Source organism: Amphiura filiformis, chromosome 15 (assembly GCF_039555335.1).
Source record: "Amphiura filiformis chromosome 15, Afil_fr2py, whole genome shotgun sequence".
In the NCBI taxonomy this organism is placed as follows: domain Eukaryota; kingdom Metazoa; phylum Echinodermata; class Ophiuroidea; order Amphilepidida; family Amphiuridae; genus Amphiura; species Amphiura filiformis.
This window is the reverse complement of record NC_092642.1, coordinates 16,651,390-16,795,568: the sequence shown is the minus strand read 5'-3', so window position 1 is coordinate 16,795,568 and position 144,179 is coordinate 16,651,390. Positions and strand designations below refer to the sequence as shown.

Sequence of the window (144,179 nt, the reverse complement as noted above, 5' to 3'; positions counted from 1 at the left end):
TGATCAAACGTAGGGTAGGCCTATGACTTGTGTAAGTGATTGATGTTTACGTTGATTTGTCCAAATCTCGGAAAAATTACGAAAATTAGCACTATTCTTTCCATTACTGTCATATTGTGAAGTGAAGTGCCAAATAGCGGAGGTGATAGTTCAATGTGTTAGGAAAATATTTTACCAAATGACCCCATGTTGACATCGGCTAAATAAGCTGTATGTTCGCTTAAAACGGTACCATACGGTAATTCATTTAATTTAATTTCTTGTCCCCCATTTGGACTCCCTAGCTTACTCAATAAATATCGCTCAATATGCCTGGTTTTCCGAACTTTGCAATCTCGATTTGAAATGGTCTATATAATCTTGTTACTTACCAACACATGTTTTTCCATCCTTACTAAGGATGTATCCATTATTGCATATGCACCTATAATCGGTGAGATTCCAATTGTCTCCATCAAACACTCTTTCACAATTGCCGGCACTGTCATTACATGGGTTATTATAACACATATCAACTGAAATTTGACATGAAGATATTCAAGTTAATCTTGCTATACAGACATATTTTATATATAGATCGCATCGTAGTGTAAGGAAGCAACGTCTCCCACGGCACTCAGTACAAGTTGTCATATCACTTAATAAAAGTACATTATGTTTATTGCTCTGTACACAGGTGAAAGGACTTATTTAATTATAGATAATTATGGACATTTCTGGACATCTATAGACAATTTTTGCATATTGACTTTCTAGATATCATGGACAAAATTGTTTTCTGCACTTTGACTGTACTATTGCAAATATCCAGCGGAAGCAGCGACTATGTGGGCAATTTAATCGCTAAATGTCTGTGCACCAGCTTAAAACACGGTGACGTCGCCCTCATCGGTATAGGCACAATACAATGGAGCGGTTTAAAGGGATCTGGGTTTCGTCCCTATGAAGTATAATTATGGCCTTTCACACACAATTTATTAATGCATCAGTTTGATTTTGTTATGTTGTTTTGTTTTGTTTTGCATTTTTGGTTTGGGTTATTGATTTTTTTTAAATAAATTACTTACCGACACAGGTACCGTTAAAGAACACATAACCATCATAACAGCTACAAATATACTTGTCTTCGTCTGGTTTACAGTCTCCTTTACCGCCGCACGGTGAAGCATTGCAGGGGTTAACTGTTTGAGGAAATTAAACGATTTTTTTTATGAGTTGTAGTGTAAATTTATTAGTATCTCTCAATGTCGATTATAATGGGGGGGGGGTCTTCAAAACAAATTGTACAGGGATATGCCACGCAGACTTCCTCTCTTAAAACCAAAGATTGAAAAATGAGGGAAAAGTCTAAAATTAGATTGAAAATGCAATGGAATTTAGTTTGAATTTTCAATCTTTAAGACTGATTTCTCAATCTTAATTTGGACTTTTCCCTCACCCCAATCTTTCTATTTAAGAGAGTCCAGATGTTGACTTTCAGTACATTTTCCTATTTTGCAACCGGTTAACCCATAACCCATCAGTATACCAAATTTTCACATAAACACCCAAGTACGCTCAAATTGGGTGCTTTTAAAGGTATTTTTGCCCAAATGCGCCCAATTCCCTGAAAACCCACTCAACGATATACCACAACCACTGAATGGGTACCCCCAAAACTCAGTGGCAAATCCTCGTACATGCACCTTCAACCCCTTATGGTCATTGCCTGTGGTCTCTTTTCCGGTCATCACCACGCATATGTCAGAGATGATATCAGCAGAAATTATTGTAAAGTTACTGAACATTGTCTGTTTAGAAAGTTGACAATTCTATTTCTATAACCTACCCAGCAAACACAAAACGTTTTCGACATCATTCGCAAAAGGTTATAAAAGGTTGTCAGAAAACGTTTAAATGTCGGGTTATATAAAGGGTATATTAAGAGTATAAAACGTTTTCATAACCTTAAAAAACATTTTTTGATAATCTACTGCTCAGCAAACAAAAATGTTTTACAGATAACGTTTAACTGTCGGGTTATACAAAGGGTATAAAAACGTTTTAATAACATTCCAAAAAGATTCTTGAAAACTTGATACAAAACATTCTAAACAGAATGTTATTTTGGGAGTTGAAAAAATATTTTGCGAAAAATGTTTGCCCAAAATATTTTCAATAACGTTTTAAAACGTTTTCATGACCTTTATATAACCCGACATTTAAATGTTATTAAAAGGTTTTGAAAAAAAACATTTTAAGAACATTTCTGTGTTTGCTGGGTTCAAACATTTTAACATAATGTTATTTAAGTATTGACACAATATTTGGCAAAAATGTTTGCAAAAATAGTTAACTATAACATTTTTTGAAAACATTTACAAAATATTGTTGTAGTGTGTTTTCATACAAAACGTTTTATAACGTTATCATGACCTTTATATAACCCGACATTTTAATGTTATTAAAACGTTTTTACCTAAACCAAAAGCCAAAATATAACTTATTTAAAACGTTTTTAAAACGTTTTTGTGTGATTTTGTGGGTAATAAGGAGCTTTCGACCCAATCACTCACTTCATCCAAATCACAATGATGATAGTAGATTATCAATGTCTCTTGCCATTACAGCCTGTGAAATTCTTATCTGGATTGAAATCGTCCTAAAGGCATGTTCACGTGAACGTAACGTTATTATAAATTAGTGGTGTTAAATAGTTATTCTAATTTCAACATACGGCTAAATAAAGTTGGGTCGATCCTTGATGTAATTATTTCGTGTAAGCTAATCCTAATCCTAACCCTAACCCTTAGCCTAATCCTAATCATAACCCTAATCTTAACCCTAATCATAACCTAATCCTAACACTAAACTAACCCTAACCCTAATTTCATGTGAAATTACATGAAGGAATAACTCTCAGTGGTCTTAGAAGATCTTGCGCATAGCATTTATATTTGCATTTATATTGCCTGATTTGGAAATAAAAATCCAGTGGTTCGGGCATGCAGCCTGAAAGAATAGTCTTTCAAACGCAGTCCTATTTTTCCAATAATTTTCAAAGGGGAGCTGGTGGGACAGGGAGAGGCTGAGGCAGCCCGAGTATAGACCACATCAAGGAGTATCACGTGCGGAGTATCGCAAATACCATCGCATCCAGGTGGTGTATGACATGCAGTCCCTAAATTCAGTAAATTTTCATCGTCAACCGTGTAATTGAATGAGATTATTTTGAAATTTTAAAACGCTTGAAATATCACAAACAAATAGGCCTATGTTGATAAATAATACAAGCTAAAACCGTTGGGGTTCGATAATGAACCCCACAAACCTAACCGAGTATGTGGAAAATGCCATACGGCCGGGCGGTTTCACGAGTTGCCGGCTCGATCATGTCATCCGCCGCCTGATCACATCGACCATCTACGGAATTACGGGCGAGTAAAGGGACTCTGATTTGAACAGGGTCGGATTTACCTTTTTGTGGACACTGCACTGGGCCAGGCCAAAATTTGTAAGCCCCTAAAACTCACCGTGAAGAAGGCATGTACACTCAAATTAAATTAAATATCGACAATGGTGGCAGAAGCATTAAAAGTTTATATCGAGAGACGAACATATTGCGAGAAAGAAAATTGATTTCGGACTATTGTAACTCCAAATGAAGGTGCATTTTGCTATATATATATATATATATGAGGGCAAGTGTGCACAATTTTGCCCCAAAACATGGTGTTTTTCGGACTAAAGAGGAAGATGCACAAGGCAATTTGGAGGGCCCTCAAAATTAGGAGGCCCTGGGCCCGGGCCCATCTGACCCAACGGTAAATCCGGCCCTGGATTTGAAGAGTAAAAGTCGCATAGCCAACTGCTTATGTTTTATTTTATTTTCTGAGACCAGTCTTTTTAGTCTTATTACATTGTATTATATCATTACCAATGAGACGAAATTTGCCCAGATTCTTAAGAGGACATGGAAATGTATCCCCATTTTTATATCCACACGTCGGGTTAGCTGTATGTGTCAATGCTTGTATCTGTAGAATAAATCAAACACATTTAAATAGACCCCAACTAATTGACTACTCCTGCAACACCTCTACATAGCATTGATATTGGTGAGTCAAATTTTAAAAACTATAGCTACTTTTTGACGTCCAACTTTAACAGGAAAATGAGAGAATTACCATTAAATGCATTATGGCTAATGCAAAAATTGTTCTCCAGTCACTGTGCAGAGAGCAGATGGGGGATAACTGGCTATGGTCAGGGATTATCAAAATGCACCATGAGCCGCAGTGACAAATCATCGAAATGAAGAACTTACAGAAACTTGGGCATAGCTATAGAATACCCATCTCACCTCCCAACACACATGGTTAGGGTTAAGGTTAGGTTTAGGGTTAGGGTTGGGCTTAGGCTTAGGGTTAGGGCTAGGCACCCTGGGCGGGGTATTATATAGTTAGTCCCCTCTAACTTGCAGAGGAGAACTCAGAACGGAAAAATGCGGATCGAGTTCGTTGCAAAAAGGTCGATATGCCCGGGATCTATGAAGCCAACTGTACCTCATGAGCATGATGAGTATTGTACCGTAATATCAAGACACATACCGCTATATGTCACCACCAAAAATACATGCATTCATTTAAGACGAGTAATAGACCATTCCTATAATTGGGATTTTCCTGTCGCTGATGGGGTAAACATCGATATCATGTATTATAAAATAACGAAACCAAGGACAAGAAGGGCGTAATCAACGGCAGGAAAGTGCCAATTACATGAATGGTTTATAGGCCTATATAACTTACTTGAAACGTATAGTATCCCGACTCTGTTATTTCTATGGTTTCATCGATAACCAACGTAACATTCTTTACACCAACATCGCATGTGTATTCCATCACTTTTTCCTGTGATAAAATTAAGTAATTTGTATGCAAGTAAGTTGAAGTTTTAATTGGTAGGCCTACCAATTTTCTTAATGAAGTCAGGCAACCATATTCCATTACGATTACGTTCTCGTAGATGCTATCTTCATTTGCTTGTCAGTCACTTTTGCGGGTTTTTTGCTCCTCCCTTTACCTCATTCTTGCACTATTTCCTCTCTTGGTTTCGGCCCATAGCTTGTTTACTCGCTATCCGCTCATTATAGGCTTGTCAAATTAAAAAAAATAAGCGGTTAACTCAATGCAACAGAACCCATTTAATCACCATTCATTTCAGAAAAGCATATTTAATAACACATCAAATGTCCCCCAAAAATGGCCGCTTATATGGAGCAAAAAGTAGTTTGACGTGCCTTTGACATAATATACAATTCTCGAGTTATAGGCAAAAAGGTTGAAAAATGCTCCAATGATCCAACTGGTCTCAAATTGTTCCTTTGGCAAAAATGAAGCAAATTGAGAAAGGTTGCATTGTTTTGGATGTTTTGTTACATATAACGTTACAAAATATATAGGCCAATATAGGTCAACAGGGCTTAATGGATTTTGATCTTTTTTGGTGTGTTACCAAGGTAACAAGCCATCTGAGATATGACAAACTATTTATTTCAAATGATCTTGCAAGTGGAGTAATCTAAGATCGTTTTTATCAAAATCAGAGAATTTTTCAATCTTTGTCCCCTGTGGAATCTACATTTTGACATTTGACCTTTTCCCCTATAACTCAAGAACTGTACATCGGGATAGGTCAAACTATTCTTTTTCTGAATCCTTATGACGAGAGTAATTATACATTGGTATGATTTGTATTAAGATTTGACCAACTTAAACATTTCACCCAATGCATAAGTGGCCATTTTGGATTTACACAAATTAGGCACTGCTCCACTACGGGGATTTTCGAGGAGTTTTGATGTATTGTTAAGTATGCTTTTCTGAAATGACTGGTGATTAAATGGATTCTGTTGTGATTAGTGGTGGGTGATTTCATAATTTGACTGGCCTACATCTGTGCCTTTTCATAGCTTTGATGATCTTATTTGGCGTTTCTAATTTGACTTAATAAAGAGTCCTAAATGACTGCTAGAAATCATCTTTGTTTCTAAGCATTTTTCTTTATTTGTTATAATTATTTGCTGTATAAAATCTCAATGTAAACATGCGACAACATAGGTCAACTCGTCTTTTAGCTACAACTTCTTACCATTTGATTGAAGACAATAATCGGTTTTGATTCCGGGTCCAGTTTAATAAAGATCTTATAACTGATAAATTCATATTCCAATGGTGCAACATCCCATAACATGTTGAATAAATCATATCTCCCATCAGCGAGATTTTGCTCCAAATGGAAACACTCAGGAGTATATAATGCTGAAAAATAGTTGAAAAATACTGGTTTAAATCCGATATTTGGACAAAACCTGTATAGAAATGGGCTATTCCATTTAAAATGCACACTACCCCTGTGGAAGATTTTGGAAATACCTGCCACAGGGGAGTATGAATTTCAAATGGAGTTAGCACATTAGACAGCTCAATTTGAAACTCGCCATCCCTCTGTAGAAGATTCAGGTTGAATCTTTCGCAGGGGGTGTATGAATTCAAATGGAGCTGCCTAAAGTGCTAATTCTATTTGAAATTCATACTCCCCATTGTGGCAGGTATTTCCAAAATCTTCCACAGGGGTAGTGTGCATTTTAAATGGAATAGCCCAATGCAATCGTCATTATCGCCGCTAATTTGACCGGTACCACTCCCACCACCACACAGCGTTTGAAGTAAGCCCTATCGCAGTGCAATTTGCACCCCAAAATTCGCTTGTTGCGATACAACTTTAAAAGTGTAGTGCAAAATTGCGATACCACATTGTACTGACTTTGTGTGTTGATTGTCTGAGACTGCACTTCAAATTGCTCTGCGTCAGATGGAATTACACCACAATTTTCAAAATGGAGTGTAAAAGCGCGGCACTCAAGGTAAAGAAATAATTCGAAGGCTGCCACCACCAACACCGTCAAGTTTCGCAACCACCACCAACGTCACCGCCAACATTTATCACCACCAACATGTACCACCGTCACCACCATCATAACCACCATCATCGCCACCACCGTCACCGCCAACACCGCTGCCACCAAAAGTCGGCTCGGTTCAACTTTTAGTTCAGTTTTCGGTTCAGTTGACCAAATATATATCATTGGCCATACGAGTCATAACTGTGTGTAATTTCTCCTAGGAGAAATTGTGGTAGTTATGACTCGTATATGGCCAATGATAAATATATGGTATAGAGGATAGTAAATAAATTTGCAATATTGTTTTTGAATCGGAACAAAAGATTATTTATCTAAATTGTGAACAGCAACATTTGTTTGCTATTCACCGGTTTGCAATGAGAAGTTGCGAACAGATTTTTTTTTTTCATTTTTTTGCTTTTCATCAGTTATAGGTTTCGTTTCATACCAGCATCGTTTAGAGCACATCTATCATGATCATTTGGCTGCCCTGCACAGGTAGCTGAAATAAACACAAAAATGAAGGAAACACACAAAAATAGAATCAATTGACAGAATGGACATATAACGCAAACTCACAATACGTACTCGTCACAATTTATATGCGACTCACGCACAGCGTCATCATCCCTATATCTTCGTGTCATAAATTGCCATGACAGTAGGGTGAATCAACTAGTTGTTCAACAGCACGGCATGGCGATTTTGTTCCGCCGTGATTTAATAGTTTAGAGATATTAGGCCGAGCACTGTAAGCAAAGTATAACACACCACCTGTACCTGTACGAACACCACCTGTATGATAGATACATTACATTTTCTTTTCCACTACGCATATACGCATCCTCCGCTGCTGAAATCATTATCTGCGCATGCTCACTAACCTTAAACATTTCTAACTCAAGAAAATTCGATTTTTTTTTTGTCAGTTTTTGTTTTCAAGACGCAAGCGGGGAAATCAATGCGCAGAGTAAAGGTTGTCGTATTCTTCATATATTCAGTTAAAGTTTTTTTCGAATAGCAAAAATAACGAAATATATTCAAGGATTTGAGATTTTATCATATCATTAGTACACACACCAGCATATGCCTATGTAGATAGGAGCGTGGTCTGGTCACACAATTCATATCAATCCAACTATAATGTGCTTCAGGAATACGCGTCGATTCGGACTACAGTCATTGAGTTATTAATTCTATAGAGACTGTGTAAATACAAGCTTTATTGTCCATTCAACATTAGAATTCAACAATAGAATAATCAATTTTATCTGGATATTTTGAAACAACTAAATTAATTACATCGCTAAGCTATAGTTAGCCGGGGGTTTTAGCCAATGAGATACCAATACCATTCTCTTACCGCGCGCGGAGTTATTTTGTGACCCTCGGCAGCTGGCTAAGCATTTACAGACCGGTTCGATTCGCTGCCTATACAAAATAATTATTTACCTAGTGTAGACGATGTGCCCCCAGTGGCGTAGCTGCCTGGGGGCAGCCTGGGCAATCACCCCCCCCCCGGCCAAAATTGCCTATTTTGGCCCCCGCCCCTAGTGCAAGGAAAAAGAGGAAAAGGAGGGAGAAAGAGGAAAAAGAGAGAGAGAGGGGGAGAGGGAGAGGAGGGGCATAGAGATGAGGAAGCCATACGATATGCAATACCTTACGATTATTATCAATAAGCCTGGCAAAATTGTCTATTTGCCCCCCCCCCAAGTGCAGGGAAATTTTGTGGATTTGGGCCCCCGCCCCATACAGGTTTGCCCCCCTGGAAAAAATCCCAGCTACCCCTGCTGGTGCCCCCCCCTCACGGCACACTTTTTAAATTAACATAGGCCTACTTGCAACAGCTTCACCTTCGTAGCAATAAAGAGAGAGGAAAAAAGAAATCCAGCCCGGGAATCGAGCCCAGGACCACATAATTATTTGCGAGACCTGTGCCTTAACAACTTGGCCGGGCAACTTGGCCACGAAAGCTCCATGACCATTCAGATAAAGTGTTTACCTTGCTCTACATGATAGGTAAAAAAAGTAAACGAAATCTGTGCTTTCTTAAGGAATTGGAAATATGAGAAACTTACATGTATCACTAAAATATGTAGGGTATTCTAGTTTAACCGCTGTGTCGTATCTATATTTGTTACCGTCGAAATTATAGTCAACTGGCAATGCACGAATGGTCACTTCGTATCTTTCTCCCGGAAAGATCCCACAAAAACACTCGTAGGTAAATATCCTTGGAACGAATTTTTCCTGTTGAGAAACATTAAACAAAAGTATGGTGAAAAGTTTGCGAGAAAGGAAAAGAGAACGGCTCATTGTCGTTTTTAATTTTAATGATTAAGGACGAGGCCCGGCACACCGACATCGCCCGGTTAATAATTACATTATACAACCAGAGACACTGAAATGAATACACGGGATCGATACACGTAATGTGCTATGCACGATTGATATTCAGACGATAAATCTTTGGAAACCGGGGTAGAAAATGATGAATATCTCCCGTAAATGATTTCGTATAAAGAAACCAGATCTGGTTCCTTGCACTTGAACATATATGTTCAACGGATATTATCGTCGTTAGCTAGCGTCTTGAGAAACTAGCGTGCGTCTTGAGCTGAAAAAGTGACCAAAATTCAGATTTTAAATAGCGCAGCGTAGACCCTCGTGGAGGTAGTCTCGGGCCAGACTGTATGTGGCTATCACGAACATACAGGATCCACGAGTGTCAGACTGACTGACACAAACTGGCTGTGTAGGAGACTATCGTAGAGGCAGTCTAAAAGCAGATGACCATGGCGTATGTATGCTCGCTGACCGTACAGAGGTCAGTCACAGGCTAATGTCATTAGCCTTAGTCGGATGTCCTTCAGCCCATTATGCGTTTAAAAACTATTAAACAGGTCGGATCACAATGGCCATGCGTGGCTGTGGATTCAACCTACCATGGCATTTTCTGGCATGAAGATATCGGGGCGATGACACTGTGCCCGGGGAGAGGAGCAAGACCTACGGATTTTCATGTTAATATGTCATGTTTAGTTACGATGACGAGTTTTAATCGTAGTATAAGGAAAACGACGCTCGATACTTGCCTGTTCGTCTAATTCCTGTACCGCATGAAAGTTTGTGGTGTTTCCATGGTAATGATTCTGGCAAGATTTGTAATTACCATCAAAGCCATTCGATCCAGTTAACACGAACTGTATGCCCTGTAACTGCTTTGATACTGCAAGAAGACAATGTGAAGAGGTCAAAGCTTAAGTGGCTCGGAGGGGAACATGAACTAGAATGTGTACTCAAATATTGAAACAAATAAAGTTGACACACAAGAGTGATTATGGGATCTATAAAGGGGAAACTATTAAAGGCTTGATATAAGGGGTGTCGTATCCACCTTACTTTTTGCAACTTGTCACTTTTTCTCGGGAGGGGAAAACGCCCAAAACGTTTGGACATATTGGCCTTAAACTTTAGAACCGCAAGACCTGTGGAACAGTGGCGTAGCCAGGTTTTCGGAACCGGAGTGGGGCACAACTTGTAAATGTACAGCCAAAAAGGAAGAGTCATATCAAAGATTTGAATTATTTGAGCGACATGTTCTTTGTTTCTTCAACATGTACACACAAAATTTGTCTATTGTTGACCACCAATTTTTTTAGCTAAGGCCCGTCGTCTGCGGACGGCCTAAGATGAACCGACGGCACTGATGAGTGGGGCACCGCCCCCCCCCCTCCCCATCCCCCGCACTGGCTACGCCACTGCTGTGGAAATGTAAATGCGATTATTGACTTCCTTGACTCCTTTCCTACAAGACACTGCATAAACTGGAAAAATATGACTCCTTCCGTCCCACTCGCAATATAATCAATATTATTCTAACATATAACATGTATAATTATAAACTAGACATGGAGAAATTCATCTTCCATGAGGCATTTTATGAGTAAACGTTGTGAACCATCCCAAGTTACCAATCGCGGGAGCCTGAATTAAAATTTCACGCCGGTTCCCAAGCACACGGTTCCCAAGCTGTCTATTTTTTTTTAATCTCATGACCCCATAGAATATTAGAAATATAATATCAAGGGTCAAAACCTGACCCTTATAGCTTTGATTTAATTGACGCACATACCAAAAGTTGGACCCACAAATTTCAATCAATTTCAGCACCATATTAATGGTGGTTTCCCAGAACCCACTTCCACATAGCAGCCTGTCAATATACCCCCTTTTAGACCCTTTCTTTTATCCCACTATACGCAATGATTCCCTCTTTCAAATTTTCTGGTATCCAATGACCCCTCATTTTCAAAGCAACTACCATTTACCCAATGACCCCCATTTTGAACGTCACCAATCACATCTCCTATGCCCAATTCAACTTCACTGTTACAACGAAGGTTCCAAATCAAGTCATTCTTTGCAGTCTGCTACGGGTTGCTATCCATACCCCCCCCCCACCCCACCCCCCCCACCCCCGCCATTTTACAGTCTTCTATCCAATGGTCCCCATTAGTACCTGTCACTGGCGTAATTGTGTATCTTATCTGTAGACAAGTGGAGGTTCCAGTCTCCAGATTCTTGGTAATTTCTCTCGCTGATACAATTTCAACTGGTGCAGCTTGGTCATTTCCCTCCGCATTCTCCGTAGGTGTATGACAGACTGTCATAAGGGAACAAAATACATAATGTTTAGAACTTTTTTGAGGAGGGGAAGAAGTTAATTGATTATGTCAATACGGTGCTGGGGGAATGGAGCTTTTAAAACTGTTCGACACAACAAATCGTGTTATACTGTCTTCATCTTTACCATGTTTACATTGAGATAATCAGGGCCGCTTATTATAGACCGGGTACAGGTACGGATTCGAGAGAACGACGAGACATGTCCTATTTAAGAAAGAAAGGATTTATTACACAACTTGGTCCTTCAAATACTTATTTAATATGAGCGTGCTATTATGCCACGCCCGGGAAGCGTATTGTTTTCTGCAAAATAATTGGGAGCAATACGTCATAACCCCAATCCTAACCCAAACCTGAAAGGTTAGGTTATTGCGGCCCATGGTTGCAGCGGCCCATAAAATGGTTGCAGAAAGAAATTAAACGCCCGGGAAGCTTAATTTCTTTCTGCAACCATAATTGGCCGCTTCGACCATAATGGGCCACAATACGGTACACCTATAGCCTTTAGCGTTTGGGTTAGGTTTAGGATTTAGGTTTTGGGTTGGCGTATTTCGGCCCATTATGGTTGTAGAAAATAAATACGCGTCCAGGAACATCCCGTATATAATCTAACTACCAGTAGTCCACACTATAAAACTTACTGTCTACAATTGAATGAGTACTAGTTGTCTTGCAAGTCTGGTTACTCGGCACGAGATTATGGTCAACTAAATCTGTGAACTAAATGAATAATACAAAAACAATCGCTCGTTTCATTATTATTACCACGTATTCTACGGCAATCTACGTTAATAACGGCAGTCAATTTAATGAATTTGAAAAACATCGATATTGCGTGTCCAAAACCTAAACTAAAATCAGAAACTTGACAAGGTATCCGGGCAAGGTATATTTCATCACCATTCTCGTGTTCTATTGTGCGCCGCCACTGCCATTTCCATCGCCATTAAATACTATACCACCACCACCAGCATCAGCATCATCATCATCATTATGATCTTCATCCTCACCCTCAAATCACCATCACCACCGCGGCTACTCATTAGGTTACAGCTCGGTAGATCGAAGGGTCAAAATAGTCCGAAAACCCAATTTTAAACCCTAACCCCTAACGAGTTCACCGTAACCCTAACCTAAGCATCCACTAATCCTAACACTAACCTTAACCTAAACCTAACCACAACTTTTTTTTTTTTTTAAAGCGCAGTGATTTATAGTGCGCTACGTACAGGTACAACGCATAGACGCACACCGACACCGCCTGGCTAATAATTATTTGGTGGAGCAGAGACATTAAAATGAATACACGGGATCGATACACGTGAATTGCTATGCACGATTTTGATATCAGACGAAAATCTTCGAATACTGGGTTAGAAATTGATGAATATCTCCCGCAAATGAATTTTTCTCAAGAAACCAGATGTGGTCTCATACACTTGAAAATACGTTTTGAACAGATATGATAGTCGCTAGAATGCGCTTTGAAAATTGGCCGTGCGCTTTGAACTCAAAATCTGACAATTTTATATTGCGTTGGTCCTATGGACTACAGCGTGTAGTACAGCTGCACTCACTGTAGGCAGTATACAAGTCGATGACCATTGACCTCAATGGGGTATACAAGCTTATTCGCGCACAACCAAGATCAATTACCCGGCTTTGTGAGTAGCCTTAGTTAAGTCCCTCGACTAATTATTAGTTTTAAAGAGCTTTAAAGGTTTGAACCAAATGGCTAATCGTGGCTGTGGATTCAACCTACCATGGCGATTCCTGCCATGAAGATATAGGGTCGATGACACTGTGAGACGTTGATCCACAAGCCTCAGCACACTTTACAGGTTGTCGCTGACACTACGTTCCCACATCATTCCATCATTCCACTTTAATTGTTACTTCAAGAGCGCACACCATAGAGATTCCACAAATAACATTCGCAACCAGGATCAGCTCCCCGAGTTTCGTACAGGTTACAATTGCTAATTGTCTCGTTGTAAACCGTACGAAACTCGTTGAGCTGATCCTTGTCCAAGGGAATTTCAAGCTAACACTTATCCTAACCCTAAACTAACCCTGACCCTGACACCAACTCTCACATTATCCATAACCCTAACATGAAATGCCCTAAACCCTTGGGCTACTGACCCTTTGGTCTATTCCCCTACATTAAGCCCATTTCGTGCCCGTATCATTTGGTTGCCTGTTAGGGGATCTAGAATGAGCGTTTATGGCGTTTCGACAGTATTTTTTTGTGGGACATAAGAGCACCTCAGACGTATCGAATTGCATTCTGAATACGAAGCATGTCTTTCTGATATCAAATAATTTTCATTTTTGAAATTCACGATATAATAAAACTTTATGACAAATGATTAAAATTTGATATTTTTCAAATTTTTGATATGTAACAGTCCTCGAAATAAATTTTATAAATCTAATGATATATTCTTAAAGTGTATGTAGCTGGGAGGAAAAGCCGACGATCAATTGAAAATTTTGACCTTTTATATTGAAGATATGGATTTTTTCCCAAAAAGACCTTTTTTTGGTGGTGTTTTGGGAAAAAATCCATATCTTCAATACGAAAGGTCAACATTTTCAATTGATCGTCGGCTTTTCATCCCACCTACATACACTTTAAGTATAAATCATCAGATTTATAAAGTTTACTTCAAGTACTGTTAAATATCAAAAATATCAATTTTAATGATTTGCCATAAAATGTGTATTACATTGCGAATTTCAAAAAATCAAAATTATTTGATATCAGAAGGCCATTCTTCGTATTCAGAATGCAATTCGATATGTCCGATGTGCTCTAATGTCCCACAATAAATACTGTCCAAACGTTCATACCCCACCCCTTAATATATTTCCGTTAATAGTATGATAGTATGATAACAGTCTGTGCTGACGATACTAAGCTGGAACCGTCACCGCTCCAATTCCAATATCCTTTTGAAAAGAGACAAATATTTTGTACTGTGGCAATTATCTTTGTATCGGTTGAACTGTTTTTCAATCACTAAGTACTGGCAATGGCAAATTATCTTCACATGCACATGCAAATAAACGTGGCTGGTTTTTTTTTCTGGGACACCCTATGTAGAAAATATGCAACAAAAAGTCATGTGACTTTATTATCTTGCTATGTCAACACCAGAAGCTATTTCTGTGTAATCCACCCATACACGTAATATACCAGTCACTAAATAAGTAACATGTTTTCTTGTAAAATTGGCCAAATTAAAACATGTGAAAATTATTTAATTTGGGTTCATTTTAGGATAATAAAAAAGCATATTACACCACTCTGAATGTCTTACCTCCCATGTGCAATCTTTCAAACAAACGGGATCAATAAACGGTTTCCAATCATTTCCAGATATTGCGCAACCAGAAAACACCAGTAGCCAAATCACACTGTACATACAAAACTTCGACATAATGTCATTATACTGTAGCTCCTAAAACTGACGTAACTTTGGTTGGAACTCCAGTTGAGTTAAATGGTCAAATTATTCATTTCATGACATCAAACCATTACACCATAGGTTTACGGCCCGGGTTTACGGCTTGATACCGATTTGCACAGGCTTGCACATTCGTCTGCAGTGATGCATTAATGTCGGTGTCTTTCCCGCTTTTTGAGTTTTATACATATTCCTCACACTTGGCACATTATAACAACTATGTAATAACTCAATTATACATTCGAGAACTTCATATAGCATCGGCAGCCAAGTTACTCCATGGATAAGAACCGTTTCAACATATTCCAGTTCGCCATAAAATCAACAACTGCATGGTTGTGCCAGGAAACCAAAGTTCAGAATGAATGATGTGAGTTATGTTGCCATGCAATATTGTTTACCTTTGAAACGTACTATATAGAGCGACAAATTGTTCATACTTTGGATCCATAAATTATTCCAAATGGCGCGGAAATATCAGACTATAAATTATTCCAAATAAACGGTGTCATGATGGCGTGGAAATAGCAAGCAGATGGCATGGCATACCATGAAAAAACAATTTCGTTCTTTGGCGGTAAGATGTTGGAATTGCCCTGTCGTATTCGAGTGACACAAATGTTCGGAATGGTTGTAACACTTGTTTTAAGCTTTTCTAACATAATCTGCTTCCAGTCAAGATCAGACAGGTATTTCGAAATCAATCAAGTTTCTATATCCACTAAATTGATTGTACAACGAAAGTATCACAATCCGCGTCCAACCACAAACATGCGGATTTGAAAACCAAATCACGTAACTACTTGCGTACTTATTACCTGTTGAGCAAACATGTGTCACCTTTTTGTTTAAACTAAGTGCATTATCCTCACACGGGATTGCCCCGTTTGTTGATAAAATATATTGTAAATGGTTAAGAAATAAAAGCTTTGAATACCAAACTGTCGTCTCGACTGGTGTTGTTTTTTATACGTCGTGTTTGAGTCCAAAGTTCCATGCGATAAAACAAAAGTTGTGTTTTCAACCTTGGTTGTGTTACCGATTAGACCGTTATCATTTTGAGGTCTCTACTCCCTCTATCTACTTTATATATCGCATATCCTAATAACATACAACGAGCAGTCAGTGGGGTACTGGTGTTGGTGTACCTGGGAATTTTGTCAGCAGAGGCATAACTTCGTGCTAAAAACTGACAAGTAAAATATAATGACATTTTAAATACAATATTGCGTGATTCTTATCCCTCAATCATGTGTATTAGCATTTTTCAACTTTAATATTAATTGCTCAGTACTTTCTTCGTTGGAATAGTTTCGCAATTTAGCTAAGGGGTAGCCCGACACATCATGGCCCTATTGGTTCCTTCCTCGCCATAGTTTGTTACGGAGAAGGCCAGTGGAAATCGTAGTGACAGAGGTGTGAGTACCTCAGGCTAGCTAAGGGTTGTCATGCGTATTAGTCTTAAAGTCCTATCTACAGTTCTACACCATCTCCCATGTACATCTTCCTTACTTATTTAATAGCTGACTTCTACTACTGATAACTTACTATTTTCACAAACGATCTATACTGCTGGTAGCTCACTACTTCATCAACTATCTACTGCTGATAGCTCACTACTTCATCAACTATCTACTACTAATAGCTGACTACTTCATCAACTATCTACTACTGATAGCTCACTACTTCATTTTGCTATCTACTACTGACAGCTAACTACTTCATCAAATATCTACTATTGATAGCTCACTACTTCATCAACTATCTACTACTGATAGCTCACTACTTCATCTGCTATCTAGTGCTGGTAACTCACTACTTCGTCAACTATATCTACTGCTGATAGCTCACCATTTCATCAACTATCTACTACTGATAGCTAACTACTTCATCAGCTATCTACTACTGATAGCTGACTACTTCATCAACTATCTACTTCTGATAACTCAACTATCTACTACTGATAACTCACTACTTCATCAAACTATCTACTGCTGATAGCTCACAACCTGATTAACTATCAACTACCATGACTACTGAGAGCTCACTACTTCATCTGCTATCTACTGCTGGTACCATGACTACTGAGAGCTCACTACTTCATCTGCTATCTACTGCTGGTAGCTCACTACTTCATCAACTATCTACTACTGATAGCTCACTACTTCATCAACAATCTACTGCTGATAGCTCACTACTTCAATTGCTATCTACAGCTGGTAGCTCACTACTTCATCCACTATCTACTACTAATAAATAGCACACTACTTCATCAACTATCTACTGCTGATAGCTCACTACTTCATCAACTATCTACTGCTGATAGCTCACTACTTCATCAACTTATATCTACTACTGATAGCTCACTACTTCATCAACAATCTACTGCTGATAGCTCACTACTTCAATTGCTATCTACAGCTGGTAGCTCACTACTTCATCCACTATCTACTACTAATAAATAGCACACTACTTCATCAACTATCTACTACTGAGAGCTCACTACTTCATCAACTATCTACTGCTGATACTGCATCAGCTATCTACTACTGATAGCTCACTGCTTCATCCACTGTATGCTGCTGTTAGCTCACAACTTCATTTTGCTATCTACTACTGATAGCTCACTACTTCATCAACTAGCTACAACTGATAGCTCACTACTTTATCAACTATCTACTACTGATAACTCACTACTTCATCAAACTATCTACTGCTGATAGCTCACAACCTGATTAACTATCAACTACCATGACTACTGAGAGCTCACTACTTCATCTGCTATCTACTGCTGGTAGCTCACTACTTCGTCAACTATCTACTACTGATAGCTCACTACTTCATCAACTATCTACTACTGATAGCTCACTATTTCATCAACAATCTACTGCTGATAGCTCACTACTTCAATTGCTATCTACAGCTGGTAGCTCACTACTTCATCCACTATCTACTACTAATAAATAGCTCACTACTTCATCAACTATCTACTACTGATAGCTCACTACTTCGTCAACTATCTACTGCTGATACTGCATCAGCTATCTACTACTAATAGCTCACTACTTCATCCACTGTCTGCTGCTGATAGCTCATTACTTCGTCAACTATCTACTACTGATAGCTCACTACTTAATCAATTTTCTGTTGCTGATAGCTCACTACTTCATCAACTATCTACTGCTGATAGCTCACAACTTCATCTACTATCTGCTGCTGCTACTTCACCTACTATCTATACTGCGCCAATAAAGTATCATGATCCTTACACTTGGAAAAATAATCACAATTTCAAAACTGAACAATATTGGGATAAATTTGTTTTTTAATAGATGCACCATCTTATCCTGCACATTATGAGACTACATTGAATCCAACGTGACCTCAAGAAGTAAAGTTACAAGCAATTGAATAGACAAAGGTCCCGTTTTAAAAGTGACAAACTGGCCTATTCAAAACTATTATACTACTGATAGCGCACTACTTCATCCACTATCTACTACTGATAACTCACTACTTCATCAATTATCTATAGCTCACTACTTCACCTACTTTCTCTACTGCTGGTAGCTTACTACTTCATCAACTATATCCACTGATGATAGCTCAGTACTTCATCAACTATCTGCTGCTGATAGCTCACTACTTACTATCTACTATTGATATCTGCAGTGGCAGCGCTAGGGGGGGGGGGCAAGGGGGCATTTTCTCCCCAAATATTTTTCATCAACTATCTACTGCTGATAGCTCACTACTTCATCAACTTATATCTACTACTGATAGCTCACTACTTCATCAACTATATACTGCTGATACTGCAACAGCTATCTACTACTGATAGCTCACTGCTTCATCCACTGTATGCTGCTGTTAGCTCACAACTTCATTTTGCTATCTACTACTGATAGCTCACTACTTCATCAACTAGCTACAACTGATAGCTCACTACTTTATCAACTATCTACTACTGATAACTCACTACTTCATCAAACTATCTACTGCTGATAGCTCACAACCTGATTAACTATCAACTACCATGACTACTGAGAGCTCACTACTTCATCTGCTATCTACTGCTGGTAGCTCACTACTTCGTCAACTATCTACTACTGATAGCTCACTACTTCATCAACTATCTACATGTACTACTGATAGCTCACTACTTCATCAACAATCTACTGCTGATAGCTCACTACTTCAATTGCTATCTACAGCTGGTAGCTCACTACTTCATCCACTATCTACTACTAATAAATAGCTCACTACTTCATCAACTATATACTGCTGATAGCTCACTACTTCATCAACTTATATCTACTACTGAGAGCTCACTACTTCGTCAACTATCTACTGCTGATACTGCATCAGCTATCTACTACTAATAGCTCACTACTTCATCCACTGTCTGCTGCTGATAGCTCATTACTTCGTCAACTATCTACTACTGATAGCTCACTACTTAATCAATTTTCTGTTGCTGATAGCTCACTACTTCATCAACTATCTACTGCTGATAGCTCACAACTTCATCTACTATCTGCTGCTGCTACTTCACCTACTATCTATACTGCGCCAATAAAGTATCATGATCCTTACACTTGGAAAAATAATCACAATTTCAAAACTGAACAATATTGGGATCAATTTGTTTTTTAATAGATGCACCATCTTATCCTGCACATTATGAGACTACATTGAATCCAACGTGACCTCGAGAAGTAAAGTTACAAGCAATTGAATAGACAAGGGTCCCGTTTTAAAAGTGACAAACTGGCCTATTCAAAACTATTATACTACTGATAGCGCACTACTTCATCCACTATCTACTACTGATAACTCACTACTTCATCAATTATCTATAGCTCACTACTTCACCTACTTTCTACTGCTGGTAGCTTACTACTTCATCAACTATATCCACTGCTGATAGCTCAGTACTTCATCAACTATCTGCTGCTGATAGCTCACTACTTACTATCTACTATTGATATCTGCAGTGGCAGCGCTACGGGGGGGCAAGGGGGCATTTTCTCCCCAAATATTTTTCTTGCCCCCCCCCCCCCCCCATTACTTCAATACTGCATCACTACTTCATCCACTATCTGCTGCTGAAAGCTCACTACTTCGTCAACTTACTATATTTTACTGATAGCTCACTACTTCGTCAACTATCTACAATACTGATAGCTCACTATTTCGTCAATTATCTACTACTGATAGCTCACTACTTCATCAACTATCTACTGCTGATAGCTCACTATTTCATCAACTATCTACTGCTGATAGCTCACTATTTCATCAACTATCTACTGCTGATAGCTCACTACTTCATCAACTATCTACTACTAATAGCTGACTACATCATTCACTATCTACTACTGATAGCTCACTACTTCACCAACTATCTACTATTGATAGCTCACTATTTCATCCACTATCTTGCGCTGATAGCTCACTACTTCATCAACTATCTACTGCTGATAGCTCACTACTTCATCAACTATCTACTGCTGATAGCTCACTACTTCACCAACTGTCTACCACTGATAGCTCACTACTTCATCTGCTATCTAATGCTGATAGCTCTGCTGCTGTTAGCTCACTACTTCATCAACTATCTACTACTGATAGCTCACTACTTCATCCACTATCTACTGCTGATAGCTCACTACTTCGTCAACTATCTACTTCTAATAGCTCACTACTTCAGCAACTATCTACTACTGATAGCTCACTACATCATTCACTATCTACTGCTGGTAGCTCAATACTTTGCCAACTATCTATATACTACTGATAGCTCACTACTTCATCAACTATCTACTTATACTGATAGCTCACTACTTCATCAACTATCTACTACTGATAGCTCACTACTTCATCTGCTATCTAATGCTGATAGCTCATTACTTCGTCAACTATTTCCTACCGATAGCTCATTAATTCTTCAGATATCTACTACTGATAGATCACTACTTCATCCACTATCTGCTGCTGTTAGCTCACTACTTCATCAACTATCTACTACTGATAGCTCACTACTTCATCAACTATCTACTGCTGATAGCTCACTACTTCGTCAACTATCTACTACTGATAGCTCACTGCTCCATCCACTATCTACTTTTCATATCTACTTGATAGCTCACTATTTAATCAACTATCTACTGCTGATATATCACTATTTCGTCAACTATCTACTGCTGATAGCTCACTACTTCATCTGCTATCTACTACTGATAGCTCACTACTTCATCAACTATCTACTACTGATAGCTCAATACTTCCGCCAACTATCTACTGCTGATAGCTCACTACTTCGTCAACTATCTACTATTACTAGCTCACTACTTCATCAACTATCTACTACTGATAGCTTACTACTTCATGAAATATCTACTACTGATAGCTCACTACTTCATCTGCTTTCTACTGCTGGTAGCTCACTACTTCATCAACTATCTACTGCTGATAGCTCACTACTTCGTCAACTATCTACTACTGATAGCTCACTGCTCCATCCACTATCTACTTTTCATATCTACTTGATAGCTCACTATTTAATCAACTATCTACTGCTGATATATCACTACTTCGTCAACTATCTACTGCTGATAGCTCACTACTTCATCTGCTATCTACTACTGATAGCACACTACTTCATCCACTATCTACTACTGATAGCTCAATACTTCCGTCAACTATCTACTGCTGATAGCTCACTACTTCGTCAACAGTACTATCTACTACTAATAGCTCACTACTTCATCAACTATCTACTACTGATAGCTTACTACTTCATGAAATATCTACTACTGATAGCTCACTACTTCATCTGCTTTCTACTGCTGGTAGCTCAATACTTCGCCAACTATATACTACTGATAGCTCACTACTTCATCAACTATCTACTACTGATAGCTCACTACTTCATCAACTATTTCCTACTGATATCTCACTACTTTGTCAACTATTATCTACAACTGATAGCTCACTACTTCGTCAACTATCTACTACCGATAGCTAATTACATCATCAACTATCTTCTGCTGATAGCTCACTACTTCATCAACTATATACTACTGATAGCTAACTACTTCATCAACTATCTACTACTGATAGCTCACTACCTCACCAACTATATATAGTACTGATAGCTCATTGCTACTACTGACAGTTTAAAACATTGCTATTTATCTAGAAGGTGCTGATGGCTCACTTGTTTTATACTCTCCTCCCCATCCCAGTTTAAATTCTCACATACCAGCTTTAAATTCGATATCAGCCTTAAGTTGCAAGATTTGACAGAAAGTGAAAAACTAACACCTCTTATTTACTTGTTGGCTGTTAATTTATTTCATCCAGTTATGTTTTTGACACATTTTGTACATTACATAAAAAGAAGTATCATTAATTCTTAGTCAGTGGGAGTGGTCTAGTTTGTAGACACATTTCTGATTGGACAATTAATCGCATGATTTCGGGTGCCATCTATCAGGCCGTAGACGACCCCACATCATCATGCGTCTTGATGATGCATAACACGCTTGTAGAGGTGCGCGTATGTATCGCGCTGTATGCATAGACTAGTGTGGAATACGCGAATGCGCTATCAGTACGCGAAATAGAATATGTGAAGTTGTAAACAAGTTTCGTTCATTTAAAGGGGGGTAACCCTATTGGTTTTGGATATGGATTGTCTTTAAAATTACATAATAATATCAAATATCTCCCCCTTTATGCTGCTTTGTGAAAAAACGAGAGCATTTTCAGCGTAAATGTGAATAAATAGCCAAATTTGCAATCCAATACCTTGTATACGTGAATTGCATTCTGGGTAGGCATGCAACAACAACAATTCCCGTTCGTATGACGAATGCTGACATGCTGCAATGCCCGGCCCGTATTGAACGGAAAATATTTGGTTTTTGTTTTTTTTCGTACCGTTTCAGAAAAAAGGAAACAAAATATATTTCCCTTGCAATATGTACATTTCAAATGAATATAAAAAGTTTGGGTTAAAAATGGAGAGGAAAAAACCTTCCGATACCGGGTTTTGAACCGGGTACCTCTAGGGTAAAAGAACGGCGCGCTAGCCAATTGAGCTATTTCACCAACTGAAATAATCAAGGAATTGTTTTAATTATATACGGCGGACCGTCTCCTCAGCACTTAGCGTAGTCTCGAGCCAGACTGTATGTGGCTATCGACGAGGATCGACGAGTGTCAGACCGACGCAAACTGGCTGTGTAGGAGACTACACTTAGCGTAGTTCGCTTTTTTCTCTTCCCATGATCCGAAGTAATTTTTATTGTTTACAAACTGGTATACCTGTAAAACCGCTGTGATTCATGATTTCTCCGGAAATACATCGACTTGGAGCGTCAAATTTCAGGATAGTAATGAGAAAAATAGTATCTATTATGTGATACCAAAACCTCATCAACAATGAAAAAATCGGGGGATGATGCTGTCGATCGGGTTACGGACCTTTAATAATGAGGGGAGTTTTTATGACGGTAACTTAGTTTTTGCTTTAAAAAATTGTTTAGTTATTAAAATAATTATTTAACTGACTAAGAATGAGAATAAACGAGAGCAATTTTTATTTTGCTTATCCTCTACCTATGATAGCTAGACGACAGGCAGGTCCAATATTTTTATCATAGTGGATGCCGGCGCAGAATATTGGACCTGCCTGTCGTCTATCACATGGTAGAGGATAGCCAAAATAAAAATTCCTATTGTTTATTCTCTTAATGCATGATTTTATCCTTATGATGTGAATAACATGGTGATACCTTATGAGTTGCCACATTGGGAAGATACATTGTACAGTGTAGGCCTAATAGGCTATTCCAGATGAAAATCATACACCCTATGGAAGACATGACCTTAATGTATATTTCAAATGGAATCACCCATTCAGGTAATCCCATTTAAAATTCACACTCCCTGTGTGGAAAATTAAGGTCTTGTCTTCCATATGTGGTGTATGGATTTCAACTGGAATAGCACATTGATATCATACCTCAATTGGCACAACTGTGACTTTAAAATTCCTCCAATTAATAATTCCTTTAATCATACAAATTACAATGTATGAGTAAAATTTTCTCATGAAGCTACTCATTCATTTTCTCATGGAGGTTACTCATTCATTTTCTCATGGAGCTACTCATTCATTTTCTCATGGAGGTTACTCATTCATTTTCTCATGGAGGTTACTCATTCATTTTCTCATGGAGCTACTCATTCATTTTCTCATGGAGGTTACTCATTCATTTTCTCATGGAGGTTACTCATTCATTTTCTCATGGAGCTACTCATTCATTTTCTCATGGAGGTTACTCATTCATTTTCTCATGGAGGTTACTCATTCATTTTCTCATGTAGGTTACTCATTCATTTTCTCATGGAGGTTACTCATTCATTTTCTCATGTAGGTTACTCATTCATTTTCTCATGGAGGTTACTTTCTTTCATTAAAATGACCTGTTATTGAAGATTACACTGCCAGATTCCTATTGCTGCCAATCCCAAAGGTACACTGCAGGTACACTGCTGCCCAGCTACTACAGTCAATCTACTCTGAAGTACAAAGTACAGACGCGGACGCACACATTGTGCCGACTTTGAAGGCATGCATACCTGCAGCAGAGACGTAGCACTGCGCACTGTTTACGCGCTGTATATGCCCATTGCCCACGTTGTCACTTTGTACTTCGCAGAGTGGACAAACTGTATGTACTCTAGAGTACCCACCATGCAGTACCAATCCAGTGTGCCTTTAGGGGCAGCAGTAATAGGAATCTGGAGGTGTAACTAGTAATAATCTATACTGTTTGTATCAGATTTTTTATATTTAAATCAGATTCTTTCTATTTAAATTTATTTTTTTTCTATTCCAAGAACTGCTACACCCCATGATAAAGTCAAAAGAGACCAGTGGAATACTGGACATGCGCAATCCTATCAGGCATTTTACAAAAAATCGAAATGTGTTTTTACATGTGGCAATTTGAAAGAAAACATTTGGTAAAATGGAGAAAACCCTGTTGAATTCTGCACTACTTCATCAACTATCTACTTCTGATAGCTCACTACTTCATCTACTATCTACTGCTGATAGCTCACAACCTCGTCAACTATCTACTACTGATAACTCACTACTTCATCAACTATCTACTACTGATAACTCACTACTTCATCCACTATCTACTGCTGATAGCTCACTACTTCATCAAGTATCTATAACTCACTACTTCATCTGCTATCTACTACTGATAGCTCACTACTTCATCAACTATCTACTACTGATAACTCACTACTTCATCCACTATCTACTACTGATAGCTCACTATTTCATCAACTATCTACTACTGATAGCTCACTACTTCATCAACTATCTACTACTGATAACTCACTACTTCATCCACTATCTACTGCTGATAGCTCACTACTTCATCAACTATCTACTGCTGATAGCACACTACTTCGTCAACTATCTACTACTGATAGCTCACTACTTCATCCACTATCTACTGCTGATAGCTCACTACTTCATCAACTATCTACTACTGATAGCACACTACTTCATCAACTATCTACTACTGATAGCTCACTACTTCGTCATCTATCTACTACTGATAGCTCACTACTTCATCAACTATCTACTGCTGATAGCTCACTACTTCATCTGCTATCTACTACTGATAGCTCACTACTTCATCAACTATCTACTACTGATAGCTTACTACTTCGTCATCTATCTACTACTGATAGCTCACTACTTCGTCAACTATCTACTACTGATAGCTCACTACTTCATCCACTATCTCTTACTGATAACTCACTACTTCATCCACTATCTACTGCTGATAGCTCACTACTTCATCAACTATCTACTGTTGATAGCTCACTACTTCATCAACTATCTACTACTGATAGCTCACTACTTCGTCATCTATCTACTACTGATAGCTCACTACTTCATCAACTATCTACTACTGATAGCTCACTACTTCATCAACTCTCTACTACTGATAGCTCACTACTTCATCTGCTGTCTACTACTGATAGCTCACTACTTCATCAACTATCTACTACTGATAACTCACTACTTCATCCACTATCTACTACTGATAGCTCACTACTTCATCTGCTATCTACTACTGATAACTCACTACTTCATCCACTATCTACTACTGATAGCTCACTACTTCATCAACTATCTACTACTGATAGCTCACTACTTCATCTGCTATCTACTACTGATAGCTCACTACTTCATCAACTATCTACTACTGATAACTCACTACTTCATCAACTATCTACTGTTGATAGCTCACTACTTCATCAACTATCTACTACTGATAGCTCACTACTTCGTCATCTATCTACTACTGATAGCTCACTACTTCATCCACTATCTCTTACTGATAGCTCACTACTTCGCCAACTATCTAATGCTGATAGCTCACTACTTCATCTGCTTTCTACTGCTGGTAGCTCAATACTTCGCCAACTATCTACTACTTTCCTACTGATATCTCACTACTTTGTGAAATATCTATTGCTGATAGCTCACTACTTCGTCAACTATCTACTACCGATAGCTAATTACATCATCAACTATCTTCTGCTGATAGCTCACTACTTCATCAACTATATACTACTGATAGCTAACTACTTCATCAACTATCTACTTACTACTGATAGCTCACTACCTCACCAACTATATATAGTACTGATAGCTCATTGCTACTACTGACAGTTTAAAACATTGCTATTTATCTAGAAGGTGCTGATGGCTCACTTGTTTTATACTCTCCCTCCCCCCATCCCAGTTTAAATTCTCACATACCAGCTTTAAATTCAGCCTTGCAAGATTTGGCAGAAAGTGAAAAACTAACACCTCTGATAGCTCACTACTTCATCAACTATCTACTACTGATAACTCACTACTTCATCAACTATCTACTGCTGATAGCTCACTACTTCATCAACTATCTACTGTTGATAGCTCACTACTTCATCAACTATCTACTACTGATAGCTCACTACTTCATCAACTATCTACTACTGATAGCACACTACTTCATCAACTATCTAATGCTGATAGCTCACTACTTCATCTGCTTTCTACTGCTGGTAGCTCAATACTTCGCCAACTATCTACTACTTTCCTACTGATATCTCACTACTTTGTGAAATATCTATTGCTGATAGCTCACTACTTCGTCAACTATCTACTACCGATAGCTAATTACATCATCAACTATCTTCTGCTGATAGCTCACTACTTCATCAACTATATACTACTGATAGCTAACTACTTCATCAACTATCTACTTACTACTGATAGCTCACTACCTCACCAACTATATATAGTACTGATAGCTCATTGCTACTACTGACAGTTTAAAACATTGCTATTTATCTAGAAGGTGCTGATGGCTCACTTGTTTTATACTCTCCCTCCCCCCATCCCAGTTTAAATTCTTACATACCAGCTTTAAATTCAGCCTTGCAAGATTTGGCAGAAAGTGAAAAACTAACACCTCTTATTTACTTGTTGGCTGTTAATTTATTTCATCCAGTTTTGGATGACACATTTTGTACATTACATAAAAAGAAGTATCATTAAGGGATATAGAATGAGCGTTTATGGCGTTTCGACAGTATTTTTGTGGGACATGAGAGCACCTCAGATGTATCAAATTGCATTCTGAATACTGAAGCATGTCTTTCTGATATCAAATAATTTTCATTTTTGAAATTCCCGATATATACTGAAATAAATTTTATAAATCTAATGATATATTCTTAAAGTGTATGTAGCTGGGAGGAAAAGCCGACAATTAATTGAAAATGTTGACCTTTTATATTGAAGAGATGGATTTATTTCCCAAAAAGACCTATTTTTTTGTGTGTTTTGGGAAAAAAATCCATATCTTCAATACGAAAGATCAAAATTTTCAATTGATCGTTGGCTTTTCATCCCACCTACATACACTTTAAGTATAAATCATCTGATTTATAAAGTTAACTTCAAGTACTGTTAAATATCAAAAATATCAATTTTTAATGATTTGCCATAAAATGTGTATTACATTGCAAATTTCAAAAAATCAAAATTATTTGATATCAGAAGGACATTCTTCATATTCAGAATGCAATTCGATATGTCTGATGTGCTCTAATGTCCCACAATAAATACTGTCCAAACGTTCATACCCCTTCCCTTAAATGCATGATTTTATCCTTATGATGTGAATAACATTGTGATACCTTATGAATTGTCACATTGGGAAGATACAGTGTAATAGGCTATTCCAGATGAAAATCATACACCCCTATGGATGACATGACCTTAATGGCTCTAGATTTCAAATGGAATCACCCATTCAGGTAATCCCATTTGAAATTCACACTCCCTGTGTGGAAGATTAAGGTCATGTCTTCCATAGTATGGAGTATGGATTTCAACTCGAATAGCACATTGATATCATACCTCAATTAGCACAACTGTGACTTTAAAATTCCTCCAATTAATAATTCCTCTAATCCATACAAATTACAATGTATGAGTAAAAATTCCTCATGGAGGTTACTCATTCATTTTCTCATGGAGGTTAATTCCTTTCATTAAAATGACCTGTTATTGAAGAGTACATGGCCAAATTCCTATTGCTGCCAATCCCAGAGGTACACTGCCCGGGTACACTGCTGCCCAGCTACTATGTACTCTAGAGGTACCCACCATGCAGTACCAAACCAATGTACCTCTAGGGGCAGCAGGAATAGGAATCTGGAGGTGTAACTAATAATCTATACTGTTTGTATCAGATTTTTAAAATTCAAATCAGATTTTATTGATTTAAATTGATTTGTTTGATTTTTTTCTATCTCAAGAACTGCAACACCCCATGATAAAGTCAAAAGAATGAAGTGGAATACTAGACATATGCACAATCCTATCAGGTATTTACAAAAAATGTGTTTTTATGTATGATAATTTGAAAGAAACAATTTGGTCAAATCATAAGAAACAACCTGTTGAATTCTGCACCGTGAAGGTGAATTTTAGCAATAGATAAAATGACATTATAGAGGTATTTTAATTGTATCCAAAGGTTGTAGAAGCATTAGAAATGCAGTGACACAGTCAATATAAGAAAAATTAACTTTCATTTATCAAAAATGGTAAAAAATGAAAAAGTTGATATAAATCAGTGATTTAAATCGCAATTTAAGTCATGACTGAAATCAACGTGGTTGTGTCAACTGTTATATATAGTATTTTAACTATTTTTACTGTTGGCAAGTCAGTGATGTTAGTGCATTGAGGCAGCTATTTTATGCATGCATATGGGCAATTCCAAGCAAAAGTGGACATGACCAAAAACATGAAAAATGCTCAGAAATTCAAAACTACAAGTGCTGCAATGGTAAATTTGGTATCAAATGAAAGAGATTATCATGTACTCTTTAAATTAAGTCAACTTGCAGTTCCATTATTGCATGTTTATCATGAATTTTCTTTGAAAACGCTGTTTTTGGCCAAATTTGTTACTTTTTTAAGTGAAAAAAGACCTATATTTGGGATCTCATTTGCACATCTTCATTAAGGTTTTATTTCATTATTTGTTTTAAATTGCTCAAGGAATATTGAAATTTGCATATTCTATGATGTTTTTCATGTTTTTTTTATCTTGTTAATGTATTTATTACGTAATTTGTTTCCATCTTTTTGGGCGGACAAACTGTAGCATGAGTTACCGTAGCACGAGTTACCATGTTTTTTGCAAGCCAAAGTAAAACTATGAAGGACAAATCTTTTTTATGTATATACCAATACAAAGTAGTTTGAATAAAAATTGCACTCATAGATCACATTTTGTAATTATAAAAAATATAAGTAAAATTATGCTAACTAAAATTTGTGCATCATGATGCTATCACTAAGAGTGTTTGTTATTTTCTTTTCAGTTGTTCCCAAATGATTTCAAGCTAATTAGGGACCGCTCACTATTTTCGCCGGGGAATGGAGGATTTCATTTTTTAATGAAAATTTCCACCTTCGCTTCCGCTCAAAAATTCTGCATTCCCCATTATTTTATGAAATTTCTTCATTTAAAACTTAACATTCCCGCCTCTTTCCTGGCAAAAAATTTCACATTCCCCCTCATTCTCCAAAAAAATTCACATTCTCCTTCAAATTCTCCAAATAATCACCGCTCCTTTAGCTGGGACCAACATAGCTATTCCATGGTCAAATGGCCCCAATGAAATAGCTACATTGGCCCAATGAATAATTCAAAGCCTCTATTTTATTTTTTCCTCCAATTCATCAGAGCCAATTTCTGAATACTAGGCACCGTCCGACATCCGATATTGATTTTTAATATCATCCAATATTTTGCTGTGTCTTAAAAATCATAACCTTTTTTTAATCCATTTAAATTTTATTCTTTCATGGCTTTTGGAGAGTCCCTGGACCTAGAGCCAATTGCTAGGACCATTGTGGTTGATTTAAAATACAAAAGGATATGCATTTCTAATCTGTAATATACTGTTATATAAATGAACACAAATTATAACTTTGAATACAAAATAGTAATTTTAGGGGGTTTTTTTTCCTAATATTTTTCATCAACCACTAATGATCCTAGCAAGTGGCCCTAGGTTCAGGGGTATTTATTTTTCTTTATTTCTACCGATCTACTGATGACACAAAGTCACATATATTGGGGCTGATCCGATATCAGATCCGATTATCGATTCAGCCTTACACATGCATCACACTTTCTTCTCTAGTCACATTTCCTGTGAATTTGTTCTGCTTTTGCTCATCTCAGGATGCCGCTTCCTGATGTGTTTTGACAGGTCTCCGCTGGCTGCAAAACATCTCTTACAAGTCTCACAAAGGTACGGCTTCTCTTTAGTGTGCGTTCTGATGTGACGTGTCAAATCACTTGTCCGTCTGAAAAATTTATCATAAAAGGTACAAGGATAGGGTTTTTCATTTGTGTGAATTCGATTGTGAACCGTTAGATCGCCTTTCCTCGAAAATGACTTCTGACATGTCTCGCAGACAAATGGCTTCTCTTTAGTATGTGTCCTGATGTGAGTTTTCAAGTTGTCTTTCTGTCGGAAAGCTTTTTGACAATACTGGCACTCATAAGTAGGGTGATTTATATTTAATGAATGAATTCTCATATGCCTTTGATAGTTACTTGTATCTGCAAAGGATTTTTGACATTGTTCGCACTGATACGGCTTCTCTTTGGTATGAATCCTTAAATGTCGAACCAGACCGTCGTTGGTTGGGAATGATTTCTGACAAAATTCGCATGAGAATGGTTTCTCCTGCATGTGAACAACACGAACATGTCTTGTGAGTTCGCTACGAACACGAAAACTCATTTGGCAATAGTGGCATGGGAACGGTCTTTCATGGGTGTGGTTTCAGTATGTGAATTTTCAAATCGCTGAAACGAGGAAAACAGCGCTGACAAAAGTCGCATTGAAATGGTCGAAAATCTAAATGATGGGTTTTAAAGTGGGATCGCATACTGCTGTTGTCGCTGAATTGTCTGTGACAAGCGTTGCATTCATATGGCTTTTCTTTAGTGTGTGTGCGAATGTGGACTCTCAGCACATCTTTCCTCGAAAATGACTTATCGCAGAAATCGCAAGCGTAAGGTTTCTCCGTTGTGTGCATACTTATAACATGTTTCTTCAAAGAACTTCCAGTAGCAAAGTATTTCTGGCACTGCACACATTGATTAGACTTTGTTGTATTTGAATTCACAACAGCACCAAACAGAAGATTTGCATTTACCAACAAACAGTTTTGACATTGACAGGCGCCCCCTATTGTTGCATACAAACAAGGTCTCTCACAATAAGGACCAAACATGACTGCAGCTCTTATATCTGGAATATGTGGAATACCTTTCAATCCTCGATTCTTTCTAGCGGCAAAATATCGCTTTCCGTGTCTCTTAAAATGACGACGATGTCTGTCCAGAGATTGAAAATACAATCCGCAGTACAAACATGTGAATGGTTTGTACCCCTTCATTGCAAAAGAATGCATAATGCTGGAATTGTGTATAAGTATCAGCAATGTCTTCAGTGTATAATAGTGGCTGGCCAGTAACCATGCACTAATAAGCAGAAGGATTCTTGACAAATTTTTGAAATTGTTGCAATCCTAAATTGAAAGAGTTAAGCACCTTGCATTTCTTCATGATACTGCTTAACATCCTGGTCTTAACATGCTTCTTTCAGGTTCTGTATAATGAGTGTGGCAAGATTAACATGCGACTGTTTTGAAAAAAGCTGATCTTCTTCTTCTGATGATCAATAAATCTGAAATGAAAAGGAATAAAAATAAAAAGGTTTTTTTTAAACTTATACTGGATCAATGATGGGCAAGGGTAACAGTGTATATCGCCCTCTCCTTTATCTCAGGGGAACTATAATTAGATGTATGCACTTTTACAGCCTTTTTACACCAATTTTCCATAATCAAAGTGAATTTGTGTTATTAATGGGTCTAAAAGAAGCGATCCACTGTAAGAATTTTTTGTCAAATGTGAGTGAAGCTTTGAAAAATGTTGCCATATTGAAGCTAAAAATTGCACTTTTTAGACTAAAATAGCCATGCGACTCAATCTTACTTTACGGAAGAACTTCATTTCCTGGTCATTTGACCAGTTGAAACTTAAATAAAACATAAATATTTTAAGCACGGAATTTTAATTCTCACGTCTGCACAGATTTTTAATCTCAGTGCACGAACGTGCCAGGAGGCATGTTAAAATAGCCCCTGCAATGATTTCCAATGAAATTGGTGTACTTTTTTTTACATGTATTAAAAAAAAACCACTTTTCCTGTGTCCTTTTACTGTCCCATGGCTGTGCCTTCCCCTCCATTTATTTTGTAATTATGAATAAATCCAAATTGCCCCGGGTTTGCCCACCGTTTTATCAATATGCTCTGCTTTTGGCTGTCCAGATGTGTACTTCTGTCTTTGGCTAAGATAATGTGTATGGTCTTCTCAACTTAATGTCATTGCACTATTAAAACAGACTATAAAGAACGACGGTGCTGCACAGTGCATATGCATGGTAGCAGTGGCGTAGCTGCTGGGGGGGCAGGGGGGCGATCACCCCCCCTGGGAAAAATTGCCTATTTGGGCCCCCGCCCCCTAGTGCAAGGAAAAAGAGAGAGGGAGAGGAGGGACAAGAGAGATATTGGAATCCATACGATATATGCAATACCATACGATTATTATCAACAAGCCTGGCAAAATTGTCTATTTGGGGCACCGCCCCCTAGTTTGGGCCCCCGCCCCATACAGGCTTGCCCCCTGGAAAAAATCCCAGCTACATGTACGCCGCTGCATGGTAATAGAATTTTACGGGTTTCACGAACTTTCGCCTACGGAATCTTAACTTCTGGCACCAATTGGCTTTATTGTGCAACTTTTGGACTTGACATGATCCAGGCTTGACATCCTGGAATATTTAAATGAAATCTACAACTTTATAAGTTGACTGAAATTTCAGCAATAATTGTCTATATTAAATTTCTTAGACTGGGGCAACTCAACCCTGCATGATCTCGTACTGGGACATATTTTTATTCAAATTTCAATGATTTGTCATGTTCTGTAAGCCTGAGGGGAGTGAGGGTACTCACATATAAAGTATACAGGGATGTGCCGCTTTAATGGGTCGCTTATTTGCAAAAAAAAATCCCTACTATAGTAAACATGGCCCATGGGTCCCGATTTAAGAAAAAAAATCCCTGAAACCTGATTTGAGAACAATTTGGTCAAAAAATGTCAAATCAGCCGTTTTTCAGGGTTCCAGCGGCACAACCCTGTTAAAATGTAATTCAAGTACCCCCGCCCGACTGTAAGCTTAACTTAGTTCACCACGTAAACTTGTATGGCTCAAAATTCGGACCGCTCGCCATTAAGTTGCTTTCTGTGTTTTGAAATTCGTTGACGTTTTAACGATCCCCGATTCCCGGTCGATTATTTTAGCTGTGTCACGTCACAAGCATGACGCTGGTGGGTACCAACCAAACTTCAGAAAAAAAAACCCTCGATCGCCGATAACGATGTGATATGGGACTTACATAGGATTACACAGAGATATTTCTTGCCAAAATTTGACCATTTCTAGGCAAGTTGGCCCTACTTTGTCTGCGTTATGTGAAAAAGGACAGTCTTAAGTAAGTATAAGTGCAACGCTTTTGATGTTTGATGTTTCGGGAGACTGGGAGGGATCATAATAAAAAAATGATGGAGCTAGCTATTCTTGACTGTGTAATATTCCTTCACCACATTGCCGTACGGTAACAGTCTTATACGATGGACAGATAGTATCAGTTTGTGAATGAGGACATCGTGTAAGTTCCTTGTACTAAGCTTAACTAGTACTAACTAGTACTACTACTATACTCAATATTTTAGTGCAAGTGTTACATTACATAAACCATTGATTAATGGCCTTCTTCTTCTTCTTCTTGGTTGAGTCGGTAGATACAGATTATTAGCTGCAGTTCACCAACTTTTTGGGTCATGGTCATGGATATATGGTGCGTGTCTGGACGGTGTCTCTATCTAATTGTTCTGTTTGGTTGACTGTTGAGCCCGTTCTTGAAGCTATCAATTGTGCTTGCCTTGATTGCTTCTTCTCCTGTTGCGTTCCACTCCCTAATTGCTCTTGGAAAATAGCTGTACTTGTATGTGTTGAGTCTTGCATAGATTGGTTTATAATTGCTGCTGTTCTTCTTCCTGGTTCTTGTTTCTTTTATTAGCTCCATATGGTCGTTCTTGTTTATGCCCACCATGTTGTTTGTTATCTTATACATCATTGCTAGTCTTGCTTGCTTCCTTCTATCTTCCAATAAATCCCATCCTAACTCCTGTATCATCTTGGTCACACTACTTCTTTGCTTGAAGTCCCCCATGCAAAATCTGGCAGCCTTACGCTGCACGGCTTCAAGTTGATTTATTGCTCCATCCTGGTATGGCCCCCAGACTGTGCTTGCATATTCGAGTATTGGTCGCACTAAAGCCATATATGCAGTTTCTTTAACTTCCTTGGTGCAGAACCATAGGTTTCTTCTGAGACAACCAAGCACCCTGTTTGCTTTAGAAATTGTGTTTTTCCTCTGTGTATTCCAATTGAGCTTGTTATCAATTTCTATTCCCAGGTATGGGTGCGATGACACTTCTTGCAGTTTTTGCTGGCAAAAAGTATAATCCATATCCGGAGGTTGCATCTTGTTGCTAATTTTCATTATGTAGCATTTTGCTGCATTAAAGGACATTCCCCATCTATTCTGCCATTCTTCAAGCTTTCTCAAGTCATCTTGAAGAGTTTGAAGGTCCTGCTGTGTTTTTGCTGCTGTGTAGATGACACAGTCATCCATGAACATTCTTGCCTTGTTTGCAAGGTTATCTGGAAGATCATTTATATAGATCAAAAATCCAGTGGTCCTGTGACTGTACCTTGTGGTGCGCTGGAAGTGACTTGCTTGGTTTCAGATGTGATCCCATCGCAAACAACTCTTTGTGTTCTTTCTGTTAAAAAGTGAGCGAATCCATTTTGCAGATTCCTCGGATTCCGTAGAGAAATCTAGCTTACTAAGCAGACGTTCAGTGCGGCACTTTATCGAATGCCTTTTGAAATCTAGAATAGCCATGTGTACAGTTTCTCCCTCTTCCATACTTTTTGTCAGATCATTCAATGTCAGTATTAACTGGGTCTCTGTTGAATGCTTGGCCCGGAAACCACATACTTGGCAGTGGGGTTTGACCCCCACCCTTTTTATTTTACCCCCACCCTTTTTATTGAGGCACCCTTTATATTGAAAATTCCTGACCCCCATGCTTTATACTGAGGCACCCTTTACACTGAAAATTCCTGACCCCCACCACTTTTTGCTTATTCCCCTATTTGTATACATTGATGAAGTCACAGGCAATTTGGTTCAAAGTAAATTAAGTACGCCGAATTCTGCACCTATCATCACACAATAGCCTAGTGGATGTAAACATGCATCAAATGGAATTTTATCTTGCGATATGGTTTTGCTGGCAGTGGTTTGGCACTTTTTGTGGTTTGGCACTTATTCTTGGAAACTAGGATGATTTTATCATTCAATGAAAATATATTGTAAGCTGGCACTCCCACCCTTTTTATTTTACTCCCACCCTTTATATCAATCCACCCTTTTTACCAACAAAGTTTAAACCCCCACCCTTTTAAGAATTTTCCAAATTTCCAAGTGGCACCCTTTAAAAAGGGTGCCCTGCCAACAGTGAACCATGCTTTAAAGTAATCCTTACCTTTAATAATAGTATATGTGTGGCAAGACAACTTCTTAAGCAAGATTTTCCCCTACAAACAAGCCCCGAAGCAGAATACATGGCATAAAATGAAGAATTTTCGCCCTTTCTTTGTGGTTGTTTTGCTTCTTGCCAATTAGTGGTTAAACAGAGCCCGTCTTATTGAAGCTCGTCGTACGTTAATGGTAATGTTATGGGTGAATGACCTTTTCTAAAATGATTGCGCAAATGATAAATATATAAATAAATAAATAAATAAATAAATAAATAAATAAATAAATAAAGAAATAAATAAATAAATAAACAAATAAATAAATAAATAAATAAATAAATAAATAAATAAATAAATAAATAAATAAATAAATAAATAAATAGGCCTAAATATTAAAATAAATAAATAAATAAATAAATAATCAAAAAATCACTAGATCAAACGATTAAAATCAAACAACATAATAAACAATATTAAATCCAAACTTGAACAGTCAATCCCAACCGAGTGGCCCAGTATAAAAACGGCCCATGGGCCATTTTTATGAAAATTGATTTTCAGGTGAAAGTGCTCTTCTGCCCTCTGTTTATCTACCACAGAAGTTACAAAGCTGTAAACAGTCCCCTTTTATTGCTAGAAGTAAAACCCCTTTCTTATATTTCCCTATGAATCTAAGATGTGTCAGTCACAAACTTTAGCACTAATGACAAAAAAATGTGCCATGGGCCGTTTTTATACTGGGCCACTCAATTATCAGGTGTATCGAGGTGGAAACTGCGTAGATGCATTTATAAAAGAATCGTTTTTGTAGTCAAACCCCGGGAGTCAAACCTTTTCATATGTTTCGAAAAATACAGCACTAATTTTTTTAAAATCCTAAACCTTAGTTCTAACTGGAAATTAAAGTCAAATTTTATTATTTTTGTGATTTGACAGAAATTTATCCCTCCCAATATTTTGCCAGGGGGGGGGATGCTCCATACAATCATCCCCATGACCCCCCCCCCCCCAATGTTGACGCCTGAATATAGGTTTCTGACCAAATTAACCTCATATTTGCCCATTTTAGCCCCAAAAGTGCAAATTTTCGCGCGCTTAGCGCGCATGTATTCCACTTTGGCACCATATTTCATAAGTTAGGCCTAAGCTTTAAGTTCAAAATAGCAAAATTTTCTCGCGCTTCGCGCGCAATTGTACAATATTTGTACAATAATTGTACAAAACTTATTATGTCGTCAAAAGGTGCTGGGTTCACTCTACTTCAAGAACTTTTTTCCAACCTGCTCCCCCAATGTCAAAAAGAAATCTACGCCACTAATTTTGCACAAAGTCCTATTTACACGCACTGTAAATCCAAGTGTTTAGGATTTCTGTAACACTTTTTAAACACTGCAAGCAAGGTGTTTAATTTTTCATTTACACAGTAAAGGTATAGGACACCTAAAGACCTAAACACCAAAGTAAACACAAAGAGTAAACACATGAGAGTATTTAGATTCCAAACATGTTTACTTTCATATTGTTCGGAAAGTAAATGTACAAGTGTTTACTCTGTAAACATTTGGTGTGTTTACTTTCTAAACAATTTTGAAAGTAAACATGTTGCAGTTTACTTTCAAAATTGTTCAGAAAGTAAACACACCACTAAATGTTTACAGAGTAAACACTTGTACATTTACTCAGGGGCGTAAATCCGTTTGTGAAAGTGGGGGACACACTGACAGTGGGGAAATCAATAAATACAGTAAAAAATGGCCGCAAAGCGGCCATCGCGTCGCGCATGCGTGATGCAGGGAGATGTCTGCCCCTCAGAAGTAAGAAACTTTTGCAAAATGAATACCTAATTGAAGCGATTTGATGGCCCATTTTGGCACTATTAGTGTGTAAAATTTTAGTTTAAGAAAGCCAAAATTTTTTTTTGAAATGATGGTCCATGAAGCCTTTCGTGGAAAAGTTTTCCCTCTTGATTGTAGGCCTATAAATTACATAAATTGGCAAATGTGGAAAGCAGAAGTGAAAATGGCTACTTGTTTACCCACTACGCAGGGTGTCTAATTAGTGTGTAAAATTTTAGTTAAAAAAAGCCAAAAATTTGTGAAATGACGGTCCATGAAGCCTTTCGTGGAAAAGTTTTCCCTATTTGAGATTTGAAATTCACAAGTTATTAAAGCATGTATGGATTGATGTTGAAATCAGCATTGAGTCCATCTTAATACTGACTTTTCTTTGGTGATAAAATGTGCCCTGCATATAGACGGGCCAGCAGGAATTTTCACACGCTTATGGGCTGTGGACCCGCCTTCACGGAATGCCTAAAATAACCACAGGCCAATATATAACCGACTGTGCGGTTTTTGTAGGCATGGGCAGTGATGGGCATACTCAATTACATGCAATTTAACCTTTTCTTCTTTTTTTTTCTCCCTTTTTCTTCTCTCTTTTCTTGTCTTTTCCTTTTTTTTTAGGGGTGGGGACCAAAAAGTGGGGGGGACATTTGATATTGTGTCCCCCCCACTTTAAAAAGTGAGGGGACGTGTCCCCCTGTCCCCCACCCGATTTACGCCCTTGCATTTACTTTCCGAACAATATGAAAGTAAACATGTTTAGAATCTAAATACTCTCATGTGTTATGTGATTACTTTGTGTTTACTTTGGTGTTTAGTGTTTGGTGTCCTATACCTTTACTCGGTGAAACATCTTGCAGTGTTTAAAAAGTGTTACAGAAACCCTAAACACTTTGATTTATAAAGTGCGCACGCTTGACGTCATCGTGTCACATGCGTAGGCCTATATACGTAAGGAGTTGGTTTAAAAAGAATGCAAAATAATACTTTTTTTTAATAGAGTCAAGTTTCATTTTCAATTCACATTGTCATGATGACTCGATTGTAAGCCTTATATAGGCCTTATTAGACAATAATATGTTTGAGGTCATTGTGGTAAATCAGAGCTTTTGTTTTGTGCCGAAAGGTAAATTTTCCGAGTGAGGCCAAATACAAACCTCAACGATTTCACAAACAGTTGAGGTAATAGGAAAGAAGGAAGGACGCTGGCCTACTCACAGTGATTATGCGTGATTGTTTGCACTTTTAACTAAGAAACAACACGCAAATGCAGACCTTTTTTAAAATTTTATGTGTGAAATTGGAACATTTGTGGTCACTTTTGAAACATCAATGACCTCGTGCTTGCATTTAAAAAAAAATAATTACGATTGAATCACATTGCACTATTTTTGCACAGGCATAAATGTTTTTTCAATTCTTTTCCACCTTGAGCCTTCCTATCCAATTCCGATATTAAAGGCCTAAAAAAATTGTTTGATTGGCGTAACGTAACTCGACCTACCCTAAAATTAGGCCCGACCCTAACCTTCTTTCTTTTTTTAAAAAAAAAAAACCAATAGGGCCTATAAAAAAAAAAATTTAAATAAATAAAATTTAAAAAAAGAAGAAAATAGTTCCAAAGCCTTTATCAAACGAATTTTACAGCTTTTAAGAAGTACAAAAAGAATCCCGACCTACCTACCTAGGCCTATATACCCTAAAAAAAAATTTATGTTACGCCAATCAAACAATTTTTTAGGCCTAAGCTAGATAAGTCTTTATATTTTTAATTATCTATCACAGAATGATTAAAATATAGGCCTACAGCCTGCCTGCATGAGTCTAACCTGTTAAATTTGTGTAAGTGCGCCATCACATGCTCTAAAAAGTTTAAAATAGTAATGACGTAGCACCGATAGTTTACAGTCAATGCATTTGTGCCATTCATCAGCATTCATATTCTGGGAAAATCCCGAAGGGCACCGATCAATTGAAAGTCGGATTCAGGTCTATTTAAAGACAGAACCAAGCAAGCTGAAGTTTTTGGAGGAATGAGTTAGAAGGCTACGGTGGTCTTTGTAATTGTTGGCATGGCCTTCACAATGTTCTGAGAAACACCATGATGATATTGGTCAAGATCAGGAGCTGAGCGGCGCGGGGCCATCGCTCTGCCGGTAGTCAACGGTAGCATACCACCTCACCGTACGCCGTTGTTTGCTTGGCCCAAAGTTTACATTACATTTTGTGTGTAAAACCAAGGTCACATCATGGCCGCCGTGTATCTTTTAGTGTTGCTATTATCTGCTGGCTCTGTGGTTGGTACATTTTATCCTAAGCAGCCTTTTATCGATCCTGCTTGCCAGGCTGGTGATTGTTCATGGAAGGTAAGAAACCCTAAACCAGGCTTCCTCAAATAGATTTGTTGAAGCGCCACATGAAATAACTAAAAAACTGCAAAGCGCCACTCAATGGCTGCGAAGTCGTTGGGGGTCAGAGGGGTTCCCCCTCTGAAGCTATCGATTTTTTTTTTTTTGAGGTGCAAATGAGGCCATTTGGTGCAACATTTTGTACTATTTTAGCCTGTCTTTACAATGATAACATGGGAATCGCATTGTTTATTTATTTATTTTTTAATCTAAAAGGCGCCATGGCGCCACTCGGGAAGCCACGGCGCCACATGTGGCCAAGGCCGCTATTTTGGAGCCCTGCCCTAAACCCTAATCCTAACCCTAAACTCAGTATTAACGAGGACAGGACTCAAGTCTAGCAAGGTGCACCATTGCACCATATTCGGTAATTGTACCCTATTAATTTGATATAACATTCAAAATCGGCGATATGGGAGGGCTAGTTGCTCCCAAGTCAGAACAAGAAGTCAACATAATTAAAAGAGCGGGTTAAATTCAGGCCCGTACGCATAAAAGTATACAAAAAGTCCCAAAATATCACAAATTGCGAGCATATATTATAGCGAGCAAATAAATTGGGTTTTTAACGCTTTTTTGGTCAAAAATTCAAGTGTCAAAATTTTGGGAAGAAAGTCCACTTTTCACGAAATGCCCCCCCCCCCTGGGAAAACAGTCCACTTTTTCAAAATCGGCACCCCCCCAAAAATGCATAGGCCTACGGGCCTGGTTAAATTGGTGAAGTACTCTAGGAGGTAGAGAGGATGACAAGGAATGGGAGCAGTGTTAGAAATATCCCTCAAGAAGTTTACAGCCTGGCCCGGGTGAAAAGTTACCTCCGGGAGTTACAGGGCTGCTTAAACATTTTGGATCTTTTAAATGGGAATAAACTGGGACACATATCAAGATAATTCCATCAATTAGAAGTTACAACAAGTTCAATAGTGACATTTTAAACCACAGAATTAATTAGGGATGTGAGTACTACGACTAGTTTTACCCCAGTCCCTGCACTGGGAATGTGTCCTGTAAGTTTGACTAACGGAGAAGTTGGCCAATTTGGCGCACCCTCATAAGAGTGGCGCCCAGGGCACGTTGCCCCCCCCCTCATTGCCCCCCCCATTGCCCCCTAGTTATGCCACTGGCCTGTACGTCCATCGTAGCCCCCCGATACTCAAGCATATATAAGGCATACGGTGATGTGCCCCTCTCTAATGGGTCAGGGTTTTTTAACATGAGTTCCAATTTGAGAAAAATATCCCTAAACATGGGTCCTGGATGATTTGAGAAAAAAAGTCGTCAAATTAACCGTTAAAATCAAACATGGGTCACTATTTGAGAAATAAAATGGTCAACAATTACTGTCAAATAAGCCGTTTTTAGGTAAAAAATCCCTAAATTATGGGCATGGGTTTCAGAGTTTCACCCCTGTCAAAATGTAATTCGAGTTAATCCCCCTCCTCCCCCCGGGATCGTAACTTCTTCTATCATCATAATCCACATCACTGTGCCCATGGGCGCTACCATTAGGAGTGCGGAATTGAACAATTCAGCATCGATTCTGCGCTCCAAGCAATGAAAGTCCAACATTTTTTGCAAAAATCATTCAAAAGATCATTTTAAAACAGATATTCAACTTCATTATGGCCATGTGTCTTAACAAAACAAAGTGAATTTTTTTTACTCACTACAATATTTCGTCCTTAGAGGACTTCATCAGATATGATTCATGGATAAGATGACCATATCAGTCAATCATATCTGATGAAGGGAAGTCCTCTGATGTAAAGGATGAAATATTGTAGTGAGTTAAAATTCACTTGGTTTTGTCAAGATAAATGGAAATATTATTTTAATCAACAAACCTAATGAATCTATTCAACAATGATGCAAGGTTAATAGATTGAGTGATAGATAATTATTGATTAATTGATTGATTGATCGATTGATTGATTAGTCAGTTGATTGACTTTATGGATTCATTAAGTTTGTTCATGTAATCATACTATACTACCGGTACATGATTAATCATACAAACTTAAAACGACAGGTCAAAATATCAACCCTTTTACGGGGGGTCAGTTTTATTTAACCCTATTTGTGGTTAAATCAACCATGGTTGGGGTCATTTTCTGTTGTTTATCTTCATGTTAAATTGACCCCTAAAAGGGCCAAAACCTCCAAATATAATCATTTTTTGACACATGTTCTAATCAGGACCCCTGAATCTAATCATTGGTCACTTTCTAATTGTAACCCCTGAATATAGTCATTTTTTGACACTAATAATATGGTTATTTTTTCAGCTGATCAAAATTACCCTTTTGGGGTTGTTTTTGATACTGTATTTTAAGTGTGAAGTCAGTTTCATATTATTTGGTCACTCTATCTGACATTTATTTACTTAGCAAGAAGCTTTAGTTGAGCTAAGTTTCATTTTTGAAAATATTTGAAGTATGTTGTGAAATGCATTTGTTGACTCATTTTGAAACAGAAAATGACTTTCACATTCCACATGTTAAAATTGTGTAAAATAAATGAGTGTGACAGATAGAAATGTGCATGTGAATTGATGTCATGCTCTCCTTTTAGAAAAGTCCCGAAATCTCCCCATAACTTATTGACACTTTTACTATGAATAGCCTAGTCATACCTGAGTAGGTTTTTACTATGAACTACATGTAAATCTGTGACGTGAGTGGATTCAATGACTTCCCATCATGCATCACACAACTGGGTTCCATTTCATTGACAGACCATGAAGAAAACCTATCGAATTGGCATGTACATAGATCTTGAAGAAATTGTGGTTAAAATCCCATTCAAGGTATCAAAATTCTAAATTTGTAAAAGTACTTGAGGAGATGGGTAGCATTTTCAGCCTTTTGGTATATCAATGACCCCTTTTTCTAAACCACTTTTGGTATATGGATGGGTCCTTTTTTTAAATGTTCTCTATTTTTTGGAAAATAGCCCAATTTTGCTTCAATACAGCCAAAAATTTTCCCAAAAACTAGACAATTTCGGTTAAATTTGGCCGAAATTTTTTTACTTTTGGTATATCAATGGATCCAAATATCTTTGGTATATTGATGGGTCCACTTTCAAATTCTCAGCAGCAGCACACACCTACCAAAACCAAACTTGAGTACCCCCAGGCTTTTGTGCAAACTATCAAATTTTGATTGAGTTTGGTCATGGCATTGTGGGACAGCATTTACTGTAAAAGCACATACTGTAAAAGTGGTAATTTTCATGGGTGTAATTTTTCACACCCTCCCAATTTGAAACTACCATACTTCATTTTTATTTTTTTGTGTGATTTTGAAATTATTTACATAGACCTATCATTCACATATTTTTATTTATGTGGTAAAGCTGTGTTGAGTGTAAAAATTAAAATTCAGTGAAAATTGTGACATGAGTAATTCCTCTGTTTGCACTCTGATGCATATAATAGTGATACAAATTGTTCCAGAATTCAGTAGGAACTGATCAAATCACAGACATATTTAGCATTTCTTGCTAACTTCCCAATAAAATTCACTTTCACTATCCCCTAAAATTATATTTAAATAGTCTATAATGGTGTAATTTTTGTGGAATTGTCACCCTGAAGGAAGTTATCAAGTGATTATTTCAAATGCATTTTAGAAAGCTATTCAAATAGAAATGAACATTGGTACAGGTAGTAATCCTATTAATGCATGAAATTATTTAGAACTAGTTTCCTTAAAGTTTCCTAAGGCTGAGTAAAATGAAAAAACATGTTTCATGTCCAAGTTTTCAAAAAAAAGGAGGAAGAGGGACTTTTATAATTTCCATTTTTATCACAAAATCGGTGTAAAAATACCTATATACTTAAAGCTGTTTTAGCATCATACAATGATGCCTTGAAAATGGAGGAAGCCTTTTTATTTTGTTGTTCTCAGAGGTAGGCCCCTCTAATGATCACAAAACCTCCCAAAATTGTTTCTTGTATATTAAGTAAGGCTTTAGAAAGTATCCCAAGTTCCTATTTCATATTTTTTGAAAAGTTAAAACTGAATTTCAAAATATATAAAAAATTGAAGAAATCTCAAAAAAGGAAGCGGGAGGGGACGTGAAACATGTTTATTTTTTATTTGGCCTAATATTATAGAAAAGTACAAAAGAAGGTAAACCCATTACATGCCAGAGCAATGCTCATGTGATTTTTTCACAATTTCGTTTTGTTGCGAATTTGTGATGTTATGAATGTTTAAAATATTGTCTGATAGTTTTAGACCGGAATATAACTGGCATCTTGTATTTTTGAAACATTTTTCAAGGTAATTCCTACTCTCACCATTGCAATAATATTTTTAAAGGCCGATATCTCAATTTCCAATTTTATAATACCATAACTTACAAACTCAATATCTTTGCTTAGGAATGTCTTATTTCATTGGGGAAAACAGGGTTGTGGAGCAAAATATCTGTATATTTAAGATATGTAAAAACCTCAAAATTGACAACCTGCCCAAAAGTGTCTCCTTTTGACATGGCGCATTACATATTATACCATTTCTACTTCCTGCCTATATATGTTGTGTTTGTACAATTTTGTCTTTCTTAATAAAGCAAATCAGTGATATAAAAGGGGAAAAAAAGGGGGGGGTGGTGTTGTTCTTCAAGATTTTGGAAATATGCAGTTTTTCTTTTTTTAGAAAAAAAAAGTGAAGTGCTATGCAGGATTGTTTTGTAATCTTTATCACACTTTTTACTATTTAAATTTGCTGTTGCAGGCCAGTTATTTATTATTATGTTAAATATAAAAAAGCCTGCTGAAAAGGCCCAGTGCATAGGGCTTAACACTAAGTTGGTTTTCATGGGTATGGGCTTGAGACTTGAGAGATAAACTTTTTTGGGGGGGGCTAATGTGATACACAACAACTAAATTCCCTAATTGCTGTTCCAGAAAATACAATATAACACATCCCAAAAGCAGGCAGTTTCCTGATGATAGGTTTGGCTATCCAAAGACCCCCTTTTTCCAAGAAATTTATTTAAACTCAAAATGCCATAAAATAATGAAGAAACTTTCAAATTCTCTTATTTCAACAAATTGTATTGTAAATTTAGAACAAAAAAAAATAGAATTTTTCTCCATTCCTGAAATTTTCTACTTGAAGACCACTTTTTTTCAAAATGTTATTCCAAATGACCCCCATTTTTTCAAAATGTTATACATGTACACAATGGCACCCTTTTTCCTACTCCCCTGGCATATGAGAGCTCCAAGAGATTGCAGAAAGCAACCTAAAGGATTATATTGGACATTTTAGTCAATGTTGAAGGCCTCTTTTCCAATGTAGAAATTGTAGGGTGTATGCCCTAACAGAAATTTTACATTTTCAGCACTCTTATTTTGTTCCTTTATGCCAATAGATATTGGAACCAATATCTGTGATGCCAAATAAAAACATAAATTTATACCCAAATACATGTACATGTATGAGATTTATAGGCATATCCTTCACTCTTCTATTCATACAAATTTTTCACCCCTTCGTTGGGATCACTGATGAGTCCTTAAAAAATTTGTGGTAAAAGTCAGAGCTTTTTTACTGTTGGTAATGGTGGCAAAACTGCTACAACCCCCTTAAGGCCCAAGATCAACTTGTCGTGACTGTGTAATATTGCACTGATAAATCATGGTATTATTACGGTTCATTGGTTCCACATGATACAACTACTATTCATTGGTAATGAACCCAAAATGCTTTTGTGAAAGCATATTATGCTACCAAATTCTATACATTTCTTTATAAATGAAACACTAAACTTGTGATCTGAATCAACCCAACAGATATTGCATATTGCACAGCATGGATGTCAAGTAAAGGAGTGTCCTATTGATATGGCTAAAAAAAGAAGCTATGTCGACTGTCTAGCCACCATGTGCGTTCGTTTGTTTTTTTGGCATGTCAGCGGAAACAGCAAACATTGTTTCTTTCCTTTTTTAGTTTTTTTTTTGAAGTAGAATTATGAAATTCTGACTATTTTGAAGAAAATTTACTTGAAACAATATAAATTATATTTGTACCCGAAAATGACATTTTAACTCAAAATTAAGTCTTAAAAAATCTTTAAAATGAAAATAAAAATCTTACCTTAAAAATAAAAAAGTCGCATTCTGCATTCGTTTTTGAAACTGCCATGGGCTTTGAGACATAGAATTATTTTTAAAGCCTAACAGTTTAATAAATTCTGTTTCAAGTTTCATACTGTAAACATGTGTAACCAGAAATCTTGCAAAAGGGTCTTTTTTAGATAATGGATGCAAATCATGTTTAGGAGGTCAAAAATGCATGATTTCCAGGGGGTGGGGAGGCACTTGTGTTTCAAGTTGTATATCACCTGCGTACAAGGACTTTCAAAAAGTACTCATAGCAAGTATTTTTCATTGAGTGAAAAATGGGGGGGGGGGGCAACTGTCACTCAGAAGACCCGTTACTCAGAAGGCCCGCTATTCAGAAAACCCGTCAAATTCTGAATAGCGGGCTTGTTTTCATTTAAAATGACCTGCTAACTAGAAGACCCTCTAATCAGAAAACCTTTTAATCAGAAAATTTTTTCTGAGTAGCGGGTATTTTTCTGAGAAGCGGGCCTTCTGATTAATGGGCCCTTTGCACACCCTCTATTCAGACAACCCGCCACTCAGAAAATCCAGTTCTCAGAAGTTAGGGTTAGAGTTAGGTTCAGAGTTAGGGATTAGGGTTAAAACAGCCCACTAATCAGAAGTCTGAATAGTGGGCATTCTGAGTAGCGGGTCTTCGAACAGATACAGCCCGCTAGCCAGAAAATCCGCTATTCAGAAGTCAAAAAATTCTGAGTAGCGGGACTTTTACATAAAATTCAACAAAAAACCCACTATTCAGAAAGTCTGTTATTCAGAAGACCCGCTACTCAGACAATTCTGAATAGTGGGTCTTCTAACTACCAGGTTATGTGACGGGCTGCACCCGAATATGTACCCAAAGCAAGTACTACACAGTTGTTTTCTACCCTAGGCTAAGCAAGTGTTTTAGTGTTATGAGCTGATGAACACTCGCGATTGATCAAGAGGCCTAAAAAAAAATGAAAAAGCACATGTTTTGAGGAGTTTTTGACTAAAATTTCACCCACAATTTTGCCTTCATTTCAACTTATGTTTGTTGGTATCTTGTGTCGGACTATTAGCAGCATGTCAGACTAATGCCCTGTACCCTCCCCTTGTCTTGAAAAGCTTGGTTGACCAGCAAAGATGTCCAGGGAAACTATTCTTTCTTTGGCGGCAGTTTTAAAGCCAAATATTGCGATGTGTGAGTTTCATCATTTGAAATGCCGGCAGAGATGGAGTTTTCATAAAGGTATAGAGAAGGTTCGCCCTTAGTGTCACAGCATACATTTATGTCCACAGTATATTGGCAAACCCACAGCTACGTGACGAAGAAGATAAAATTTTACTGCGGAGGATGCTTGAGGAAGTTATATCCTCTGTAATAATGACAATTTTTGGGTAAAAATTGTGGTAAAAATCACATAAAAAGTATGTTTTTCAACCTAGATATTTGATGTCATATTGAAATGTTTCACTTAATTCCATATCAAGAATTGTAAGCTCTACATCTATGCCAAATTTGTATAGCCATATTTGAAAAGGTATCTATAGATCAGATTGAGAAAAAGGGAAAAGAGATATGGGCATGTCAGTTTGAAGTACATAACTCATTTAGCTCATATATGTTTACATAACTCGGTCATTGGCATTCATTTCTAAATAATCAGTGTTTTTTTGTTTGTTTTTTTGTAGACATTGTTTGAATAGATATTGAATTTTGATCATTGTACCCAAGATAAATAGCCACAGTATTAGTTACATGTCTATAACAAGAAGAACCTATTTTTCCCCTATAGAGGCCTAGATTCACTCAAAAAGCAATATGTGCAATTTGATTTTTCTTGAATTTCTACTTTTTGCACAGCGTTTATGCCACAACCGCCAGAATACAATTTAATTTATACTATTGAAACTTGTCATAACATAACATTGGTCACATCACATACAGAGGTATAAGTTTAATACCATTTAAAACAAAATCGTTTCACATACAGAGCTATACCTTTAATACCATGTTACACAATGTTACTTGAAAGATTGGCATGTACATGTAGCAGTCACTGAAATTAAAGCTTTCATGTGTCGTTTTCATAAAAAATACCCTTTAGGAAAATTAATTTAGCAATAAGTTTGAGGCTAAATCTAAAACAAGTATATTGTGTAGCTCTGTATGTGAAACACTTACCTGTTATACATGCAGATGTGAGGTGACCGACGTCATAGTAATCACATGAATCATTGAAATATAAGCTATGCATATAGTACTCTACATCTTTATGTAATATCTCTTATTTGTATATGTTCATGCAAATAACTAATCCTGTAATGTACAGAAAATATAAATGTATGAAAAATCAAAAAACCAAACTGGAGTTATAGCAATAGCGTAACTTTACCAAGACAGTAGCTTAGTCAATAATCACTTGACAGGAATCATTTGTGAGTGGGTTGATAGATTGATTGATTCACTCACATGTTTAGATTTCAAATTCCAATTGAAACTGGACTTCATCGCTCTTCATCCATGGATGATGCGATTAAAGGCTTTAGAGAGTGATTTGCTCATCTGGAAAAATCACCAAAATTCAGATTTTGGTACCTTTGTTAGTGTCATAGATGTGCTATTAAACATAAAACATTTTACATGAATATCCAATTTCTCTACTTTAAGAGAGAAATTAGCTACATGTATTTAAGTGGGGCTTCAACTTCATCAATAGTGCTGTTTTCCAGGTTTTTGACAATTTTTTTTTGCATCAAAAAATCAAAAATACCAGTTGAAAATTTTAATGAATTTTTCACTTTTAGGCAATTTATAAACAATTCATTTTTTACACCTTCGCTGGGATCACTGAATGGGCCTTGAAAGCAGAATGTACACTTGTTTACATACATTTTGTTAGTCTATATTTGCTGTTCATTTGTAGATTGTTATTAAAGTTTGGTTTTTCATTGAAAAGCAATCTAAATCAAGAGCTTTGTTTGCGCAAACCAAGTGATGGTCTGACTCGCTCATCCATCTTTTTGCAATCCTCCAATTTGATTGCTGATCATTTGATCACTGATTTCAAGTGAAATTGTTTTCTTCTTGTGTTGAGAACTTAAGACTCCTTTTTAGGTAGATGAATGTATTTCCTTCACAGCGATAATTGAAAGGCATTATCAGTGATGGGGATCACAATAGCCATGAAAATGTAAAATATTTAAAATTTGCAAGAAATAGCTCAGAAGTGATGGATAAATGTAAAAAATAGGGTGCTTAAGTCAATCATATGAAGCCGGGGGGAGGGGCACTTGAGTATGAAAGTGACATACCATGTGCTTACCTGAGTATGACATTAGGGGCTTACCAGTGTAGGATTTTTTTTTTAAATTGGGGTCATTTACTGTGAGACCAATCAAAATTGTCATTTAGGAGAAAAATAACTTTCAGCGCCAAAATTTGTGTTTTGCCTTAAGTTAATGTACAAATAGAAAGCTCCCACCCCTTAAATTCCCAACAAGAATTAAAGGGTTCATATTTTGATTTGTGCCTAAAATTCCAGTTATGTCACGGAAGCCCATATAACTTTTAGGAGATTCTTTACGGTACTTGTATGTGAGTGCCCCCTTCTAAACCAGACCAGGTTAAGGTGACTTTATTCAGGCACTTGATGGAATTTAGTAACAGGTGCAATGAATAGGGGTGTTTAGACAGAAGCGGTTGCTTATTAGGAGAGGGGTACTAATTAGATCCAGTATATAGTGTAGGTGTTGTTTCAAATAAAATTTAATTGATAAAAAGGTAGAAAACAGTAGTCCCGGATCCAGGCAATGGGTACACTGGACCTGCCCCCCCCTCACTGTTTGAGGGTCCTAAAAAGAATAAAACCCCCTTGTTTTGTTTTTCAGTTTTACATGTTTTATGCCGTGGTGGATCATTCAGGCAGAGACACACCCGACCCTTGCCCCATCCCCCATGGTGGATCATACAGGCAGAGACACACCTGACCCTTGCCCCCAGTGGTGGATCATGCAGGCAGAGACACACCCGATTTGTGCCACCCTTTAAAACAAATGCAGTGAAAAAGAAAATAGACAAAAAAGAAAGGGCACCTAACTTAATTCATATTGCGTAAAAATAGTGTAAAAATGGTCCACGAAATGACTTCAATTGTGCATTTGTTTTTTCCAAATACTGAGGGGAGCCACATCCTCCCTCAGACACCCCCTGGATACCGGTATAGATAAAGAAGTGTCCATTTCGTCTTCAGTTTTGGACACACACTTTAACACTTATTGTTTTAAGCAATGATAACAATAATAATGTAAGAATTGTCCATGAATCAGCTTTAATTATACCTTTATTTTGAAAAAGTTTGAAACTTTGAGGGGGCACATCCACCCATATAGACACCCCGTGTTGTGGAAGCGTGAAGTAATACATGTAGCCTCTTCATGATGAAAAGATGGTGCCAAAATTGATTTTGCCCCCCCCCCCCCACTTTCCAAAATGTCTGCTTAAAAACATGTGAATCTCCATTCAGCTGCATGCGTGTGAAACCTTCAACATTGAATAGTATAATTTACATGTCAAATGCTATCATTGTGGTGCTTTCGATCACTTGCAGAGTTTACTTCTTTCAAGTATGTATTTTATGTGATGAATCAAATGATTTTCTGTTTACCAAATTCATCATTTTGCCACAAAATAGAAATTTGATTTGGATGTGTTGAATACATCAAAACCACACGAAAAGCAAAAACCTGTAAGTAATTGTGTTTCATAGTCTCAATTTATTTCATTATCAAGATTGTTATTCTTTGTTCTGTAAAGTTTTGAAAAGGTATCAAAATGCTATCAGTGCAGTTAGAATTCATAGGTGTGGAAACAAGTTTCAGTTTCATGTGATAGTCTTTCAGTATTTTATTTGACAAAATTGATTTCAATTGAGTTAATTAATTTCATTTTTCTTTATCCATCTATAAAAACATACTCTAATATTAGTTGAGTTTTCATCAAAAACTCTAGGCATACTGAACTAATAATGTGCAGTATGTGATTTTCATGTTACATGTTCTGGTTTTTATTTTTAAGTCCTATTCAGTAATTTGCTTATTTGGAAAATCACAAAAATCGTTTTTTTACACCTTTTTTAGCAGACATTCCTCGTATTCAAAATGCAATTTGGTGTTTCTCATGTGCTCCCAGGTCCCACAAAAAATATGTGAAAACATTGCTATCTGAGCCCTTAATGATAACAATTAATTGGACATTCACATGAAATTGTAACGTATATGTATTTCATTGTGTTTTCAACTTTGTAAGTGCTGTTGTTTTCCTTCTTTATTGCCAAATTTTTCATATCATATCAAAAATACCTTATCCTTCACTTGATGTTTGTACACTTTCGCTGGAATCGCTGAATGTGCCTTTAAATGTTGAATTGTATTTTGTTTATCTTATTAGTTATCTGTAGTTACATTAATTTTGCTCAGATGACTATACTGTATTGATAGTTTCATATAACCTGTGGTCCACAGGTTATATGAAACTATCAATAAAGTATAAACGCTTCCTAAGAACAAAAACCCGCTCACTTGATGCATAACTAATCAGCCTATGTTCCAAACTTTAAAACAAGAGAATTGATCAAGCCGTTTTGGATTATACTAAAATGTCTTAGGGGGGGACTTACTTTTTTGGAACCGTTTAATAATCAGTGGTATCAATAATCAACAGTCCATTATCTACGCTGAACAGGTTTCAAAAGTTGTACAACATTGTCTTTTATCATGATTCTACTGATAGTACAGTATTTCCTGTGGTAGCATTTGTTAAATGTTTTTACCTTTGTAACGCGCAGGGGGTCTTAGTTAGGATGGAATTAATAAAGTAAAATGCTGCCACCACCACCTAACTTGGAATCCCCGGACCGAGCTAGGGCTAAACAAATCAATGAAATGGACCCGCTTGAACACAATATATGTTCACCTGTCAACCTAACTCAAACACGTAAATGACTTATTTCCACACATAATCTTAAATCTGTCAAACATTTTAATAATATAAATGCTACCAACTCTTGACCTGACAATATTCACAGTCACAATGTTATGGCTTTTGACCTGACAATATTCACAATCACAATGCAATGGCTTTTGACCTGACAATATTCAGTCACAATGGAATGTATATATGTATATGGCTCAGTATCATCACTTCTTACTAATTAATGTTCAGTGTTCATAACTTCATAAAGTTTCAGACTTCACTTGACTTTGCTTGACTTGACTTGACTTTGCTCCTGGTTTATAAACTCCTGACTTCCTGACGGCCTGTAACATATCAAGAACACAGTACCAGAATACAAATTACACACTCAAAAGATGACCCAGCAGGACATGGTTAACACTTACAATACTTGAAGATACACACATGGAATCTTACACTTTGTAACATTATTTCCATACTATTACTTTCCTTTAAAAGGTCATTGAGCTTACCAGCAATCAATTTTCATACACATCTCAGGTCGTTATCTTGAATACACAACTAACATTATGAACTTTGCATGCAATGAATATTTATGAAAGGTCTGAACAGCATTATGCATGGTTTAATTGGTTTTACCAAAACAACATCAACATAGAACAATCTTTGGTCTATTTTCAACTATGAAGTCTTAAATACTACTAAACATACACAATCACAATGCACTAGCACTAGTATAAACAATGGATTTATCTTAACATGACACTTGCACTTTGTTTATACGCACCGGAATTGATTTTCTTTCGCATGAGACGACGCATGTGCACACCGCAGAAGCTACCGCAGAAAAGCGAAGTTACCTTCGATTATTTGAAGTCAGCACTACAAAGGAGAAAGAAAGAAAGACAAAGAAATGCACTCATTTTGCCACATTCAATCTCGCTCATAGACAACATGTGTAAAGTTATGAAATTCACAGAGCCTGTGTGTTAAACCAATGTGCATTCAGAATTTAGGTGTTTTCATAATTATCCAAACTACAATCTCTATCTGACGAACCTGACTTCTAAATTAATGTCCTACACACACTTAAATCATATAAAGCAGTGATTAAAGATCATTCGTGCCATAAGTACTCATGCCAACACAGCTAACCTGTCAAAATGCTCATCACCAAATTAAGGTAGCAGAATTTTGAAGCTTGGACACGCATGTTTATTTTACAAAATGACCAGTCGTACTGCAAAGCTTATTTCACCACGAAGGATGAAGTCCTTCAAATCTATCATTTATCTACATGATAGAGAATACTTCTTACACTCTTACCACTTATTCCCGGCAAGATAATATATCACAATCAGAAATTCTGCAAACCATTTGACACTCGTAGCTTGTCAAGTTTGTTTACAAACACCCGCATGGTTCCTTTCATACAAAAGCTGCCGTCTACGTCATAACTTTTGTGCTCACGGCAGCACATCAAACTTTTAATCACACATCGCTGGGTGGTGCAATGAAAAAAAATGTAAACAGACTTTCTTTGATCTTGCAATATTGAACCAAGTTCTAAAATACTTAATATTACATGTTCTATTCGACACCAAGCTTCTGATAATGTACCATTTTTAGAGAAGAATTGGCTTCACAATCAGTAATAAAATACACTCGCCTCTTGGCAGGTTTGGGTTGCCAGTTCAAAGTTTCTTCTGTATCTTAAATGTTGTAACTGAAATCGCAAGTACATCAGTTTCACCGGGAGAGTTTTAGAATGACAAGAAAAAGCAAACTAGAAACCACAGTTGTGTTTGACCAAACACGAATATCTATGCCCGTGGCCCACACTCTCTCTAACACCCCACCAGACCATCACTCTCTTATACTCCACCAGACACTCACTCGCTCTAAAACACCACCAGACTGGACCACACTCTCTCTAATACCCCACCAGACCCTCACTCTCTCTTATACTCCACCAGACACTCACTCGCTCTAAAACACCATCAGGCTGACCCATACTCTCTAATGCCCCACCAAACCCCCACTCTCTCTTATTATACTCCACCAGACACTCACACGCTCTAAAACACCACCAGGCTGACCCATACTCTCTCTAATACCCTACCAAGCCTTCACTCTCTCTTATACCTCATCAGACCATCAATCTCTCTAAAACACCACCAGACTGGACCACATTCTCTCTAATACCCCACCAGACCCACTCTCTTATACGCCACCAGACACTCGCTCTAAAACACCATTAGGCTGACCCAAACTCTCTCTAATACCCCACCAAACCATCACTCTCTTATACTCCACCAGACACTCTCTAGCTCTAAAACACCACCAGACTGGCACACACTCTTTCTAATACCCCACCAGACCCTCACTCTCTCTTATACGCCACCAGACACTCACTCGCTCTAAAACACCACCAGGCTGACCCAAACTCTCTCTAATACCCCACCCAGCCATCACACTCTCTTATACTCCACCAGACACTCACTCGCTCTAAAAACACAGGCTGACCCATACTCTCTCTAATACCCCACCAAGCCTTCACTCTCTCTTATACTCCAACAGACACTCACTCGCTCTAAAACACCAACAGGCTGACCCATACTCTCTCTAATACCCCAGCAAGCCTCACTCTCTCTTATACTCCACCAGACACTCACTCGCTCTAAAACACCACCAGGCTGACCCCAACTCTCTCTAATACCCCACCCAGCCATCACTCGCTCTTATACTCCACCAGACACTCACTAGCTCTAAAACACCCCCAGGCTGGCCCACACTCTCTCTAATACCTCACCAGACCCTCACTCTCTCTTATAATCCACCAGACACTCACTCGCTCTAAAACACCACCAGGCTGGCCCAAACTCTCTCTAATACCCCACCAAGCCATCACTCTCTTATACTCCATCAGACCCTCACTCTCTCTGAAACACCACCAGACTGGAGAATACCCCTTTAATCCCAAAACATTGTGTCCCTTTAAGCGGTTAACCTCTTAACCCCATTGTACGTCTTGACGTATATTTGATGCCTTCATCATTGCAAATACAGGTAGCTACCAAAATGCTACCTATTGCGATTCACTGTGTTAACCGGTCGTACCTATTTTGCTTTTTAAAGCATATGAACTTTGACCTCTGGGGTTGCGGCTAGCATAGCATACTTCTAGGGTCATAGGCCATCATTGTACCAAGTATGAACCCTGGGGGCGCTATAGTAGTTGAGCTAGAGCTGTTTGAAATTTTACACATATTGCCCCCTGTAGCCCATGACCTTTGACCTTTGGGGTCAGGGGTACCCTAGGATGTATCTAGGGGTCATGGGCCATCATTGTACCAAGTATGGGCCCAGGGGCTACTTTAGTTCCTGAGCTAGAGGGGTGCAAAGGACTGATCTTGAGAAGAAGGAGAAGGAGAAGGAGAACTAGATGGCACAGCTGTGTTTGATCAAACACGAATATCTATGCCCGTGATGACTTTCACCCTAACACCCCCTCGGTCCTTAACCTACCATGACACCTTTAATCGACCCTGACACCCCGTAATATGTTTGATTCTAAAAGGGCTATCAGTATACTGACTAAAATATTAAATTGAAAATCAAGGAATACCCCTTTAACTGCATTTGCTGTGTAAAAGCTTGAGGGCGCTCCTCCTTAAATAAATCAATAAACATGTTCCATGCAAAAAAAATGTTAAAAAGAGAATATCTGATTACCCCTTTAAACCCAAAACGGAGTGTTCCTTTAAGCAGTTAACCCCCCTTTAACCCACTATGATACCCTTAATCCATCCTGACACCCAGAAATATGTTTAATGCTTAACGGGCTAACAGTATACTGACTAAGAAATTAAAAAAATTAATAAATAAATAAAAATCAAGGAATACCCCTTTAATTGCATTTGCTGTGTAAACGCTTGAGGGCGCTCCTCCTTAAATAATGCAACAAACATGTTCCAAACAAAAAAATAAAATAAAAAATCTGAATACCCCTTTAATTCCAAAACGGAGTGTCCCTTTAATGGCTGTTCCATCACCCTAACACCCCCTCGGCCCTTAACTTACCATGACACCCTGACACCCGTAATATATTTGATTCTAAAAGGGCTATCAGTATACTGACTAAAATATTAAATTGAAAATCAAGGAATGCACCTTTAATTGCATTTGCTATGTAAACGCTTGAGGGCGCTCCTCCTTAAATAAATCAATAAACATGTTCCATGCAAAAAAAAAATCAAAAAAAAAAAATCAGAATACCCCTTTAATCCCAAAACGGAGTGTCCCTTTAATGGCTGTTCCATTTAATTTACATACTCCATCTGGAATAGCTCTATAAAAAATAAACAATACATATATACATAAGAATCAATTGGACACATGCTAATAAGCTATTGTCACATCCTGATTTAATTATCCTTGGCAATAGCGCGATGAGCACAAGGCTAACATCCTATATACCTTCAAGGTGGACATCCTATGTACCTAAATTCCTAAATATACACATATTGCTCCCTGTAGCCTATGAACTTTGACCTCTGGGGTCATTGCTAGCATATAATACTTTTAGGGTCATGGGTCATAATTATACTAAGTATGAACCCTGAGGGCGCTATAGTTCTTGAGCTAGAGATGTTTCAAATTTTACACATATTGCCCCCTGTAGCCCATGACCTTTGACCTCTGGGGTCGGGGGTACCCTAGGATGTTTCTAGGGGTCATGGGCCATCATTATACCAAGTATGGGCCCCGAGGCTACTTTAGTTCTTGAGCTAGAGGAGTGCAAAGGACTGATCTTGAGGAGGAGAAGAAGAAGAAGAAAGAGGAGGAGAAGAATAAAGAGCATAAGCAGAATATCTATGCCCCGTTAACACGAGCATAGATAAGGAGGAGAACTAGAAACCACAGTTGTGTTTGACCAAACACGAATATCTATGCCCGTGATGACCACACCTAACCCCCTCCCCCTATTCACAAACGAAAACTTGGTGAGCACCATGTGAAACCCCTTGCTTTTAAACTTTCATTTGATATACATGTAATGCTCATAACACTAGACTGGCCCACACTCTCTCTAATACCTACCAAGCCTTCACTCTCATGTATACCCCACCAGACCCTCACTCTCTCTAAAACACCACCAGACTGGACCACACTCTCTCTGATACCCCACCAGACCCTCACTCTCTCTTATACCCCACCAGAAACTCACTCGCTCTAAAACACCACCAGGCTGACCCATACTCTCTCTAATACCCCACCAAGCCTTAACTCTCTCTTATACTCCACTATACACGCACTCTCTCTAAAACACCACCAGACTGGCCCACACTCTCTTATACCCTACCAGGCCTTCACTCTCTCTTATACCCCCATTAGACCATCAATCTCTCTAAAACACCACCAGACTGGACCACACTCTCTTTAATACCCCACCAGACCCTCATTCTCTCTTATACTCCACCAGACTCTCACTCCCTCTAAAACACCACCAGGCTGACCCATACTCTCTCTAATACCCCACCAAGCCTTAACTCTCTCTTATACTCCACTATACACGCACTCTCTCTAAAACACCACCAGACTGGCCCACACTCTCTCGTATACCCTACCAAGCCTTCACTCTCTCTTATACCCCATTAGACCATCAATCGCTCTAAAACACCACCAGGCTGACCCATACTCTCTCTAATACCCACTGAGCCTTAACTCTCTCTTATAATCCACTATACACGTACTCTCTCTAAAACACCACCAGACTGGCCCACACTCTCTCTAATACACTACTAAGCCTTCACTCTCTCTTATACCCCATCAGACCCTCACTCTCTCTTAAACACCACCAGACTTGACCACACTCTCTCTTATACCCCACCCCTTAACCAATCACACTCCTTGTCCCATCATGACAACCTATTGAGGTGGTCCAAGGAACCAAAATCAAAATGCCTACACATTCCCTTTTAAGGGAGTTTTTGTCAAGTGATCAGTTTCCTTGACGTCTGCTGCCCTCATACACATTGAACATTTCGCTGGTCATGGCCTGTGAGTGGATGGGAGACCACTGCTGCCCTCATACACATTGAACATTTCGTTGGTCCTGGCTTCCTGAGTGGATGGGAGACCAATTACACATATTGCCCCCTGTAGCCCATGACCTTTGACCTCTGGGGTCGGGGATACCCTAGGAAATTTTTAGGGGTCATGGGCCATCATTATACCAAGTATGGGCCCTGAGGCTACTTCAGTTCTTTCGCTAGAGGAGTGCAAATAACTGGTCTTGAGAAGGAGAAGAAGGAGACGAAGAAGAAGAAGGAGAAGACTAGATGGCACAGCTGTGTTTGACCAAACACGAATATCTATGCCCGTGATGACTTTCACCCTAACACTCCCTCAGCCCTTAACCTACCATGACACCTTTAATCCACCTGACACCCCGTAATATGTTTGATTCTAAAAGGGCTATCAGTATACTGACTAAAATATTAAATTGAAAATCAAGGAATGCCCCTTTAATTGCATTTGCTGTGTAAACGCTTGAGGGCGCTCCTCCTTAAATAAATCAACAAACATGTTCCATACAAAAAGAATAAAAAAATAAAAAAACTAAAAAAAACTGAATACCCCTTTAATCCCAAAACGGAGTGTCCCTTTAATGGCTATTCCATCACCCTAACACTCCCTCGGCCCTTAACCTACCATGACACCTTTAATCCACCCTGACATCCCGTAATATGTTTGATTCTAAAAGGGCTATCAGTATACTGACTACAATATTAAATTGAAAATCAAGGAATGCCCCTTTAATTGCATTTGCTGTGTAAACGCTTGAGGGCGCTCCTCCTTAAATAAATCAACAAACATGTTCCATTTAACAATCTGAATACCCCTTTAATCCCAAAACGGAGTGTCCCTTTAATGGCTATTCCATCACCCTAACACTCCCTCGGCCCTTAACCTACCATGACACCTTTAATCCACCCTGACATCCCGTAATATGTTTGATTCTAAAAGGGATATCAGTATACTGACTAAAATATTAAATTGAAAATCAAGGAATGCCCCTTTAATTGCATTTGCTGTGTAAACGCTTGAGGGCGCTCCTCCTTAAATAAATCAACAAACATGTTCCAAAAAAATAAACAAATAAACAAATCTGAAAACCCCTTTAATCCCAAAACGGAGTGTCCTTTAATGGCTGTTCCATCACCCTAACACCCCTCGGCCCTACCCTGTAATATGTTTGATTCTAAAAGGGCTATCAGTATACTGACTAAAATATTAAATTGAAAATCAAGGAATATCCCTTTAATTGCATTTGCTGTGTAAACAAACATGTTCCATACAAAAAAAAATCAAAACATCTGAATACCCCTTTAATCCCAGGAGTGTCCCTTTAATGGCTGTTCCATTTAATTTACATACTCCCTCTGGAATAGCTTTATAACAATACCTATATACATAAGAATTAATTGGACACATGCTAATGAGCTATTGTCACATCCTGATTTTATTATCCTTGGCAATAGCGCGATGAGCACAAGGCTAACATCCTATATAGATGGTGACATTCCTACGATACATTTAGACATTTGGGGCCCTGGGGCTCATAGTAAATGACCTATGGAGCTCATGCATATTTGTGAATGTCTTATGCCTAAGGGCTATCAGTGTACCAACTAAGGGCCCTTATGCTCCTTTAATTGAAGAGAAACTGCATGTTTTGTATTTTAACATTTGGGCCCCTGGGGCCCGTGACCTTTGACCTGTGGGGTCGAGACTACCCTAGGAAATATCTAGGAGTCATGGGCTATCCTTGTACGAAGTTTGGGCCATATGGCTCTTTTAGTTCCTAAGATATGCTGGAGCAAAGAAAAGTCTTGAGGAGGAAAAGGAGGAGAAGACTAAAGCCAACAAGCAGAATATCTATGCCCCGTTACCACGGGCATAGATAACTAGATGGCACAGTTGTGTTTGACCAAACACGAATATCTATGCCCGTGTTTTCCACCCTAACCCCCTTACCCACCATGACACTCTTAATCGACCTTGACACCCTGTAATATGTTTAATTCTAAAAGGGCTAATCAGTATACCGACTAAAAGAATTAAAATTAATTAAGTAATTAAAAATCAAGGAATACCCCTTTAATAACATTTGCTGTGTAAACGCTTGAGGGCGCTCCTCCTTAAATAATGCAATAAATATGTTCCATGCAAAAAAAATGTTAAAAAGTAAATATCTGATTACCCCTTCAAGCTCAACACGGAGAGTCCCTTTAAGCGGTTAACCCCCTTCACCTACCATAGCACCCTTAATCCATCACGACACACACAATATGTTTAATGCCAAAGGGGCTATCATTATACTGACTAAAATGTTAAAAAAATATATATTAAAAATCAAGGAATACCCTTTAATTGCATTTGCTGTGTAAACGCTTGAGGGCGCTCCTCCTTAAATAAATTAATAAACATGTTCCATGCAAAAAAATCAAAAAAAAATTTAAAAATCTGAATACCCTTTAATCCTAAAATGGAGTGTCCCTTTAATGGCTGTTCCATTGAATTTACATACTCCATCTGGAATAGCTTTATAACAATACCTATATACATAAGAATCAATTCTAAAAGGGCTATCAGTATACTGACTAAAATATTAACTTGAAAATCAAGGAATGCACCTTTAATTGCATTTGCTGTGTAAACGCTTGAGGGCGCTCCTCCTTAAATAAATTAATAAACATGTTCCATGCAAAAAAAAAAAAAAAAAAAATTAAAAAATCTGAATACCCCTTTAATCCTAAAACGGAGTGTCCCTTTAATGGCTGTTCCATTGAATTTACATACTCCATCTGGAATAGCTTTATAACAATACCTATATACATAAGAATCAATTCTAAAAGGGCTATCAGTATACTGACTAAAATATTAACTTGAAAATCAAGGAATGCACCTTTAATTGCATTTGCTTTTTAAACGCTTGAGGGCGCTCCTCCTTAAATAAATTAATAAACATGTTCCAGGCAAAAAAAAATCCAAAAAAAAAAATCAAAAAAATCTGAATACACCTTTAATCCTAAAACGGAGTGTCCCTTTAATGGCTGTTCCATTGAATTTACATACTCCATCTGGAATAGCTTTATAACAATACCTATATACATAAGAATCAATTCTAAAAGGGCTATCAGTATACTGACTAAAATATTAACTTGAAAATCAAGGAATGCACCTTTAATTGCATTTGCTGTGTAAACGCTTGAGGGCGCTCCTCCTATAATAAATTAATAAACATGTTCCATGCAAAAAAAAATCAAAACAATAAATTTTAAAAATCTGAATACCCTTTAATCCTAAAACGGAGTGTCCCTTTAATGGCTGTTCCATTGAATTTACATACTCCATCTGGAATAGCTTTATAACAATACCTATATACATAAGAATCAATTCTAAAAGGGCTATCAGTATACTGACTAAAATATTAACTTGAAAATCAAGGAATGCACCTTTAATTGCATTTGCTGTGTAAACGCTTGAGGGCGCTCCTCCTTAAATAAATTAATAAACATGTTCCATGCAAAAAAAAAATCAAAAAAAAAATTAAAAAAATCTGAATACCCCTTTAATCCTAAAATGGAGTGTCCCTTTAATGGCTGTTCCATTGAATTTACATACTCCATCTGGAATAGCTTTATAACAATACCTATATACATAAGAATCAATTGGACACATGCTAATAAGCTATTGTCACATCCTGATAAGCTATTGTCACATCCTGATTTAAGTATCCTTGGCAATAGCGCGATGAGCACAAGGCTAACATCCTATATACCTTCAAGGTTGACATTCTATATACCTCTTACGTAGAGATGGTGACATTCCTAAATATACACATATTGCTCCCTGTAGCCTATGACCTTTGACCTCTGGGGTCACTGCTAACATATAATACTTTTAGGGGTCATGGGTCATAACTATACTAAGTATGAACCCTGAGGGCGCTATAGTTCTTGAGCTAGAGATGTTTCAAATTTTACACATATTGCCCCCTGTAGCCCATGACCTTTGACATCTGGGGTCGGGGGTACCAAAGGATGTTTCTAGGGGTCATGGGCCATCATTATACCAAGTATGGGCCCCGAGGCTACTTTAGTTCTTGAGCTAGAGGAGTGCAAAGGACTGATCTTGAGAAGGAGAAGAAGAAGAAAGAGGAGGAGAAGAATAAAGAGCATAAGCAGAATATCTATGCCCGCTAACACGGGCATAGATAAGGAGAAGTCAAGACTAAACACAACAAATACAATATCTATGCCCCGTTGCACGGGCATAGATAACACGGGCATAGATAAAGAACCACACCCAATTTATGAATTTAACTACCCATTAAAAATGAAACAAAAGCAACTCTCCAGATAGATCTGATGATTTCTGATTTTTGTTACAGAGCCCCCACCAGGACACAGGCGTCCTCGACTGTTTGGTCCGAATACAAACAAAAATCAGTGTACAATAATCTCCTATTTACCTTAGGCACACATTTCCTTTTATGTACTAAGTTGTTAATATACAACACCTCTTTGAAGATCATGCATCATTATAAAACAAAATTATATATTCAAACACATGTTTGAAGTTGCAAAATAAAGTTTACTTTCATCCAAAACTTGACATGTGTTAACACACAATTTGTATTTGTAAACCTCAACAAAACAACAGTATTGTTGTTTCATACACAAAGAGTGACAAATTTGAGTCAACTTTATAATTATTTGGTACAAATACATTACAATCTTGAGGATAACCTCAACTTTACTCACCTAGAGGAACTCTATGATTGTGCAAACCTAAGATTTTGGATTCTTAAATTTGGGGTACAATCATTCCTGGATCCCACAATTTATATCAAAAATTGACCATTTTAACTACCTGCATTCAAAGTGAGAGTAATGACTGAGAAAGACAATGGGATATGGGAAATTATCCTGTTTTTGCATTTTAGAATAGTAGTATCTTATGAGACAAGTAAACTTCCATGTCAGCTGTCCATTTTTTTTTCAGCTAGACAGGTACTTGTAGTCACCTACTAACTGGTGCATGAATTTCCAACTCCCATCACATGAAAAATATTTCCATCCTTCAATACACTTTGGTACATTTCAAGGCATAACTCCTCCATGTGAAAGGTAAAATTGTTACTTTAGAAGCTTTTAGAGCCTATTAACATCAAACTTAAAGTAACTCCAGTATCACCAGGTACCAGTAAACTTCCAGCACTCAGAAGCCTGCCAAACACAATTCCATACTGAACCTTAACTCATCTCCATACCAGTCCACTCACTGTGAAACAACCTCAAAACTATGGAACTCAATTGATGAATGAACTTTTTGAGAAAACCTCTCAACCACCTGTTCCCTGTTTGTTGAGACTAGCTCGACAAGCCTTATTCTGCAACCTTAAAACTGTTCGCCATCAAACTACCAACAAACCCAGCCTGGTAAAGTTTGAACATGACAATTCCAAACACGACCAGCTAATTACCCGAGGACCAAATTTCACGAGTGACACATCCTACTCTTGTGTTTTGTACTTCTAATCCATGAACTGGAATTCACACCAAGCAACACTGTACTTCCCACTCTGAAATAGTTTATACATTGTACACCCACCTAATACACTGAAAAGTTTCACAATGCAAAAGCATGGGATCATTATGAGTGGCGAATCTGCACCACATTTTCACGTCTGATTTGGCTACTGAAATAATGCAGTTAACATGTGGTACTTTTTTTTTTTTTAAACATACTTTCAGTATGCTGCTACTTTTGTACTATGCAGCCTTCTGTAACGAGCAGGCAGACGCCTTTCTCGGGTAGGATTTCTACGCCCATTACCCTTTTCTTTAGTTTCAGCACCAGGGTCTATGGTTTTAGATTTCAATTTTGGCTCATTTTGATTTTCACTTGCGTTGCTGTTCCTTTTCCTGCATGTTGGATGGGAAACTGTTTCTTTACACCAGGTTTGTGTACAAGGAGCGAGGGTTTTTCACCCACCTCATCCTGGTGTATTCTTGTGTCAGCTGATTTGTCCTTGTTTTCTGTGGTTTCTACCCGTGGGGTACATGTTATAAGCTCATTCTCAGTTTGACATGTGTCTTCCACTGGTTTGACACATTGGGATTGTTCTTCAAGTGACTCAGGGTATTTGGACGACCACTGGTCCAATTCTGGGCCCTCGTACACCTTTAACCTGTCCATGTGGACAACTTTAAACTTGGCCCTGGGGCTTCGCTGTATGCGGCAGTGCACATCGGACAGTTTTGTGACCACCAGGTATGGCCCTTCCCAGGGTAGCCTTAGTTTCTTGCTGATACCTGGCTTCCTTTGGAAGTTATATAGCCACACAAAGGTACCTTCAGATATGCTACTCCCGTAAGCTTTCCGATCATAATATTTCTTCTGCCTCCGAGCACTAGTTTGTATGACTTTACGGGCTCGGTCATGGGCAGATCTGAATTTGTCTCTTAATGATTGGGCATAATCTGTCTCTTCTTCATCTTCATGTACTGCTTCCACCAGGAGATCAAGTGGGGTCGCTACCTCACGGCCAAACATCATCATGTTTGGTGTTTCTCCAGTTGATTCTTGAACTGCGGACCGGTACGCATAGCCCACAAATGGCAACTTTGTATCCCAGTCCCTCTGTTTCTTATATGGATCAAGGAGGATGGACACTAGATTAACGAGTGTTCGGTTATAGCGCTCTATCATTCCGTCAGACTTGGGGTTATAGCCACATGTACGTGTCTGAGAAACTCCCAAGAGCCTTAATGACTCTTTGAAAACCTTGCTCTGGAAATTGGTCCCTTGGTCAGAGTGCAATTCCAGGGGCATTCCGTACCGACACACAAATTCACCCACAAAAGCTGTGGCCACGGTTTCAGCGGTTTGGTCTGGGATGGGCAGAGCCTCCATCCACTTTGTGAAGTAATCCCCGATTACTAATACATATTTGTTACCTGACTCACTTTCTGGGAGGGGTCCCAGGATGTCCAAGGCAACTCTTTCAAGGGGGCCACCCACCTGATACTGTCGCAACCGGGCTCTCCTTTTCTTTGGGGGAGTCTTACGTTTCGCACATCCAGTACATTGGCGCAACCATGATCGAACATCTTCAATCATTCTAGTCCAATAGTATTTTTCCTGTAATTTACCTAGAGTTTTCTTTTGGCCCAGATGACCAGCAGCGGTTGTACCATGGCATTGCTCTAGTACTATCTTACGTAAGTTGGGAGGGATTATTACTTTGTATACTGTCTCTTCTCCCTGGGTTGGCACCCACCGCCTACACAGGACAGCATCCCACACACACAACAGGTCCCACTGAGCCCAATACACTTTGAGATCAGGGACACTAGGTGAAATATCACTCCATTCTGGTCTGGGTTCACCTGCTTCCAATTTTAAGAGCAAAGAACGCATACTTGGCTCCTCCAGTTGGGCTTCCCTGATTTCGGCTAGTGGCAAAATGGGACTCACTCTAACTGTCCTTATGGTGGCAGTAGATGATGTAACCCTGTCTTCATCTTCTCTCTTTTGGGAAGTATGCTGTTGCTGCATACTGACATAATTGGCTGCTGTGTCATAATTGGCTGTGTTGTCAAAATTGGTTGTTGTACCATAATTGGTTGTATTGTCACAATTGGTGGTTGTGTCACAATTGGCTATGTTGTCACAATTGGTTGTAGTGTCACAATTGGTTGTGGTGTCACAATTGGCTGCGGTGTCATAATTAGCTGTATTTTCACAAAATGTAGCTATGTCATAATTGGCTGTGTTGTCACAGTTGACTGTATTGTCACCATTGGCTGTTTGTGTGAGACTTGTTTTCGTCCCATTTGTTTCACTGTCTTGTTTTACACAATTTGTTTCATTAGCAGGGGAACTTCCTAGAGTTACATTTCCTAATGTAATTTTCTCATCAGTTCTACCACACTGCTTACAGGGGGTACATGGCCGTCTTGATAATGCATCAGCATTATTGTGTCTGAGTCCTGGCCTATGAATCAACTCCATATCATAACTACCAAGAACTTCCAACCATCGGGCTAATTGACCTTCGGGATCTCGGAAATTTATCAACCATCTCAAAGCACCATGATCTGACCGTACTATCACTTTTCTACCATAGATGTAGTGACGGTAGTGTCGCAAGAAGTGCACAACAGCCAGCAGCTCCTTCCTGGTACGCATGAGTAGTTGCGTTCAGGCTTTTTAAGCGTTCTGCTTCCATAGGCTATAACCTTGTCAACACCATCTTGTTCTTGGGACAATACCCCACCTATGGCATATGCACTTGCATCACAGTCTACTGTATACTGACCTTCAGACCTGGGGTAGGCGAGTATTGGAGCAGTGATCAGACACTGTTTCAACTCCTGAAAAGCCAATTTGCAATCATCAGACCATCTAAACTCTGAATTCTTTTCAGTCAATTTGTACAGGGGCTTTGCTATCTTTGAAAAGTTGGCTATGAACCGTCTGTAGTACGCAACCAGACCCACAAAACTCCTTACATCTCGGACACAAGTTGGGGTAGGCCAATCTTTGACAACTTGGACCTTCTCTGATTCAGTGTGCACCCCATTAGGAGTCACCACATGGCCTAAATAATGCACCTCAGTCTGAAATAAATGGCATTTGCTGGGTTTCAACTTTAACCCTGCCGATTTCAGGCGCTGGAAAACTGTCTCAAGTCGAGCAATTGTCTCCGGTACTGTACTACCATAGGTTATGACATCATCAAGGTATACAAGTAAAGTCTTCCAGTGAAGGCCACTCAACACCCGTTCCATTAAACGCTCGAATGTACTGGGGCGTTGCCCAAACCGAAAGGCATTACGTTCCAACAATACAATCCACCTTTGACTGCAAAAGCCGCTTTTCTCACGAGCACTGTCATCAAGTTCTACCTGCCAGTACCGGACGCAAGGTCCAAGGTACAGAACCACTGAGCACCGCCAGCGCATCTATGGATTCGTCAATTCTGGGGAGGGATACGAATCCTTCTTGGTCAACGATTAACTTTACGCAGGTCAAGACATAGGCGATACGTACCGTCTTTCTTCATGGCCATTGTCACCTGTGACGACCAAGGCGAGTTGCTGGGACTTATCAATCCCCTATCAAGTAGGCCTTTAGCTTGCCGATCAATTTCAGCCTGCTGCATCTGGGGCGCTCGTCTAGGACGTTGTTTTACTGGCTTGGCATTGCCTGTGTCTATGGTATGTTTGACTAAGTCAGTCCTCCCTATGTCTTCATCTGATTTGGAGAAAATATCTGCATATTTGCACAACAACGCTTTTACCTGTGGGACATGCTCTGTTGGTATGCAACTAATACTCTCTGCCAACAAACCTTGTAAGTAATCAGGGACAGTAGACTCAGTCTGCATTCCACCTGGATCGACAGTCTCCACTTCCGTTTCCCGTAAGGTAGATACCTGACTTTTGGCAATCAAGTTCCACGACTCCAACGGTGACATGGATGCAATCACTGTCCCCCTCTTGACCGCTCTAAATTTTTGACCCAAGTTGCAGACAGGCACAATGACAGTTTCCTCCACATTCACCACACTATGGGCGACTATAATATCATGTTCCGGTAAGGGCGAGAGTTCAAGGGTTCAACCAGACCAACAATCCTGTCCGTCCCTTTATCAACAGCACCACCCGCCCACATTCTGTCCTTTGCCCGGGTAACAATACAAGTTTCATGACCGGGGGGAACTACAGTTGTTTCTGAAACAATCAAGCGTACACAAAACACTTCACCACTTGTAGTTTTGCACGGGACTCTCCTGCCTTTTACTACCAGTTCTAGTTTCTTGAAATCCAATTTGCCCCCTTGACCTACCAAAAAATCCATACCCAAGAGACCACAAGCCTCCACATTTGAAACTCTTACTTCCACTGTTTGCCGAACTCCACCGACTTCAATCTCCATCCAAGCTGCACCCCATGTTTCTAGGGTTGCACCATCAGCAAGGGATGGATCTTTCTTAATTGGGATCAATGGAGGTCGTTGAACTTCAGGTATTGACATATAGGAGGCAAAAGAAATGGTGGTGTGTGTACACCCACAATCCACCAATAGGTCCAATTTGAGCCCCTGAAACTAACTGGGACATACATATCAAGGACTGGTTTATTACATGTATCTAGTTCAGTTGTGTCGTGGGCCCTCCGTCCCCCTGTAGTGACCGTCCCATGGCCCTCGGGGGCGGCCGACTGTCGTTTCCCTGTCTCGACTTGTTATACGTGGCATACCCTGCCGGATCTTGGCTCTGGAATTTAGGACACTGACCCTTGTAGTGGCCTGCCTCCTTACAAAAAAAACAAGAATTCTTTTTTGTTTGGTTTGCAGATACTCGACCTTGGAGGCCCTCTACCAAGGTCAACAGGGTATGCATCTTCTTCTCCAATTCCTGTAGCCGCCCATCATCAGGACTGGGCTTCTCATGCGTTTCTACTGTACGCATATATCCAGATTTGGGGCCCACTTTTCTACTTTTCTCAGCCTTCAGAAAACACTCCATGTCAAGGGCTGCTTTTACAGCATCGGCTAGTGTTTTGGGGCACTGCCTAAATATGGCGTGCCCGTAACTCACCATCCTCCAGCGACTCTTTAAATTGCTCTTTAGCTAGTTGCTCTTGGGAGTCAATAGGGATGTCTGGGTAGGCTCTTGTCACCAATTGTCTCAAGCCTTGGGCTAATTCCTGCAGGGTTTCCCCAGCTTTTCTTTTCCGGGTCCGGAACTCCACCCGGTAATTCTCTGGGGTGCAGCTGGGTCCAAAACAACGTTCCAAAATTTGCTTTAGCTCCTTATATGTACACTCCTCTGGCAACCACTTAGAATCTAATGCCTGTACGGCATCTCCCGTGAGGCATGTGGCTAGCCAGGAGCACGCCTCGGTATCCCCCCAATTATTTAGCTTTTTACAAGCTTCAAAATGTATGATATAACTTTCCCAATTCCCCTTGCCATCATACTTTTCCGGTTGTCTTTCCTTCCTATGTACTTTTACCGATGCTTGGGAATAGTCCCTTTGTACTGGAGTAGATTGATACCTCAGTACTTTTCGGGGACAATCTATTTGTTCCTCTTTTAACTTATCCACTGAGACTGCCTTGGGTGTACTCTCATTATTACCAAAACCCTCCCATGGACCTGGGTTCCCAAAACCAAAGTATGACAGACCCGCATTACCATGATGAGTTACCTTCGGAGTCTGCACTTGGGCCTCTTTCAAGTCCGCAAGTTCAGCTTCAAACTGTGCTGCACGCTGTTTTGTCTCCCAAAGCTGACTTCTGAGCTCAGAGAGTTCCTCCAGGGTCTCCCATTCTTTACTGTCAGACTTAGCTGCACTCTTTGGTACCTTATCATCCATATCATGATACTGAGCCATATTATCACAATTACTTGCCATTGTGTGCTGTGATTACTATTCAATGACTAAAATAAAAATTGCTGAAGTTTTCCGAACTGGCCAAAACAACGCGTACGTGTTCGCAAAACTAAATTGACAGGATCCCACCGCTGCCACCAAAATTTGTAACGCGCAGGGGGTCTTAGTTAGGATGGAATTAATAAAGTAAAATGCTGCCACCCCCTTACCTAAATCATTAGCCTTCAACTACCCTTCACAAAGCGGTCGTCAATAGCGGTCAGCTAGCGGTTGAATGCCATGTGACCGCTAGTTATTATAGCGGTCATATATAGTATTCTGTAGTGGAAAATTAGCCTTCCTATTCGACTACCCTTCGACTACCCTTCGTATGAGGCGAATTATGCAAATGAGCCACGCTAACTAATGGTCGACCACTAGTGGACCAGTAAGCGAATGCTATACTAATGGTCGACCAGTAAGCGAATACTAGTAGTGACCAGTAGTATTAGCGGTCGACCACTAGTGGACCAGTAAGCCAAATGCTATACTAGTGGTCGACCAGTAAACCATAGTATTGACCAGTAGTGGTCGACCATAAACAGGACCATCCAGTATTATAGCAGAATGCTATACTACATGTAGCATAGGATACATGTAAGCTGAATGGGGGTTGGGGTGTGTGTGATGTGGGGGGATGTGTGTGCATGAAGGGGCGCTTGAGGTATACTGATGGTCAAGGACTTTTTTCCCACCAACTGAGGCCTTCCAAAAGCTGTGGACATCACTGGTGCTACTACACCTCTTCTGGCATAACAATAGGGGGCACCATGGGGGCAGTAATTGATGACCCCGGTGTCTGAAGAATCTCCCCAGAATGTCCTTAGTCACAGTTTATATTTTCATGCAAAACAAACAGCTTGTAAACAGTAAACACAGATGAATGTGGAACTGAACTGAACTGAACATTTAAACAATTGCAATGGGAGACCGTCTTCAGTTTCGGAGCACACAAGCACAATGGCATGTATGTATCCGTAAGTCATGCATTTGCAAGATACCTCTATCGTGCATTAAATATACTGTCCGCAGTTGCTAGGTAAAATTGCATTTCATACATGTAAAAGTGTCCTCAGTTTGTCAATTGAATGCAGTTTCAGACGTCAGCGTTTGTATAGTCCTAAACTGCATGTGTCCACGTTTGGAATAACACTCGGGTGTGTGTGGTATTGATCAGGGTTTCCTTAATGCCAAATGAGGACACACACCAGATGTTTCCAAAAACAAGGATCTATACATGCCACAAGGGATTGTATGACTGAAGGGGGCACGTGCACATCCTCCAAATGCCACCCTTCTGCATCGTGCAAGCATGACTGGCAGCGCTGATGCACCCTGTACTTTCTAATTTCTAATCTTTTGACAATATATATCATTCCAAACAATTCAAAAAATGTTCCCAGCCGGAGGCCTGTATGATATATACATGCATGTATAGTAGTATAATAAACACAGCCAAAAAAGAAGGTCTCCAGTAGTTCCATCCCCATTTAATCAGAGTCTGATGAGTTTATGGCAAAATAATTTATATAATAGTTTTCTATACACTTTCCTTCAAACGTTGATATCAAATTTGATATAAAAAGTTTAATCATCATGAGCATAGGAGCCGTTGTTTGGAAATTCGTGCAATTTTAAAAATGACAAATTACGAATTGACCACGCACAATCCTATGCATGGTATCAGCTTATTATGTGGCCTGAAGCAACCCGTACAGGAATCATTGCACACTTGCCTGCGCACAATTGAAAGAGCGGGGTATTTGATTTGCATTTTGACATGCATGGGTAAACGTTTAACCTGCCGGTCTATTCAGGCGACGTAATTCTTGGCACTCACGCTAGCTCTGCTTCGTGATACAATTCCTATGTCATTTTTAAAATTGCGCGAATTTCCAAACAACGGTTTCTATGCTCACGATGATTAAACTTTTGATATCAAATTTGGTATCAACCTTTGAAGGAAAGTGTATAGAAAACTATTATATAAATTATTTTGTGATAAACTCATCAGACTCTGAGTAAATGGGGATGGAACTACTGGAGACTTTCTTTTTTGGCTGTGTTTAGTACATTCCTCCATGAAAATCTTCAGCAAAGTAGCCCGTTTTTTTACTGGGAAAAAATATTAACTGCATATACGGGATACAGTATGTAATAATTATTAATAAATGCCTCAATATAATCTCCTCCTTGCACTAGACCATTCCCTATTTCAAGAAACTGCCAGCATAAAAACTTATACATACCAAATTTACATCAAATATATTTTAAGCTTACCTATGTTATCCATGCATGTAGCATTTTTGTTTGCACACAATTACTATATGGATCACATAAATTCAATTGCCAAGCAACATCCCAATAATTTGTACAATTAATGCCTGTAATACAGCTAAAAACATCAAAAAACAAGAGTCCCATATCATCTCTGCATTCACACCAATTCAAAATGGCAGTTATAAATATATTCCCATCATGCTCCAGTCCTTGACCCTGGGGTCGACCATTAAGGAATTTAGTTGAAGGGTAATATACTTTGAAAATTTTCCTTCTTGTTGAGAATACTAAGCCACTTGGTCTGAATGGTAGATTAAAGCTATGAATAGTAAGAGGAAGGGTAGTTAGCGGTCCTTACTATTCAGGAAAATCTTACACTAATGGTCGTACTACTATTCGAGGGTCTTGAATAGTAGCGACCACTATCAATACAGTATTATTAGAGTTCGAATGGTAGATGAATAGTTATCGAAGGGTATCTTAGCCTTCCTGTTTGGTAAGGGCCACCACCTAACTTGGAATTCCCCGGACTGAACTAGGGCTAAACAAATCAATGAAATGGACCCGTTTGAACACAATATATGTTCACCTGTCAACCTAACTCAAACACGTAAATGACTTATTTCCACACATAATCTTAAATCTGTCAAACATTTTAATAATATAAATGCTACCAACTCTTGACCTGACAATATTCACAGTCACAATGTTATGGCTTTTGACCTGACAATATTCACAATCACAATGCAATGGCTTTTGACCTGACAATATTCAGTCACAATGGAATGTATATATGTATATGGCTCAGTATCATCACTTCTTACTAATTAATGTTCAGTGTTCATAACTTCATAAAGTTTCAGACTTCACTTGACTTTGCTTGACTTGACTTGACTTTGCTCCTGGTTTATAAACTCCTGACTTCCTGACGGCCTGTAACATATCAAGAACACAGTACCAGAATACAAATTACACACTCAAAAGATGACCCAGCAGGACATGGTTAACACTTACAATACTTGAAGATACACACATGGAATCTTACACTTTGTAACATTATTTCCATACTATTACTTTCCTTTAAAAGGTCATTGAGCTTACCAGCAATCAATTTTCATACACATCTCAGGTCGTTATCTTGAATACACAACTAACATTATGAACTTTGCATGCAATGAATATTTATGAAAGGTCTGAACAGCATTATGCATGGTTTAATTGGTTTTACCAAAACAACATCAACATAGAACAATCTTTGGTCTATTTTCAACTATGAAGTCTTAAATACTACTGAAACATACACAAGTACAATGTACTAGCACTAGTATAAACAATGGATTTATCTTAACATGACACTTGCACTTTGTTTATACGCACCGAATTCATTTTCTGTCGCATATGAGGCGACGCATGTGCACACCATAAGCTACCGCAGTGCGAGTTACCTTCGATTATTTGAAGTCAGCACTACAAAGGGAGAAAGAAAGAAAGACAAAGAAATGCACTCATTTTGCCACATTCAATCTCGCTCATAGACAACATGTGTAAAGTTATGAAATTCACAGAGCCTGTGTGTTAAACCAATGTGCATTCAGAATTTAGGTGTTTTCATAATTATCCAAACTACAATCTCTATCTGACGAACCTGACTTCTAAATTAATGTCCTACACACACTTAAATCATATAAAGCAGTGATTAAAGATCATTCGTGCCATAAGTACTCATGCCAACACAGCTAACCTGTCAAAATGCTCATCACCAAATTAAGGTAGCAGAATTTTGAAGCTTGGACACGCATGTTTATTTTACAAAATGACCAGTCGTACTGCAAAGCTTATTTCACCACGAAGGATTAGTCCTTCAAATCTATCATTTATCTACATGATAGAGAATATATACTTCTTACACTCTTACCACTTATTCCCGGCAAGATAATATATCACAATCAGAAATTCTGCAAACCATTTGACACTCGTAGCTTGTCAAGTTTGTTTACAAACACCCGCATGGTTCCTTTCATACAAAAGCTGCCGTCTACGTCATAACTTTTGTGCTCACGGCAGCACATCAAACTTTTAATCACACATCGCTGGGTGGTGCAATGCCAAAAATGTAAACAGACTTTCTTTGATCTTGCAATATTGAACCAAGTTCTAAAATACTTAATATTACATGTTCTATTCGACACCAAGCTTCTGATAATGTACCATTTTTAGAGAAGAATTGGCTTCACAATCAGTAATAAAATACACTCGCCTCTTGGCAGGTTTGGGTTGCCAGTTCAAAGTTTCTTCTGTATCTTAAATGTTGTAACTGAAATCGCAAGTACATCAGTTTCACCGGGAGAGTTTTAGAATGACAAGAAAAAGCAAAAGAACCACACCCAATTTATGAATTTAACTACCCATTAAAAATGAAACAAAAGCAACTCTCCAGATAGATCTGATGATTTCTGATTTTTGTTACACCTTGTTGCATACCAGGGCCTTGTTTAGCAGGGGGGGGGGGGGAGGGGCAAGGCTGCCCCACTTTTTCTTTATATCTTAATTTTTTTCAATTAGAGCACATGTTTACCTTTTGGCTGCCCCAATATTAGTGATGCCTGGATTGGCTGCCCTTTGTTAAACCTTATACTATGGCCCTGTTGCATACCACTATTTGGCCAGCATATACAATTGGAATAGTTTGGTTAATTTTATAAAACGTGATTTACATTTTTTTCGTGTTTTTCATTTGTTGTTGTTTCGTCAATTTAAGTTATATTTGTACAATAATTTGATATCTTGATCACTTGCCTGGGATCGCATACATTAAGAAGAATGGATTGATAAAATTTTAAAGAACAGTCAACTTTTAAGTTTATTAGTGTTTACATATTCTTAAATACTAGGCGGTTACCCGTATTTCTCGGTTCTCGGCTGTCATAGTTATTGGCTTTTGCGGATCTCAAACCTGGGCTTCCTTGGCCAAAGTTACACCCTCCGACCAAGTTTGAACTCCATAAGCAATTTGAAATCTTTGTTTTTTGACCTATGACCTCTCAACCGTAGGTCTGTCAAAAAGGTCACAATGGAATTTTGTTAGTCCAATTTCCACCTATACCCACCAAGTATGAGCTCCATGATAGGCAAGAAATTTTTACCTTTTTGACCTCTTAACCGTAGGTCTGAACACCGTGGAAACTTTTGTTTGTTAGTCCAAGGTCCACCCGCCCACCAAGTTTGAGCTCCATAGGAGCAATTTGAAATGTTTACCTTTTTTGACCTATGACCTCTTAACCGTAGATATGACGAAAAGGTCACCGTGGAAACTTTTGTTTGTTAGTCCAAGGTCCACCCACCCACCAAGTTTGAGCTCCATAGGGGCAATTTGAAATTTTACCTTTATTGACCTATGACCTCTTAACCGTAGGTCTGACAAAAAGGTCATCGTGGAAACTTTTATTTGTTATTCCAAGTTCCATCCACCCACCAAGTTTGAGCTTCATAGGGGCAGTTTGAAATTTTTACCTTTCTTGACCTTTGACCTCTTAACCGTTGGTCTGACGAAAAGGTCACTGTGGAAACTTTTGTTTGATAGTCCAAGGTCAACACAATGGCATGGCTAGATTTGCCATTTAAAGTATTTGAAATTAGACTTCAATTGAACTTGACCCCGTCCTTGACCTTTGACCTTAAAAAATATAAACTCGTTCTTACTCATACCAAGCTGCACCCACCCACCAAGTTTGAGCCCCGTATGACCTACGGTGGTCTCACATTAGCAGTCACAGACAGACAAACAGACAACTCTACAGAGAATAGCGTATTATTATATAGATGTTACAAGCATGACTACCATACAGAAAGCGGATTTGATTATCATATATGTAAAACATGGAAAACACAATAGAAATAGCCTTGAGTCTGTAGGTTAAATTTGAACATTTGCCAAGCTAGAAATAAGGTACTGGACCATGACGTTGCAGGTAATTTTCATGTAAAAAGAATGTTAAAATGTTGTGTTTCAAATTTAGCTTGAGAACCGTCACCAATTGGGTTCAGCGACCTATAACATGTTCAAAACCACAGGTGGCCAACATTAATGGCTTTGAAAATTGGTCGCAATTGAATATATTTTGATAACTATATTCAAATTTCCAATTCTATGTGTAGAATACCTGGTAGGTCGATAGCGATATGAAAAGCCTTCATTCTATCTCATGATCTATTAAAACATGATCAACTTTTTTATTTGCTATATAAGTTACGATGTTAAAAAAATTTCTTCTTTTCATTCACTGAAACCTACACTAATCATAACCTTGCACTGATGGTCTGCTGTCCCCGGTCTTGGCCTCAGCACCCGAATAATCCATGGTTCAAAACCAAGACTGGAGAAAACAACTTTAGGGTAAATAGGGTAAAATTGTAAATTTTGCATACCAAGTAGCAAAAATCGATTTATCCTTAGTGTAAGAGAGCATGAAATACTAATAGGATTAGATATGAGAAAGGTTTTTAACACAAGTCTCCACATACATAAATGACAGCCAGTGAAAAAATTTCACTGACCATCCAGGATTTGAACCTGGGACCGATGCTCTACCAACTGAGCTAATGAGTCAGATGGAGAAGAGCAGTGATGTTATTATCTATAGGCCTTCAGTTCAATAGGATTAGAGTTAGGGTTAGGATAAGAGTTAGGATTTAGGGTTAGGGTTACTGGTAGGATAAGGGTTAGGGTAGGATTAGGTTAGGATTAGAGTTGGGATTTGTTTGGTATTCTCTCACACGAAGGATACACCCAAAAATCACCTTCTTCTCATACTGTGAAATTCAAACTTTTGTGCGTGCTTCACATGCAAATGTCAAAGTAAAACTGGAACAAAATATGCTCATCCCCTTAACTTTTAATGCTTCCACTGCCACTGAATTTGGCCAAACCGGCCTATGCAATAATTGCGGTTGGTAATATTACAACTGAAACCTAATTCCGTTCTGTCAAACATAAAAGATGACAGAAAAATACAGCAGAAAGACAAATGTTTGCATTTAGTAATAGACTAGTGAGTAGGGTCCAAAGGTTAGTGTACAGTAGTAGGAATGAATAAAATAAGAAAATTCTTTTGAATAGAAACTAGCAACTTGACCATGTACTTGTCAAGAAATGTTATCAAGAGTTCTCTATGAAAAGAACCTATTAATTACATCTTACTTTATCTTAAATAATTTAATATGTAGGCATTTATCTAGTGTTTTTAGAACAGACCATCAGAGCGCTTTGTTTGTTCTTGTGAATACCGTATTCATTCCATTAACCGCCCATGACCCTATAAGCGCCCACAAATTACAACAAGCAAACTGATATTGCTTGATTTGTTGAGAAGTTTGGGAGCTGATCCTGGCTGTAATGGTTTATTGTGGTATGTATAGGTGCAAGTCCAGTGTTCGAAATATGCCTCAAAAAGTTACAGGCCAGCCGGGCTTGACCTTAAAAAGTTACTGGCCAGCCGGGTCGGCAACTAGATGCCAGTCAGAAAAGTTACCGGCCAGGCCAAAAAGTTACAGGCCAATGGCTGGCTGACCGGCCCTATTTCGAACGCTGTGCAAGTCCCTCATGAATATTGCTTAATGGTTTATATGGTTTATCTGTAGCCACAGATATTGGGGAAGTGTGCTGAGGCTTGTGGGTTTATGCCTGTGCGTTTGTATTTTTCCCAGGACTTTGCAAATTTTTGATGATTTGGAAACCCCAAAATTCTATGTAGCATGTAGTGGATGGGTCCAAATATGTACTGGGTAGGAACTTTAATATTATAAACTTCATAAATCCCTACTTAAGGGATCTAGAATGAGCGTTTATGGCGTTTCGACAGTATTTTTTGTGGGACAGAGCACCTCAGGCGTGTCGAATTGCATTCTGAATCTGAAGCATGTCTTTCTGATATCAAATAATTTTCATTTTTGAAATTCACGATATAATACAAATTTTATGACAAATTATTAAAATTTGATATTTTTCAAATTTTGATATATAACAGTCCTCGAAATAAATTTTAAAGTACAGTTAAATATCAAAAATATCAATTTTTAATGATTTGCCATAAAATGTGTATTACATTGCGAATTTCAAAAAATCAAAATTATTTGATATCAGTAGGACATTCTTCGTATTCAGAATGCAATTCGATATGTCTGATGTGCTCTAATGTCCCACAATAAATACTGTCCAAACGTTCATACCCCACCCCTTAAGGGTGCAACATTTGGTGAAAACTTGGACCTTGCTTTGACAGTAGTCCTATTTGTGTATTATGATTATTCTATAAGACTTAGATAATATAAACTTATTTCCTTGTCATGCTTATCGGCTGAGTCACTGCTGAATTACACCATTGATAACAATGGACATGCAGCGTCTGCAGGAATTTTTCAAGGGGGTGTGATGATAAAAATACTAAAATAAAGAAATGGCAGCGAAGCGTCATCCCGTCGCGCTTACTTGTGACGCAGAAAGTCTGAGGGGATGTGCCCCCCTCAGAATTAGAAACTTTTGGAAAATGAAGACCTAATTGAAGCGATTTGGTGGACAATTTTGGCACTATTAGTGTGTAAAATTTTAAATTGAAAAAGCCGAAAATTTGTGAAATGACGGTCCATGAAGCCTTTCGTGAACAAGTTTTTTCTTCAGTTGTAGGCCTATAAATTGTGTTAAACACAAATTGGTAAATATCGAAAGCACCGAGAATCAAAAATGGCTGCTTGTTTATCCATTGTGCAGGGGGTGTCTGAGGGGATGTGCCCCCCCCTCAGAATTAAAAACTTTTGGAAAATGAAGACCTAATTGAAGCAATTTGGTAGACGATTTTGGCACTATTAGTGTGTAAAATTTTAAATTGAAAAAGCCGAACATTTGTGAAATGACGGTCCATGAAGCCTTTCGTGAACAAGTTTTCTCTTCAGTTGTAGGCCTATAAATTGTGTTAAACACAAATTGGTAAATATCGAAAGCACTGAGAATAAAAAATGGCTGCTTGTTTATCCACTGTGCAAGGGGGTGTCTGAGGGGGGATGTGCCCCCCTCAGAATTAAGAAACTTTTGCAAAATGGAGACCTAATTGAAGCGATTTGGTGGATCATTTTGGGACTATTAGCATGATTAGTACATGAAGCCTTTCGTGAACAAGAAGTTTTGCCTCCTGCAGAAGTTCGAAAATTTGCAAAATGAAGGTCCGATTGAAGCCATTTGGTGCATAATTTTTACACTATTTAAATCATTGCTTCAAACAGAAAAAAGGGCCCGAACTCAATTTGCACAATTAAAACCTTTACGTATGTTGCGGGGTAGGGTCCGGGGTAGGGTGTGGGGTGTGATGTGGAGAGGTGTTGGTTTTAACATCATAAGGCCCTATATCCATGTCAATTAACAATTAAAACCTTTACGTACGTACGTTGCCAGGGTATAAAGGTGTAATGATGTGGGGGGGGGGGGTGTTAACATGTATTGACACATTTACGTACGTTGCCGGTCAATACCGGGTATAGGCCTAGGGGTGAGATAAATTTGTGTGGGCGGGGTAATTATGGAATATATAGGCCTATGATAATTGTAATAATATGTCCCATATGCCTTGCTCATCTCCCTCCCGTCTCCTCTTCCCATTCCCCCCCTCTCTCTCTCTCTCTCTCTCTCTCTCTCTCCCTGCCTCTCTCTCTCTCTCTCTTTCTTTGCCTTTTCTCCCCCATTTTAATTTTTTTGGACAGATCCAAGGGGTGTTTCACACCGTAACACCCCCCCATGCGCCAATGACAATGGATATATATTACTGACAAATCACAAAAATGGTTAGAAATTTAGCCAAGAATTCTCTCTTATCAATGGATCAATGGCACAGGGCTGGGCCAAGAAGAACAGGTTTTGTATTGAATTTTGAAAGTTCTGTTGGATATTTCATGGTACCAGTTGCCAGCAGAATGATTAGAGATAAATACACCAGTCTAGTTAATTAAGGTGACTTTTTTTCAGCCTAAAAAAATGAAAAAACCCAAACAATTAGATATTTAATGTCATATTTTTGCAATTTACTGCTATTAACTAAAAACTGCATGTGCATTCCCCCATAAAATTACAAGCCAATGTCCAAAAATTTAAAACAAAAGAGTCTAGATTACAGAAAAAACATACAATTAGCTCCCCCCCCCCCCTCAGCCCCCAATAGTTGTGTTAGTACCCATCCATATGCTATCATTCTGATTGGCTTATTTGATAGGGTCTATTCAGTGCAACGTGGGTTGATAGTGACAAATATACCAGTTGTAAGATCTGGATGAGCTCTGTTGAGGTATTTTTTACAACTATCAGCCCAGGTACTGAATAGCAAATCAATAAAGCGAAGAAATGCATTGTGGGAAGTTTTAGATATCATCTCTGGGTATACGGTTAATAATACAACAAACTACATGGCTGAAAAGTTGCCAATTTAACCATGAATTTGCATTTTAGCATTAGACTTTCAGATGACTAAAAGCAAAACAAAAACAAAGTTTGTCATGATAGTGCACAAACAATATATCTGCATTTTTGTCATTTTACCTGAGAAGTATTTTTGTGTTTCGATTTCATTATGTTTTAATTAGCCACTTGCACGGTTCGCCATTATGCACTATATGTGGGAGAGCCTCGAACTGGCAGCATACATGAATGGGAATTGAACCAGTCATATAACATTCTGTGTAAGGTTACGTAATTCTTCCTTTCATGTATGCTGCCAGTTCGAGGCTCTCCCGCATATAGTGCATAATGGCGAACTGTGCAAGTGGCTTAATTATTAAATAAAACTAATAATTGCACTTCTAAAACTTAATATAGCTTAAAATGTGTGCAGTTTCCTATATTTTCATAATTCATTAACCCTAACACTTAACAATGGTTTTTGCTATCGGAAGTTAAAGAAGAAATGAAAAAGGAGAGAAGATGAACGAAGAAGTCACTTGGTACCTCTTGGATTCGAACCTTAGACCCCTCGAACTATCAGCCCAGGTACTGAATAGCAAATCAATAAAGCGAAGAAATGCATTGTGGGAAGTTTTAGATATCATCTCTGGGTATACGGTTAATAATACAACAAACTACATGGCTGAAAAGTTGCCAATTTAACCATGAATTTGCATTTTAGCATTAGACTTTCAGATGACTAAAAACAAAACAAAAACAAAGTTTGTCATGATAGTGCACAAACAATATATCTGCATTTTTGTCATTTTACCTGAGAAGTATTTTTGTGTTTCTATTTCATTATGTTTTGATTATTAAATAAAACTAATAATTGCACTTCTAAAACTTAATAGCTTAAAATGTGTGCAGTTTCCTATATTTTGATAATCCATTAACAATAACAATTAACACTGGTTTTTTGTTATGAAAAAGGAGAGAAGATGAACGAAGAAGTCACTGCTCATTGTTCTTGCACTGATCTGATGATTTGTATCTAGTAAAACCTTTTTTGCTCATTTTCAAAATTTTGGTTGGTCATGGAGGGTAACACAACAATATTGTTGGGCCATATTTTGTCACTTATTTGTTTCATTGTTTCCTTTCTGTTAAAGGGGCGTGGTGCAATTTTTTCATGTTCTGTTGTCTAACTCACATTATGGCCTACCATTAAAACAGTATTTTTCCAAATTTGGAGTTGTAGTGCTCCAGCCATTTATTTAGATATGAGAGGCAAAAATGTTTATAACAATGCCGCATGTACTGCTGGTGTGGTTACCACAATTCACCACATTTTTGTTCACACCATCTAAATGAAACATATCTCAGGTATTAAATTTTACTGGGGTAATAAGAAAAAATAGGGGCTTTCTTCTGATTCTGAAATCTCAGTTTTGAAGTAGAAAAATGAGGGATAATTCTGTTGATCAGGCCAAGGACCTTTAATAAATTTAATTATATCAGAACTACATGTATCAGATAGTATTTTCTTGCAGAAACATAAAACATGAAAAACAATTACTATTTCAAACAATGTTGTCATTTGGTAATATTGATTTTGGTGGTAATACCACTAATCGGTAGTAATAAAATGTATCGTGCTGCAAGAGCTACATCCAAGGATTTTTCTCGACTGGAAGTGGCATTTATTGCATGACAGTGATAGTTCATCCATCATCCGGAATGTAAACAACTTTATATGGTTATGAATGGTTGCATCGCATGTAGACTACTCGCTCTCTTGAAGATTTCTCTTTTCTAAGAAGTTCATTTTATGACTAATTGAAGGAGTAGGTAGTTAATGACCTCTAAATTGAATTGTAAAGGGCATAACTAGGCAGTGGCGGCGCCAGGAATTTTTTCCGGGGGAGGGGGGCATTGAGGGGCCAAGTAAATTTCCAGGGGGGGGGGCAAGATCAACAAATTTTGCGCAAAATTGCCACAAAACATAATTTTGGGTTTTTACTGAGGGGGCAACAGGGGGGACAAGAGTTCTGACTGGGGCATTTTCCCCTCATGCCCTCCCTCCCGTGGCGCCCCACTGTAACTAGGTGTGTGCGCAGGAGGGTTAAATCAAGTGCCGCTTCAAAAATATATATTTACATCAAATCAGAAGGAATGAAAAAGAATGTTGTTTCTGGAACATATTTTCCCTCCAACTGGGACCAATTTTAATCAGGGCCAGATTTACCTTTTTGGGGTCCTGGGCCAAAATTTGGAGGGCCCCAAACTAACCATGAGGAAGGCATGATGTGCACTCAAGTGGCAAAGTTTTGGTTTTTACTGATTTTTACTATGACATTTATGTGTGAAGTGCATAAAACAATTTTAATTCTAAACTATTTTAGCCCAAAATTAATGTAATTTTTGGCCCCACATATATGTGGGGCTTATGTTATCATCCAGATGGTTGTTTGTTCCCTTGTTTCTTTCTTTGTTTATTTGTTTGTCCGGGCGGAAGCAAATTCATTAATCCACTCTCCAGCTTAAACGCTATCACCGATCAACTTCAAACTTGGTACGGAGGTAGGGTATGGTGGCCTCATGTGCTGTATAGTTTTGTGTTGCATTATTTGCATATTTATGAATATTAATGAGCTCATTAGCATATTTTGCCTACATTGTCCTTAATCCACTCTGCAGCACAAACGCAATCACAGATCAATTTCAAACTTGGTACGGTGATAGTATATGGTTGCCTCATGTGCTGTATACTTTTTTGTCGCATTATTTGCATATTTATGAATATTATTGAGCTCATTAGCATATTTTGCCTACATTGTCGTTAATCCACTCTGCAGCTTAAATGCAACCACCGATTAACTTCAAACTTGCTACGGTGATAGTCTATGGTGGTCTCATGTGCTGTATTCTTTTGTGTCATGTTATTTGCATATTTTTGAATATTAATGAGCTTATTTGCATATTTGGCCTACATTGTCATTAATCCACTCTGCAGCTTTAAGCATAATCACCGATCAACTTCATACTTGTACGGTGATAGTATATGGTGACCTCATGTGGGGGCCACCTTAATTACGAACCGCGTAATTCTAGTTTTTACATAGAGGGCCAATGCACACAAAGCCTGCAAAATTGTGCAATTTTACCCTATTTTGGCCCAAAACGTGGTGTCAATTTTTGGGCTAAAAAGGGAGATACACATTGCAATTTTAGGACCTCCAAATTTTGGGAGCCCTGGGCCCCAGCCCATCTGGCCCAATGGTAAATCTGGCCCTGCCAATTTTTCAATGACTGGGCTTCCCCTCCTCCCATGGAAAGACCATATGTGCTGTACTGACTTTCCACTGACCACTTCATGATCTGGAATGGAATTTGGTTGGAGTTCCTAAATAATAAGTACATGTAGCCCATTCTTTTGTAAGATTGAACACACACACACAAAAATTTGACCTATATTTCACAACCTTAAGCTGACATCATGTGACTCTAATCAAGCAGACTTTGAAGCCCCAATTGCAGCTCACAAAGTGACCAAATAAAAGTTACGCTTACCGCTTACCGGTAATTACTTTTATAAAGGTTGGAAACCCTAAGGCTAATTTATTGGTTTGTTCTTTACTACAATAGCAACACCAACACACCAGATGGTGATAGGCCTATGGGAAAAAATCCACTGTTTAGGTTTTATTCTTAAATTTTGCATTGATAAGTAAGAGACGTGGCAATTCTACACTGGTCAGTGGAGTAGCTGCCAGGGCTGGGGAGTAACTACCCCCCTGATAATTTTTGCCTGTTGGTACGTTTTTCTGTTGTTGCTGGGTCACATGAATAATAGAGTTATCACTATTTGAATACAAACATGGGTAAAGAAGAAATAAACAAACAAACAATGGCTTTGGGTGATATTCATAAACAAACAAAAACATTTTGTCATCATAGTACAATGTATGAAATGTAACAAAAAATCTGAAAATGATAAATAATAAGGGCCTCCCTCACCCAGTTTTAAAAAACACTGGACAAGAACTGTTTCTTTTGTTTAGCCCTTTGCCCCTAAATATGGGAAGCTTACAAAGCTAATTCAACTTGCATTATGCATACAATCAATGCATCTGGTTTAATGGGGTATTGGCGTGATCTGATTTGTCATGGTATAACACAGTGATTAGGGTTGATATGTTGTGGTAATGTTGCCGCTATATGCTGGCCGGAGGGGAAATCATCTCAATGTCGTGACTACTTGGAATTGAGTGCTTAGGTGATTCACAGATTGGAGAGATTCAATAGGCTTTGTAAGCTCATATTTGGACCCAATAAATCAACCCATTTGCAGGTTTTTTTCAGAGCTGTTTACATCTTTCAATTTACATTTATTTGATTGAAATGACTTATGAAGATCAGAGAAGGGTGAGCCAGAGAGAGGCCGTAGCAAGGTCGAAAACCGGGGGCACTCGACTTTGGAAGTGACAGGGATGTGCGAACAGCAGTTCGAAACTAGGGATCTTTTGGTGAGAGCCTAGACCCGGGGCCCAGACACCGAAAAAGGGGGGTCTTTCAGTGAGAAAGTTAAAAAAAAGGGGTTCTTTGCGTAAGACTGGGGAAAATCTGACCAAAAAGGGGGTCATTTAGTGAGACTGGGAAAAATTTGGGTCAAGATATAAAAGTTGATAAAAAAATTTCAAACATTTGAAAAAATTTAAAGAAAAATAATGAAAAAATGGGGTCATTCAGTAAGAGATTATCAGAATTTTCCTCAAAATTTTGGAAAAAATGGGGTCTTTCGGTGACAGGAAAACAAACAAGGGGGTCATTGGGTGAGAGGGAGTTCAGTAAAACAAACAAAAAAGGTCATTGGGTGAGAGTGAGTTGAAAAATGGGGGTCAATGTGGCCGCACATCCGCGTCACCCATTTTTGGTGAGTGAGCCCCAGGTAGAAAATATTAGGACGGTCAAAATTATCATCTGAAATACCTCATTCTATATGTGACATGATCTGGTCCATGGAGGCCAAAGGTGGCAAATTCAAAATTGAGATAAAGGTAAAAGTATGAAGTAAAAAAACAATAAAATACATTTCAAATAGACATCACATAACTTCATAACTTTAGAACCAAGTATGCTAGACCTGTGATGTTTTCAGTATATAATAGCCTAATGTTCCTATAATATGGTAATAATTACAGTATAACCAAGCCTGAAAATAAGCAGACTGGAACCAGGAGCAATATGTTTTTGAACATTGCTCCTAGTTTACTGGAATTTTACAAGCATCAGGAGCAATATTTGAACTTTGAAGAAACAGGAGCAATTTTCAAATAGTAAATCCTTTTCTGCATATACAATATAGCATTCCAGGACTACTGCATCAAGTGCAAAAACTGGACCAGGAGCAATTTTCTAAAATAAATTGCTCCTGGTTCATATAAATTTTACAATGAGAACCAGGAGCAATTGGTGACTTTACAAGGGCAAATTTGCTTATTTCCAGGCTTGACAGCAACTCAATTTTCAAAAATGAGTCCTTTGGCCTCCATGGACCAGATCATGTCACATAATGTACACATGTGACATTTGGCAGCTATTACAAATGGGACCTTATTGGGCTATTCCATTTAAAATCCACAAATTCCTCTGTGGAAGATTTAGGTTGAATCTTTCTTAGAGGGTGTATAAAATTCAAATGGAGTTGTTCAATGTGTTAATTCCATTTGCAATTCATACTCCCCCTGTGGAAGATATTTCAAAATCACAGACAACAGTTGTGGAGTTACAGTCAAAAATGAGGGAAAACCAATAATTGATCAATAAATCAATAACTACTTGCTTTGAGTTGCTGAATTTTCAGTACAGTAGTTGTAGTCCTTGCTTGCCCCTATAATATAGATATCTTACTTGTCACCAATGTGCTATAATTTTTGAGAAAAATGCAAAAATAAGCACAAAATTGGCCAGGGGTGTAGTACCCCCTTAAATAGCATACAGAAAGAAAGCTTTCATATTTCATTTGCATTACATATTTTGGTTTTGAGTGACCCTTTCACAAATCTACAACAGACAATGATAGCAGAACATAGTTTGGCATAAAGTCAATATTTGTCACCACAAATTTCCAATTGTTCAAATAGTGCTAAATTAAATAACTAATACATTCAAGAAAAGTAGTTTGATTCTAGTATTAAATGTTAACTCTTCCCCTTCCTTCCTTCCTTCCTTCCTTTCCTTCCTTCCTTCCTTTCTTCCTTCCTTTCCTTCCTTCCTTCCTTCTTTCCTTCCTTCCTTACTTCCTTCCTTCATTCCTTCATCATTTATTCCTTCCATCATTTGTTTTCTTTCTTTTCTTTCTTTCTTTCTTTCTTTCTTTCTTTCTTTCTTCTTTCTTTCTTTCTTTCTTTCTTTCTTTCTTTCTTTCTTTCTTTTTCTTTCTTTCTTTCTTTCTTTCTTTCTTTCTTTCTTTCTTTCTTTCTTTCTTTCTTTCTTTCTTTCTTTCTCTCTTTCTTTCTTTCTCTCTCTCCCCCTCTTCCCCTTAGGCCAAGAAAAAAATTGTTTGCTTGCCCTCAATTGAATTTTAACAATTGGGTCGGTCGGTCGGGATTTCTTTTTTTTTTTCTTCCTTTTTTTTTTTAATTACTAACAAACTCTACTGTTTGTAATTAATTAAGGCTCAAAATATGAACAATCAGACAATTTTGGTGTCAAAATGAATCAACTAACATTACAAAACAACTAAAATGTTGAACAAAAACTCTAAAATACATATTTTTTTTACATCTTCAGAATACAAAAATTTGAAAAGAAAAAAAAAACTTTTTCAGGAATTTTCAAAATTAGGGTCGGTATTCTTTTGTACAGTAAATAGAAAAAAAAAACTTTTTTCTGATTTCCAAAATTAGGGTCGGTCGGTTGAGGGCAAGCAAACATCTTTTTTTTTTTTGGCCTTATCTCATTCATTCTGACTTACTCCCTACATCTTTTATCTCTCTAAGAAACAACCACTCCGCTAAAAACATAAATGTACCGTTACCTAGGTTTCACAAAAGTTTTTTTGACAATAACCATAATAGCAAATCAGCAAAGAAATGCAGCATCACAAGTATAAAATGCCTAGTTTTTGTTTGGTACAGTAATTCTGGTGAATAGAGTAGGTCTTTTGCATGATGCCATGAACATACACCATTGTGACGAAATATATGAATTGAATGCCGAGTATAGTCACCTGATTTGTTCACGCAATGTTTCCATATAATTTACTGTGGTATTCATTGACGTTTAACAATAAGATTGTCACCTTTCTCAAGTCCGATATGAAGAGCCATTGATTTGTTTGTTCTTACTCATTCGGTATTCTATTATTTACAATATGGGCAATCAAATTAACATGTTAAAGAGATATTTGGGTATTTTTTGACAAAATTTTGTACAAAATATTACTTAGTATTAATGCTCTGCCAAATGATGTGAACAAATGAACACACCACAGAAATCCTTCAACTGCAAAGTTATTTGGTGCTTTAAAAATTTTCTCATATGGTCACCCTTCTACGATAATTGCCTAAGTCATTTTTTTATAATTTTGAGAACAAAGTACAAAATATGGTTCAAGCATGCATCAGTTACTTAGTAACCCTAATTATTTTTGCAATTCTGATTATCCTTTTAATTTGACTCACTATCATAATATTATGTTGCAGGGGCGGATTTAGCGGGGGCCCCCTCTATTTTTTGACTAGCAAAGGGCGCCTGTAACTTAAAAATACAAAAATTGTAAGAAATTTTTAAAAAAGGAACAAATTTGGCCATGAACAGCAAACAATGGGCCAAAACCGTTGAGTTTTCGAGGGGGTAACCCCTTTAACACATTTTTTTAGTCATCGACCAAAAGGCACCCCCTTTATCAAAAATTCCTGGATCCGACCATGTGTTGTGCAAAGATTGGTAAATAAATATGTTTAAATACATGTTTGAACCATTTTGTACTTTGTTCTCAAAATTACAAAAAGTGACTGGTGGTAATTATCGTAGTAGGTTGACCAGTGGCGTAGCGTGGGTCATCCGATTGGGGGGCACCAACTATGATTGGGAGGCACCGGGTCTGATTGGGGGGCACAAGCTATTTTTTGGCAATTTTCCTATGGGATTTTCTTAATTTTGCAATCGATTGGGGGCATGTGCACGCCCCCGCTTCCCGTGCCCCTATGACGCTATGCCACTGAGGCTGACAGTGACAATATGTATTTTACTTCTCATTTTGCCTGCTATCTCAAATTTACCATTATAAATGCAGCCAGTTGCAATAAATCGCATCACGTATACCATTGTTTACAAAATCCTATAACATCTCATCCATGCATGTGACTGACAATACTTTGACTGAATTCCACATATTTTTGTCACAAACAGAGGCCTTTTAAGGGAAAAACCACTGGTATGCTTTTGTATTTGTCTAGATCCCCAAGTTCAATAGTGATAGCAAATGATGTCAATGTGTGCATTGGCCCTGAACATGGACCAATTTGGTTGAATACCTACCACTTATCTATGGTCCCAGGGTATCAATGGTTGAGGTGTAGGGTGCATGCTATATATGCAAAGTGTTGGGTCAGTGAGGTCTTTGACTTGTCTTTTACTCTTTATTTGATATATTTTTGTATTAGTGGGTTTAATCATTTGGTATGGTAATGAGAATCATATCTTTGTACTCAAACTTGTGTAAGCACAACATGTAAGCTTAATTCAGTTAAAGGGCTGTAATTGGTGACCAGGCCAGCCAAGCACCATATCTGTCACCAATAGCACCCATAAAATTGGACCTTATTGACCTTTTTTCTATTTCTAAGATTCAAACCTGTTTACAAGTTGTCAAATTCCTTATACTAGATCGTAAAAAATGTTATTATCCAATTATGAACACCTCCCTGGTGTATGTAGTAGGGGTGGTCAATACGGCCCTTTAAGGTGTGTCGGCGCCTTCAGGCCATATTTTTTCAGTTTTAGTTAAATAATGCAATTTATTTCTGCAGGGCAATACAATGATATTATAGGAAATGCATAAAGAAGCCACTGGTCACTTTTATATTTCCATATGTATTGCAGTTCTTGAGTTATTACAAATAATACGCCAAAAAGAGGTGCACTAAACCCACACCTTTATTTTTTCAATATATTAGCACAAACATCACTAACTCAGGCACCCCTTCATCACCCACGGGCATATGGGGCTATAAGGAAAATATTGAATAGACAAATTCAGAACAAACAAAAAAACACCTTATGTGACCGTAATCATTTACAGTACACCAAGCAAAAAAACCCAGATGTTTCAGATTTTCAAGCTTTTTTAGAGTCATTTAGCCTGACTAACTCTTGTCCAACCCAACTTGGCAAGTCCATCCACCTTTAGATCTGGGGTTTGTTTGGTTGCCTTATTATTGCTGATTATTATAGTAGTCAAGTTAGCAGTCAAGTTAGCTCAATCGATAAGGCGTTCGACTATGGTGCGAGAGGTTGCGGGTTCGAACCCTGGCGGTGTCTAGTACGCTCTCGTGGAAAAATTGAGTTAGCTTGAAATTCCCCTGGACAAGGAACTTACTGCTAATTGTCTAGTTGTAACCCGTACAAAACTCGGGGAGCTGATCCTGGTTGTGATGGTTATTTGTGGAATGTCAAGGGTGTGCGCTCTTGAAGCAGCAAAGTCCCTGTATTGTTGTTAAGGAGGCTGTGTACTCTCAGACATGCATGTAGTAAAAGTGCAATAACTTTGTAATTATTCGCGCAAGACATATAAAAGTATACATTTTTATCAAGGCAAGACATCAATAAATCTTAATATAAATACAGATTTGGGGTAAAAACAACAATTATGAAGAAAATCACAAAAAAGTGAGTTTTTGGCAATATTTGTTAGGTACATAATAACAAAAAAACAATCTTTCCAAATATTTTATTTTTTTTTGAGCTCAATCTTGAGGCTCCATTCCAAAAACAGTTTTTTTATTTTTTTGATATTGGCCTTATTTTTTGAGATATTGACCATATAAGGCATCAAATTGAACTTTTTAAAATGCCTATTTGCACAAAATGATGCCTAAAATCGGAAATAGACCAAAATATAAAATGAGAAAACCGTTTCTTGAGTCGATCATGCTTTTTACGATGATCATATTTGCTTACCTATAGATGCTGTATTTATTGAGTTATCGTGTACCTAAATCGTCATTTTACCGAGAAAATGAACATTGAAATAATGGCCGTTGAAGTTTAAAGTGGTGACATTTTGCACTTTCATCGAATCTCGCAGGAGAATGCGGCAGTTTTTATTTTTCTACCTTACATTACATAAACATCGGGTAAATCCACGGTCCCTTGAGAAGTTTGAGCGAAATCCATTCATAACTTGATATTTAAATCGGGGGAAAGAACTTGAAAAAACCCACATTTTATCAGCTAAAACGGAGCCATTTGACCACTAGGTTCTTGTGCTTCCGTAGTGTTTCCATAAGATGCGCCGCGCATGCAGATAAGCGTCGCGTATGCGTAGCGTACTTGTGCGTTAACAAATTAGGCGATACACAACGCGCGATGCGTTGTTGCTGCGTGTACCCTGCTGGTACAACAAAGATTTTCTTTCCTTTTCAATTTCAAACACGAGTGGAATAGTGAAATAAAATCCTTAAAATATTGCAGTTGGAGTTTACAAATCTGGATTTTCATTCCTTGTATTTATAAAAAAACATAACAAAGTACAAACATATCAAAAAAACTCAATTTTGCGAAAGAAACAATGTCTAGAGTACACAGCTGCCTTAAATGGTTTATGGAATGATGTGGGCCGTAGTGGTCAGCGACAACCTGTAAAGTGTGCTGAGGCTTGTGGATCAACGTCTAGGCATTGTGCCTGTGCGTAGCGCACTATAAATCACTGCGCTTTAAAAAAATATATATATTGTTGATGTATTTGTAATTCCCAGGTCCTCCAGGCTTAAATAGCTACAATCCACGAAATTAATAGTTGACACACTTGCACTAAACAATGGAAATGTGTGCCCTATTAAAATTGGGGAGGCGAGGGAAACATGCATGCAATATATGTGAAGTACAGACTCCCCCCTATATCTAACCCTTCCCCACTCCCCATCTTTCAATGTTGGAGGGTCTCACGGACCTGTTGACAACATGGCTTGGTCCAACATTGAATTGGGGAGCGGGGGCAGAGATATACCAAAAAACAGGCAAAGTGTGCCAACCTTTTTTTCGTGGATTGTAGCTACACCATAGGCTAATTGTTATAAAATATTTGTTTACTGAAAAAAACATGTGCATTCACCTGTCACAAACATATGAATAATAGCTAGACTTGGATTTGCTTCACCCATCCCTTTTACTTGGTTCATAATTGTGACCATCCATGGGGGTTGTAATGTCAGTAGAACTATATAGTTAGAGATATAGTCCATTGAACCTTCAAAGCAATAGGAAGCTGCATGCAATATGTTATTGTAAAGCCTATTTTGAGGAAAATTTGCACTACCCCATATCTTCGGACGACCTATCTGGGACCACTGTCCCTATTTTGAATATATCATATCCCTTTTTTTTTGCTGTACTTGATCCAATTTTGTTTTTAATTTGTTTATTTTGTGTAAATTTTAAATATTTGTATTGTTTGTCTATAATGTACTTTTGTATGAGGGCCTGTTTGAAAAGCAGTGCTTGGTACTGCAGCTGTTTTACCCTCTATAAAGAAAGATTACCATAGTGTTTATATCTACCTTAAGTTACTGGCATGTTACTGGCATGTGCTGTGTTGCCTTAGCATAGTTTCTTGCATGTACATATGCGGCATGTTGAACGCGCGCATAAAGGTATGTACACGCACAAAGTAACACTAAGTTAACACGCTAAACTACAAAGCTAGTGCCGGTAACTCGCAGTAGATATACAGACTATATATAACTATCTAAATATTTTTGAAATAAGTTTATCAGAGAGTTTATAATAATGTACTTAAATAAACTACAAAAAGTATAATAACCCCAATTTCTAACCACAAGTGCTTCTCTAAAAAAAAGCACTAAGCTTTTGACATGTCTAGGCAACTATTCTGCATTATGAATGAATCACATAAATCATGACTCTGTACTACTACTAAATGATCTTGTCAATAAGCTTTTGACTGGTTATATAGTGGATTAGAAACTCAATAGATACTATAATACTCCCACGAGTTTTTTCATCTGTGTAGTTCCCATGTCTATTCAATAGAAACAATCTGTTCATTCATTTGTGTACTTTGTAAAGACCGCTGTCATTGTCAACTAACTAGGCCTACAATACATTCTGTATACACCACAGATTGTTGAAACATTGCCGACATGTCAACTAAAGATGAAGGCAAATGTCAATAACATTTTTTTTTTTCTGGGCAGAGCGGTCATTGGGGATGTGTTTTGTTTTGGGAAACAGCAGCTGAATTATAGTTATCTTTAGTGTAGCTGAAGAAGTAAGTTGGCCAGCTTCAGTTGATACCTGAAAATGATCAATTTTTATCTTTAGTATATGTTTGGTTGCTATCTGAAGTATATTATGGCAGTAAGAGTGCTCGCTTCAACAAAAATTTGCTCTCTTCATTTACATAGCTGGAAGTAACATGCTATCTGAAGTAGAAAGTTGAGTTAAGTAGTTATTTTCAGTAGATATCTTCAGTAGATAGCTGATGTTAAGCTGCTATCTTCAGTAGATAGTTTAAATTAAGTTGCTATAGCTGAAGTTAATTCTATTATTTTAAAGAATGTTGAATAGGTTAAGTTGCTATCTTCAGTAGAAAACTAAAATTAGGTTGCTACCGTCAGTAGATAGCCAAAGTTAAGATGTTATCTTCAGTAGATAGCTGAAATTTAGTTACTATCTACAGTAGATAGCTGGAGTTAAGTTGCTATATTCAGTAGATAGCTGAAGTTAAGATGCTATCTTCAGTAGATAGCTGAAGTTAAGATGCTATCTTCAGTAGATAGCTGAAATAACGTTGCTATCTTTAGTAGATATATTCAGTCGATATCTTATATCATTGCTATCTTCAGTAGATAGCATAAATAACATTGCTATCTACAGTAGATAGCTGAAATTAAGATGCTATCTATCTATTTAGCGATGAATCCGGTGAAAACTTACTAGTTGTTATGAACTCCTGTCATAAAAGCCTATCCCACAAGATGAATTTAAGTTGCGATCTTTAATAGATAGATAAAATTAAGATGCTATCTTCAGTAGATAGCTGAAGTCAGTTGCTATTTTCAGTAGATAATTGAAGTTAAGTTGCTATCTTATTAAGTAGATAGATTAAGTTCAGCTGCTATCTTCAGTAAATAGCTGAAATTAATTTGATATCTTCAGTAGATAGCTGAAGGTAGTTTGCTTTAAAGTTTGATGAGTTAAGTTGCTGTCTTCAGGAGATTGCTGAAATTATTTTTGCTATCTTCAGTAGATAGCATAAGTGAAGCTGCTATCTTCATAAGTTAGCTTAATTCAATGTTGCTATATTCAGAAGATAGCTGAAGTTAAGTTGCTATCTTCAGTAAATATAGCTGAAATTGATTTTGATATCTTAAGTAGATTGCTGAAGTGAAGTGGCTATCTTCAGTAGATAGCTGAAATTAATTTGGCTATCTTCAGTAGATAGCTTAAGGTAACTTGCTTTTTTTTCAAGAAAGTTCACTTATTCATTGTTATGAACTTCTGTCATAAAAGCCTATCCCACAAACTGAACTAAGTTGCTATTTTCAGTAGATAAATAAAATTAATTTTGCTATATTCAGTAGATAGCTAAAATTAAGTTGTTATTTCAGATGATAGCTGAAATTAAGTTGCTATCTTCAGTAGATAACTGAAATTAAATCGCTATCTTTAGTAGATAGCTGAAATTAAGTTGTCATCTTCAGTAGATAACTTAAGGTTTTTTTGTCAAGAATGTTCGATGAGTTAAGTTGCTATCTTTGAGTAGATAGCTGAAATTAAGTTGCTATCTTCAGGAGATAGCTGAAATTAAGTTGCTATCTGCAGGAGATAGCTGAGTTAAGGAGGCTGTGTACTCTCAGACATGCATGTAGTAAAAGTGCAATAACTTTGTAATTATTCGCGCAAGACATATAAAAGTATACATTTTTATAAAGGCAAGACATCAATAAATCTTAATATAAATACAGATTTGGGGTAAAAACAACAATTATGAAGAAAATCACAAAAAAGTGAGTTTTTGGCAATATTTGTTAGGTACATCATAACAAAAAAACACTCTTTCCAAAATATTTTATTTTGTTTTTAGCTCAATCTTGAGGCTCCATTCCAAAAACTTTTTTGTTTATTTTTTTGATATTGGCCTTAGTTTTTGAGATATTGACCATATAAGGCATCAAATTGAACTTTTAAAATTCACATCGCCTATTTGCACAAAATGATGCCTAAAGTCGGAAATAGACCAAAATATAAAAAAATGAGAAAACCGTTTCTTGAGTCGATCATGCTTTTTACGATGATCATATTTGCTTACCTATAGATGCTGTATTTTATTGAGTTATCGTGTACCTAAATCGTCATTTTACCGAGAAAATGAACATTGAAATAACGACCGTTGAAGTTTTAAGTGGTCACATTTTGCCCTTTCATCGAATCTCACAGGAGAATGCGACAGTTTTAGTTTTTCTACTTTATATTACGTGAACATCGGGTAAATCCACAGCCTGTTGAGAAGTTTGAGCGAAATCCATTCATAACTTGATATTCAAATCGAGGGAAAGAACTTGAAAAAACCCACATTTTATCAGCTAAAACGGAGCCACTTGACCACTTGAAATTAGTGTTTCCAAAGGATGCGCCACGCATGCAGATAAGCGTCGCGTATGCGTAGCGTATCTGTGCGTTAACAAATTGCGCGACACGCATGCGCGATGCGTTGTTGCTGTGGCGTGTACCTCGCTGATACAACAAAGATTTTCTTTCTTTTAAAATTGCAAATCTGAATGAAATAGTGAAATAAAATCCATAAAATAAGCGCAGTTGGAGTTTATAAATCTGGATTTTCTTTCCTTGTATTTATAAAAAACATAACAAAGTAACAAATATCAAAAAAACTCAATTTTGCGAAAGAAACAACGTCTTGAGTACACAGCCGCGTTAAGTTGTTATCTTCAGCAGATAACTAAGGGTAATTTGCTTTTTCAAAGTTAAGTTGATATCTTCAGTAAATATAGCTGAAATTGATTTTGATATCTTAAGTAGATTGCGAAGTGAAGTGGCTATCTTCAGTAGATAGCTGAAATTAATTTTGCTATCTTCAGTAGATAGCTTTGTAAAGTAATTTTGTTAAGGTAACTTAAACAAGAAACTTTGATAAATTAAGTTGCTATCTTCAGTAAATAGCTCAAATTAATTTTGCTGGATAGCTGAAGTGAAGTTGCTATCTTCAGTAGATAGCTAAAATTTAGTTGCTATCTTCAGTAGATAGCTGAAATTAAGTTGCTATCTTCAGGAGATAGCTGAGTTAAGTTGTTATCAGTTTTGTAGCTGTTTAGCTTTGTAAAGTAATTTTGCTAAGGTAACTTAAACAAGAAAGTTTGATAAATTAAGTTGCTATCTTCAGTAAATAGCTCAAATTAATTTTGCTGGATAGCTGAAGTGAAGTTGCTATCTTCAGTAGATAGCTAAAATTTAGTTGCTATCTTCAGTAGATAGCTGAAGTGAAGTTGCTATCTTCAGTAGATAGCTGAAATTAAGAATTAGTAAGTTTTTAGTGAGTTCGCTGTCGGACACGTTTGGAACCATCGGACAAGTTTAGAACAGTTCTAAACTTGTCCGACACCAAATCCGCTAAAAAGGTACCAATTGTTTTGAATTCCTGTCATAAAAGCCTATCCCACATGCTGAAATTATGTTGCGATCCTCAATAGATAGATAAAATTAAGTTGGTATCTTCAGTAGACAGCTGAAATTAAGTTGCTGTCTTCAGTAGATAGCTGAAGTGAAGTTGCTGTCTTCAGTGATAGCTGAAATTAAGTTGTTATCTAGATAGATAGGTGATCCTAAAGTAATGTTGCTATCTTATATATAGCCAAAGAATTGAAGTTGTAATCTGCTGTGTTTTTGTGGAACAGTGACATTATTATGGAAAGTATGCTTTTAAAATTTTGGTCAATGCTACGGAAAAGGTCTTCAGATGATGGTGGATGCGATATCGTCATTTTTGACGTCGCCATTGGATTAACACATAATCATGAAATCTTCACAAACAATTCTAAATTTTGTATGTGGTGTCGAAGCAAAATTATCTTACTCTAAAACCGTTGGGGTACGACAATGTACCACACTGTATTATGTTGTTTTTCAATTTATAACTGCTAACCGTATAATTTGAATGCGCTATCAGCCTTGTATTTTCGCCAGCCTCGAACGTCACGTGTTGCATGTCCTACGCCACCTGAGGTCTTATCACTCTTTAATTACGCTACCAAACTTGGTCAAAGTTAATTGAATATGACATATTACTGATGATTAATTGGGTCATAAAATCCAGATGACACACAAACTGTAGATCTCTAAATATAAGAATGATAATATGGGACAAGTATGACCCATTTCATCAAAACTTGAAATATTGCAAAATTAGACATGTAGAGATTAGAAAATAAATTGTTAAAATAAAGCCAAATTTGTTTTTGTACAATGTAAACTTTCAAATGACCAGTGGCATAGACAGGGCTTTTTCAGAGGGATACTAGGGAACTTTCAAGGGGGAAAAGTGGACCAAAATGGTCAGAAATGGGTTCAAAAGTACAAAAAAGACATACAAATCTTAAATTACAGGACAACCAGTATCCCACAGGGAGGGGGAGCAAGACTTCCCACAGAGCTGCCCCTCTTTGCCTACCCCCTTGGCTACACCACTGAAATATTAAATTGCTATCTTCGGTAGATAGCTGAAATTTTAAGTTGTTATCTTCAGTAGACTAAAGGTAATATTTTTTTCAAGAATGTTCGATGAGTTGCTGTCTTCAGTAGATAGCTGAAATTAATTTTGCTATCTTCAGTAGATAGCTGAAGTGAAGTTGCTACCTACAGTAGATAACTGAAAACTTTGCTTGAAATTAAGTTGTTATCTTCAGGTAATTTGCTGCCCCCTCTTTGCCTACCCCCTTGCCTACACCAATGCAAATGACATGGTAAAATTGGTCAGTATTTGGTCAATGGTTATTTGGATATTGCTGTCAATGCAGTTCTGTAAAATAAAGCAATAATTAGACAGCACTGAATGGGATTTTTAAAAATTTGCTTTAATTTTTTTGAAAAAAAGCCCAGTTTTGAAAAGTCGTTAAATGTCATATACATCCAAAAACAATAAAAACTCAATTTTAGATATTTGACAGATTTTGTGGCTGGGACTGCTAGTCCTAAGGTTCGCTAGACCGAGAAAAAAAAGTGGTCGCAAGCCTGAAAAGTTTGCTAGCACCATAACCCTAACCCAACCCTAACCTTGACTTTCGAACTGGCGACCCTCTTTATTATATTTCAGCATAGCAAACTTTTTTTTTACTAGCAAACCTTAATTTCGGACTAGCGAACCTTAAGACGAGCAAATCTTGGGACTACCAAACAGTCCCCAAATATGTATGGTTTATATCGTGTTCTGGGTTTTGTGAGAATGGGTCACATGTGTAACTAGTTAGCCAAAAAGCCATTCCAAACACCTGCTAATATGGATACAAATGCCATTATGTATGTAACTGGACTGTTATTGTTTACTATTGCCATTCAGTGGTTTGGTCTAGGCTGATAGATAGAACAATACATAATACTAAACGTATTAATATCATCTTGATCTAAGCAATCATGGGAAGTAAATAAATATCAATAGACTTAATCATGGCCACTACTACTGGCCATCAATTTATCATCAGATCATAGGACAGGACAAAGTACATCCATTCATCAAGAAAACAATATAATAATAATATCAATCACATAGAATAATTCAACAATAGCAAATGACATCACCACAGACTGACCATTAATCTGCCAAACAAAGCTGTTCAACAAGAAAACAATAGGATGAGCTGGTGACATGTAACAATGGATTAAACTTAAAGTTTGCCTGATGATGGGAAACTCTAGTCTACGCTAAAGCCACAATTTCTCCATGTTGCAAAATTTAAAATCCGTGTTACAAATTGGATGATTTCTGTGATTTTCCGTTTTCCACTATAAAGCACTGAAAAGTTAAAACAAACATGTTTTAAAAGTGTATTTTGTCTTACCTTTTACTGTAGTATGGCCAGAATCTTGCATCGTAGGATTAATTCTAGAATGGATTGTTTAATGGTTGATTACTGCTAAATAATCACTTTTCTTTGTTTTATTTTCCAAATCAGCACAAGTTAAACATTTTACACAGTTTTTCACTATTTGTGGCATTGCGGAGAAATTGTGGCTTTAGTCTACACTCTTAAAAAAGATTAGCCTAATAAATTGGTAGAAATAAAATGTATTACATGCCTTGCAGCTTGTTCTGATTCTCTCACCATTTAAGTATCTGCCTCAATATAAATTTGTACAACAAAAGGACACCTGTATTCAGGTTTTAGGGATGTCAGTGGTCTGAAGTGACTTTGCAGGAAAATCCTGAAAAGTTTGAATTTGGATTATAAAGCCTCAAAACGGGCTGAAAATAAATGAAAGTGCCGAAATTTTTGCAGCAATAAAAACCTGAAATCAGGCAATTGTCTGAAAATAGCATCCCTGAGGTTTGAATCTGAAAATTCTGAAAATTATCCCATGCCTGTATTCCAGGGGTACTTTTAAAATGTTGTTAAAATTTGTTTGTGTAGATCACTTGGATGAGAGGATCTCTGGGACTCATGACCAACACTCTTACCAACTGAGCTAAATCATGGAAGATTGTGGCATTGGAGTAGTGTTTGACTTCAAACATGTCAAAGTTCATGGGACCTCTTGTGAAAGATGCATGTTGGAACATTATGAATACAAAAGGAGTCATGATGTTGACCATGTACAATGTTAAGGTTTTTTCCATGATACTATTTTTTCCTAATTTCAAACCAACATTTTAACTCAAATCTGTGCAAAACATATGAGTTAAAAACAAATTATGTCTCTTGGAAAACAAAGACAAACAAAAGAAACTACATGCTTCTCTTGGATGCATTTCAAAATCACTTTTTACAAGAGCCTATTATTGTCTATTGCAAAATGTGTGTAATACACACTTCCATTGTAACGTCTTTTCTATACCTACATCTATGCCATTCCAAGTAAAAACATAGTATTTACTTCATTTTGTACATAGCAGATACTTTGTCTTACTTGATCCCAAGAATATTTGAAAAAATATTTGCCTTCCAAATGCAGTATTTGTTATGTTTATAACCTGCAGATACAGCAATTTGACTTTGGCAACAAACTGATTCAAAACCACCTGTTTCCCAAGCCAAAACACAGTATCTGATATGCCCTGCATGAATAGATACAGCATTGTGACTTGTGATGGTAGATCTATGATATGACAGATGCTTTTAATGACCAGTCATTAACTGTTCTAAACATGTGTTTTCGAATTTCATACACAAAAATCAAATGGAGTGATTTGAAGAAAAAAATCACAATCCAATTGTAAGTTAACTTTGTGATTCACTTAATGGCTTCATGATTTGTGCAGGTGTCAGTCTGCTAAACCAACAAAAGTTGTAGGCAATTGTGTCATATCACATAGAATCCAACAATATTATTTTTAAGGGTACATGATGTATTGTTGGTCGAAGCAGCCAAAAAAATTAATTTTCATTGTCTAAATCAATATATAACACTTTGATGTTTTGCGAAATTTCATTCTACAAATCATATACTTTGAAAACTTGCTTGATTTATTGTTGTGAATGAGTATGGTAGTTTTACAAAAGTGTTGTTGTTTCAGCCCTCTTTACGACATAACTCAAGAACCACAGAACCTTCAAAAGTGTAATTAGTAATACTTGAATCCTTCTACACACTCTCTATGAAATGATCAATGCAATTTTTGCCAAAACTCACTACCATTTGGAAGATGCTGTGAACTACCAAATGGCAACAGTTTAAAAAAGTTGCTAACCTTAAGGTTGGTCTGAATTGCTAAATTGTTGGTCTAAAGTGCAACGTAAAAAAGAAATGCTTGGGCCAAAACATTTTTTTATTAATTTTTAAAAACTAGATAAAAATATCTAGGAGCCATTTTTTCATTTTTTTGAATTTCGACCAACTTTGAGAAATTTGCACCAAAAATTTCAAATATTTTTGGTGAAGTTGGTCAAAATTCAAAAAATAAAAAACTTCTCCTAGATATTTTTATCTAGTTTTTAAAAATTAATAAAAAACATTTTTTGGCCCAAGAATTTTTTTTTACGTTACCTAAAAAAAGTGGGCCAAAAACCGTTTTTTGGGATTTTGGGCCAAAATGAGCATTTGGCCCAAATTTGACCTCACAGATGAACTTATCAAGTCTTTGCCATTCTAAATATGTATACTTTTATATCGTTCATGCAACAATTTAGCAGTTATGAGGCCCGAAAGTTTCCATAATCCTAGGGTTCAGACCAACCTTAAGGAGTACAATGGTGGAGTAGTGATTTGAATACATTTTACAATATTAGACCCTCATTTTCATTCATAGACATTCTGATACATTATGCCCATTTTTGTTAATGCACTACTACCACTATAACCACTTTTGTATACGAGAAGCAAGATTTCCCCAAATCAGGAAATTCCCTGAAAACTAGGAAGAAATGCAAATCCTAGCTAAGGGTTTTTTTGCCTTTACAATCCATTTTGCTCACCATTTTGCATATATGTTCAAATGAGAACATAGATATCATTGTGTATCATTGCTTGTTAGGTTTCCGCACTTGCCGGGCTGGATTTACCATAGGGCCAGATGGGCCCGAGCCCAAGGCCCCCAAATTGCCTTGTGCAGTGTGCATCTTCCATTTTAGCTGAAAAACACCATATTTTAGACCAAAATAGGGTACAAAAATTACAAAAGTTTTTTGTGTTTCGCGTGTACTGGCCTTTTTATAGCAAATTTCAGCTTTAATTTGAGCTAAAATAGTCTAAAATTGAATTTTTTCACGCTCTTCGTGCGCAAATGTCCTAGTGAAATCTAAAACTTGGCCACTTGAGTGCACATGCCTTCCTCACGGTGCATTTGGGGGCCTCCAAATTTTGGCTTGGCCCAGGGCCCCCGAAAAGGTAAATCCGGCCCTGCACACTTGTCCTGTTGTTGTTGTGTGTTTTGTTTTTGTTTTTTGGAAGGTGGTGTAACACTTTTCCAGGCATTTGCCTTCCATTGCATCTCCTACATGTGTTTTTTTAATAATTTGGGAGTTGTATTATATTTTGTAATTTGATGGAAATGAACTGAACTGAACTAAACTGTACCATATTAAGTCCACAATTTGTGGCATCATACTTCACTTGTCTCAAAGGGTAACTACTCATTCTATCGAATCTAACCTGAGCTATTATATGCTTACCATGAGAACTACCTGCTTATTGGTCAAAAAGAAGTTTTCATTATCAATTGGACCAATCAGCAACATTGTTAGAATAATTTCACCACACAAAAAATTTGGGGTGAATTATTTGCAAAGCACCATTCTGATTGGTGATTAAAATGAAGATATCATGTAATTGACCAATCAGAGGCAATGTTGGATCGGCAGGTAGTGCTCGGGGTTAATAGGTTTTTTTTCTATACATGACAGTCCCCCTTCATTCATCTATATTTTATAGGCCCTTGTGCATGTAAAATTACATGAAGGAGTAACCAAATAAAAACATGTTTATACTAATGTTTTAAAAACATTTTTGTGTTTGCTGTGATGTTAGGCCAAAAAAAAATTGTTTGTTTGTCCACGTCCGACCGACTGTGTACCCTGGTCCCGGCCGTGTCTTTTTTTTTTTTAATTTACGTTGATTGTGCTAGTAAAACAGTGGTTAGTATAAATTTAAAGAAAGAAAATGTAAAGAAAATGAACAGTATAACATGCAGAACCATCTCAAGAGTTAAACCTGTAAAGTGCTGTGTGTTTTGACTTATTTACCAGTCTTCAAATTGTCAGTTTCAAGTGCAAAAAATTGTTTGTTTGTCCACGTCCGACCGACCGTGTACCCTGGTCCCGGCTGTGTCTTTTTTTTTTTAATTTACGTTGATTGTGCTAGTAAAACAGTGGTTAGTATAAATTTAAAGAAAGAAAATGTAAAGAAAATAAACAGTATAACATGCAGAACCATCTCAAGAGTTAAACCAGTAAAGTGCTGTGTGTTTTGACTTATTTACCAGTCTTCAAATTGTCAGTTTCAAGTGCAATATCTGTAAAAAATAAAAAATAATAAAAAATCCGACCTACCGACCCAACTGTTTCATAAGCCTCTATGGACAAACAAACCCTTTTTTTTTGGCCTTATCCTTACACCTAATATTTTAATTTAGATTCTATATTTGATTTGTTCTTTCAGTATTCATCAGCCAGTGATCCCAATGTGAGAGTACAGTCGTGTTCTATCTTGGACTATAAGGACAATGGTGCAATAGGTATGTATGTGTACAACCGCTGGTGCATAGCTACTATCCTGGACAAAATGGTTGGAACACTTTGATACGGTTGCACTCTGCTCTTTTTTTTTGTGTTGAGCATATCTAGGCATTAACAGCTGAAATCTAGGAGATAACGCTGACGAAACTTCTGCCAGGCACAAGTGACTTGGTGAACGAAGGGGGGTTGCCGTAGATAGCTGGTCGGGGCAATTTTTACAGGACAGTCAAGTGTTACCCTGATCGGAAACCGACTGTAACAAGGTCTTTTATCATGGGTCATTATTCTGTCCCACCTTGACCAGATGAGCCACGGGGAGAGCCGTTTTTTTTTTGGTCCTGCTGGGAATTGAACCCAGGACCTCTCACACCCAAGGCAAAGACCTTAACCAGTGTGCCACGCTGCTCTTTTAAAATAACTCCGACACTTAATGTGTACAAGGGTGACACCACCTTACATGGCATCACATGCTTTATGTTGCTCAATTTAAAATACACCCTTGTAGCGTGGAAGATTATATTGTCATGTTTTCTATATGGGTGAATGAATTTGAAATGGAATAGCCCAATTTGCAAGCTTAGAGTTCAGTTGAAAATCAGATGGTAATCCAACCCAATGCATTGTGGGACAGTTTCCACTTAAACTCTGACCTATCGGGAAAATGCTTTATCATTTATTTATTATATTGTAATAATGTTCTAAGATAACAATATTTTTGTTATTGTTTAAATTTGAGTAAAATATTTAAATACTGTTCTGTAATCACAATCAATGTTTCCATATAGGTCAGATTTCAACTAGTGTACCTCCCAAAACTGAACCACAATGCAATTATTGTATTTCAGTTCAGTCACTATAGGACTTTACAACGCTCAGGTCAATTAAATTGTTCTTTTCTTTCTTTATCCAGATGGTGTATGCGTCAACCCAATTGATGTACCTGAGAACGTTGATGAAAGACCTGGTCCAGCTCATGATATTGTCATAGAAGACTTCACTAAAAACTTTGGTGTCAATGTCACAGGCGATCCAGATACTGCTGGCGATTATACTTGTCTCAGGATCAAATACAAGCTCAGAGAACACTGTAAATATCAATGAATAACTCTCATGCTAACCATCATTATACAATGTAAAAACCAGGGATTGTTGCAATCTCCCCCACATAAGGTCCCCATTGATATACTAAAATCATCAACAAATTTACCCTAGGAATTTACCACCAAATTATATACAAGCATAAATGCCTCGAAATGAGGGCGTTTTGTTTTTCTTTTCTTTTTTTTGACCAGAGACGAAAGGCAGATATCCTCCACAAAAACATTACAATATAGATTGGTCTTACAATAATACATGTTTGTACAGCTGTCTGTATCAGTAATATAATTGTTTTTGTGGAGGGTGTCTGCCTTTCGTCAAAAACAATCCTCTTTAGGAGGCATCAGGCGCGTCGCAAGCGGGGTGCCCGTGGGGCGCTACACTTTTTTTTGTATTTTTGGCTCTTTTTTTTTGCACTTTCTTGCAGCTTTGGGTGCCACACTTTTTGTCACCTTGCTACGCACCTGGGAGGCATATATGCTTGTAGATGGAATTCTACATTAGTTGTAGGACAATCCTTTACACATTTTAGCTTTCCTTTGACCTACCACCTTAAAATGTTCACAACAAGTAGGCCTATACACTTGGGGGTATCTACATATATACAGTATACGGGGATGTGCCGGTCTAATAGGTGTCTTTTTTGCAAGAAATCCGTACACATGAGTCCTGATTTGAGAAAAAATCCCTAAACGTGGGTCCCGATTTGAGAAAAATGGGTGAAAAACTGTCAAATCAGCCATTTTTAATAGGTATACAAATCAGTCAAATATAGGTCCCCGATAATTGGTCAAAAACTGTCAAATCAGCTGTTTTTTAGGTTTAAAAAATCCCTAAATATGGATGGGGGTATACTGTCTGCAGTATATTGGCAAACTTGCAGCTACATAAAATTTTCTTTGAGATGTTATATCCATTGTAATAATGACATTTTTGGGTAAAATTTGTCGAATGCGTATGCGATGTTACTAACACAATACATACATGGCATGTGGGACTCATACACACATCAAAGTATCGTACCATAGCAGGACCCATGGAGTGACACACATAATTTGGCATTATCAGCACTGGTAGTAAATTCCAATTTTCTTTGCTTTACCCCAGTTGTTCGGCTCAAAATTAAACAGAGACTTATTTGACAATAAAAGCTAACATTTTATGGAAAAGAAATCCTAATCTATTTTTTATGGAAATGTAACAATATGGCTTTAAGTGCACCTTATTATCTTTAACCTTCAAATTATTCAATATTTGCCTTGTATTTCAGTTGCTAATAAAATCAAAGGTATGCAGTTTACGTTGCGAGGCCGTAATTCTGCAGACCTCAGCCTGTACTTTTGTCAGAATCATGATCATGGAGGAAGCACTGACTACTATGCTGTACAGGACTATGTCAATCAGGTAAGAATGGGAATTCCAAATGGGTGTTATTCTGCAGGGGCTTTGTTTAGAGCAACAGGTGATTCTGAAGCCCTCAGGGCATGGGCGTCAATCCTGGGGGACGTGTTCCTCCCCCCCCCAACTTTCAGCAAAGTTACCAATTTGTTGTTCTTTTCAGCCACTTTTTGACCATTTTGGCTGATTGTCCACCCCCCCCCCAATTTCAAGCCAGATTTGCACTCAGGGTAATCAAGTTTAGTTAGGGGTGTGCCACTGAAAGTAGCCCCATCAATACACCAATTTTTCAAGAAATTTGGGCCTATTGCTATACCAAAATTCAGTTTCTACAACTTTTCCTCGGGGGTGCCAAGTGACTTCTTTGTTCATCTTCTCTCCTTTTTCATTTGGGGCAGTGTTAGGGTTAAGAGGTGGGGAACAGGGGTTATGACATCATAAATTTGGACACTTCGAGAGTGAATATTATCTTGTCTTTTTTATACAGAAATATATTGCCAGGGAGTTCATCTATGAGTGTTTTTGTGGCATCAAACCAGGGGCTGCATATGATTTCATCATGCGGACACTTCCTGTAGACTACAGTGTTCTAGGAGATCCCCATGACACTGCAGTGATCAAAAACTACCCAAATGATGCTGTCAACCCGAGTAAGTCATCTGGTATAACTTTATAGTCTGTATACCTTTTTCGAGTCAATACTTTAGATATTGTTTTTTATTGTGTCTCTAAATAGAAAAGAAGCACATTAAAGTATACATAAAAGAAATGATGCAAGGAATCCAACGAGCATAACAGATTCCTGCAAAATAAACAGTTTTGAGAAAATCTCAAAATTTGATTTTACTTTACTAACTCGAGGAATGTATATAGACTACATGCTCCACAACTTATTCATCTGCCAATTAAAGGTTCTTTAACCCCAGCATGCTTGTATTCTCCTAAATTGACCGATTATATTTCAATCTTCTAACTTTTGATGATAGGAATCCTGGGGGGGGGGCACTCCCATATATTGACATACGTCATGTGCCTACGAAAAAAACCCCTTATTTTTGGCAAATCCTACACCCAATGACCCCATTTTTTTCAGTAGCCTAGACTGAATGACCCCCTTTCTTGAACAATTAGTCCTCAAAATTGAAATTTCGGCGCGCGAAGAATAAATGAGTTTTGTCTATTTTGAACTGTAAAATTGGGTAAAAAGCTATTTTTGATTGTCAATGATATGAAATTTTGGGCGCTCTCATACAAAATCACCCCATTTTTGACATTGCCAACACCAAATGACCCCCTTTTTTCTGAAAATTTCAACAATGATAGACCTCTATTTCGTGGGCACAGGTGCGTCACTTTCATATTCGAGTGCCCCCCCTGGGTGGAATCAATCTAAATGGAGTAAGATTGATTTTTGATTGACTCTTACTCTTTTTGTATAGACTGGGTTCACCATCTAATCAAATTTTACTCCTAATTTACAGTATTATGTTGCATATGCCTGGAATGAGATTTCAAACTTTTTATAGTAAATATTTTCAATTGGAATTGACGTATCCTTAACTGAAATCTGCAAAAGACTGAAAAAACAATGTAAATCAATTCTTTTGACTGAATATTCAATCGGATCAAATTTGTTCCCAACTTCAATCGCTAAAAGATTGAGAATCACACCTTTGTACTGATTAAAAAGATTGAAAATTTGGTTACAGGTCAATAGTCTGAAGGGTCACTAGTCCAAAATACCCATAACTTAGCTATAAACCCTAACCCTTACCATAACCCTAACCTTCACCCTATTCCTGACCTATAACCTAAACCAAATCCCTAAACATAACCCTAAGCATAAATCTAATCCTATCTGTGCCCTAACACTGATTTTGTTTTTACAAATTAGACCATGTTCACTGAATAAGAAATGACAAATAATTGGCACAAAAGAGGAAATTTAGTGTGATGTGTTTCATCTGGATAGGAAACATTTGTTATATAGGCTCAGCTTTATTAGGCAAAAAAAATGTTGTTGTGTTGCCCTCAAGTGGGAAAATGGGTCGGATTTCTTTTCTTTTCTTTTTTTTCTTTTTTTTTATAAACCTTCAGTTGTTTAAAAATCCCCTCAAATATTAAATAATGCTTCTTCAATTAGGAAACATTTGTCAATTTTGACTTCTGGATACCCGTTAGACATCAATCAAAGACTAGTCTTTCAATAAAATATTAATTTTAAGTGAAAAACATTGATTTTTTTAAAACAATTCTGTAAAAATCATCATTCAAAAAAAAAAAAAAAAAAAATCCGACCCTGATTTTTTAGGATTTAGGGTCGGGCGGTTGAGGGCAACACAACAATTTTTGTTTTTTGGCCTTAGGGTGAGATGTGGATTAGCTATAGTCAGGGAACATGAATATATTTTGACATAGGTCTGACCATGCATAAGTTCCTCTACTAGAGATAATCTACACCCCACCCAACCTTGCCTAGTTACTAGTAATAGTATTGTATTCAGTCAGGACAGAAATGACAGAGTCTACAGTTTGAAACACTTTTCTATTGTTTCACTTTATATTACAGGTAGTTGTGAGAAAAAACCTGGAGACAAACGTTGTGAATGGAGTCCTGAAGGTAAAATAGGGATTAACAAGCTTATTATGCATGGTATGAAGAACAACAGCGATATGTACATGCAGTTCTTACCAGCGGTTCCGCCCGGTTACTTTTGTTTAGAACAATTGTAACAGGACGGAACTGGACGGAACCGGCGGTCAACCCCCGGTCGAGTATTGATATTGTCCCTTAGCAGTTTGTCACTCAAACCTTGCCACCACAGGCAACCACCTAGTTTGCTTAACTACATTGTCCGCTCATGTAATGTATTGAAACATAGGCAGTTCTACACGGATGGACAGACAAGTATGGTCAGCAAGATGTTCCTATAAACAGCAGCTTCATATGAAATATAAACTTTGATGGATTGAGCACCCCGGTGAACACTTGGTGACAGAAAATATTGATAATGAAAAGTGTAGGATAACTTGTGCCTAAAATTAATACAAATATCTTGAACACCTAATAATTTTCAATTTCAATCATTGTCTTGCAGGTTTGTGGCATCCAAAATGCATTAAACCAAAGCAAATAATATCTGATGGTATTTATCGCAATATAGAAGTGACCTTTGACCTTGCTCCTTTTGATTTTGATCATTATAAAGTGCTTGTTTTTGGTGGTGATGGGAAGATAAAGGCTATGACACTAATGGTTAGTATCATGTGGAAACCTGGTTGCGTTATGTATGTTTTGAGTTTAATCATTTATGTGATGAATTTTTCCAGGACTGTGGCACACTAAATGCCAAAACTCGCAGCAGGTTCGGTCGGGGAATTATGAAACTGTGAGAATTGAATTTGATCAAGCACCGGAAGAGTTGAAATCATTTAACAGATACAAAGTGTTGCTGTACTATTTTAACAAGACCAGTTGGAAAGTTGGAGACTACACTACTATTGGCAAGATACTAGAAGTGAATAAGGTAAGCTTACACTCAGGTGCAGTAAGTAAACACAGCCAAATTAATAAGTCGCCACTAATTCCATCCCCATTTAATCAGAATCTGATGAGTTTATGTCAAAATAATTTATATAATAATTTTCTATACACTTTCCAAATTTGATATCAAAAGTTTAATTATCATGAGCATAGGAACCATTGTTGGGAAATTTGTGCAATTTTAAAAATGAGAAATTACGAATTGACCACACAAAAGCCAATGCATGGTATCAGCATGATGTACGGTAATAAATATAATAAATTACATATATCAAATGTTTTGTCCAAAATTACATTAATCACAATCTTTTCTCACTTTTTATTGTTCTTTTCAGACTCCGGTCGGTTTTAATATCACTCAAGGAAGTTGCATGCCAGAGAGTAACTTCACCGTGACATTGACCCTTGGCCTTCCGAAAATGAGTTACAAGACTTTTCATAACAGTTGTTTTGTATCTGTGGTAAGTTTTGTAACATGTATGAACAAATTTTCTTAGCTCAAGATATACTAACACAATTCTGTATCTCGTCCTTTAAAACTGCAGAATTCGGTAGTCGTAGGGGCAGCAGACTGCAATGGGACATGGCAAAATTTCACCACGGTGATGTTCACTAATCTTAAGGATCTTAATTCTCCCAATTGTAATTGGTACATCAAAGTAAGTTGATCCTGTGATTCCTGTGTGTTATATTTGCCATGTCAGCAGCTTCCACTCACTTCACTGCAACTTCATACATCGATAATCATGCTGTGTAGTCTTCACCTCGTCATTGCTTCTATGAATAGTTATAGGCAATAAATATACAGTAGTTAGCAAATTTCCTGTGGGATTACTCAGTACAATTGACTGTACAGGGATGTGCCGCAAACATGGGACACATTTTTGGCCATGGTGACCCCTTTTTCTAGACCTGTATATGGATGGGTAATTTATTTATTTTTACATTTTCCCAATTTTTTCTGAAACTATCCCAATTTGCTTAACTGAAGTCAAAATTTTGGAAATTTTCAAAAAATTTTTAAAGATTTTAGTGCTTTGCATTCAATTTGGCTGAAAATGTTGACTTTGGTATAGTGATGGGTCAAAATTTCTTTGAAAATTGGTATATGGTTTGGTCCACTTTCAAATTCTCAGCAGCACACCCCTACCCAAACCAAACTTGAGTACTCCCCACCTATGGGAAAATTTACTCATACTTTTTCATATTATATCATGCCACATCACTCATGCCAGCTAGTGTTTGAAATAAGGCCAAAAAGTCAATTTGCTTGTCCTCGGACTCTCTGTGGAAGACAGGGTCGGGTGGTCAGACTTATATATCGTACCCAGAACATGTTTACATAGGCATAATAATTAGCTTTAAAAAGCTTAAAGGGGCACTTAATGATCCACAGCCTCGTCCCCTGCAACTCACTCCAAAAAGGTTGAGGTTTTTATACCCACAGACACGTAGGACTACATAATGTTTGTGTGGATAACCTTTCTTGCAGATTCGGTTGTTTGACAAAGACATCATTATCCAATTTGTATTTACTACAACACCATGGCATATGGAACACTGTAATACATGTAATTATGCGTAACTTGCAAATTCAGTGTCTGAATCAACTGAAATCTGGAAATAAGCTTTTTTTCATGCATTTCTATTGAACCATTTCCTAAAAAGAGGATGCTAAAATCACGAAATGCACCTGTAAATAGATGTGATTAATGAGAGATTCATTACTGTATCACTACATTTGAGTTTTAAAACAGTTCAGTGTGACGAAACTGTTTAAAAACTTAGTAAGATGTCAAAAATTCTGGAAAAAAGGCCACTTTTCTGGAAATACCAAAATTAGGATTGTTATTCTTTTGTACAGTAAAACTTTTCTTCCAGATTGTCAAAATTAGGGTCAGTCAGGTAGGGACAAGCAAATCATTTTTGGGGAGCAAATGAATCTAAAAGTTGGGATTTTTTACGCTAAATAGTGTGATTTGTTTTTTTTGTTCTGATTGAAAACTGGGGGAAAATCCAAATATGGAGGCATTCCCCCATACCTGTCCCTGTTGCATCACCACTGAATCGCTACCTTGTTAAAATCTCTGAATTGTAGATTCGAGTCGTGTGACTTGGACTCGAGTCATGACTCAAGTCACTATTTTTGTGACTTGTGTTTTGACTTGCAACTTTTGCAAAAAATGACTTGACTTACTTCCTTAAGGGAAAACAAATATTCATATTAGATAATTTATAACTGGTTCTACAAAATAATATGAAAAATAAAACTTGGCGAAAATAAGATGTTGGTATGAAAATGAAGCTAGCAAGTTGCAACACTGATATTTTGAGGGACACAAATTTTATCTTTATCATTGTTTGTACGAGCACAATACACATCTCTGGCTGTGTGTTTATGAACAACAAATTGAGTTGAACTAACTTGTTCTTGAACTACCAATGCAGTGGCGTACCGTGGCCGCTCCTATCGCGGGGGGCTGAAGAATATCACATTTTGCCGCCCCTTCCTCAACAAAAAAAAAATTGTGTCATCATGCTTAAAGCTGGTAAATATCTTCATCCAAACAATTTTTGCCAAGACACATGTTTGTCATATTTGTGCAGTTTTGTCAAAAGAAGTACCTGTATTTTGTTAAATTCACAAAATAATGTTCAAAATCACTTTTCAGAATGCCCCATTTGTATAAAGTTTCACATGAGCACTCTCTTACATTTTTTGATTGAATATTTAATCTTAAAGATTGATTTTTTAATCTTTTGGGACAAATAGTTTTTGATTAAATATTCAGTCGAATGATTTGATCAAAACGAGTGATTCTTAATATTTTAGTGATTGAAGTTGGGGACATCTCTTTTCCGATTTAATATTCAGTCAAAAGGATTAGTTTTCATTGTTTTTCAATCTTTTGTCAACTGCAGTTATGAGAAAGTACTTCCCAATTGAAAAAAGATTGAAAATATTCACTAAAATCTTTAAAATCTCATTCCACCATGTGCAATGTATGCCATTTGGCAGTACATTATAGGAGTAACACCTGATTTGATTGTGAAATCAGTCTACAAAAAGAGTAAGTCAATTCAAAATCCATTTTCATCAAGTTTTCAATCTAATTAGATATCATCAACCTCTAAAAGATTGAAACTTTTTAATCTTGATCATCAAATTTACTATTCACTTGATTTTTACTTTACATTCTAGTGCAGCTAACACTTCAATGTTTTCATGTATGGGCTCATTTTCTTGTTCTTGTATGTTAGAAAGCGTGCATTTATCCTGCAATGTAGAATATATTTTCAAAGAGTTTTTAAATTTACCAAGTAGAATGAGGATTTCAGCTGACAATTTACCAGTAAAAGCTTAAAAAAATGTAAAACATTTAAGCATATAGCAGCTGTAACAGTACTAATCAAAGGTCTCCGATTCACATTTTGCATGGAACACACAGGCAATTGTCTCACATGTCCATTGTATATGCTAGTACACATAAAATTAACTTAATGTCAATCAAGTGCCTCATATTTTCACCATGTAGAAGCTTTTCCTTGCAAACACATGGGGACCACATGTTTCGGGTATTGGCGTTGCAAGAAAATGCCCTGTGTGCTAATGAGTGTCAATTTTGCCTCACGTGTTGTGCCATGAGAAAGTCAAAAACCTTTGATTAGTACTGTCAGTAGGTATAGAACAGAACTTGTTGTTGGATGGTGTCGTAGCTAGCCATGTGTCTAGCTGGCAGCTACTCAGATCATCATGCAAAATTATCAATAAAACTGTTGACATATTCTATTGAAATTCTAAGCAATTGAAGTCTAGTAAATAATGGTTTGAAGGTGAATTGATGATGTTCAGTTTTATTCAAGTGACAGGCAATGCTCAATGTTTAGCTAAGATTTTTGATTTTAGCATCAGTTGCAGATCATAGTCAAGATTGGTATTGGATCGAGCCAATTAGTATGTCATAGAGATTGGTAATAATATTGCTAATATAAAGGTGGTTGGCTATTGGCTCATCTCTACTTTTGTGTTGAAATTTAAAGCATTTTTTCTTTACCAGGTACAAGCTTATCCAACCAAAAAAACCTGCTTAGATGCGGATGGGGATGAACTTGTAGGCGGATGTCCAATGAAGAGGTCAAAACCATTTTGTGTTATAGGTAATTGTTTAGGTTGTTACACTGTTAAATTGTAACACTTGGTAATTTTCTCCAAATGCTTGGCCAAATATGAACAACTTATCTATTATAAGTAATCTTATGTGTTGTTTTCAATAAAATTAATTTTGTTTAATCCAAAAGTTGTTTTGTTCATACTTGGCCCATATTTTGGGGGAAAATTATACCCAGTGTTTTAGCAGTGTATTTGCAGTTGTTGTAAATTATACTAAAGTCCAATTTATTACACTTCATTCAACCTTCAGGTGCAGGCATTTCCAACACACAAAACGTGCCGTTTAGACGGTACACGAACAGCTTGTCCAGTGTCTATTTCATCTCCATTTTGCGTGATAGGTAATAATTGGTATTTTTGTATGTGGCATGAGAGATGCTGACCTTATAGATGTAGCTAGTCACTCTGCATGCTTTGTAAAGTTTCTTTGAGTAACGTTAGAATAGTGGTCGCCACCACTAACCTTAATCCTAACCCTCATCACTTAATTCTAACCCTAATTCTAATCCTGACCATAATACTAACCCTAATCTCTTATAATCCTAACCAGTGTCATATTCAGCAAAAACCACCTAGTCCACTGGACAGGGTACTCATAGAAGTAACCTATCCCACCTGAGAGCAACCTGTCCATTTGTTTCTTTATATTATAAAAGGCCTAACAAATTGTATTGCCCTTTTTGACCTAGCTACCCTAACATCTAAATAAAAAATCACTTTTTTTTTTTTCATATTATTTTGAATTTGTATATTTGGTATAAAATACACAAAAATTATATGAAAATGTTTTGCCTGTTTGTAATTCGTACTGCACAACTCTAATATGTTTATATACAAGCCTAAGAAACTATATAAATCATTGTTTACCATGTGGTTTGTGGTGAACTTGCATTTCCTGATATTGTATGGGGTAAAAAAGTAAACTGACTGACCAACCCTGACTTTAGATCTCTAAGGGCAAAACAATTTTTAGGCCTAACTTTTGTCACCTTTGATTTTTGTAAATTGGGGCTGAAGCACTGTCTTAGTGTCTGATCATCAGTGGCGTACCGGGAAAAATTTCCAAGGGGGAAATTGCAAAGTCACCATAACATCACAAATGTGATCAATGTTCCGGTATTCCTCCACCCCCAGTCTGTATGTCATTTGCTAATTCAATAGTGGCAAAATTTCAGGCATCTGTTGGACGAGTAAAGTAGCATGTCCGGTGACAAAGCAGCCCATCTCGGATGTGCGGATGGGTACTATTTTACTCTGATCCTAATCCTAACCCTAACCTTGAACCTAATCCTAACCCAAAACCTAACCCTATTCCTAATCTATAAGGGTGGCGGCAGCTATTCTAAAGTCTTGCCGACTTCTTGTTTGTTGTGAAATGTTTCAAGCTGCTGAAATCTTTTATAGAAATTAGTGTATCTGGCACAGTTTTGGAAGAATACTGATTATTTTGACACTAGAGTTTCTAGTACCTTACCCTGAGTGTGACCCTAACTTGACCCTTCCCATCCCATCCTTTATCTTTAATATTCTTAATATAACCCTAACTTGAGTCAAAGTATATCTAAACTGAACACAATAGGTTCAACCTCACTCCCAAATTTACCAACCACATTCACTGCGCAAATCAAGAAGCAACTTAAGACTCATTTATTATTAATGAATAGCACTTTTTCACTAATCAACTTACAGACTTTGCTTCATGTTCTTATTTACTAAGTTTAGGGATTCCACCCTTAATCCAAATTTGCTGATTTAAGCACTGTAATCTCTTGACCCTTCTTATACTTTGCTTATCCTAAGTTATTGTTATATTGTTATATTCACATGTCTATGTCCATTTACCAAATGTCATGAAAATAAACCTCTCACAAAATCAAAAGCATTTGACAGATATGTCAAAACGGTTCATTTTTGTGTGACAGATGTGAGAGGAGCATTTCACAAAATGGAGAAAAGCCCATTAATTCAAGACACTTGACTGGATCTGGATGACCTTCCCTTCCCTCTATCCTGTGTAGGGTCTAATTGATTGAATGTTGTATAGGGAAATGTGATCTTCGTTCCATTGCTGGACTTACAGATTTTTGATTTTGTTGACTTAATTATGTTGTAAGATTTGCTTGTTGGTATTTTGGTTTGTCTGTATTTGATTTTGAACTGATTGGCATCTTATGAGTCATTTCTTAGATCTGGACCTGAAACCAGCCTCTGCTTATTGGGCACAGGGTTGATATATCAATGTTGAATTGATGTTGCAACTTCAATGGTTGAAATTATTGTCAGATTTGAAAAGTCCAACCGACATTGAATCAACGATGTCTCGACATTGATGGGTGTTAGAATTTAACCTGATATCAACCAAATTGCAACCGCTATCAACTTCATGTCAGAATATAGTTGAAAACGGACTGGTCTTGGGTTGAGGATGGACCACATTTCAACATGGGTTAAAATTAGATTGAAATAAATTTGGTTGAAACGAGGTTGAAATCAGGTTGATGATTGACAAATGGAATTAACACTGACTTTCAACTTGTGCGCACTTTGTGTTTTTGTAGTGTAATTGTTTAAAGTTCTCAGTTGAATTCACATCTTTTTGAGGTCTTTATGAGTAGTTGTTATGTCGGTATTATTGTTGTGTGTTTTAATTACATATTTGCTTGTTAATGTTAAAATTTCTTGATGTTTATTGCTCTGTGGTGTCCCTTTGTAAATTGTTTGTTCATCTTGTCAATCTTTTGAGGCATCTGCTTAATTTGTTCTGTAGATGTAGACACAGTCACTTCTCTTGTGAGTTTAAGCACTCTTCAATAACAGTTTGACATAATCACCCAGCAAACACAAAACGTTTTACAGGAAAAGTTAAATATCCGGTTATATAAAGGGTATAAAACATTCAAATATATTTTTGAAAACTTGCTGCAAAGCATTCCAACATAATTTTATTTAAGTGTTGTCAAAATATGTTACAAAAATGTTTGCCAATAATGATTTTACAATCACATTAATTTTGGCGACATTTGTAAAATGTTGTTTAAGTCAGAAACATTTTCATGACCTTTATATATAACCCAACATTTTAATTTTATTACCGTAACCACTCGGGTATAAGCCCACCCCCTAGATGGGCAATTTCACTTCAAAAATGGGGTGGGCTTATAACCGGGGAGGGCTAGTAGTTGAATTTAAAAATAAGAAAAATCTTCCCCATTTTGTATATGCCCAATGTATCAATAATTTCTATCATCTTTGTCAATTAAAAAAAAAAAAATTAAGTACCGTATGGAATGTAATGAGTGATAACTCGTAAAGGAAGCATCTTTCTGTTTTGATTTATTACTTTGATGAAATAGTTCTTTGGTATTGCCAAATTTGATTGCAAATTTGTAAGGTGGGCCCCTGAACCCCGGCCATTTAAAGCCAAATTTTTGGAAGGTCATTTTGGGGTCACCAGGGGTCATCTGAGGTCAAATTAGTAAAAACTGTCGTATGGGCATGAAACTTGGTTGGTACAGTCAAAATTTAAAGCCAAATTTTTGGAAGGTCATTTTGAGGTTACCAGGGGTCATCTGAGGTCAAATTAGTAAAAACTGTTGGATGGGCATGAAACTTGGTGGGTATAGTCAACATTTAAAGCCAAGGCATGAAACTTGGTGGGTACAGTCAACATTTAAAACCAAATATTTGGAAGGTCATTTCGGAGTCACCAGGGGTCATCTGAGGTCAAATTAGTAAAAACTGTCGTATGGGCATGAAACTTGGTGGGTAAAGTCAACATTTAAAGCCAAATTTTTGGAAGGTCATTTTTGAGGCCACCAGGGGTCATCTGAGGTCAAATGAGTAAAACTGTCATATGGGCATGAAACTTAGCACCGGGGTACAGTCAACCTTTAGAGCCAAATTTTTAGAAGGTCAATTCAGGGCCACCAGAGGGAATCTGAGGGCATATTAGTACAAACTGTTGCATGGGCATGAAACTTGGTGGGTACAGTTACCATCAGCCAGATAACCGCCAAATTCATTTACCTCTCTACCAAAAGTTATCGCAAAAGCAGGCGGTCACAAAAGCAGGCGAGACTCGTGGTTCGAGAACCGCCTTGTTACCCTCTGAAATGGCCTTTCCTGTGGTGCTAAATGTGCAAAACCATCTGGACCCCACCGGGGACCCTTAAGGGGACCCCCCGGCCGTGCTGGGCAAGAGTTCCGCTCGCTATGCTTAGCAAGTTCAGGATTTTTTTGGTCAGCTTGTGACATCTCTGACTGTTGTATTTAGTCTGAAACTTGGTGGGTAGTCACCAATTAGAGCCAAATCCTTATTCAGACTAACACTATTCTTGACATAGGCCTATTTTGATACATTTTGATTAGTTTAGACCCATTTGGACCCTTTTCCATCCAATTCCACCCGTTTGATCCATGTGGCTAAATAGTAATTCCCAAAATTGATTGATGTATCATTGTATGCTCTGCAAATGAGATAGCTACCAACCGACCAGATGTACCCATTGAATGTAATATGTCACATATACTCAAATGATTTCACCTGTTGCACATTCGACTTTCACTGTCACCATAAAGCACAGAGCCACAGCGCCATTGGTGCTCTTGTTAACTGATATTTTCTAAATATTTGTTCTTAAATGTGAAAGAAAAGCATTGATATGATTTTAAGAACTAGCCAAAATGACTACTGGGCTTATAGTGCACCCTTGTTCCCTGAATGGTTTAAAAATAGGGGTGGGCTTATAGCGAAGGTGGGCTTATACCCAGTGGTTACGGTTAAATGTTTAGGCGAAACCAAAACACATTTATAACGTTTTCCAAACATTTTTGTGTTTGCTGGGCTGGCACCTATTTCCTATATTATAGTACAGTAGCCTCTATCAATATGCACTTTTAGATTTTCATATCATGTAATATGTGATGAAAATTTTTTGATTACTTGTGCTCTTTTAATCAAATCACATGAACTATGTAGATCGTCATGTGTACAAATGATGTAGCATAATGTGCCTAGCACCTATATCACCTAACATCATATATATGTATCTAAAGCAAAATGTGAAAAATGTATGTCTCAGAAACTCTTTGCATAGCTATGTAGCCATAAACAATTGCCCCATGTTATATCCCTTTTTTTAGTTGCCAGAGGAGAATCAAATTAAAAAATTTTGTATTAAAGTGAGGAAAATGTTTTTGATCCCTGCTTTCTTACAGCATTTTGGACTGGTTAATTAATTATATAATATATTCATCTGAATGTCCAATTGAAATACAGCTTCTAAAATATTTAAGCTCAATCCTCTTCAACCCTCCCACCATTCTTACCATGTTGCTGATTGGCTCAATAAACCATAATAGTTTTTTCTTATTACCAGTCAACAGGTAGAACTCATGGGTTTAATTCAAAACAAGCATATATAATTGAAGACCGAATGAAAAAGACTAGTGTGCATCTGACGTCAGGGCAAGGCACGGCGTGATTGGTTGCTGACCTGTGCAGTACAGCATTTTTGGTCTAGTTGACAGGATACGCAAACTAGTCTTTTTAATTTGGTCTTCAATTTGTTTCTGAGAACACTTTTTTTTTACATTTTTTTAATACTTGATATTTAGTCTAGTCTTGCTAAGGTAAGTATATTCACAAAACAGACTACAATTGTTTTGATGAAATAAGATATTTTAAAAGATACTTGCAATGTATGTATATATATAATCATGGAAAAACAATTATCCTATTGAATAATTCCAAACATAACAATAACCAACCATAATTCCTAACCCTAATTAATACAGCTATATCCAATATCATGATCGATCCAGTTGAAATTTGACACAGCTCTGACACTTAACGTGCACATGGAACAACTTTATGTGACTGTCAAACCACAAGACATCACACATACACTACCTATAACTGCACTTAACTTGCTAAGCATGCAGTGTATGGGCATTGGTTGTTGAAATCCTTTGTTTAAGTCGATAAAAGCATGCAGAACCTCTGGACCTCTATAACACAGTCTTTTAAGGTGTTTTCATACACTCTTTGAGACCAAGAAGCAATCAGAGCAAGCGTTAGAAAAATACAAAACATGCATTGATTGTGTATATTGTGCACTCCGCGTCATACGCGCAGTGTTTCTCGCGCGTAAGATTGATTCATTTTTCGTGCGGGTTGATGCATTTATATTTCTTTCTATTTTCCAACATATTAGTGATAATTCGTTATAAAAACAGAAAAATAATGCATTTTTCTTTCTTTTCGTGGCTTGTGCATTAGACGCATCAACATCAGCGCGTGTGCATTATTTTGTCTAATTTCTCTCCCAACAAGTAATACGCGTTCATAACCTATAAATAATTTGCCTGTGTAATATTTTTCACCCTGATGTGGCAGTGACGTCAATGCGTTGAGGCAGCTGGTTCATGTGCGTCTTTAAGCGCATACAGCAGTGCTTTGAGCATCCGCTAGCTACTTCGCTAGCTATGTTTTGTTCTGTATGGTGAAAACATCATGAGTTCTTTTGTAAATTTGACACATTAAGGACAAAAAAAATATTGTTTTGAACAATTATTGTGTGGGTAGCAAAACAGTTAATTACCCTTGTGTGGGCTAGGTTTTACAGTTAGGCATGCCACCCACGAACTGTGCATTTTTCCTTTGTTTGATACGTATGATAAGCAACACCAGTGAGGGAGGCATACCATAATATTGTAAAATTGTGCCAAAATGTGATTATATGTTCAAATGTTCTTTTTTCCTATCCCTAAATCAGCTAATCCATGTAGTACAGCAGACCCAGATGTAGACAAGTGTGGTGAAAATGGCTCATGTCATCCCTATGGAGAGGAATATAACTGCACATGCAATGAGACCCACATGTTCAAAAATGGAACATGTCTAAGTAAGTCTTTCAGATCAGAATTATAGTTTTACATTTTGTGTGCGTTTTGTGACAAACACAGAAGTAATTTTACAGCAGCGTTTTCCTCATGGTTTTTCCACAGTGGTAAACGTCAAGAAGAAAACAAAGCGCTGAAAGCTAATCACTTTAGCAGCTAATCACTTGAGGACCACCAAAAATTAATGCAGATAACGGCAAATGCAATGTCTGAAAAATGCACAGAAAAATGTCTGAGTATACTGGCCTTTACATGTTAAGCTGAATTTACGCTTAGCGATAGTGGTGCATCATTTAATTTTACTTGATTCTTACAGCAGTGATCACACCCCTGAGGTTGCTGCACTTGCACGTAAAAGCAACGTACCACCCCTGCTCCTTGGTCATTAAGTCTCTGAATGTACACGTTTCTGGAACTTTAACCAAAACTTTTTTTTTTTAATATGGAAGAGGCTAAATGACTGTTTTGTTTCTTTTTGTTTTTCTTAGTTGATGAGTGCTATTCCACACCATGCAACGAATCAACCAGTGTGTGTCAGGTGTACCAAAATCTCAATTCTCCTCATAATATGAATTGGGACTATAAATGCTCATGCAAGAATGGATATCTACAGAGATATAATGGAAGAATTCCAGATTTGAAATTTTGTATTGGTGAGTCCAATAAAAATAATATTATTTTTGTCCGTATTTGAACTGCATGTTATTTGAATAATGTTTTCATGAAATTATAAACATTTATAAAGGGGGGTTATTTCATGGTACCTAAATTTTAGATTTTCCACAATTTCTTGATTCTTGAATGATTAAGCAGGGTAATATTACTCATACTTGGAAATTGGGCACAAGTGTTTCTCTGGCTATCTTTGTTTAGGGGAAAAAATAACCAGAGGCACCATTGCTTTGCATTGGTGCCCCTCAAAATGTGTAACTTTGAATGTATTCTTTAGCATGTGATTGATTGCCTTGGTGCCCTAGCAGGCCTTAGCAGAATTGCCTGGCTTCCCTCACAAATGCCAAAATGAACTTTTTTCCCTGCTTGTTTTTATGATGTTGAAATACACTAAGCCAAATAAAGAAACTTGTAATTTTTATAAGGTCATATCTTAAAATCCTGTGCATCAAAATGAACCAAATGTGGCCCAATGGTTAAAAAGGGCCGACCCTGATTTTGGCCAATTTTGGGTCGGTCAGTGGAGGGCCTTAGTATCAAAAAGAGTAGGGTGCTAACCCCTGACTGTCCCAATCCATCCTGGTGCTGTTTGAATACCGTAAAAACTCGATAGTTAGCATATGTGCTTACTATCAAGCGCTTTTGAAAAAATAATATTGTACCAAAGTCCGGCGCTTTACCAACTTGGCTAATGGGGTTGAGACACACATTTGCAGGTTTACTTGTTCTATATAACTATGTGTATTGATGATTTGCTCAAAACCCTTTACACTTTTGTGGATGGTGCTCTTCATGTTTGCATGTTTAAAAAGCGCTTGATAGTAAGCACATATGCTAACAATTGAGTTTTTACGGTATTCGCAATCTAAGTACAGATATAATATGTGTGCTGGCCCTGCCTGAGGAAGAAATAAACTGATTTTGATATCCACCATAAATAGCAGCGCTTTGAGACTACTGGTAGGTAAAAAGGCCTTTGCAATACCAAAATACAGGGTTCAAAAGAAATAACTCCCCCTAAAATTACAAAACATTTCTTTGCATAACTTGACATACATTTGGTTGATTTGAAAAATTTAAAAACTTATGAATAGAGGACTCTTTTTGCTACCCTCCCAATTTCCTTCTTTTTGAAAATCATTTTTTATTGGTTAAAAATTATCACTTTTTCCAAAAATGATGCTTTCAGAAAAAGTTGCACTTTTCAACATCCTATACATGTAATGTACAAAAACGTTCTCAATATCAATGTGTTCAATGTAATTGTTTAGTTAATTTGTCTTAAATTTTATGTATCCGATTACTCAGTCACCCATGCAATCATCTTTCATTAGAAAACAATGATTCATTGACATGGATTTTGACATGAATGGGGTTTTCAGTCGGTGTTTCGAAAATGGTAAAATCACTATACATTGTAGGAGTAGAAATAAGGTTTGCAGTGTAATGTTTATTTCTTTCGTTGGCTAGAAGAGATGAAAAATTTACTTGCAAATTGTTGACAGAAACAGTTGCACAAATCTAGAGCAACGGCTCCCTTGAATAAAGGCGTATACGACAAAGAAGAAATGGCCAACAAAGATTGGAGGTTGAAAGTCAGCATTCAACCAATTAACTGCATGCAGCCAATCTCTTGTGGCCACATCATGAGTGTTACTTCTTTATCCAAGAAAGCCACCATTTTAAATCAAAATGCAAGATGCTTCAATAGACCCAATACAGGTAAATGTTCACCCTTTTGGTCAAATTTATGCATGGCGAGCTCATTTCTCCTTCATAGTGATTTTATCATTTTGAAACAACTGCTGATTAAAAACTTCAAAGAAAATCTAATTTACGCCGAAATTAAGTTCAACAAATCTTTGTTTTGCACTGATTGATGGTTGCATGGGTGAATGAAGGATCAGAGACAGAAAGGTGAAGGACAAAAACAAGAATTAAATCAACCTTAACATTAATATCGTGAATGTTTTGTACATAAAGTGGTAAAGTGCAACTTTTTCTGAAAGCATCATTTTTGGAAAATGTGATTATTTTTACCCAAAAATATTGTTTTTGCAAATGAAACAACTTTGGGAGGGTTGAAAAACGATTCTCTATTCACAGCTTTTTGAATTGTTCAAATCAACAAAATATATGTCAAGTTATGCAAAGAAATGTTTTGTAATTTTAGGGGGGGGGGGAGTTATTTCTTTTGAACCCTGTATATGTATGTATATGACAATTTAAGTGAAAACATAATGCGTAATATCAACAAAGTTATTATCGTGTTTTTTTGCCATTTGACAGTGAATCCATGTTTCAGCAACCCATGTAACCATGGTAGTGACGTTATCAGTAACACCTGTAAAACACACACATCAAACGGTGGCTATGGCTATACATGCAAATGCAATGAAGATGAGGGTTATACACTCACTCAAGATAAAACAACTTGTGTTGGTGAGTATTTTGTTTTGGTTTGTTCGTTTCTGTTTTCGCCTCCCCTGAAAGAGACTATGCAATCACTATATCTGTATGTATGTGCGTGTATGTAGGGGTATCTGTCTGTTTTTTTGGGTGCTAATTTGATTTAAGTTTAGTAGAATAGTTGCCAATCTAAAGGTATCACAGCTAGTAAACTCATATTTGGTGGCAATGATGATCATTTGGTGGAGGTCTTATGAAGACCCAGCGGATGTTGAGGTCAAGGCTCATCTTGGAGTCAAATGAGGTCAATATATACCTTTTGTGACATTGGGGGATGGGGTTGGAAAAAATTTCTTGGAATTGTACTGAATCTAGCACCTTTAGGCGACAGAAGTACAAATGTGTGCGAAGCGCGTGCAAAAATTTGCCATATTGAAGCTAAACTGATGAAATATGGTACAAAAAATGGAATAAATTTGCACGAAGTGTGCACAATTTTGCAATGTGAGGGCTAAAATTGCCAAATATGAGGTTAATTTGGTCATAAACTGCATACAGGTGTCAACATTGATGGGATGATTGCATGGACCATCTCCCTTACAAAATATTGGGGGGATTTATCCCCCATCCCCCTGGGATCTACTTCTATGATATGCACAAATACTAAAAATCATATTTTCCCTGCAAGTAACAAATTATTACCGTCCATTGTTGGTCAAAATGCTTCTATTTGCCAAAAGGCACAATGGGCATTATAAAGACATGGAATTAATGAGCAATTTAAAGGAGTATTTTGTGATCCTAGCACCCTCTTTTTATGACATTTTTCAGCAGATATCCATGAAAAAAATTATTACCAAAATTTCAATTGATCCTGATTTTGCATTTGTGAATTATGCATGATTATGTCTATTACACTGCTCCATAGGCCACTATGTGTAATTTCATTCTGGTGCACCAGAACGTAATTCAAATTTTGTGATATTTTTGCTAAACAAATTATTATGCAAGAAAAAAATGTGTACATGAACATTGTGTAGCCAGAGCTTTCCTGTGGCATAAAAATCTCAACTTTTTTGAGAAAAGTGGGGGGGGGGGGATGAGATTGTGGATCACAGAATGCCCCTTTAAGTAAACACAACTTTCCCTCTGTTTCTGCAGTTGATCCATGTTTTTCTAAACCATGTGGTTCTGGAAAGTGTATGAAATTGGCAGATCCTGACAATATGAAGTCTATGGAATGGACCTACTCATGTGAATGTGATGAAGGGTTTATAAATGTCATCACAACCTGTAAAGGTAAGAATAATAAAACTGGATCATAAAGGTACAAAAATGTGTTTGTTTCCAATCGGCATAGAAGTTATGATGTAACAGGATTAATTACCATGAATACTATTTTTGAATATATATCACCCTGCACTACTATACTGCAGGTTGCTCTCATCACCTGTGTATGTCTGCAATCATTGATTGAATGCAATACTGCTCTCTTTAAAGATACTAATCTTTCTATAGAATTACGATCCAGGTCTTTATTCCTGTTCTTGGACATCTGTGGTTTAATGCATAGGTACCATGTTGTAACGCAGGGCAATATAATTGTATTCATATTGCTATGGTAGTTAATCCAATTATTACATCACTTCTGCGGCGAATAGATGGACCAAAAAATGACTAATTACCCTAAGACAGAGAAATTGAAAAACACTCGGACGCAAAAATTGCATGCATGTTGGCAATCAGACACGACAACCATTTATTGACTTTTGTTTAGGACCCGCACCAAGTACCTACACTCTCAGCCGTACTATAGCAAAATATATAATAGGAGATTCTCTAATCGAGCGAACAATACCCAACCCAAGACTCTAGCGATACAACGACCAAAGGCGCAGAGAAATCTCGTTTTGGAGACTCTCAATATATAATAGGAGATTCTCTAATCGAGCGAACAATACCCAACCCAAGACTCTAGCGATACAACGACCAAAGGCGCAGAGAAATCTCGTTTTGGATAAACCAACACGTGATCCAAACTTGCATTCGGGTAGCCGCCACCCGAAGCTCAAATTCTGAGCGTTTGACCCCGAACCCTTGGATCATTAAATCAAATATAATGGCTGGAAACTCAACAATAAATTACGGTACTGGTGCATACAGGTCAGACGCTCCCGAGTGGAACAATTCCCGAGACTCTCAACAGGTGATCGACCTGAAGTTACAAAGGATAAAGTATTAATGTTAGCATTCTATGACATGTACATATATCATAATAAATAAATACAGAAAAGATAATTCAAAACCCAGCATTATTTTCTTTTGCTTACTGTGTGAAGTCTTTGACCTTATAAAAGACTACTTTACTGTTTTTGATGACACCTGTGCCTGCATGTAACAATACGATTGTCAATTCCTGTACATATTAAGAATTATATAGTTTTGACGACTTACTTTCCCTCTTGAACTATCATCCTAAAAAGGTTGATACAGAACAATTATATAAAATTTTATGTAGCAACATATTGAACACATGATCTAATTAAACAGTGTACATTGTATCTTTGAAGAACTGAGAAAGGGAAATTAATTGCAAGTCACATGTAATTTTAATGATTGGCGTCAACTCTTTATTCCTCCCTCCTTATCTACAGGGACCATAATTCTTGATTTTTCTTTTAAACTTACAGACACTTAAATGCTTTAATTAGCTATTTAACACACTACCATGTAGTAGATAAAATATATCTGTATTTATACAGGTCATTATCTCATTACTGTCACACATAATTATATTTTACTTCCTTCTCACATGTCCACACAGGGAGCGGTGGGTGGGAAGATTTTTGTTGTTGTCGTGTCCAATACAAAACCAACAGTGAATAAATCACCACCTAATCACGCCCGAAACCCTTGAAAAATCCATTGGTTCCCGGTCGAGCCAAACAATACAAATTTATCTGCATGACAATGATTGACCTCTGACCCAGTAAACAATAACATGGATTCGCCCATTTCTTAGCTAGGTAAATTGAGTTTAACTTGTTGCACTGTGTTAAACTTTATTACCCTAAGACAGAGAAATTGAAAAACACTCGGACGCAAAAATTGCATGCATGTTGGCAATCAGACACGACAACCATTTATTGACTTTTGTTTAGGACCCGCACCAAGTACCTACACTCTCAGCCGTACTATAGCAAAATATATAATAGGAGATTCTCTAATCGAGCGAACAATACCCAACCCAAGACTCTAGCGATACAACGACCAAAGGCGCAGAGAAATCTCGCTTTGGAGACTCTCAATATATAATAGGAGATTCTCTAATCGAGCGAACAATACCCAACCCAAGACTCTAGCGATACAACGACCAAAGGCGCAGAGAAATCTCGTTTTGGATAAACCAACACGTGATCCAAACTTGCATTCGGGTAGCCGCCACCAAGCTCAAATTCTGAGCGTTTGACCCCGAACCCTTGGATCATTAAATCAAATATAATGGCTGGAAACTCAACAATAAATTACGGTACTGGTGCATACAGGTCAGACGCTCCCGAGTGGAACAATTCTCGAGACTCTCAACAGGTGATCGACCTGAAGTTACAAAGGATAAAGTATTAATGTTAGCATTCTATGACATGTACATATATCATAATAAATAAATACAGAAAAGATAATTCAAAACCCCACACAAGGGACTTATTTTATAAGGAACTTGGTTAACTCCCCCCCCTCCCCCCCCTTAAACTTGTTTGTTCACTTTGCCGCACGGATACCATTACCTAAACCTCCTCTAACACTCCTGGAGGATACACAATGGAATGAGGCACATGTTTAAATTTGACTAGCGCATTTGAGAGCGTCTGCTTGAATACCAGAAACCACATGGTGATGGATGAACCAGATATATCTGCCTATGTTTGATAATGCTACTGATAACTAACTGGTGCCTCAATGAAGGATTTTATTGTTGGCACATTGAAATATAAATCACCGTTTGGCTCTGTGCCACTAATTGTTCATTAGCATAAAACAGCACTAAAATTTCTTTGCTGGATATTGACTGTAATCCATATAATTAAACAACCCAATCACTGGGTTCCGTATGTGCGGTTGTGCGTAAGTGTACTGGCTAGGGTGTCTTACTCGGATTACAAGGTCTATTTCACTACACAACAGAATAGCCCGATTTCTGCCTGAGATAGACGAAAAGATTTTTGGTAACTAAAAGTTTGCGATGTTGATAATCAAAAAGCTCAAATCAACTTCTTCATATATTTGAAGAAAGAAGAATTAACTTAAGAGGCGTAAATTCATCCAACTTCGCATTGGTAGTGGACAACATATACAAAAACAATTTATACAATTTTGCAGAGTTGGACGAAAAGGGTCGACATGGGAAGTCCATTGGACAAATGAATCTCATGGGACTTGGAATATCATTAATATCTGGGTTTCTAAAAATTGAATTGCATGGTACGTAAAATCTTACAAGAAACAATTTATACAGTTATGAGCCCTCTGATATTATATTGATGTGCTTTATGTTATGTAATAGTATGACTATACGGGGGTTTATATATCTCAACAACACATATATTCTGTTGTACATTTGAAATTAATAACATTGAGTCAATCGTGCTGGTTTTTGTTTGATTAAGTCTGTGTTAAAGGGAAGTAGGAATCAACTCCAGGTTGGCATGGGGTAGCTAGACTCTGGGGCCAAGTACTATGCCCTCATTTTTTCTAGTTTTTTTTGTGAGGTTGCGCAGTCGGCTAGTTATCGCGTTGATTTCTTTCAATATCCTATTGTGAACATACAATATAGAGGTCAATGTATCTCGCAGCATATAGAGCCAGCACAATTAGTAGTGTTATTGTGGAGAATTCCATTTTGCGTCGGAAATATGGGACCAATGTGGCTAACAGCATTCTGCCTGATGTTTTGCTTTATTTTATTCTATTTCAGCACTCTCGACGTTCATGCGACCCTTTGTTCCTGAGTTGCCTTACCAAAGCGCCGGTCATGGCTAAATCATGCACAACCCATCTTTCAAATTTCCACTACTCGACATCGAAGGAATGATCAAATTAATATTTCCCATGCAAAGTTCAACTGCGGTTGATCAAACGATGCTATTATATACACCAAGAGAAGCCTTAAAGTGTTTACTTTTTCGTTAGCTGGACACTGAACTTCGGAACTTATTTGGTTCAATAGACTTCTGACAGTACAATTTGTGTAAAAGATGCATGCTCTCCCTTGTATTGCTCGTGCGTAAGTTCAGTTTCGAGATGACACAAAATTTTTCCATATGCTTCGCTGTGCATGTCAAAGTCTACTGTCGCCTCACACAAAGTCTAGTAGTCACTAGCAATTATATGGTTGTCCAGGTGTACATGTACATACAGGTCAGGCTTCTTTCTTACCACCAGCATCAACGTGTCATTGGTATCGCCTGCAATATAAATAAAAGGGAAAAAAATGGGAAACAACCTGCCAGCACATCTATACTAATTACCCTGTGTAACTTGAGATTTTGTTTGTGATCCAACACAGGTAATCGGAGACAGATGATTATTTAATTTGTATTAATTTCTTCCCCGACCATTTTTATGTACCATCGTGTTATGTGGATAAGCATGACAAATTATTTGTGCGATCTATTCTCATACAAATTTAACCCTTTCAAAATATGACATTTACTAATTACTAATTCCAGAAACTGAAGCAATCTTTGCCTTAATTACCCTTAATCCACAATAAAAATGCTTTGACACAAATTATACTTGTCATTGTATCACAAATGCAAGCGCTGAGGGAACACATTTTCCCCAATTTTCACACAATCGGCTTTTACTTACTTGACCTCAGGAATTTTTTATCCCGCTTTTTTATGAAATCCTTCTCTACATTAATTAGTTCTTTGACCCTGCTCAACGATTTTACCTAATCAGATATCTTTATATTGGTTTCATGACCACCCAATCTACTTAAGACTTTAAATTGACCCCCTGTGGCCAACAGGGAGATAACTCCTCCTCCTTAAATCACCATCCAAATATTTGATGACCTGAGAATTACCACAAGATTATTAAACTATCCAAAATCCTTCTTTACCAAGTTTTATGATCTAAAATCTTCCGTTGAACTTCTGAACTTCAAATTACTAATACCATCAAGTTCTATAAAGACTCGAAGAGCTCGCACACATTCCCGTTGAGCATGTGAACAAAGCCAAACAAGGGATGCAAGGGATGTGCGTTCATATCAATTTCTCCCTATACTTAAAAAAGGTATGCAACTATGATCAAAATCCCTCACACAGACCGTAAACACACATGATAAACCCTGGTCTTTCATTATTATTATTATTTTTTTTTTTCAATTTTCAATCCAAATCCAATTTTCAATCCAAATCCAAATTCAATCCAAAGAAAAGAGCATTGCAAATTTTTTTTTTTTTTCAATTTTCAATCCACATCCAATTTAAAATCCAAATTCAATCCAAATCCAAAGAAAAGAATATTACAATTCCAGTCCAATCAAATTTCCAATCCAAAATTCAATTTTAAATCCAATTCAAACCAAAGAAAAGAGCATTGCAATGTTTATTTATTTATTTTTTATTTTTTATTTATTTATTTTTTATTTTATTTTTTTCAATTTTCAATCCACATCCAATTTTCAATCCAAATTCAATCCAAATCCAAAGAAAAGAACATTACAATTCCAGTCCAATCAAATTTCCAATCCAAATCCAAAATCCAATTTTAAATCCAAATTCAATCCTAAGAAAAGAGCATTGCATGTTTATTTATTTATTTATTTATTTATTTATTTTCAATTTTCAATCCACATCCAATTTTAAATCCAACTTCAATCCACATGCAATTTTAAATCCAACTTCAATCCAAATCCAAAGAAAAGAACATTACAATTCCAGTCCAATCAAATTTCCAATCCAAATCCAAAATCCAAGTATTCAATAACAATTCTAGTCTAGGGACATATCGGGGCTTGCCTTATTTATCGATACATGTTGTCACAAAACTACAACCCGTGACTAAAATTAGACCTACACTATATGACCACTTTATGGATGAAACTAGGTTACCTTATAGATAAGGCATTATGCCACAATCAAACCAAATTCAACCAAACAAAACAAAACTAATGCATTAACGACTCTGTCATGTAAATTATATACTTTTATGCAGAGATAAAGCTTAGACATAATCGTCCATTATGAAGGTAAATATCCCGGGGTAAATATACTCATGATACCCTTCCTTTCAATAAGCCACAAAAACCTGGCCTGCTAATGTTATACTAACAACTATCACCCTAAATATGCTTGCATTAACATAAAAAGGTGAAATCACACCTAGAAATTGTCTAAAATTTTACCACAAACGTCCAATACGCTTAAATACGCCAGGGGGACGGGCTGTCTTTACCCCATTTTGACGAACGAGGAGACGGGAAATTGCACAAGGATTTTTCCAGATTTTTTATGGCTAAAATAAATTGCCTTTGCTACTTAAAACTATTATCATTATTATTTCCCAACCCAATCACGTAACCGTTGACCGACATTATCATCGTCTTACATCTTCCCTTTTGTTATCCTATTTTTATTGATTTTGTTATTTACAAGTATGAACATAAAATTGACCATCTGTAAATTCTCTACTTACGACTTTCAAGCTTTTAATACGTGAAGTCGAAAGCCTAATGATCCCAACATTTTTTAAATTTTAACTATAAAAGGGATCCCTTGATTGATAACCACATTAATTAAAACTGACAATATTTCTTGGCACTGCTTGAACTGAAATCGGCACCAAATTAAAATACGACTGTCAACTTTACCCTAAAAACATACCCGATTGCATCGTCATTGATTTGCAATGGGAAGTCATTGTTTGCCAATCGGGATATCGATTGATTTCGCCCAAGTCAAATCCTCAAGGACCCTTACGTCATAATGAGCGCGACTTTTATTACTCCTTGCCTTATTTGGATAATGAGCTACGTACATGTTCGTTGAAAATCCCTCCCCCGTTTTGTATTTGGGGCCATAACAATTCCACCTCATATTAATTATTCATAGAACCACACTTGATAAACATTAATATTAAATGCGTAAAGCCACAGGAATTGCACAGTTTTGGAGCACTTTTCGTGTGCAAGAGAACCCCATTAAATATTATTTAGATGCCTTCAAATACAATTTCAACTCCCGCATTTATACATAAATTAAATAAATTTATTCTCACCCGGAAATTCTCCGTCTATAATCAGAAATTACTCAACCACGAATTTCATGAAGTCTTGAAGATGACTGCTCGCGTGCATGTTGCACCGGTCAGTGGGATACGCCTACCGTAAATTTCCACGACGATTGTATAGAATACTGACTTCGGCTAGCTCACAAAACGTGCACAAAATGTTGATATTACTACATGTATCAATATTTTTTACATCCAAGTTTTAGCGCTGCATAGATGACTGGAGTGACCTCTGCGGTTTTGCTGACAATTACATTTTTGTATCACGTAAACCAGCGCCGAACTCGCCTCCATTAAATTCGGAACCTGAATCATGATTATATTGTTGTGCAGGAAGCAGAAACAAGGTAGAAAGATAAGCGTGTCCTTGTTATTGATGCAGTAAACGTGCACATTTTAAGCTTCCCAAGGCTTGATTTTTTATCATCAATCAGTCAGTTGTTTATGTCTTATGAAGTTGCTGTTGATTTCTAAGAATCGGTAACCGAAGATTTTTGTTGTTGTCGTGTCCAATACAAAACCAACAGTGAATAAATCACCACCTAATCACGCCCGAAACCCATGAAAAATCCATTGGTTCCCGGTCGAGCCAAACAATACAAATTTATCTGCATGACAATGATTGACCTCTGACCCAGTAAACAATAACATGGATTCGCCCATTTCTTAGCTAGGGTAAATTGAGTTTAACTTGTTGCACTGTGTTAAACTTTATTTGCAAAATACAATTTTTTTTTAAAAAGGTGCATAACTCTTGAATAACCTTCATGCCTATGTGTAATAATGTGCTCTATTTTGTGAAATGTACGTATGAAGGGTATTCCCAAGTTATTGCCTTAAAAAAGGGCTAAGGATATTAACATGTGGCAAAATAAGGGCGACACATTCGCCCACACCCGAATTTGACATTTCTTGATACTAATTAAATCAAACACTAAGATGTATTCTTTCACTCATCAAAAATTACTGTTTAATAATTACTTCCTACCGCTTTTTCTTAATTTAAGAATCAATTGCAATCTTTCCAACTCTAAGAAGTCACATGGCTCAGGTAAAGCCAGCTATGAATGTGAAAATGAACTTGTATTTTCAAGACAATACTTTATAGATATTTGATATTTTGTATGGTTTTTTTTTCAATACTTCCAGCTAATCCGTGCATTTTAAACAGTACCAATCTTACTCCATGTGGTCCAATGGGAAAATGTGTGTTTGGTACTACATCTAATGGTAGAGATGTCAGCTATAACTGTACATGTAATAATGGCTACTATGAGGGAATGAATGTTGATGGAATCAAGACCTGCAATCGTAAGTTTTATTCTTTCTTTGTTTCTTTCATATTGGTTTAGTTAATTGTATAAAGCTTGGCAATCAAATTAACATAGGAGACATGTATATAGCACAATGTTGAATGGAAATATTCCCTTCCTTGGGCATCCAAGATGGCCACCGTGCCATGAGCAGCCATCTTGGATATACAGTAGAGAGAACGCACCACCATTAAACATGCTTTGAAATACACAGGAGCATTTTGGATCTCATTTTGCCCATGAAAAAAACGTATTTCAGATATAAAGCTTGGTATCAAATTTATTCTTAGGTGACACAATCGGGTCCATGGATGCCAAAGACAGCAAATTTGAAATTGAGATAAAGGCAAAAATATGGAGTAAAAACAATAAAATACATAAAAAAATACACATCACAAAACTTCATAACTTTAGAACCAAGTATGCTAGACCTTTGGTGTTTTCAGAAAAAAGGTCCAAATTAACCCCAATAAAATCTTTTCGAAACTGGACATTGTTCAAATTTATGCCAAAACTTTGTCTACTTGTTAGCCAGCATATCATGTAAACAAAAACGTTATTTAGCTTTCCCTATCACTGGCTATCGGCCTAAGGACATCTTAATTAAATCCTGTGTCTCAACGCTTGTGCTAAATTGAAAACCCAATGCGGAATGCTGTGTTTTTTTAAATGAATTTTTTTTGTGTATTTATTTTTATGTGTCAGTTCAGGATTTCGGACAAGAATTTTGTGCAAACATTATCCAATGTTGCAAATGTTGGAATAGTAGACAAATTAAGTCACTGCTATTTTGCAAAAAAAATCTGAAACTTATGATCAAATATGAATTTGAGGTTTTATTTTTGCCTTTTAAAAGAAATAAAAAGACATAAAAAAAGAATTTATTGATTTTCAAAGAGGACTACGCACAAGATTTTACTAACGTGCACGGCAGCTTTGAGACACAGGATTTAATTAAGATGACCTAACTGAAAGCTATCCCATGGGGGGGTATGAGAGGGCAAATGCTCCTCATGCCCCCAGTCAGAACTCTTACCCCCCATAAAAACACTAAATTATGAAAATTTCACTTTTTTGTGGTAATTTGTTGATTTGCCCCCCCCAAACCGGAAACAAATCCTGGCACGGCCACTGGCACCAAGTGGGGAAATTTTCACCAAAACTTGGGCTTTGCAAAAGAAAAACAATCATGATGCAAATTTTCCCCCTTCCGCTGAAATTTACTTCCCCACCAAAAACCCCACACCCCTGGGAAAAATCCTGATGACACCACTGTGTACCTCAATTATTGTCAACAACAGTCATTATCATAAAATACCAAATAGATAACACATATTTTGTCTATTTATTTTGCAGTGAACAAAATATCAGTGGAAAAAATCTTAGCAGGTGTCTTGGGATCAGTAGTTGGAGTGTTAATTCTAGGCCTAATAGCTTTCTGTACACAGAGGAAATTGCACCACAGACGCCAACTAGAGCAAGAAGAACTCTTCAAAATCAGCATGGACTATTGGAGAAGAGTGCTTATCCATCTATCCAACCAGGTATGGGCAATGTTAAAGGGAGTCTCTGGCAATCATAACATTATGCCTTATATGTAAGAAGAATAATTATCAAGCACAAATCACATGGTTTTATTTAAAACAAACTCATATTGACCATAAAAATGAATATAACAGTCGGCTCTCAACACGCGATATTCAAAATTCCCGTGCCGAAATTGTCCAAGTGCAATGACGTAATGGTTATTTGTGCTCATTTGTAGTCAGCCTTCATTGTATTACTGGGACGTAATTGCACTCGACAATTTTGGCGCCCGGGAATTTTGAATATCACATGTTGAGAGACTGATGTTTTTATTCGTTTATTGAGAGTGAGGAATCGCAGGAAAGGCTAATGTGAGACATTGATCCCTTGTTTGGTTAATTCATCACTGGACATGGCAGCAGATATAACTAAGAATATGCTGCCATATCCTGATATGAATTAACCTTATGAATTAAGAAATAGAAAAATGATAATTATAGGTTAATAATTGCGCATCAGTTATTTGGAGGGCATGGTGAAAAATCTAAACATTTTGCCTTTGGAACCTTTGGCTATTTCGATGTAAAGCAAAATGTTTAGATTTTTCACATGCCCGATATATAACTGATGCAAAGTTATTAACCAAATTCATAACCGTCATTTTTAACTCATCACTCAACCAAATCTCAAGATTTTATTCTCGAAATTTTTATCAAAACTTGTACTTTGCCCTTCAAAAGACATCATCTAACGACCAATTTGAATGGGACGCAAATATGGCGTGATACGTGGAAGTTATGAATAAACAATAGGAACTTTTGAAAATTAATGTACAACACTGAATAGTATAGTGTTCATGTAAAAATGCAATAAAAATTAATAGTAACTTTGCATTAGATGCTTTTTAAATACATGGCGGAATTGATTGTTCGATTTTCACATCAGGACAAATCCAGACTATTTATACTAATTTTTCACATCCTAGAACATGACATCCTGTCCACCCTCCATCTGATCAAATCGAATGAATTTGTTAACATGAGCTTATTAAACTCTGTGGGCACTGCCAACCTTATCATCTGTCTCTTACAACTGTTTTGATTGGTTGCAAGAGAGCCAATCAAAAATATAGTCGGTCAGGTTGAAGGGAATTGTAAGTTGAATATTGCTGAGAGATCTAAAAGCTATTTTGATTAGTTACTCAGATGATGATATCATGTAATTAACCAATCAGAGGCACTGTAAGAAAGGCAGTAGTGCTCATGGGGTTAATGGGGTACTACACCCCTGCCCAATTTTGTGTCGATTTTTGCATTTTTCTCATTTTATTTCAGCACAGACAACAGTTGTGGAGTTACAGTCAAAATGAGGGAAAACCAATATTTGATCAATAAATCAATAACTACTTGCCTTGAGTTGCTGAATTTTCAGTGCAGTAGTTGTAGTCCTTGCCCCTATAATATACATATCTTACTTGTCATCAATGCGCTATAATTTTTGAGAAAAATGAAAAAATAGGCACAAAATTGGCCAGGGGTGTAGTACCCCCTTAAGGATGTGGTGTGTAATTTTCACACAATATAAGTATAACATGTTTCATCTGACAATATTTCAAGTACTGGTTTGCCAAATGTTTCATGTGAACCAGTAGATTCATAATAATATTATGTTCTTATTTTCTCTTTTTAGGACTTAATGGGCAAGCAGGTAGAGACACAAAAGTTATTGAGACACGGAGTCAACTCCCCGTGTTTTTATCTTGTATTAGGAAGATCATGAAAAGCACAAAGAATGTGTCCGGACATTGGCCGCCTTTCTTCACAATGACTGCAGTTGTAAGGTGCGTCTCGACATGTGGGAAACCACTGAGATTGGTGACACAAGGGCGTGGCTTATAGACCAGCTTGTGAATGCTGACAAGGTGTTGATCATCTTCTCCAAAGGCGCTTTGGAAAAGTGGCAACAAAGACGAGATGATGGGGGAACAACTGGAGCATTAGGCGATATGTTCTTACCTGGTTTTAAGTTTGCTGTGGATGAGTTTGAAAAGAATCCAGACTTGTTAAAGACTAAATATGTGGCGGCATGTTTTGAATATTTTCCAAAGCAGGATGTTCCCTCTGATATGGGCACCGTTCCAAAGTTTGTGGTACCAAATAATCTGGAGCAGCTGTACATGCGACTTCATGATATCCCTCTGGCCTCACCTCTGTCCAGGAGACGAATTAAGGTTCTTCAGCCTCGGTCATATCACTCAACAAATCTAGGTGCTTTGCTACATGATGCTATTGAAGGGATGAAAACCCTAATCAGGGAAAACCCAAATTGGTATGAAACAAGATATAGGCGAGGGATATCAGCAGGTTCAGGGTACGAATCCCTATCAGGAGATCTCTCTCCAACACAAGACAATGGTGCTGGCCTACGATCTTTTTTTGAGTTGGGAAATAGTAGAGAAAGCCTTGAGAGTAAGTTTACAGATCATTTTAACTTAGTGTCACATGATTCCGGCTTCTACGGAGGAACCGCTTATGATCTACGACAAAAACCACCTGATGATATCATGAATGATGGAGGTAAATCATACGAGGCAGAGCATGACATCGCTATGGCGCAAGTGATGAATGAAAACAGTATCAGCCAATCGGATACAGAGAGCACGTCTTCATTTGACCATCGAGCAGAGCAACAACCTCTGAGAACTTTGAACTCTGGTGATTTTGAGATCCATACGCAACCACCGGAGTATGCTCGAATGGACTCTGGGATTGAATTCTCAGATATTCACCTTGTTTCAACACCATTTATCAGAGACAACTCAATTGACACACCAGTGTAGATATTGACAGCACCATGTATTTGTTAGCATGCTAGGGATATTTGCTGTCGTAGTGTGACATTGACATTGATTGTTGCCTGGTCAACTGGTTCACGCTTTCTGGAACCATGATTAAAATGATCACAACACAGAAACAACTCGATTGACACCCAAGTGTAGATATTGACTGCACCATGTATTTGTTAGCATGCTAGGGATATTCGCTGTCATAGTGTGACATTGACATTGATTGTTGCCTGGTCAACTGGTTCACGCTTTCTGGAACCATGATTAAAATGATCACAACACAGAAACAACTCGATTGACACCCAAGTGTAGATATTGACTGCACCATGTATTTGTTAGCATGCTAGGGATATTCGCTGTCATAGTGTGACATTGACATTGATTGTTGCCTGGTCAACTGGTTCACGCTTTCTGGAACCATGATTAAAATGATCACAACACAGAAACAACTCGATTGACACCCAAGTGTAGATATTGACTGCACCATGTATTTGTTAGCATGCTAGGGATATTCGCTGTCATAGTGTGACATTGACATTCATTGTTGCCTGGTCAACTGATTCATGCTTTGTGGAACCATGATCAAAATGATCACAATACAAATTCAATGGGTTGTTAACAGGTGTGCAAATAAGCGTGAACCAGTAACCAAGGTATGACATATTCAGTACAACGGCAAATTTTTCATAATAGTCAGTGTTTGCCTGACATATCCAGAAGTACATGAAGACAGCCTCACTGTGTTGTTGCCTTCATGTTAGCATTTCCCTGATACGAAATCAAACTTTTGGAATTGTTTTGTCAAGAAGTATTTATTTTAAGGCATGTTTTGTGATTTACCTTATGAGTGCAAAGGTTAGTGTCCGCTACATGTCCGAGGGGGTGAGATGGCCCAGCCAAATCTCAGCAAAAGCAACCAATGGGGGAGAAGCGATCAATTGGACTGGCGTTATGCCAACCGACAGAATGCATATACTCAGTGTTAGCCATGGCCAGGGACAGGCGATTTGCGCGAAAAAAAAAGCAAATTGCGCGGAATTGCACGGAACTTTTTTTTCAGTGCAAATCATGTATCCCTGCCCATAGGAAAAAAAATAGCCAATTGTGCGGAATTGTGCGGAAAAAAGTTCCGCGCAAATCGCCTGCCCATGGCTATGGCTTGGCTTGTACAGCTTATTAGAATTACAACTTATGAAACAAAGCTATCTTATCCCTCAATGAAGTCATGACAATAGGCTAATTTGGTGTATAGGATAGATTTCAGTGGTGAAAACTGATTTATCTTGAGTGCTATTATATCTTTACATTAAAAACTGAATGTTTTTAAAAACCTTCAGTTATGAATTAAAATTCAGATTTACATGTTGTGCTATGATTTGAACCCAAGCTATTGCGCTACAGTTCAGGGTTTGTATACATGACTCATTCTGACAGACTTATTGACAAAAGCATAAATAAGTAAGGAATGAATACATTTGGTAAAATCAGGTTGTTGGTTGCTCAAATTACGTCTGGTACGTCTGATTTAAACTAGATTCATGATAATTGAAAGACATATTTTTGATTGAGTAATGAGTATTCTATTTTTATTTCCTTCACAGGTTTACATTGTATATGAATAAAACTTGTTACTGAGTATATTAGGCCAAAGAAAATAAATAGTTTGTACCTGGTCTTACAAGAGGTTGGAAAGGTTATATGCTGTATGCAGTTTTAGGGGTTATTTTTCGGCCTTGGTCTTTAAACACTTTAAATGAAGTATTTAATTGTAAATAAAGCTCCAAGTATGTAATCAACATGCAATGGAGATTTTTAGCACAAATTGTTTTTTATACTTTTTACTGACTTTGCTAGATGCTTTTTTCAAATAAAATTACTTATAAAAACTGAGAATTAAAAACAAGTATATGTGACCATCCACCACAACTGAGCCGGATGTCGCCAGTGCCACTATTGAGATATGCTCCATTGAACTTAACAATAAACAATAGTAAACAAAGGATTTATTGAATGTTTTATTGATTTTTCACTACTTAAATGTCAAGTAGACATGATATACATCATTTTAAGCAGAATATTTTGGTTGAATATCTCAAAAATGATGATTGGCGACTTCAGGGCTCAGTTGTGCGGGATGGTCACAAATGCCAATCGATATAAGACAAACTATTAATTTTCTTTGGTCATTTTGTTATATTAAAGAATTTTATCAATCTGCATGAAATATGTAATGAAATCGGAAAATTGAAATTATGTATATATCTGCAAATATATTGAATGATTTTGCTAGATGCTTTCTTCAAAATGGTGAATTAAAAAACAAGTATAAATGCCAGTCGGTTTAAGACAAGCTATTCATTTTCTTTGGGTATTTTGTTATATTAAAATTTTTACTAATCTGCATGAAATATGTAACGAAATATGTAATGAAATGGGAAAATTTAAATTATGTATATATCTGCAAATATATTGAATGATTTTACTAGATGCTTGCTTCAAATAAAATTCTTATAAAAAACAGAGATTTAAAAACAAGTATAAATGCCAGTCAATTTACAGTGGCTTGTCCAGGAAGGGGGGCTTTGGGTGCTGAAGCCCCTCCCCCCCACACTTTGTTAAAAATCATGTCAAATCAGCCGTTTTTTTGGCGATTTTAGCCCTTAAGCCGCCCGCATAAATCTGAAAGAGGGGCTGAGCCCCCCGCAGGAAAAGATCCTGGACACGCCAGTGATTTAAGACAAACTATACATTTTCTTTGGGCATTTTGTTATATTAAAGAATTTTACCAATCTGCACGAAATATGTAATGAAATGGGAAAATTGAAATTATGTATATATCTGCAAATATATTGAATGGCACGTGGTTTTGTATATAATGTCAAAGTTCGCCACAGAATATATCTAACACTTGCAACCTTTTTACAGTCAACCATTGAGTTCTTACTGGTATAAAAATGTATATCAACTGCAATCATGACATAATCTAGGTGATTGAAATTTTGGTTCACATGGTGTGAAGGTTTGTAAGTCATATGGTGAAGCGACAGGTTATACGAGTGACAAGAGGTACCAGCTTTTCAAGGTATACATGTAGTATTCTAAATGGACTTTCCAGTTGAAATCTATACACCTCTATGGAAGACATGACCTTAATCTCTCATACAGGGGGATGTAGATTACTAAAGGAGTCCCCCATTCAGGTAATCCCATTTGAAATACACACTCCCGGTGTCGAAGATTACAGTGCTGTCTAACATACGGAGTGTATGGATGGGGGGGGGGGGGCATTTTTTGTTCTTTCAGCCAATTTTGGACAATTTTCAGGCCAATTGCCCCCCCCCCCCCCACATTTCAAGATGAATTGACACTAAGGGCTCCAACTTTCAATTTTTGATAGGTCCTGCTAGGTCACATGACAGTACAAGGTGAATGAATGTGATATGTGAACATCATATGTAAACATGTGTCATGTGATTCCATTGTAACCAGTCAGCAATCTTGAATTCACCATATTAACATTGTTCGTTTGAGTAACACATTCACATAGTGCTGTCACTGCTGTGTAATGTCTATTCAGGAACAGCCAAGTATCAGGGGTGCCAAATCTGTGGTGTACCAAAGTGAACCAAAGTTTGAACCATACAGATTGAAGAAATTTAGATGTAGGCCTATAAATTAAGTACTATTAATGCGTAATGATGTACAAGCTAAATGGAAGTCTTGTATAAGTGTGGTATATTTATTGTATATTTATGAAAAGCACTAATGGGATTAATAGTGCAATTTCTTTGTTTTTAATTTTGGTCACATCTTGCTATGACAACTGTACAGTAAAATTAATATGCAGGATATGACTGATTTATTAGCAGATTGTGGGTGTGGTCTGACTCCCTTAATGCTTATTTGGTATAATTTTAGGTAATTGATCTGTTCTATTTAAAAACCATGCACCCTTTATGGAAGACATGACTTAAATCTCCCATACAAGGGGTGTAGATTTCAAATTGAGGCACCCATTCGGATAATCCCATTCATACTCACTGTGTGAAAGTCATTCCTTCCATTGGGGATGTGGATTTCAACTAGATTAGCCCATTGCAACTACCCAGCCAATTTCCTCTCCCACAATATGAAAGACTGTTCATGGCCTAGATTGATTGATTATGTTGATTGATTGATTGACTGATTGATTGATTCATTCATTCATTCATTGATTTATATGTTGGCTGCTCGTTGATTGATTATTAGGTTAGTTGGGTAGTTGGTCAGCTAATTGATTGATTGATTGATTGATTAACTGATTTCTTAATTATTATGTTAGCTGGTTGGTCAGTTGATTGATTGACTTAGTGATTGATTACATCTACTAATTATCAACTGATTGACTGATTATAGCATTCTTTTGAAGCACACATGTTATGTATCCCAGCAGCATATTATGCCTCTACAAATTGTAATGTTCTTTATGAGCAAAAGTATCAAATTAACCCCCCCCCCCAAATAAATAAAAAAACAAACATCCTGAAATGCTGCTAGAGTTGTTAACGTAGAAGCTTTACATGTTTAAAAAAGAGTTACAACCACACAATGTAGAAACCTAAGTAAGTTCTTGGTTGTAACATTTTTCTAAAACTTTTATACACTGGTATTATATTATACTATATTAGCTTCTAAACAAGCATGAGCTTCTGAACACCATTTCATAATAGGCATTTAAGGGCTGTGCAATAATTATTAGCCTTGGGGCAATTTCAAGTTTGCAGTATGTGGTTGGGGGATATTTTTTGCAGGCCAAGAGAGGGGAAAGCAGTTCTTGGTACACTGTTTGGAAATTTTACCCCTCTGTGAATCTCACAGATATGGCACAGGCCCTTAAATGCCACATTTAGAATACAAATGCTTAGATGTTTAGGTACAGCATGCTAACTGGAAATGTCTCTTCTAAAGATGTGTCCGTCCCTTGGATTTACAGTGTTTCATTCAAAATTATTTTTACAATTGACTGAAATTGGAAGTAGTAGTTGAAGATAAACCACATTTCTGTATCAGAAGTGGTTGAATAATGTAAATGGTGTAATAAATATTGATGATTTGGAGTCAAATTAATCCTGGAATCTACTTTTCTTTTATCAATTAACTGTTGGAACTGTTACTGATGTTAAATTTAATTAAGCTTTTCTTAACCCTAACTGAACCAAACAATATGACAAAATACTACTCTATAAAGCAACTGCAACACCAAACATCCCACATGATCTGTTATCATCCAAAATCACATAAACACACAAAATTGTTGGCTGGGCAATATTCACACTCGTGGCTTGCTATTACTGGTTGGCTGCTCCACATCAGAAGCAGGGGCGGATTTAGAGGGGGGAGCAAGCGGCGCGCCTCTATTTTTTGACTAGGAACAGGCGCCGCCTAACTTAAAATACAAAAAATTAAAGAAATTTTTTTAAATGAACAAATTCGGCCATGAACAGTAAACAATGGGCCAAAACCATTGAGTTTTCGAAGGGGTAACCCCCTTAACACCATTTTTTCGTCGTCGAACAAAAGACGCCCCCTCTATCAAAAATTCCTGGATCTGACTCTGAGAAGGGTCGGTGGTTAAAAACCAGGGCAGTGGTCAGAAAAGAATTGTTCTCTTCATCTGGTTTTGCCTTTCTTCCTTCCTTCCTTTCCCTTTGTCTAAAAGCAGATAGGGAGTTAGGGTTAAGTCAATGGTTTTAATTAAAAACATTAAATTACAGTTTCTCCAACACCATATATATGTTCTGGTATGATATAATATATAGTTAATCAAAACAGCTGAAGATAGTGCTCAATACTATTAGATAGTAGAGCGTGTAATAAAATACATAAAACAGCGTAATTATGTTATAACAGCATGATTTATTACTCGGAGTTTCACGCCTAAAACGGCGATCATCAGATAAATAGCTGAACACGAATAGCTGAACGGCGATCATCAGATAAATAGCTGAATATGTTCTGGTATGTATATTATATTGTTAGGTTTCACTGAGGACATGGTTTATGTCCTCAATTGTATTACTTAATTTAATTCCAATCATCAATGTTTAGAGCAGGAAGATTGATATCAAAATAATATTGATATTATTATGATACTTTTTGAGAATTATGGCTTCAAAGAGTGATATGTGTATTCTAAATTGGAACTTTGTATCAGCTGTTCTAGTTGAAATCCATACACCCCTTAAGAAAGACATGAACTTACTCTTCCACACAGGGAGTGTAGATTTGAAATGGAGTCACCCATCCAGGTAATCCCATTTGAAATTCACACTCCCTATGTGAAAAA

General features: G+C 37.3%; 2 protein-coding genes across 3 annotated transcripts; one reads left to right on the top strand and one right to left on the bottom strand.

The window, feature by feature from the left end:
* The first annotated feature begins 40,237 nt into the window (after positions 1–40,237).
* LOC140171323 (uncharacterized) lies at positions 40,238–136,818 on the top strand. Of its 2 annotated transcripts, none has more exons than XM_072194561.1 (16): positions 40,238–40,693; positions 103,600–103,675; positions 104,587–104,763; positions 106,045–106,178; positions 106,660–106,822; positions 108,742–108,792; positions 109,503–109,699; positions 110,052–110,177; positions 114,138–114,228; positions 120,664–120,792; positions 121,279–121,443; positions 123,752–123,904; positions 125,033–125,170; positions 133,319–133,480; positions 134,839–135,026; positions 136,699–136,818. In XM_072194561.1, exons 1-16 carry the CDS (start codon positions 40,577–40,579, stop codon positions 136,786–136,788), a joined length of 2,157 nt encoding a protein of 718 aa, XP_072050662.1. In that variant the 5' UTR covers positions 40,238–40,576; the 3' UTR covers positions 136,789–136,818. The 2 variants fall into 2 exon arrangements, with proteins under 2 accessions (XP_072050662.1, XP_072050661.1); XM_072194560.1 differs by lacking the exon at positions 114,138–114,228 and adding an exon at positions 113,775–113,874.
* LOC140171322 (uncharacterized) lies at positions 63,413–67,065 on the bottom strand. The gene has a single exon (XM_072194558.1). It carries the CDS (start codon positions 66,901–66,903, stop codon positions 64,765–64,767), a length of 2,139 nt encoding a protein of 712 aa, XP_072050659.1. The 5' UTR covers positions 66,904–67,065; the 3' UTR covers positions 63,413–64,764.
* Positions 136,819–144,179: the final 7,361 nt, after the last annotated feature.

What these genes read in the sequence shown, in the direction of transcription:
- LOC140171323 (XM_072194560.1), top strand. Translation starts at nt 40,577, where the DNA reads ATGGCCGCCGTGTATCTTTTAGTGTTGCTATTATCTGCTGGCTCTGTG. An exon ending in TAAGGACAATGGTGCAATAG is followed by an intron (nt 103,676 to 104,586) that starts GTATGTATGTGT and finishes TTCTTTATCCAG; the next exon opens with ATGGTGTATGCGTCAACCCA. An exon ending in TGGAATCAAGACCTGCAATC is followed by an intron (nt 133,481 to 134,838) that starts GTAAGTTTTATT and finishes TTTATTTTGCAG; the next exon opens with TGAACAAAATATCAGTGGAA.
- LOC140171322 (XM_072194558.1), bottom strand. Translation starts at nt 66,903, where the DNA reads ATGGAGTTGATTCATAGGCCAGGACTCAGACACAATAATGCTGATGCA.